Source organism: Colias eurytheme, chromosome 9 (assembly GCF_061535395.1).
Source record: "Colias eurytheme isolate Ceu_HAF_F1 chromosome 9, ilColEury1 Martin Lab GWU primary, whole genome shotgun sequence".
NCBI classification, from domain to species: Eukaryota; Metazoa; Arthropoda; class Insecta; order Lepidoptera; family Pieridae; genus Colias; species Colias eurytheme.
In genome coordinates, this window is record NC_142988.1 from 7,540,726 (window position 1) to 7,684,904 (window position 144,179).

General features: G+C 33.4%; 15 protein-coding genes across 19 annotated transcripts; 7 read left to right on the plus strand and 8 right to left on the minus strand.

Annotated features, from left to right (window-relative positions):
- The first annotated feature begins 3,301 nt into the window (after nt 1–3,301).
- Nucleotides 3,302–8,180, plus strand: LOC149905921 (sphingomyelin phosphodiesterase 4). Its single transcript, XM_090105843.1, has 13 exons — nt 3,302–3,599; nt 3,672–3,974; nt 4,055–4,160; nt 4,464–4,680; nt 4,853–5,024; nt 5,114–5,406; nt 5,502–5,682; nt 5,964–6,082; nt 6,170–6,387; nt 6,464–6,594; nt 6,855–6,962; nt 7,301–7,423; nt 7,820–8,180. The coding sequence occupies exons 1-13, from the start codon at nt 3,582–3,584 to the stop codon at nt 8,147–8,149; spliced, it is 2,319 nt and encodes a 772-aa protein (XP_089961969.1). The 5' UTR covers nt 3,302–3,581; the 3' UTR covers nt 8,150–8,180.
- Nucleotides 8,181–10,392: 2,212 nt separating this feature from the next.
- On the minus strand, nt 10,393–20,355 carry Polr3B (RNA polymerase III subunit RpIII128). The gene is made up of 12 exons (XM_090105521.1): nt 20,142–20,355; nt 19,671–20,002; nt 19,458–19,570; nt 19,194–19,369; nt 18,919–19,106; nt 18,458–18,842; nt 17,959–18,322; nt 17,368–17,826; nt 12,156–12,950; nt 11,916–12,052; nt 11,392–11,555; nt 10,393–10,633 (listed from the first exon to the last, which is right to left on the minus strand). Exons 1-12 carry the CDS (start codon nt 20,214–20,216, stop codon nt 10,417–10,419), a joined length of 3,405 nt encoding a protein of 1,134 aa, XP_089961647.1. The 5' UTR covers nt 20,217–20,355; the 3' UTR covers nt 10,393–10,416.
- Nucleotides 20,356–21,600: 1,245 nt separating this feature from the next.
- On the plus strand, nt 21,601–27,538 carry Miro (mitochondrial Rho GTPase). 2 transcript variants are annotated; one of them, XM_090105486.1, is made up of 12 exons: nt 21,601–21,954; nt 22,038–22,246; nt 22,417–22,569; nt 22,669–22,800; nt 23,079–23,275; nt 23,534–23,723; nt 23,805–23,940; nt 24,152–24,282; nt 25,087–25,317; nt 26,308–26,501; nt 26,877–26,915; nt 27,234–27,538. In XM_090105486.1, the coding sequence occupies exons 1-12, from the start codon at nt 21,762–21,764 to the stop codon at nt 27,358–27,360; spliced, it is 1,932 nt and encodes a 643-aa protein (XP_089961612.1). In that variant the 5' UTR covers nt 21,601–21,761; the 3' UTR covers nt 27,361–27,538. The 2 variants fall into 2 exon arrangements, with proteins under 2 accessions (XP_089961612.1, XP_089961613.1); XM_090105487.1 differs by lacking the exon at nt 26,877–26,915.
- An 818-nt stretch (nt 27,539–28,356) lies between these two features.
- On the minus strand, nt 28,357–34,588 carry caz (FUS RNA binding protein cabeza). Its single transcript, XM_090105096.1, has 7 exons — nt 34,432–34,588; nt 34,160–34,348; nt 33,502–33,895; nt 31,920–31,951; nt 30,306–30,448; nt 29,566–30,221; nt 28,357–29,363 (listed from the first exon to the last, which is right to left on the minus strand). Exons 1-7 carry the CDS (start codon nt 34,439–34,441, stop codon nt 29,336–29,338), a joined length of 1,452 nt encoding a protein of 483 aa, XP_089961222.1. The 5' UTR covers nt 34,442–34,588; the 3' UTR covers nt 28,357–29,335.
- Nucleotides 34,589–35,582: 994 nt separating this feature from the next.
- LOC149905925 (uncharacterized) lies at nt 35,583–39,531 on the minus strand. Of its 2 annotated transcripts, none has more exons than XM_090105828.1 (8): nt 39,305–39,531; nt 38,997–39,168; nt 38,505–38,583; nt 38,072–38,191; nt 37,197–37,353; nt 36,939–37,113; nt 36,351–36,526; nt 35,583–35,773 (listed from the first exon to the last, which is right to left on the minus strand). In XM_090105828.1, the coding sequence occupies exons 1-8, from the start codon at nt 39,370–39,372 to the stop codon at nt 35,683–35,685; spliced, it is 1,038 nt and encodes a 345-aa protein (XP_089961954.1). In that variant the 5' UTR covers nt 39,373–39,531; the 3' UTR covers nt 35,583–35,682. The 2 variants fall into 2 exon arrangements, with proteins under 2 accessions (XP_089961954.1, XP_089961953.1); XM_090105827.1 differs by having other exon boundaries at nt 38,997–39,177.
- Nucleotides 39,532–41,898: 2,367 nt separating this feature from the next.
- On the plus strand, nt 41,899–43,757 carry LOC149905926 (uncharacterized). The gene is made up of 4 exons (XM_090105844.1): nt 41,899–41,973; nt 42,068–42,184; nt 42,253–42,544; nt 42,742–43,757. Exons 1-4 carry the CDS (start codon nt 41,905–41,907, stop codon nt 43,731–43,733), a joined length of 1,470 nt encoding a protein of 489 aa, XP_089961970.1. The 5' UTR covers nt 41,899–41,904; the 3' UTR covers nt 43,734–43,757.
- A 2,145-nt stretch (nt 43,758–45,902) lies between these two features.
- MICAL-like (protein) lies at nt 45,903–58,540 on the minus strand. 3 transcript variants are annotated; one of them, XM_090105401.1, is made up of 14 exons: nt 58,123–58,540; nt 54,165–54,349; nt 53,979–54,034; nt 53,491–53,836; nt 52,144–52,817; nt 51,708–51,835; nt 51,476–51,556; nt 50,598–50,790; nt 49,378–49,522; nt 48,680–48,856; nt 47,808–47,922; nt 47,573–47,672; nt 47,170–47,308; nt 45,903–46,457 (listed from the first exon to the last, which is right to left on the minus strand). In XM_090105401.1, the coding sequence occupies exons 1-14, from the start codon at nt 58,272–58,274 to the stop codon at nt 46,291–46,293; spliced, it is 2,658 nt and encodes an 885-aa protein (XP_089961527.1). In that variant the 5' UTR covers nt 58,275–58,540; the 3' UTR covers nt 45,903–46,290. The 3 variants fall into 3 exon arrangements, with proteins under 3 accessions (XP_089961527.1, XP_089961528.1, XP_089961526.1); XM_090105402.1 differs by having other exon boundaries at nt 45,904–46,457; nt 48,686–48,856; nt 50,598–50,793; XM_090105400.1 differs by having other exon boundaries at nt 45,904–46,457; nt 50,598–50,793.
- LOC149905928 (uncharacterized) lies at nt 54,496–57,331 on the minus strand. Its single transcript, XM_090105403.1, has 3 exons — nt 56,687–57,331; nt 56,445–56,567; nt 54,496–56,343 (listed from the first exon to the last, which is right to left on the minus strand). The coding sequence occupies exons 2-3, from the start codon at nt 56,546–56,548 to the stop codon at nt 55,410–55,412; spliced, it is 1,038 nt and encodes a 345-aa protein (XP_089961529.1). The 5' UTR covers nt 56,549–56,567; nt 56,687–57,331; the 3' UTR covers nt 54,496–55,409.
- A 2,439-nt stretch (nt 58,541–60,979) lies between the features above and the next one.
- LOC149905929 (uncharacterized) lies at nt 60,980–79,636 on the minus strand. Its single transcript, XM_090105544.1, has 14 exons — nt 79,432–79,636; nt 78,358–78,459; nt 77,714–77,821; nt 77,182–77,292; nt 76,490–76,597; nt 75,958–76,068; nt 75,266–75,373; nt 74,734–74,844; nt 74,042–74,149; nt 73,510–73,620; nt 71,403–71,510; nt 64,666–64,761; nt 64,254–64,361; nt 60,980–61,366 (listed from the first exon to the last, which is right to left on the minus strand). Exons 1-14 carry the CDS (start codon nt 79,509–79,511, stop codon nt 61,219–61,221), a joined length of 1,518 nt encoding a protein of 505 aa, XP_089961670.1. The 5' UTR covers nt 79,512–79,636; the 3' UTR covers nt 60,980–61,218.
- A 2,280-nt stretch (nt 79,637–81,916) lies between these two features.
- On the plus strand, nt 81,917–83,678 carry LOC149905930 (uncharacterized). The gene has a single exon (XM_090105762.1). It carries the CDS (start codon nt 82,173–82,175, stop codon nt 83,595–83,597), a length of 1,425 nt encoding a protein of 474 aa, XP_089961888.1. The 5' UTR covers nt 81,917–82,172; the 3' UTR covers nt 83,598–83,678.
- A 4,390-nt stretch (nt 83,679–88,068) lies between these two features.
- On the plus strand, nt 88,069–96,268 carry LOC149905931 (G protein-coupled receptor 143-like). Its single transcript, XM_090105049.1, has 7 exons — nt 88,069–88,554; nt 88,880–88,973; nt 89,707–89,801; nt 93,102–93,280; nt 94,396–94,555; nt 94,752–94,919; nt 95,168–96,268. The coding sequence occupies exons 1-7, from the start codon at nt 88,402–88,404 to the stop codon at nt 95,372–95,374; spliced, it is 1,056 nt and encodes a 351-aa protein (XP_089961175.1). The 5' UTR covers nt 88,069–88,401; the 3' UTR covers nt 95,375–96,268.
- Nucleotides 96,269–99,970: 3,702 nt separating this feature from the next.
- pkaap (A-kinase anchoring protein pkaap) lies at nt 99,971–102,059 on the minus strand. Its single transcript, XM_090105880.1, has 3 exons — nt 101,885–102,059; nt 101,614–101,718; nt 99,971–101,530 (listed from the first exon to the last, which is right to left on the minus strand). Exons 1-3 carry the CDS (start codon nt 101,907–101,909, stop codon nt 100,050–100,052), a joined length of 1,611 nt encoding a protein of 536 aa, XP_089962006.1. The 5' UTR covers nt 101,910–102,059; the 3' UTR covers nt 99,971–100,049.
- A 2,225-nt stretch (nt 102,060–104,284) lies between these two features.
- LOC149905933 (uncharacterized) lies at nt 104,285–106,361 on the plus strand. The gene is made up of 3 exons (XM_090105051.1): nt 104,285–104,708; nt 105,148–105,536; nt 106,154–106,361. The coding sequence occupies exons 1-3, from the start codon at nt 104,553–104,555 to the stop codon at nt 106,218–106,220; spliced, it is 612 nt and encodes a 203-aa protein (XP_089961177.1). The 5' UTR covers nt 104,285–104,552; the 3' UTR covers nt 106,221–106,361.
- Nucleotides 106,362–106,410: 49 nt separating this feature from the next.
- On the minus strand, nt 106,411–107,810 carry LOC149905934 (malectin-A). The gene has a single exon (XM_090105050.1). The coding sequence runs from the start codon at nt 107,596–107,598 to the stop codon at nt 106,801–106,803; it is 798 nt and encodes a 265-aa protein (XP_089961176.1). The 5' UTR covers nt 107,599–107,810; the 3' UTR covers nt 106,411–106,800.
- Nucleotides 107,811–129,007: 21,197 nt separating this feature from the next.
- On the plus strand, nt 129,008–136,141 carry LOC149905935 (G protein-coupled receptor dmsr-1-like). The gene is made up of 3 exons (XM_090105658.1): nt 129,008–129,790; nt 131,222–131,402; nt 135,476–136,141. Exons 1-3 carry the CDS (start codon nt 129,008–129,010, stop codon nt 135,646–135,648), a joined length of 1,137 nt encoding a protein of 378 aa, XP_089961784.1. The 3' UTR covers nt 135,649–136,141.
- The last annotated feature ends 8,038 nt before the right edge of the window (nt 136,142–144,179 follow it).

A 144,179-nucleotide genomic window follows, 5' to 3' on the forward strand; every position in this document is an offset into this window, starting at 1 on the left:
AAACTTTTTATCGATATCGATAAAATTTTCGATGCTCGGTACAACCCTACTAATTCTCATCCCTAATTCCCTAATCAAATTTAGAGGAAATGAAAAATAAAACATCAACAATGTAGATCAATAAGTTTATTATAATAATTATATGTATAGATAATACATATTAAATATATAACATTTTTATATAATACCTATTAAAACACTATTAACAGCAAAAATGGATAATTCCATTTGAATTTTACTGAATATCTTTATTTAGGCATTTAGTAATTCGACTTGATTAGTATGTGAATACAACTAGATTCACATTTTATACTTTTCCTTGAAATATTTTGCGGGATTTCTGTTTTAAAATCTCGTTATAAATTTCGATACCAATATTGAAGCCGTTGTTTTCTTTGTTATAACAATATCTCCTCTCCAATTAATTCTACAGCTAGAACATGTCTTAGAGAATACATTGTTATATAATTATTATGTTTTATCTTCCATATAGAACAGTCATTGGGTACAAATTGCAAATATTTAGTCACAAATTACTATTATTATTTACACACAAGATTACATTGTTTACACATAACACTTTCTTCTTTTTTCACTTTTGGCATAAATATTACAAATTTGAAGAGCAGGCTTAGTTCAATGTATTTGGGATAATTCAATGTACTGTACATTAAGTATTAACTGAGTAAATAACATAATCTACGTTAAAGAACAAATTTTAACTCTATCCAACCAAAACAAACAATAAAATAAAACGCCATTTTGAATTCAAATCATCAAGACGTTGTCTATGCTTAAGTCTTGACCATTGACAAGAAATCGAAGAAAGAAAGAAATAATTTATTAATGTACTAGCTTAAAATTAAAATGTACAAAAATAAGGTTTAAAAAAAAAAAGAAGAAATAATAATAAATAACTAAAACTAAAATATTAAATCTAATATTATACGATTACATCGGAGAGGCCAACATTAGAAATATTTTTATTTTTTCTAAATGTTGGCAAGCTAAACTTAACATAGGCTCTTGAAAAAGTACAAATTAATTTAAACTCTATGTCAATGGAATGAAGTTAAAAATTGCTTGCAAATGTAAGCCTAACCAAAACGATGTTCTAAGTGTCGACCCACTGAACATGATATTGACATTATTGATAATGTCAATTTGATAGCTGACAATTTGACATGGTATGAAATCAACATGCAACGTGCACCATGGCCACCACAGAGCAAGTATTACTTTACTCTTTGGCAAGTAATATAAGTATGGCCACCATATGGCCACCATGGCGCAAAAACCGATCCTAGCTCGGAGCAATTATCAAGCCTGGAGAAGTAACAATTAATTGAACAATAAAGCACTAGTTTGGCCTTTTTGGCTTATGGCAAAATGTCATGCGAAAAAAGAGGACAGATATATGTCAGTTCGACAGTTTGAAATGACATGTAGCCATTTCAATTTGTTTTAGTGACCAGTCTGGTCACTAACGCATGGTGATTTTAATTATTGTTTTTGAAGTGAAAAACGTGTTTTCTAGTTTCTCGTTATTTTCTGAAAAGATAATTTACTAAAGATTACATGGCTTGTGTTGTTCACGGCTGTAAAAGCCGTAGTACTGGGAAATCAGATGAAGATTGGAATTTGTCTTTTCACAGGTTAGTGTTTTGATCAATTTTTTTGTTAATTGTATTATAAATAAGTTAATTTACGTTATTTTCATAATCATCTATGTTTTATCTAACCGTAATCATTGAAATGAAATCATAATCAGCTTAGTTTTTAGAAAAAATGCAAAATATAACTTCCATAGTGTTGTGCAATTATCGATACTTGAGTAGGTACGAAGTACTTCATTGATAATGACTGCTTTAGGTTAGGAGAAAAAAAAAGGTATTTAAGTATGGATTTTATTGTTATTTGCAGGTTTCTGGCTTGAGAAAAATTAAAAGATGTTTGGGTTAAATCTATAGCACAGGGAAAATTGGAAGCCTTCAAAACATTTTCGGCCTTGTTCAAATCATTTCGAATCAGACGGGAAGAAAAGTAAAGTGCTTTGCAGAGATGCTGTGCCACAAGTTTAAGGTGGCATCTATTTTAAATAATAAATATTGTAATTTGTTAATTAAGTATCGAAATAAAATGTTGTAAAAAAATTTTTTTAATTTTATTTGTTTTATTTGAAGCAATTTATTTTAAACTTTTACCAATTTTTTCCTGTGGGAATGAGTTATTTTCCCGCGGTAAATTGTAGCCTATATGTTATTCTGATGTTTAATCTTTAATATGTATAATTGTAAAGTTCCATAAAAACTCATTCAGTAGTTTTTTCGTGAAAGAATATCAAATGTCCATTCTTATATATTTTTGCTTTTATAATATTAGTAGGATACGATTATTGATTTGTAAAAAGATCAACCAGGTGGAAATCAGATTCGCGCACGAAGGGTTCCGTATAATTCTATGAATGAATCTATGAAAACAGGAAAAAATACGTACCTTTTTACGAAACCATAAAAAACAACCTAAACCAAAATACCTAATAATATTTTTTTATAAATACCACTACCATACAATGCAAGGCAGTCAATACGCATCGTAAATGAATAATTCCAAATTAAACGAATCTTAAAATTTGGAATTACCTATCCATAATTCAAAATTAAAAGAATCTTAAATTATCTTCAAGCAATTTTATAACTTAATTTTTTTATTTATCGATATTTTAGTATTCGTTAAAGTGGCAAGCACTACCTTTTTAGAACAAAAAGTGCCTACATGTGGATTTGAATGCCAAGCCGATAACAGTGTGTTGTCTCTTTCTATCGCATTAATTAGGGTATTGAATAAAAGAGAGCCACTATATAAGAAACGTTCAATTAATTGTTACTTTCCAGGCTTGTTAATTGCTCCGAGGATCCTAGTGAGATCTCAGAGTGAGATCGTTTTCATTTCAACTTGTCTCTTTCTAACTAGGTGAACACGGCTTAACAAATTATATCCATACTTATATTTATTTTTTTAACACAATTTGAATTAACTTTGATTATTTCGAAAAACTACAATGAAACGAAAGCTTTAAAATTTTTTCCAACAATTAATAATTATTACTGACGATAAATCGATTGCACGCATCAATTCACGCGCATTACTTTTTCTAGTGCTCGATTGTGCGAAGCGTTGCTGTAGTTGGAACATTCAACGATAAGCATTATGCCGCATAATGCGCTCTATTGCTGTAATTGGAAAACGGGGTCTGTGAATTGTGATGTCAATTGTCAACTTCAAACTTGTCATATTTTTATTAGAGGAGACCGGCGCGCTCTGCTACTGCCAGAAAATAAACTTGCAAGTTTGAACGTTAAATTTATCTTCCATAAATAGTATAATTCTGCGATTGTGCATATTAATTGAAGAATATTAATTCCTTTTATGTGTTAAATTGTTTCGTAAATATTCCAATGAAAGTGGAGGTTATATATAAATAGTGCATATTAAATGGAGCTTGTTATGTTTTAACTTAACCACATTATTAAATAGTTAAAAAATAAAGTGTTGTACCGGAATTCAAAATATAAACTAAAATGTCTAGCGATCTAATGGTACGTTTAAGATTTACCTAATGTTATTATTCATTTAAAACTGTATCTTAAAAACATCTTTTTATATTACAGAGTCAATTTTATGCTGCGTTAAATTTACCAGTATTAGAAAAGGTTATTGAGCTCACAAAAATTTTAGACCAGGCAGGACCTAGTAAAGACTTTCAAGCACTGTTTCCTCAATTGGTAAACAATATTTTTGCATCACCCAACAACAATGGTTGGGGCTTACGACAAATTACATGTGAACATAATAGATACGAATTTGAAGCACTGATGAATTTTTTAGAACCACATGGACCATTATTTAGAATGTGTTACAAATTACTATTTGATCCTCAGTTGAAATATAATCTTCCTTTGAGTATGCTGCCAGTAAGTAAAGAAATTGTTATTTCCTAAATGCCAACAGGATATAATTGGAAATGATGTACTTATTGTTTATTTTGTTTTAGTTTGAGTTACAAATTATATTGGAGAGAGGAGGAAGGTGTCCACAATTTTATTCAGACATGTTAACATTGGATTCAAATTCCTTGAATGTGGTTGCTTTAGCCTTAAGTATCCTTTTAAAAATATTTTTTCTATAAATGTTAATAAATGATTTTAATACTTATTCATTATTCAAAAGTTCTCATGAAACTTACAATGAAGGAAAAATTACATATTATACATGAATACAATACATACTACAATAGCTAACCTTATCACTGCAGTGTCTTCTGAGTGTTGTAGGTAGGTATGTGGAGAATGGAGATTTAATGTGTTAAATGTTGCCTTCAGGTTTTTACTGGTTATTTTTAAATTTTGAACACAAGTATGTTTTTACTATCACCCAACTTATTTCCTCAACAACAAAATCAGATCCGTTTGATTATTACATATTCAACTTTGCATTGCATTTGACAAATAACAATCAGAACAAAAGCTCCTGGGAGATATGGAATAGTGTTTATTTTGCTTTGGCTTGTGACTACCTCACACATTTTTTGCCAACTGATCCAAATATATGTGTTCTACCAATGATACCACATTATAATGGCAAAGTACCTCTAGTTGCACCACTTCAGTCAGTTAACAGGTAATCCTTTTATGCTGTATATTTTAATAGAACAATCTTCTTCAAGAGAGTATTATTTGTTATAAGAAAACCACTAACTTATAAATTAATTAATAATAGAGCATGCATTTGCTTGCATATGCAACATTTCTTTATTTTCATGTATTTAATTGTATAATTTAAATATTCACAGGCCTCTAGGTGCCCCTTCTTTATTACTTGTACCTGACTTATCTGGTATAAGTAACCAACACCCATCATCCCAGAATCAATCAAGGAATGAGATCTGGCGTTCAGAAACCGTATTACAAGTTTTTATAGACACTTGGATGAGTGTAGAACAGTTTAATTCACGCAACATTGAGGTAAGTTCTGCTTGTATATGATTAATAATAAAAATGAGTATCAAGATAATAAATTATTGTATTTCATAAACTTTATATTTTTCCTTCAGATGTACCAAAGAAATTATCCAGCAACATTTTCAAGCCCTGAAAGAGTGAGATTAGTGCGAGTTGTTATCAAACATATATACTCATATTCTGCAAAGTACAATTCTGATCCAGCTGTTAGGTCTTCAGCGCTTCGTAAATATGCCAAGCAAATAATGTGCACGCGGGCATACCAATATGTGAAACATTTGGTATCAACCTGGCCTCTGGATGCCTCATTTAGACTTGTTATGGAATTGTGGCTAAGTCTCATACAACCATGGCGATACACTAACAACAATGTTTCCAGAGATAGGTAAAAGCTTTCTTCTTATCTATATTTATGCTAGCGTTATTCCTAATCAAATATTGTCTCATAAAATAATAATTATACATTTATATAATTTTCAGGCATAATATTAATCAAAATCAAGATGAAGGAGCCAGTGCAAATTTAGATCCAAGCTACATACAGTTCATTGCAGAAAATTATCCATCATATACCTATATACTACAACTTGTTTTGCCTAGATTTATGAGACTTGATTTATCTACATACAAAAATGCTGTCATGTTATTTAGATTAGGGAAGGTATGATCTTTTATATTTTACTAGCTCCGCGGTTCACCCCCGTGGCTCCGTTCCTGTTGGTCCTTAGCGTGATGATATAATATAGCCTTCCTCGATGAATGAGCTATCTAACACCGAATGAATTTTTGCAAATCAGACCAGTAGTTCCTGAGATTGGCGCATTCAAACAAACAAACTCGCTACAAACAAGCTTTATAATATTAGTATAGATTTTTATAATTGTCATATATTTTTATTTTTACTGTACCTATGTTAAATAATAATATTTATTTTTTATTTAGGTTTTTTCACAACAACACTTGATGCCCATACTATTGAACTTAGAAAAGGCAATAACTGATAGTATATCTGGCTTGTACACACCTGAAACAAGCTTTAATAATTCTAATCTAGATCAAAGGTAATATTGTATTTTTTTTAAATATATTAATGATCAATGAAAACTTACAAGAAGCAGAAGTTTTAGAAATATATTTTTCTCTTACAGTTACACATACAATGGTATATCTTTGCATAAATGGGTGTCAATAGCGAAACAAGCTATTTCTGAATTGAATATGATGACCACTTTCGAATATGGTCCAATTTGGAGTGAAAATAAGAAGCCACTTTATATAGAACTTGTTAAAAAAATGATTTCTGCTAAACAAGTATCTGAAAAATTTGTCGAAGAATATAGGAGTAAATATCATCAACAAAACAATGGTAAGTCTTAATAAATTTATTTAATTAATATAGATTATAAACTTGTTTTCATTTCACTCAATTTTTTCTAATTTAGGTTTCTGGGGGAGCATTAAGCAATGGTTCATGATAAATAATAATGATGAAGACAGAATGATATTAGAAGAGTCTGAAAAAGTGCCTGTGTATTTGAATCATTGTATAAATTATTTCTCTAATATATTTATGGTGAGTATACTTTCACTCTTGTTTCTATCTTTTATTTAATCCATTATTTACTACCCAGTTGAATAACTTACACTTTATGAAGTGCAGGTATATATTTGCATGTAAAATATGTATTTAAAAAAATCCTCAAAACCTTCAGTAAACATTTTTTGAATAAAAAAATACATCATCACATTACATACTCAGCATTCACTACTACTCTGCAATATTTTATGTTACTATATTATGACACCTTAAAATATTCTTTTAATGGTTTTCAGGTAAACGACAATATGCTGTTATTGGCGGAGGCGAATGTGGTCGATAATTCACTGGAACATTCTTCTTTTGCTAATTCAAACAATTTCTCTTTTTCCATTGCACAAAAAGTACGTATAGTTTTAGTCTTATTTCCATTTAAATGTGAGAACAAGTATTTATTAGTGGTTATAGTTGCTCTTTATGACATACTAGATTTTCGCCCGCGTTTTCAAAGGAAAACCCGCATAGTTCCAGTTCCCGTGGGATTTCCGGGATAAAACCTATCCTATGTGTTAATCCAAGTTACCCTCTATATGTGTGCTAAATTTCATTGTAATCGGTTCTGTAGTTTTTACGTGAAAGAGTAACAAACATCCATACATCCATACTTACAAACTTTCGCCTTTATAATATGTAGTTATGACATATCATACAATAAAATTAATAAAAATAATTTTACTTTCAGTTACGAAGCAAACCCACAGGATTGCATTACATGGGTGATCCTGATTTGATGCCCATAATGTCGTATGAAAACACAATTCTTGTAAGACTGCTCTACCAATTGGCAACAAAATTAAACGAACTGGTATGTTTTTTTATGTTTACTTAAATTATAATACACTAGCTGCTCCGCGCGGTTTCATCCCCGTGGCTCCACCCCTGTTGGTTGTAGCGTGATGATATTTATTATAGCCTATAACCTTCCTCGGTAAATGGGCTATCTAACATCGAAATAATTTTTCAAATCGGACCAGTAGTTTCCGAGATTAGTGCGTTCAAACAAACAAACAAACAAACTCTTCAGCTTTATAATATTAGTATAGATAATTCATTTAAAACAAATAAAGAAATAGCTGGAAATGAAATGAGAACACTTGAATTTGTTCATAAAAATACTGGTTCGATATATATCACTTTATTTATCATTGGACTTTATTAAATAATTGCCAATTATTTCATAAATTAAAAATCTCCTTTGCAGTACTCTGAAGAATTTACCACACTGTGGAATCGTCAAGACTTTTGGGGATATGCTGCTCGGGAAATATTACAAAAACCTATCACTATTCAAAATTATATGAAGGATGTAACCAATCATCAAAATAATATTGTGTCTAAAGATCTACCGCCGCGATTATCCTTTAGGAGATTTGGATCAAACATATTTGTCGTGTGGCTTACAATTGGTTATATATTTTTTAGGCTTTTATCATATAATGGACTATTTTATGTATTCTTTTTGATCATGATGGTACTTATGATTGTATTGACCAAAGCCTCTTTGAAAATGTGTAAAATTATTAAATCTTAACTGACTATTTTAATAAATTTATTTTTGTACAGCTGTTTGTTTTATCAAATTAATTTATATGGTGACCATTTCAAATACTTGCCCTTAAAAATGTTAGCAAAACTAATGTATTAAAATTAGATCATATCTACAAATTTAAATTTCATCTTTAGATGTACAGGGTGGAAGGTTAAGATGGGGCATGAAGGGCAGGTACCTTAACCGTTGTAGCTACATGAAAACGTTCTTAGGAGACTATCCTTAAATTCTTGAGAAATTTTAATCTACATTCACAGATTTTTGAAAAAATGTACGGTCGGCAAGGAAATCGGCAGTTTTCAAAAAAATTTTTTTTGATGCCAATCGATCTAGTTTCTCATGGGGATCAAAACACTCTAAAATACCAACTGAGGTATGAGTAGTAGAAAAGTCAGAAATCGCGAAAAACTATTTTCATTCATGAACAAGTAAAAAGACAAAGTAGATCAGTCAGAATCGACATTGAAAATCGAGAATTTAACAATAATTCCAAAAGTTTTCAAACTTCGGTCAAGTAAATGGTACATTGGGACGACAATAAATCTCATTTTGCAACCTTGTCCGCAGTCCGGAACATTGTTAAAATTGCAATTAAATAATTTTTTTGCTGTATGGTCGTGAAAAAAATTCCAAAAGTTCTGCAAACTTAACACAGATATCGGAAATATATACCGAACGGTTGTATAAATTTGCAACCTTTTTCGGAACGTGTTTATTTATAATTATTTTTAATTCGTGGTCATTTTTTCGAGTAAGGTGGTCTCGGAATAATTACAAAAGTTTTGGAACTTGGTTGCAAACTTCGAAAACATCTATTCTGGTGCATTTACAAATTTGCAACCTCATTCAGTTTAATAAAAAAAAAAACATTAATATTCAATATTAAAAGATGTTCCGTACACTGAGATTGGTTGCAAATTTAATACGTGATATGAAATATTATATCGAAAACTTCCCCAAGTTTGCAGAACTTTTGGAATTTTTTTCAGGACCATACAGCAAAAAATAATTTAATTGCAGTTCCGGACTGCGGACAAGGTTGCAAAATGGGATTTATTGTCGTCCCAATGTACCATTCATTTGACCGAAGTTTGATAACTTTTGGAATTATTGTGAATTGAATGTCTAGACTGACTGGAGTAAAGGCACAGCAACATAGGCCAGCGACGCGGGGCGTGAGCGGGCGGTGGCTGGCAGCTCGTGCACGAGATGAAAAATTATGTAAATTTGAATATCGAACGAACACGTCACATTTTTATGGCTTATGTAAGGCTTATGTAAACAATAACACATAGATAACAAAAGTTACCAGAAGTCACTCTGTCTTCACTAAAAATGTCCTTAAATAATTTAGAACGTTTAGATCTGTTAGAGGCTTACTTTTTAAATAATAAAAACCCAACAGTTGCATTGGAATGGTACAGGAATAAATACCCAATGTGACATGTACCGACGCGAAAGGTAATTGCGAATCTTGTAAAAAATCTAGCAGAAAGTGGCTCATTTAAGAAAAGCTTGACACGTCCGCGTCGTTCACGCGTATTGAATGAGAATACGGTGATAGCAATTTTAGCACTAATTGTGGAAGCATATCCCGAAATTTCTTCAAAACAAGTTGCCGTCGAAGTTGGTTGTTCGCACTGGATAGTTTTAAAAACATGGAAGAAATACGGCTACAAATGCTACGGCCATGGGCGATTAGTCCAAGCATTGCAATCTGGGGACTATGCACGCAGAGTTGCATTTTGTAGATGGTTACGGGGCAAATTTAGTAGAGATAATGATTTTATTGAGTTTTCTATTAGCGCATCTTTTGTTGAATCACTTATTTTCTTAGTGAATATGTGGAAATAGTTTTTCGCGATTTCTGACTTTTCTAGTACTCATACCTCAGTTGGTCTTTTTGAGTGTTTTGATCCCCATGAGAAACTGGATCGATTGGCATCAAAAAAATTTTTTTTGAAAACTGCCGATTTCCTTGCTGACCGTACATTTTTTCAAAAATCTGTGAATGCAGATTAAAATTTCTCAAGAATTTAAGGATAGTCTCCTAAGAACGTTTTCATGTAGCTACAACGGTTAAGGTACCTGCCCTTCATGCCCCATCTTAACCTTCCACCCTGTATATGATGTATATGATTTAAATTGCATCTTTAGATGTATATGATGTCCTTGTAAATAGTTTTTCCACACATGTTAAACTTCAAAACTCAAAATAAAAACAAAATTGTCATAAAAAAAGCATTTAATCAACAATATCGTTTGAGCGTGAGCCGTGGCACGATGTTCATAGAGGCTAGTTCCTGGAAGAGTAGCTTGCACGCGTACGGCATCTCGACGGCGGCGACCGCGGCGGACGAGCGGCACGCGTGGCACCACGCGCGGCTCGCCAGCCGCCCGCACGCGCCGCAGATGTCCGCGCTGAACGCGTCCGACGCGAACATCAAGCGCTCCATTAGCAACATGCTGCACAATATTGTTATATTAGGCTAATCTCGCCGTCTCCTTACTATTCTTATTTAGTTACTACTAGCTTTCCGCCCGCGGCTTCGCCCGCTTTGTTTAAAACCTAATAAATTATATACTAAAACCTTCCTCTTGAATCACTCTATCTATTTAAAAAAATCCGCATCAAAATCCGTTGCGTAGTTTTAAAGATTTAAGCATACAGATGCGTTGCACCGTATATTTGAACTGATCAAACAGACCAATCCTAAATAAAACAATTTGTTTAACATGTTAACAATCAACATGTGTAATAAAAAAATAATATTTTTTCTATTAGATTTTTTTATGGATTATGGATCCTGGATGCCACTCCATTAAAAATATGCTGCGGAAGTCACGACATTGTCATATTTGATACGTTAAGCTTTTGATTCTTGTCGGGTCCGTTGCGCCGTATTTTTACTGATCCAATTGTACCAACCCTAAATCTAACAATTTATTTAACTTGCAATGAATTTTTTGACGTGACAACGTCTTATAATTCGATAGAGCCGCCTGCACGCACGAAAAAACATGACTCATGCGGCGTTACCTAGCTCTGAGGCGTTCCATGTAAGGCTTGAAGTGCGAGCGAGAGCGCGGAACGAACGACAAAGAAGCACAATCGGACGTTGTCACGTTCAACTATCGTCAGTAAATCGACTTTACAGACAACAATTTTTTTTTCTATTCGATTCTTATAGACGTTATCATAGATACATATCACACGCACATACCTAGCTCCATAACCAATCAAGCAGTCGCGCTCCATCTCCCCGAGGCGCAGACCGCCGTCCCGCGAGCGCCCCTCGGTAGGCTGACGCGTGAGCACCGCGCGCGGCCCGCGGGCGCGAGCGTGCATCTTGTCTTGCACCATGTGCTTCAGCTTTTGGTAATACACCTGCAAGGAGGTAAGCGCCTCTCATTAGATTAATCCATCAGACCCCGGAATCACAGACACAATAGAAAATCTATTGTGTCGCGGTCGGATCTGGCCGTTCGGGGCTCAATGGGTTAAAGGTAATTTTATTGTAGCTATCTTGTTTGTAAACACAAAAAAATATAATGTTAGAATAATTTAATGTATTCGTCAATTTTGTGTTTGTAAAAGCAGTGTAAATCATTTTAATGTAATTTATATAATAGTATTTACTATACTTAATTATACGAAAAAAATACATTCATAAATATTAAATACACTTTGTATAATCCATTGACTGATAATAATGATAATTTTGAAGAAAAGTAAAAATATACTTACAGGTCCAGAATAAATATAAGCTTCCAGAGGTTCCCCTGTTAAGCCTGAATAAAATATATCTTTGCCATGATAGTTATAACCATGTTTCTCCAATTCATTACACACATCTTTAACTTTGGAACCACCAAATGCAGTACCTGAGAAATAAATATTAACATTACAAAAATAATTTATAATTACAACGACGTCATTATAATTACGATCATGACACTAGTACTTAAATAAATTTAATGTCCATACCATAATGGAATTTTCCTTCCATCAGACCAGCTTTTCCGGCTAAAAGTTCAATAGTTTTTCCAACTGTCATACGGGAGGGAAATCCATGCGGATTCATAATCATATCAGGACAAATTCCTCTGTCATTAAAAGGCATATCTTCTTGTTGCACTATAAGACCAGTGACACCCTTCTGTCCGTGACGCGAACTGAACTTATCTCCAATCTCTGGAATCCTTGTTTGTCTTAATAATATTTTAATCAGAAATGCATCTTCTGAGTTTGAAGAGACCATTACTTTTTCGATATAAGATTCAACTGGACCTTTATATGTGATAGGAACATCTTTGTAGTCTATTTGTTGGGGTTGCCCTTGACTAATGGGATTTAATGTGGCTGGAGGCATTTGTTTGTTGATGAGAACTTGCCGATTTTCGACCATTTCTCCAGGAGCCGCTATTCCATCAGTATCTAAGATTTCGTGTGCTTTTATAATTTTGCCGGTGTTAGCATCTCGGGATGGTCCCAATATACGATCTGATGTTTGATTGCTATATCTCTTCATGGTTGTCTTCGCATTTTTGTACACTAAACATCGGCCATAGCCACGGTCTATGGAAGCTCTATTTAAAATTAAGGCGTCTTCAATGTCGTATCCGCTGTAACTCATTACAGCGACAGTTGCGTTCTGACCAGCAGGCAACTTGTCGAAGTTAGTTAATTCTATTGTTCTAGTCTTGACCATTGGACATTGGGGATATACTAAGTTGTACATAAGAGAATCTATTCTATTTTTCTGGTTGTAGCCAATTGTTCCTGTAATGTTTAAAAAAAATATGTTTCAAATTATTTTACATACATTTTGCATTTATAATTATCGCTGCTTTAATTTGATAACGACACATCTCAAAACTGTACTTTTTTCAGGAGAGCGTTTTCAATAAAAAGAAAAATTGACTTTTTCATATCTTTTATTTTAATAATCAGAATCCTTTGAAAATTGCTTAAATCAACGTATAATATATCAAATTTTCCTGTAGTAATGAGCTACTTAGCTCTTTAAGTACAAAAACAAAACATAAACTCTAAAAAACAAAAAGCGTCAGACATACGTCAAACAGTTTTTGGTTTAATTATTATCAAAATTGGCATAAACTATAGTATGACCTTTAATTTGACAACATCTTTTCGTGAACAATGACACAATTCCTAATAGAACAAACGTGTGAGCTAAACAATTTTTATACAACGACTTATGTATTATTGATGCAAGTCTTTTGGAGTGGATTTTTTTTAAATAATGCCACATTTCCTATTACATTGCTATTCCAAAGAAAATGAAATACAAAACTAATGTATATTTATTATATAATGACATATTTTGTTTTGTATGGCTAACTTTCTATCAGTCTTCAACTTAAAAAAGATTACAAAAATACTGTAATAGGTACACACTACTCTCAAAATTGTAAATATTAGCTAGTATTAATATGACAGAAACAAAATTTCAAATGACAATCTCCTAACATAAATTGTGTATGACTAATGTCACTAGCCCGCATTAACAAAAAATAAACTTCTTTTCTAATAAAACAATCTTCTTATAAAAAAAACTTACAATACAAAAGAACTTACAAAAAATATTGGAAAACAAATAACATAGAAAACAATTTAAAGTAGAAAAAATAGTCTTACAAAGTTTCTAAGATTAAAACTATGTATGTATGTTATAGTAACTAATTATGAAAAAATACTTTTAGAGATTCTCAAAAAATGGGGCGTAAAATCTGGGTATAAGTTTTTTATTTAGCAAAGTAAGTAGGCCTTTCTTTTTCTTCTCACATATCGTCATTTTAGTTTTGTAAATTTTCTTTAATGAAATATTTCTATTACTAGTGCTACTGTTCCTTGTTTTTCCAATATTCTCAACTATCACTTTTTTGTAATTATCACTTTCGTAAGAAGTTTTATAATAATATGAGTAATTTTCTGTATCTTTAGCTTCTACTTTTAAAATTACAATATCTGATATTTTAACAATTTCCTTTTCTGTATTTTTAGTGTAATTTTTACCTATGGAAGTAGCTAAACTTTTTATATCAATAAAATCATCATAACTCAGTTCATGAACTTTATAAGGGGTACCTGTTTTCTTAGCATTCCTAATTATGTGAGTATACTGGTCTGGAGTATATATAGGTCCTGATTTTAAAGTTTTCTGTATTTGCCTTTCAATCACAGAATGAGCACTATCGCCCTCATTCTGCGTGTGGCCTTTTACTAAAAATTTATGTGTGATTGTGTTGATATACTCAAAATGATGAACTATATACATATAAAGTGCTATTATGTAGTGATTTTTTTGTTGGCCACAACAATTATCTGAGTAGAATACTAAATCTAGTTTAGAATCAAGATGGTCAGCAGTTTCTTTTAAATTTTTAATGTATTCCAGGACGCAAGTCCCGATCTCAACAGCCCCTCTTTTTGCTTCGCCTTCGTGCCAAACAAAACAAGTAACATCTTTATTTTTTAAATTGCACACGGTAAAATTATAGCAGTTTAACTTAGAGACATAGTAAAAGTTAGATACCTCGCCCTTCGGACAGCTCATTGCAGCTTGGAGATCATAAACACAAACGATGGTGTTATCTGCTGTGTGATTCTTATCATCGTCTTTTGACTGTCTCGATAAAGTCTTTTCTTTCAAATGTTTTTCATACTTTTCCTTAAGTCTATTTTTTTCTTCCTCAGTGGAATTAGCATATGCTGTGCAATCTTCACACTGGTCTTTTTTGGGTTGATAGAATGAAATATTATATTCATACGAAAATATATTATAATACATAATATAATTTGCGCTTGGTAGACCCTTTGATTGGCATTCAGCAACATAGTCTCGATGCAAATCTGCTACGGTTTTACCACCATCTATATATACGCGTTTAGAATCTGCCCTACAATAGTGGCTTTCAATTTTTGGAATGGAATCAAGGTGTCTCTTGACACCTTCTTTAATGGCCGGATCTATGGCATGATGGTTGTTGTGTTTGCCACGTTTGTCGAGCTCCATAGATCCAGATGGCTGACTTTTTTCAAAAACGGTTCGAATAGGGCGATCAGATATAGCCAAGGTGGCTTTAAAAAATTGTTTACATACTCTAATACGTTCGCCATCTACTGACAAATAAAAAGCATTATTATTCCCGCGGTTACTGTTATGAACTTTGTATGAATATCTAGGTTTAATAATTGAAGTATGTCGCAATATGAACTCTCTTTGCCTTTGCAGGTCACCAAGGCTCCAATAAGTATCAAAAATCTCTTTTCGCTGGGTTTCTGTTATTTTATTCGTACATTTTTGTTTGCACTTTTCTCCACAGGGAGGCTTCATTGATTTCTCCGGCACAATTTTACCAGATTTGGATGTGTATTCTCGTCCTCTATTTCTCAATATCTTTGCTTGTACGCATAACCATTTTTCTGGGTTTAGTTTACGTTTTCGGGTAAATTTTGTGGTATTTGATGGTGGTGGAAGGTCTGCAGAATTGTGAGGATCAGTAGTGTCTAATAAAGGTCTGACATTTACCGCCGAATTAAAGCTTGTTTCAAGAACCTGGTTAGAAAGCGCAATCTCAGATGAAAGACAGACTGACGTGTTTTTTTCTACCATTGGATCTGGTACGATAACGCCTGCTACGTCACGACTTTCTGGTTCGGAATCTGATGAACTGCTTGAAGAATTACTTGTATCCGAAGAAGAACTGCTGGAATCTGAGGAACTTGCACTAGATGACATTCTCGAGCTAGACCTTTGCTGAGAGCTCTTTAGAGTTGTAGTTGCTAAATAAGACTGATTCTGTCCAATATTGCTGTCAATTTCAATGGCAATTGAGGAGGTTTGGGCAGCTACACCAGGGATATTACAATCAGACTGCCTGTTTAAGTTACTATCCGCTGTTTGAAGAGTGGTTTCGGAAACATAGTCACTTTCGTTCTGTAACAGCTGCAAAGGCTTACGAATATCAAAAGTAAACTTCTTATTTGGTACCTTTTTGGTTTTAGAATATCTTTTTTGTCGTTGTGTTGTAAAATGTGGATTAGCGTTAGTTTCAGAATTAGTTGAATCGCTTATATTTTCGTAGTCGGGATCTTTAACACTATCATCTGAACAGAAATCCTGTTCTTCTATAGGAAATTCGTTAAATACCTTCTTGTTTTCAATCAACAAAGGTGCATTTCTTTCTTCGTAAGTTTCAGGATCATCAGATACCGAAATTGGCAATAATTCTTCTGAAGTGATATTATTTGTATTTTTCTCCATGTTCATGTTTTTAAACATCTGAAGAGTACGTCGATTATACACTGTGAAAGAATAAAAATAATTATTAGTTAAGATCGTCATACGTACCTAAGTAAAAGTATTATTTTCAATACATAACTTTTAGCCCCCACATTATGCTTAATGTCACATTATAACATATTTTATTGCAATTATCTTGTATAATGGCACATCTTCAAAAATAATTTAACATTATCACAAAAAAGAGACATATTTTGCAAAGAATAATCGTTAATATTATTACCTTAAAAACGAAACCGACATATTTCGCATTAGGTACTTAAATTATCAGAATTTTTTTATTAAACATAAGCTTATTTTGAAATATACTATCAAGTTTGTGTACTTACTTGTTTTGATACTGTCACTTCACCAAATACGACGTTCTTTAAGAGAAACAAAACACAATTATGACATAAAAAGTTTTTGTATATCGTCACAACACAAAAAACGACCTTATCTAAGAAAAAAATCTACAAAAAAGTACGAACTATTTCGTTTTATGCCTATATCGTAGAGAAAATGCGCGTGTCACCTTGCGAGAATTCAAAGCAACTGGCGTTGTGTCGATGTACCAACAAACAGGCGATCCATTTCGACCAATCAGATAACGTCATTCAGTCACGCCACGGAGCCAAATATTTACATAGGAATATGAGTTTTATTCACATGGTGTTAAAGATTAGTTTGAGTTGAATGGTAACATTATTAAAAAAATGACACATTTAGTTATGTGCCACTGTCAAATTAAAACAGCGTTATGTATTTACTACTGCTAAAAGGCTCGCAAATACATAAACAATATAGTGAAATTTATTTTCTATAAAAAAATATTTCAAAAATATATTAAAACAATTCCATGATGAAAATATTAAAATAATATGTACTCACCCATTGCCTGTTTACCCATAGCACATTGGTAAGTGTTTCTAGGGCTCTGATTGTGATGAGGATATGGGACAAGTCCAGCACAAACTCCTAATATTGTAAAGGGTTCTATTTCTAAATGTGTTGTCACATAGGGATCAATCTCAGCCTCCACAGTAGCTATATGACTGTCATTCTCTTCATTTACATCTAAATATTCTATAAGGCCATCTTTTAAAAAGTCTTGGAACTTCTTTAAACCTCTTTTCAGTTCATTTATGTGTTGTTGCTTGACCAATGGATATCCTCTTTCAACAATTATGTAAGGACGACAAAGTCTGCCTGCATCACTACAGATATAAACAGTCCTTTGGTTGTGATTTGGATAGATGGAAACAAATGCGGATATTAATCCTCGCCGTCGGAACATCCTGAATATTTTTATGAGCTTTTTATACTGCCTTGTTACACCCAAAATATTACCTGAAAATAAATAATTTTGTTGATTAAAAAGAGTAATTTCTATAGCTTAGAAAAATTATGTTAAGATTTATATTATACATAATGGTATTTTAGAGGAACGAAAAGTTAATAAATTTCAGAAAGCTTCCTTACCATTAAGAAAAACCATGTAATTAGCTGGATGATTAATCTCCTCTCCACCCAACAGCCTGACATCTTCAACACCAGCATTACAGGCCAACCTAGCGATAGGTTCTTCCGAACACTCTGTTGTTATGTGCGTCATTAGAGCCAAGTTCTTAACAAGACCACACCCTTCACCTTCTGGCGTGTCAGAAGGACACAGCATACCCCATTGAGAAGGTTGCAAAGATCTAGGTCCTGACACTTTACGAGTCTTCTCAAACTGTGAGTTCACCCTTGTCATCATTCCTAATGCAGATATGTAACTAAGTCGACTCAAAACCTGTGTCACACCATGTCTCTCCATTTTAAATCTCTTGATGGTCCAGTTACCCTTTAATTCAAATTACAATAACATAAATATATATATTAAATAGTTGAAATAAAGTATACTCATTATAAAATTAATGTGGGTAGTTTTAAATATTACTACATTGTAAAAGGGACATAGATTTTAAGGTATACTTACACTTGAAATAGCTGTAAAAAGTCCATTAGTAATCAAGTCAGGTCTCATATGTTTGACAATATCAAAAGGTGCAGCCTTGACCTTTGGTATTATTTTTTCCGCAATAGATTTTAGTTCCCAATTAAATCTTTTAAATAAATCTTCAAACATTAAAGCTAATAGTGAGCCAGCCAATTCCAGTCTCTTATTTCCATAATAATCAGGATCATCAATTGCTGTCTTATTAGTTTCAGCTTCAATAACTCTCCTTACCATTATTGCTAAATAAATAGCTTTAACATAAAAATTATAGTTTTCTACTGCAACATGGGCTAATATAGTAGTGGCTAACAGTTCCCTGGCTTCATCTACAGGAGTTTTTATTTTAGACTGTGATGAAGGAAACCTTAAAAGAAAAGAAAATGGTAATAAATATGACAATAATATATAATCTGTAGAAGTAGTTAGTATATAAATCCCACCTTTTAGCTTTAAACTTTTGTCCAATATATGTAAGGGCTTGAATCTGGGTGAATATTTTTAAGTTATGGCAATCCATTATACATGGTGCCATTTTTTTAATAGTGTTATCATCAGTTCCAATTAATTGCATTATTTCTTGATCACTGCAAATACCCATAGCTTTAAATGCAACTGCAATAGGGATATCCTAAAAATCATAAAAAAATATTATATAATACTGTTTATTATTTTTACTTAAATCTAAGTTAGAATGTAAAATAGAAAAATAATATACATCTGACAATGCATTATGTCTCAGAACATATTTTCCATTCTTCACAATAACATTTGTTCTTGTTTTCTTCTCATGAGTTGAACTAGTCACTTGACATTGAATGGCTCCTTTAAATTCATCTACAATCATCCTATTTCTAGAGAGTTGTTCTTGTATCAATATCACCTTTTCTTGACCTATAAAGAAATATACAGTTGTTAGACATTTTCATCTTTCTAAAAACCACTGTATTTTCACTGTATGTTAATACAAAAATATAAATACCTCTTATAATAAAATAACCGCCAGGATCATGTGGACATTCATTCAACTGAGAGAGCTCATAATCAGATTTATTTGTTAAGACACAGTTTGAGGATCGAAGCATTAATGGCATCCTGAAACATTGTTATATGTAATAAGTACATAGTTTGTAATAAAACATAAACCAAGAATAAACATTATTATGTATATTTTAGAGTAAGCCTACTGAGTTACCTTCCTATGAGTTGTTTGTTTTTAATAACCCGCTGATTCCCTCTAATATATTCAATGTCAACTGTTATAGGTGCTGAATAAGTAAGGTCCCTGAGGCGACATTCGTGTGGTGTTGTAGGCTTTGTGATATTAAAGCCTTCTTCCAGATCTGGGGTCCCCACATATGCATTTAAATATTTTAAATAAAACAGTGGATCTGAATCACAAAATATTTTCTCATTTGCCTGCACAATTTTCTTTATTTCTACATTTATAAAGTAATTAAATGAATCAATGTGTTGCTTTACTAAGCCCTTTACTTGGAGAAATGATGGAACCAATTTCCACTTATCCTGCAAAAGATACATGAGTCTCAAGGTATAATTTCAAATAACAAGCATATATTATTTCACGATTTATGAGGAACGTGTTATAAGAATAAATATTAGCTTGTTTATATAATTAAAAGCGAAAAACCAAATGAACACTAACCTCTAAAGCTTTAACCGGTTCTCGTAATCCCTTCGAGCTATCCCATTCTGTCTGCTTTTTATTGATTTCTCCCATTTTTCTAAATATTGTTTAAACCATAGGATTTTATAGCATGATACATTTATTTCATATGACATGTTATCATTTTCAAATATTTTATTTTCCCATTTCTCAAACAGGCAAATGCAAAATGCAAATCCAAATTCCAACTTTATGTGACAAACTGACAATGACAATTTAATGACAGTTGATTAATATTGCCAAATTTAAAAAAAAGTCAATTTATTTTTCACGTACATACTCTACAATTCTACATTAAAGAATTGATGATTATTTATAACATTTAAATTGCACATTCTTATTCCATTATGTGCAATATCTGTAGAAAATAGCACCCAACACGTTTGAAAATTTTGGAAGTTCGAATTTTCGACATATTTTCTAGAATTAGCTCACAGAATTAGCTTTATTAAGTTCAATACGCAAATCTGCGCATCACTCAGATTTTTTCTTAATATTTTATCTGTTTCTGAAAGAAATCTATATCCTACTCTCTTATTCTATGCCTATTCTAGTAGGAATGGGTCGTCGAAGCATTTTTCATCAACGAGACTAGACCGTTAAATGTCGTTCATCAACTAGTCGATCAACTAGTTAAAATCTTCGACTAGTCGATGTGTAAACTGAACCGAATGGACACGGTCGACCGACGCGCGACGGTATTGGTAATCGAACGTTCGTTACCTTGAACTGAGGTCTACACTCTACATGTAAAATTCCACATTCTTACCACGAAGTTATTACGAATTATAGATTTTCAAAGAATTCAATGTCAGGGTTGTCTCTAGTAAAGAAAAAGTCAGAGCTGTTTTTTAACAATTATATATTTATCACCTATCTATTACCAAGTTTTTGTTTATGTTTTAACTTGTCGTTTTAAGTCGTTAGTTATAGTCGATATTTTAACATTATTCAATATATTATTATAGGTAGGTAATCCTTATGATATGTAATAAATTAACTGAATAATAATAATAAATAAAAAAATATCTTAGATTTTTAAGACAATTCAATAATATCAAATTAATACAAATTAATCTCCTTTTTTTTCAATATTTCGAGCATTGATCATAGTAATCTCATTAAAAGTCAAACGGAATTAACGGTAAAAATATTGAACTATCAACTCGCGACGCGTCGCGTCGCAAGTTGGTAGTTGATACAAACGTGTCGACTGACGAGCCGTCTACGACGAGTCGTTTAGCCGTCTACGGTGGACTATTATACGGCCACGTCGAAGCGTTAACCGTCGCGGACGCGTTGACGAGCGTTTCGACTCTTTTGTTTAGTCGTTGAATTCAACTAGTCCGTTGATGAACGATGGACTAGTCGAATCGTTGAATGTACATAGACGGTTAATTTAACTAGTCCGTTGATTCAACGCCCATGCCTATATTCTAGTCTCTGTGGATTATGAAGTTTACTTTACAACCAAAATTACATAAAAATATTGATCATGAATGGAATTTTAACTAAATAGTTATAAACTCCGTTTTTTGTTTCTCTAAAATGGACATTTAATGTATATGGAATAGTAAATATTACATATTACTATACAAAATGGTGTATGAGCCGATTCCGAGAACTGTCCGCATTATTTTGCTGGGTGAACCAGGAGTCGGCAAAACATCACTTATTCTCTCTTTAGTTACTGAAGAATTTACAGAACATGTTCCACCGAAGGCAGAAGAAATCACAATTCCTGCTGATGTTACACCAGAACAAGTACCGACAAATATTGTTGATGTATGTTGTACGTATCGCAAGTTCCATAAAACATTCCACTTATTTCTAAGTTCCCACGCACAGGTATTAATAAACGATTATTTATTTTAGTGTGTGAACAAACAATTGAACAAGTTGCCGAAGAAATAGAAAAGGCTCATGTGATTTGCATCGTATTTTCTGTTGACAAGCAAGAAACGCTTAATAAAGTCGCATCGTACTGGCTACCATTTGTGAGGGACAACTGTCCAGAAGATTATAGGAAACCAGTGATCTTAGTAGGAAATAAAATTGACTTAATTGATTATTCGATTATAGATGTAAGTATAAAATATTTCATTCCTATTTCATAATTCTTATAAGAGATAATAATACACAACATAGTTTTAGGCTACCATTACTTACTGTATTTCTATTTTCTCATTTTTGTATTATATAGGTATCAACTATTATAGTAATAATTAATTATACAATTATTGTGTGTTTCTAGAATATTTGGGATATAGCAGAGGAATACCCGGAAGTAGACCGCTGTATTGAATGTTCTGCTAAGACTTTGACTAATGTTTCTGAAATGTTCTATAATGCACAAAAAGCTGTTTTGCACCCAATACATCCTATTTATTCAATTGAAGAACAAGAAGTGAGTATTAATAAATATCCTTATTCCTCTATGTTTAATTTCTAACTGTTTGATGATATATTAATGTTATATTTTTAAAAATATATTAAAACTTTGCAGCTCACAGAAAGATGTAAAAAGGCACTTTCAAGAATATTCAAAATATGTGACTTAGATGGTGATGGAGTGTTGGATGATTATGAAATAACAGTATTCCAGAAAAAGTGCTTTGACTCTCCGTTACAACTGCAGGTGCTAAATAATATTTTGCATGAGAATTCCTTTATGAAATGACTAGCTTTCCGCCCGCGGCTTCGCCCGCGTTTTCAAAGAAAAACCCGTTCCCGTGGGATTTCCGGGATAAAACCTATCCTATGTGTTACCCTCTATATGTGTGCCTCATTTCATTGTAATCGGTTCAGTAGTATTTGCGTGAAAGAGTAACAAACATCTGTACATACAAACTTTCGCCTTTATAATAGTATTAGGATTAGGATGTATCAGATAATAATGAACTTATTTTTTTTCAGGTTCTAGATGAAGTAAAATCAGTTATAGCACAAAATATCGCTGGGGGAATAGAGAATGAATGCATCACAATGAAGGGATTTATATTCTTGCACTGCCTTTTCATACAACGAGGAAGAAATGAGACAACATGGACAGTACTACGTAAATTTGGTTATGATGAGAGTTTGGAATTGACACAAAGTTATTTATACGCTAAGTATGTTAAATGACTAAGGGCCGATTTTTCAATGCTTGGATAAAACTTATCCGTCCAATAAAGTATTACACGATAATATTAAAATGTCACGTAAACTGTCAAATACGGGCAATTAGAATACGTTTTTAAAATGGTGGTTTTATACATTATTCGAAGAATAAGTTTTATCCAAGCATTGAAAAATCGGCCCTAATTAGAATTATAATCAAATTAATCATCAATATGAAATCTTAATCACGCACCTATTTTATATTTTAGTCTAAAAATACCAGCAGGCAGCACGTCAGAACTGTCGTACAAAGGCCAACAATTTTTGACGCAAATTTTTGAGAAGTATGATAGGGACAAAGATGGAATGTTAAATCCTACTGAACTTAAAAATGTATTTTCATGTTGTCCTCGCATACCCTGGCATAATTTAAGGTATACTGTACCAACTAATGATAAGGTAGGCATTTTTATTTTTATTCACCTAATGTTTTGGTGTGGCATATACAAATAAGTGTGTAAAATTATTTTCTGTTTTCAGGGGTACTTGACTTTACAAGGCTGGATGTGTCGTTGGACATTAATGACCCTCCTAGACTTGCAAAGTACAAGTGCTTACTTAGCCTATTTGGGATATAATTTCTTAGAAAATGAGTCCCAAAAATCTGCATTTCATGGTATGTACTTTCATATTAACTTGTTTGGAAACACTATTATAATATTCAATTACTTACTAAAAAAAATATTCACTGCCTGTTTCAATTTATTTATCCCTAACCCTAATTAATTTAATTTTCTAGCACAATTCTTATTGACATTTTTTATATTTTTAACAAAATAGATTTTTTCTTGAGCTCCTGCTAATGTTCCTGTTTGGTTTTATTTCAGTTACTCGGGAGAAAAAAATTGATGTAGCTAAAAAGCAATCAAACCGTAATGTATACCAGTGTCATATCATTGGTCCCAGGGGTTGTGGTAAAACATCCATATGTAGGAGTTTTTTAGGAATAGCACATAAGGTAAAAAAATGTTGTGTGGTTTTATGAAACCACGGTAAAAGTGAAACTTAGGCACAATATTATCGTATTTGTACGATAATGACTCCGAACACTGCTTTATACCTACTCGGCAGCCGACCGTCACGCGACATGCGCTACACAGACCAAAAAGTTTGAGACGATGTAATAAAAGTTTCACTTTAATATTTTTTGTTAAAGTGTAAACTCAAACTCAAAAACTCAAACATTTATTTATTCAATTAGACTTCTTCTAGAAGCACTTTTGAAACGTCATTAGGTGCATATTTTTTACATTTACTCTACTGTATTAGCCATTACTTGTTCAACAGTCATCTATGTGTGTGTATTTTAAATATTGCAATAATATGGTGCTTTTAAACTAAAATTGCATCTTGAACATTGTTCGCTTAGAATATAAATATAAACTGAGGTAGAAGCGGCATACGCGTAAAAATACTTTCCATTTGAAGTCAGCTAATTTAGCTGGGTTACGCTTAGTCAGTTATGTTGCTAACTCTTTTCGGCTAATGGTTTAAATGTATATTCTATCTTTGTCTCATTACGGAGTACATGAATGAGTATGTTACTTCGTTTCTGTATGAGTAGAATGTTTTTGTAGATAACGTTGAACGGCTTTGATTGCTAGTTTGTTCATATAGACCGCTTCTACGTCAATTTATATTTTATATGTATTCTAAGATTATTCGTTAAATTTGCAACTTTAAAGTTTTACCTGATTGAACTTTCTATTTTATCTGATTTCATTGTAAATTATATACAAATATAAATTTAACATATCAACAGAAAATCAAACCTCATTCCAATGAGCGAGGAGATGGATACTCTACAGAAAACAACTGTTGTATTAATACAGTATTAGTGTATGGGCAAGAGAAGTACTTAGTTTTAAAGGAAATACCGATCACGCGTGTCTCCGACCCTCTGCAGCCTCATGAAGTTAATTGTGATGTAGCTTGTCTTGTTTATGACGTCACCGCTAGTCGATCCTTTGAGTTCATTGCTAGAATATATATTGTGAGTATATAAATATTATATTATTATTTAAAAACACCCTAACACAACACAATATAATGTATGTACGTAACTAATATCTTTAACTAGCTGCGCACCGCGGTTTGACCCGCGTGGCTCCACTTCTGTTGGTCTTACCGTGATGATATATGGCTTAGGGTGCACTCACACACATCAGTCACCGTCACGGCACGTCACCGGACAGGATTAAAAAAAAAAAATGTATCAATAGTTCTAGTATGACTCTGTTCCCACACGACAGTCGCCGGCACGAAATCTATCAGTGACGTCACCGGTCAGGCACGTCAAATAATCTTTCCATACATGTATCATACTTTTATCCCCACTCACCCGGTGCCGTCACGTCTCAGTTCAGTCAGCGTCGTGCTACCGTCAATAATTGCTACATGTTCTCTAGCGTGACACACGTCTAATCACTGACTAACCTGATGTATGTGTTCAATGATTCAGTCAAACCGGCGACGTGACTGACGGACAACATGACGGTGACTGGTGTTTGTGGATACGTACACAAACCGTCACCGATCAGTCATCGGTGACTTGACGGTGACTGATGTGTGTGAGTGCACCCTTATAGTCTTACTAGATAAATGGGCTATCCAAGACTGAAAGATTTTTTCAAATCGGACCAGTAGTTCTTGAGATTATAGTGTGTTCAAACAAACAAACTCTTCAGCTTTATAATATTAGTATAGATTAATTGACATGAAATAATTTAACACATTTTATACAACATTCATGTTTTTTTGACCGCCTCCTTGGTATAGTGGTTGACGCGTGAGCGTAGCACCTAGGGGTCCTGGGTTCGATTCCCGGTGGAGACGAAGAAAAAAAAATGTCTCAGTCTGGTAGGACACAGAAGGCTAATCACCTACTTGTCCCTAAAGAAAATCGATCAGTGAAACAGATGTATAATGCATCTGCCCCTTACCCCACTAGGGGACATGGGACTTCACTTATTCATGTTTTTAGAAATATTTTGCTGAAAGTCACATCCCTGTACTGATTGTTGGAACCAAAGGAGATGGCATGATAACCAGACAGGAATATATTCTACAACCAGAAGTATTTTGTAGCAAGTATCAATTGCTTCCACCGCAACTGTTTAATATTAAAGAGAATAAGCACGATGTTCTTGTGAAACTTGCGACAATGGCTGCTTTTCCGTAAGTATAGTAAATGAGATGCTATACTGCTATACTTAATGAATAAAAATATTTATTGAATATTTTTACATAGGTATTGTAATTTTTTGTCATTATAAAGTGTATTAGTTTTAGGAGACTTATTTTATCTAAAGCATTTACTAGGTATTACATATTATATTGAACTAATGAGAATGTAAGCTTTTTTGTAATCTTTAAACAAGCAGATCATGGTCATTATCATTCTTCTTTTAATGTTAGTTCTGTCTGTCTTTTTAATCAAACTCACTTTAATTTAAACTTGTTGATATAAATCGAATATAATTCCTAACTGTAAGTTACAATTGGCTGATAATATAGTATTACTGTTTTTTTAATTCAAAATATGTTAACCAGTCAATTTCAAGCTGCTTGGATTTTGTTCAGCAAACACAGGTTAGTTGTATATATTGTGATATCAATTATTATTTAACTAAACCATGTGGTCACAGATATTATTCTTAAAATTTACGAGCGCTTTCGATTATTTCAAGTGCCTTCTGTATGTGTATCTGTAGATGAAGTTTTGCTATTGGATTTCATAGATGGCGCTGTTGTCAGTATTTAACCTTATTTTAACCGAAATAATTTATTGTAATATTCAAGTTTCAACCATGCCAGCGTCCGTCTACATGTTCACTAGTTTACAGATAAATATTCTAATTGCCATCATGCAATTCTTAAGTTAAAACTAATAAGCTATGATTATTTCAGACATCTCAAACAATTTGCGAGTTTCGCTGGCGATAACTCGTCCTGGTGGAAGGCTGGTATTGGGGTCGCCGCTGCAACTATAATGGGCCTCGTTCTTATCAAGATACTTAACTTCCAGAGACAATAGATGAAGGAAAATAGGAGAAACTGCCTTCTTGGTGAAAAGTGCAAATACGTTACAAATTACAAGAATGTAATATAAAATATATATTAGTAAACCTACAAATTATAATAATAAACCACCAAAGAAGCTCCCGTATATGAAATATTTTATTTTGAGTTGTAAATAAACGCATTAAATTGAATATACAGATTTTCATTTCAATTCAATCCTAACAAATAGACGCCGATGACACAACTGCATGTTAGTAAGCCTAATTAAAAATCTTGTAAAATATGTCTACGTTTCGTATTATCAAAATAGATAAAAAAAAACAGGTTGGATCATGATAGCATTCATTTTATTTAAATCATCCATTATGAGTTAATTTTAATTAATATTAATACTGATTTCCGATTCACCACACATCCTCTAATTTTTATCCCAAAGCAAATTGACTAGAGAACCTTTTCAGAAAAAAAATACATTAGAAAAATAAAGCATACCTTAAGTTTTCCGAGTCCCTAATCTGCCTAAAATTCTATATAGGTATGTTATCTATGAGGATTTATTATTTTATATGATATATGCATTTCTTCATAAAAACGGACGAGCGCAATATTATCACCATGCAACAATTAACCAAATATCATTATCATTGAGTTACAATGTTCAATAATATGTAGTGGCCATATCGAATATTTGCTTATTTTATGAAATGATTGATCATTTCATGAAATGGTTGAATGTCTATTGACCACATCATGATGTGGTTTGAGCAGATCAAAGATAAGAAATAGTTTCTCGATATGGGCAACTAAACGTAGTACGTGAAAATGATAACTTCGAAAAGAAATGTTGTGTTTTATATATAATAGATTGCACATGTCTACTATTTTTAGGCTATTGTACCGATATTCTAATAATGGTGTTCAGTTTCAGTAGCTTTTCGTTATAAACAAACCTACAAAGTATTCCTCTATAAATTATTATTATTAAAACAAAAAAATAAAACAATAGGAATTGTGGAATATGTATTTATTAAAACACAAAAGAATTATACCTAATACAGATATTCTAATAAATCTTAGCTAAATTGACCATAAGATATTATTAATAATCATTTAGGTTTTATCAGCGTGTCTCAAATTGATTTTATTTCCTAGTCTTAGTGTAATATTTTATTAAAAGCGTGTTCATTATGTAAAGAATATTACATAATATTGGGAGTTTACTGTGTTGGTACAGAGCTTCTACTATAAAATACAATCTATTAATATAGATGAATTTGAGGAAGAAATTTGTGGAAAGATTTGTAGGTATGGGCGCGTTCCCACCGTGTCGTGACGACAGATAATCGTGTAGTTTTAAGTGTCGTGGCTTATATGTTTAAATGGAGGTGTTCACATTTAGAACGACACAATTTACTATCGTCTACGACAGTTTTTGCAGTGACGACACTTTGTCGTGACAGTGGGAACGGCAAGCACGACAGTCGTAAAACGATAAAAAATCGTGGACGGCAACTCTATGACGTCCATTGAACTCAGGAGAGTAAACGCACTAGTAATCACCAAGCGAACGCAGAGGCGACTAGATTTGTAGCTTGCTGATGATATGTAAACGACAAAGCGACTGCCAGGAAACGATAAAATGTCGTCGCGATCCAATGGGAACAGCTAGATACGACAGTCGCTAAACGATAAAAAATATTGACGACAAACAATCGTTATAATGGGAACAGGTAGAGACGACAGTCGTCGAACGATAAATTAGTCGTTACGACATAGTGGGAACGCGCCCTATATCTTTTATTTTTACATAAAACTTAAATTATGTTTAAAACACAGTCTTATATTACTTACAATTGAGATATTAATGTTCTCTTAGAAAAAAGGCTCTTACATCCAGTAAACAAATCACATTCATTTCAATCTGTACCAACTCAGTTATTTCAAATCTGTCAAGAATCTATCTTACATCAGTCAAGAAAACTTAATAACTAATACGGCCGTTGTCTGTCTCTGCCACTGTAACAAAAAAATAAGATAAATAAGTAAATGATCACAAAAAAAAAACAAAATACGTATTTAGTTTGATACTTTTCGTAATCATGGATTTAACTTGATACTTTTCGATAACCATGAACAATGGGGACGCAAAATAAGTATTTTATATAGGAAAAAGAAAATGGTTACGGTAGTGTAAATGGAATGAGACGTAAATACTGACCCTCCGTCGCCCCGCATGGCGCCGCCGCTGGAGCCACGGTCGCCCGAGCCCCTGCGGTCGCCGGAGCGGTCGGAGCCGCGGTCGGGGCGACCGCCCCAGCCGCCCCCGCGTCCGCCGCCGCCGCCGCCCCCGCGCCCCCCGCCGCCGCGCCCGCCCCGCCCGGGGGGACCGCCCCCGCGACCTCCACCTGACGGCGGGCCGCCGCCGCCGCCGCCACCACCAGGCTTCTCTTCGTTGCATCTGTTGCACGACTTTCGCCAGGAGAAGTTGGTGTTGCCGCAGCTGGGGTTGGGGCACCTCCAGTCGCCCTCGCGGTTGCCGGACGGCGGGCCGCTGCCCCCGCCGCCGCCGCCGCCCCTGCCCCCGCGCGGCGGGCCGCCCCCACCGCCTCCTCCGCCGCCGCCCCGACCGCCGCGGAAGCCACCACCACCGCCGCCGCCGCCACCGCCACCACCTTTGCCTCCTGCCCACGTATTTTGCCGCTGGGCGAGGGACACTTTGATTGTGGTTCCATTGAAATCCTTTCCGTCGAACCATTGAATAGCCGAGGAAGCGGCGTTGGAATCTTCGTATGTTACGGTAGCTTCTCCCTTCGGCTGTCCCGTCGCTTTATCTTTGTACATCCATACCTTGGGCCTCTGTGTCTTTTTATCGGTCTGAAAAGACAATTATAAATAATATTATATAAAATGTCTATGAAAAGTCTTAAAATATGAGATAGAAATTTTTATTTCACTTACTTTTATAATACCGATAGCTCCAAAATGCTGACACAATTCTTCTTCAGTAGTCGCTGGATTCATGCCTTGAATGAAGACAGTGTCTTCTTGGGTCACCATATCACCTCCACCACCCCTGTCTCCGCCATAGCCACCGCCGCCTCCTAAATATTAAAGAAGTTTAATAAAATAATATAACAAAAACGCTATTACAACGTTTCTAGCTTGCATCGACCTTAAAGCAGAAGATTTTACTATTCGTGATATAAAACATTTTAATACCTTTGTTACGATTATTAAAAAAAAAAAATATATTTTTAAGAATATCAACAGCGATAAAATAAACCTGTAATTGTTACAGTATAACCTTGGTATAAAATAGTAGATAACAAAAATACCATTTAACTGACCAGAAAATTGCGCATGTTAACACTATTGTAGAAGATTAGGGCTGCCAAAAATATAGTCAGTGGTACACCAGTGGAGATCTTACATTTACCCTTTGATTCATAAAAATAATTTGGGTTCAACACGACGACTGATACGGTAACAACGTATATTTTACATCAACGCGCAATTATATATACCTAGCATCCTTTGAGCAGGCTTTGTACAAGCACATGAAATAAGCCAAAGTGGTTCCGAAAGGATGTCTACAACGATATAAACATATATCCAATGAACAGAGGATATATTAAACACACCATAATATATTATTCAAACTAATGGAGATACCAATTTATATATTTTATTCAAGTGACGATGGATTGCTTCCGGTAGAATTTCAATTAAACAACCATCCTGCTCAATTGTTTCCTCTTCTTGTCATATCATATTAATAGTTGTGTATAAGTATAAACCACTTAGATTGATCAATTGAGAATACGTATTTTTTTATAAATAAGATAATGATGATGTATCACTTCTTATTGAAATAAGAAGTACCCAAACTTAATTAAGGTACCGAATTTGCCTTCCTACATAACCTCTAAATCTCTCCACATTTCAGTCCAAGGTAACGTAGTTTTACGCCGTAATCATTACCTTAAATTTTTATCTGACATAGTTATGATTATGTGAACACGGAATTCATATGGTTTGACTAACAGTCAGAATAATGGAATATGTACTACGTCACAAAACCTGTTAATAATACTTAACATAACCATATGTGCAATATTTTGAAGTTCACATAAAAATACCACCTGCACCTTGTTGGTTTATAGCTTAAAGGTAACTTCTAAGTGCACAAAAAAATTATCTTTCCATCTGAATTATTTCGCATTGTCCAGATATATGAATCCCTTTAATTACACCAGTTTACATACACATGTCGACAATTAATAAATAAATTGTTTCACATTTTTGGTAACAAATAAATCAACACCCTTAAAATATATAGAAATGTTTCCTTTCACCAATTTTTTTTTTTGATACTATTTTTATTATATCTAATGTTTTGCCTGTGATATACCTATGTACATTTAAATGTGACATACATTTAGCTTAGAAGAGCTTATTTGCTCGGAGGTATTTTAACACTATCAATATGTAATACGACAAATTTGGCAGCCCTTAAGTTTACAAATTAAAAATATAACAAAAGCACCACTCGTTAGTTACGAGGAGCTTTACCTTTATTATAACCACCCCCCCTGCCGCCGCCACTATAACAATAAAACACCATTTAGTTCACACTGGCAGGTTGGGGGCACACTGAATGAAGCGCGTAGCACACCTAAGGTCCATTTTTAGTGACCTCATTCCATAATGTGGGTCCTTTTCTTTACCATTATGAAAAACCTTGAAAACCTTAGAATTTGTGGTTGACAACAACAGCATACAATAAAACATAATATGTAGACACAAAGGTAGACACATGCAGAATTCTATGTCACTTGAAAAAGTGTACAAAATTAGTGAATAGTCCTCCATTTTGAAGAATCAAATATATAATAGTTATTTGAGGTAGAATAAAATGTTTATTGGTACCGTTATGTATAACTTTAAATAATTAATAATTGTAAACAGCACAGTTCAGGGTATATACTTTAAAAAGCATAACTTTTTGTGATTTAAAAATATTTAAGGGCTATTCAAACTACAGCGGTATCCTGTACCGCTGTGGATAGCTGTATCCCGATGACGATACCACTGCAGTTAGAATAGGCCTTTACTTTTTAAAAAATGTAACACTTTTTCAAGATGCAATATATATCTTCACTATAGACGTAAGCTTGCATTTTTAAAACACAAATATTGCACAAATAATATTTGAAAATTTTGCAGATTATTATAAATTACTACAGTTTTATAAATGCAAACTAGTCAAATATAAAATCTCAACCATACCCATTGAAGAATTAAGATAAGTTTCTCTTGCTGTAACATAATTGGTCTTGTAAACATTTTTTAATACAAACATCCTAAATAGCAAACAAAAATAATCCCTTACTGCATGAAGAACATTACCCTATATAGATTAACGTAAATAAGACAAGTTTTTCAGAGGCGTAGTCAGATCCCTTTAATTGCCATTTATCAGCAAAGGACAACATGTGCTAGTTTATATTGAAGGATATTATGATATTCAATGATATTTTTGTCCTTTGAAAATATCATTCAATAAACATTTTAAAATTTTAACAATATGATATATGCATTAACCATCATGAAGCAGAAGACATTGTGAGATTTAAGAAAAAACTTTGTTGTGTAGTTAGAAGTACACACTACCATAATTACTTATGAAAGAATATATATGTGAAAAGCTAGAAGTACGTTTAAAACCACACTTTCCTGTTTTACCTCTTTGGAGGTACCTTATCTATGTATAGCCTTAATAGCATAACTACATGAACCATTTAAACATAAATGATTTTTGTGGTAAATTGTTACACTCTCATACTGATTATGTAATAAATACATATTAATTACACCTTAATCTAAGATAAATCTTGCTGCTTGTAAACCAACTAAACTTTTTTTTAATTCCTCCTTCTAAGTAGATGAATTTCTGAATAATTCTCCATTAACCTTCTATAAAATAAACCGAAAAACCAAACTAAAGTAATAATTTTCCATTTTGACCTGACACTATCATTTGCAAAGTTTTGATGTATTGTTAATTGTTATATTTTACATTAAAATTTGCATGCTTTTTATTTATGTTTTATATCCATCCTTATTTTAATATGTAAAATAAGGTAATGCTTACCCATATCCACCATCTCTATTCCCCCCGTCTCTATTATAGCTTGATCGGTCTCCGCCATAGCCTCTATCGCCGCCACTTGAGTAACCGCTCCCACGGTCGCCGCCGCCGCCGCCATAGTTGGAGCCACCACTCCTGTCACTTCCTCCGTAACTCCCACTTCCCCGATCATTGCCTCCATAGCCTCCCCCGCTGCGTTCATTGCTTCCATAGCTCCCGCCACGGTCACTACCGCCGTAATTACTGCCTCCGCGGTCGCTTCCACTTCCACTCACATTGTAGCTGCTATTACCGCTACCGTTGCGGTCAAATCCACTACCACCACCGCTTCCATAATTTGATCCATAATTTTGCTGTCCATAATTATTTTCCTGACCGCCGTAACTTCCACTACCGCCTAAAAATAACAAATACATGAAACATATTTCTATACTAGCTTTCCGCCCGCGGCTTCGCCCGCTTTGTCTAAAACCTATTATATACTAAAACCTTCCTCTTGAATCACTCTATCTATTACAAAAAACCGCATCAAAATCCGTTGCGTAGTTTTAAAGATTTAAGCGTACAAAGGGACATAGGGACAGAGAAAGCGACTTTGTTTTATACTATGTAGTGATAACTTATTGTAACGAATTAAATACAATAATTAGTAGATACATACCCCCGCCAGAACTCGGTTGATTCCACGCTTGGTTAGCATTTTGACCACCGGCTCCATAATTTCCTTGAGCATAATTACCAGGCTGTTGTTGAGGTGCGCTGTAATTACTGTCACCAGAGCCTAAGGACGGAGGTGGCATTGAATATTGACCTCCATAGGATCCACTGCCATAGTCCGACGATGCGTACGCTAAAAGCAAAAACCCCACGTTTTTTAGCCTTATAACATGAAGATATGTGTATACTTTTGGAAGATAAAATAATTGCACTTACGATCACCCATGATTTTGTTTAGTGAATTAATACAATGAAGAATTTCAATAATTACAAATCAATACCATTCTTTACAAATAAAAACTACACTAGACGCGACCCGCAAATCGCAAAGAAAAGATTAATGCAATATGGAGAACGGAAATACGCAAGACGCGTCAGTCTGTGGTCTAAGTTTCTAGTACTCTATGGTAATTGGTAATAGTAAAACCGGAAATTCATTAAATTTTTAAAATTAATACTGTGATAATACTTACCTATCTCATTTTTAAATATTATTGACTATAATTTATATAAATATAATATTTTGAATTTATTATAAGTATTATAAAGAATGTCTTATTATTTTAAATACAAATATATTTTTAGGACCGAAGGCTAAGATAAGGTGCCTGAAGATCTTACAAAAAACCTTTTCTAGCAAAAAATTCTCATAAAATAAATGCTGTAATAATTAGGTTTCTTACCACTGATTGTTCTTTCTTCTTGGTTCTTAGAGCGGCTGTACACGGGAAGCCCGGGCAGTTAAGGGCTAAGCGACGTACACGGACTGCTCGAACGGTCGGTCATACTGCTCGATCGGTTGGTCGTACTGCTTGAGCGGTCGGTCGTATTGCTCGAGTTGTCGCTACCAACCGCGCAGTACCTACTATATTACTTGCTCTGTGCCGCGCAGTTGACGGCTTGAAGCGGTCATGTGCAGTTCGAGCAGTCATGTGTACGGCAGTGAATGAGACATTCACATCACAGAGTTCATCGCGCGGTCGCGGCTTTAAGCCGTCGGTCTTAACTGCTTGAAGCGGTCTGTGTACGGCCGGCTTTACTCTCTTGTACCGTATAATATATTTTATATAACTTCATGTGACTTTTTATATGATTATTGAAAATTATTTTTAGTTTTTATTACTTTTGTTAGGTAGAACTTACTGGTCATGATAGTTTTCTTTTTAAAATATTTTTATAATTTCAAGATTGTCCATTAATTATTGGACACCTATATAAACAAAGTATTAACATATTAAAGGCTTCTTTAACCATTATTATTATAATTTACAGCCTTTCTTTCTTGCTCCTCCGCCTCCATTTGCTCCATACATAGGTTATTAATTCATAGGGATAGTTATAAGGGAATGGGGGAATAAAAAATAAAATCGATTTTAATTGTTTATTTTTTAATCTGAATACATTATTTAAAATCAAAAGACAAAATGCGTGCAAAAAGCTTGCCTACTTACTTCGCCAGTCTTCACTCTAGAAATGACTAAAGAGCACTTTATGAAAAGTCGATAAATCTGGTTCTACAGTGGAATTGCTGCTTTTTAGAGCTGGTTTCGAACTGCTTCTATAAAAAAAAAAGTACACAAACAATTGATATAGATTAAAAAGGCGACCAAAATATTACTATTTCACATGGTCACATTAAATCTTTATTTATAAATTCATCATACTTACAAGATTTTTTACGGAAGTTCAAATTCAAAAAAAGATACGAAAATTTTACCCCCTTTATTACTATTTACGACTGTAACTATCTAACAACATTTTCTCTTAAATATTTTAATCTAATAGTGATCCGCCCACCCTAATTTCTCTTCGAATATTATAAAAAAACATTTAACGAAATTGGTTCAGCTGTTCTCGAGATTTGTGCTTAGCAAAAATTGAGCGTCATTTTTATATTATAGATTGTTCATGTTTTAGTCAAACAATAATTCTGAATATATTTCTTATGTGCGTGTGTTTGTCACTGATATCCAAAGGACTGGACTGATTATAATTAAATTCAATTATTAATTTGGAAATGTTTAAGATTTAAATTTTAATCATAAATTTGAACACAATCAAAGCCAGGGGCATATTCTAGTATTTTAGAAAAAAAAATCACTTAAAAATACATCATATTTTTACCAAATACTTACTTGGATGTAGTTTTCGGAGTGACAAGGAGGCAGTTCATGGGTTGGCCATCCAATTGTCGATTATGATACAAGTCCACAGCTCTCTGTGCATCTTCCAGACTTTTATATATTACCTCAGCAGTACCAGGTCTAACAAGACGAGATTCTAGCATACCACCAACATCATCAAATAATTCCTAAAACAAATAATAGTTTTCACGTAATATATTAAAATTACATTGCAATGTCAGGAATATCAGGCTATAAAGGTACAGCAGCATTAAAAAATGTAGTAAATGGAAGAAAAAGCCGTTGACAGCAAACAAAATTAAATGGAATAAGAAAAAAAGTAAAATAAACCATAGAATTATATAAGAAAAAATGTGTGCGTGTACTAGTGTACACACTTAAGAAGTGAAACTTTTTTATGACCTTATTTTTCAAAAAATAATTTACTATATGCAACTTTACAGAAATACGTCAATCCCGCGTGGTAGGGATAAAAACAAGATGGCGCGTAACAGAAAAATGTCACGCGTAACGAAAAAATGTTACACTAAATTTATTTCCAACCCCGATTAAGAAGTTTCACTTCAATAATGTCCATACCTTTATGTCACCTCCTGTAACAGTGTTGCGTAAATTGCTTACAATAATTCTGTATTCAAGTGGAGGTTTTTCAATATCCTCTTCAGATTTTTCCATACGTAAAGCTGCCATAGGTCGTTTTTTAAGAATTGATGGTGGTCTTGGTGGACTTATCTCTCTTTCTCTGATTGCCATCCTAAAAATAATAAAATTAAAATCCCAAACTAATATAAAAAAAAAATTTGTTGATGTCTTGTCATGTTTATAAAAACTCCTTACCTCTGGTTGTCACTGTTGTGTGCTATTATTTTAAGCTGTAGGCTTGCTTTTCTATTGGATAATATGGGTGCAGGATTGTAGTCTTCACCCATGGGATCATCAATGATTTCAAGATCATTCTCTATGGTACGCACTATAGGCTTTATTGGTAACTTAGCTACAAAACAAAATTGAGATTATAGCAAAATATTAGCAAACTAGCTTTCCGCCCACGGCTTCACCCGCTTTGTCTAAAACATAATAAATTATATACTAAAACCATCCTCTTGAATCACTCTACCTATTAAAAAAAACTGCATCAAAATCCGTTGCGTAGTTTTAAAGATTTAAGCATACATAGGGACATAGTGACATAGGGACAGAGAAAGCGACTTTGTTTTATACTATGTAGTGATTTGTAAATACAATGAAAACAAATTTAGTACTTTGAAAATTTTTTATACATAAATTATTGATAATAATACAGAATATGGGATACTGTTTTGCGAGAACCTAATCCAAGACACAAAAGTGGGATATCTTAACACATTGTTGGCTGCCTTGATAAATTTATTTTAAAGTTTGGTATGCTTTATGGATAAGCATAACCTTTTCCATTTTTTTTTTGGTTTAATTACTATAAGATAGTTTTATACAAATCTTGGCACTATTCAGATATTATAAGGTATTATTTTTAAATGGGACATAATCATATGCTAATTAATAATTATTTAGTGATTTACAACCAATATTCTATTATATTTGTTTGTTCTCTTAAAAATATTTATAAGGAAAAATAATAAATCTAATTTTATAAATGGCCATCCTATATCCCCAAAAAATATAAGAAAGTGATAATATATAATGGAATATCTTAATATAATGGAATATCTTACGCAAAGATGTTGAAGCAAATGTTCTTTCTTCCAAAAATCTTTGATTATTTCTTTGTTTCCTTCCTAAGTTTTTATTTTGTAAGGGTTGATATACAACTTGACGAGATGGGTCTGTAAAAACTGGAAGAATATAATAAATATTATTTAAAAGGATGTAGAACAATGCGTTTATAAGTATGTGCAAATCAATACTAATATTATAAAGCTGAAGAGTTTGTTTGTTTGAACGCGCTGATCTCGAGAACTATGTGTCCGATTTGAAAAATTCTTTCGGTGTTAGATAGCTCATTTATTGAGGAAGGCTATAGGCTATATATCATCACGCTATGACCAACAGGAGTGGAGCCACAGGGGTGAAACTGCGCAGAGCAGCTAGTGTTATATATTAGAATAAAAATTTTAATAAAAAAAATCAAACAAGAAAATAACTCACGTATATCTCTTTTTATATATGTTTTCATTGGCCTCTGCTTGTTTTGTATTACATGTGATCCTGATGGTTTATTTGAAGCCTGATAAAAAAGTCTCTTTTGTTAAAAAATGTGGCAATTTAAAGAAAGTCTTCATATTATATGCGCATCAGATATCCATAAGGATTACTGGTAGCAAAAATACTTATATTCAATATTCCATTTGTTTTTAAATTACTTTCTTGTAAAATATTATATTTAAGCAAATAAATAATTTTGTAATTTAGTATAATATACTTACTCTTAGATCTGCATCAGATTTCCTAACAAAACATTTTGTTAATAGAACATAATATTGAAACATGTTCTGTGAAAATTTCTAATTAATTCAATTAAGACTGTGCACCATTTATCCCTATACATCATCACTTTGAGAAGAAGTAAACCTTTATCAATAATTTCGAACTTCCTGACTGTGTAAAAATTACTTAAAAATTTTAAACATTTAAATATACCTTTTTCGCCCTCAATTGTTGTAATTTTAATCGAGCATCCTTTTGTTTAGCTAGTTCAGCTAATTTTTCTCTTGCATCTCTTATTTGAGTCCTTTTCTTAGAGACGATTTTATTCCTAGCATCAATTATATCTAGATTTAATACCCGAGGTCCTTTTGGTTTACCGGTTTTTCTGAAATTACTATTTTGACAATAGAGATTGGCACCACAAAAATGAATGTCTACAAGTTTTAGAAACATAGAATGTAAAGTATTTATTGAGTTTTACAAAAATTCTTTGCGTTTTAACGATTTTTTTAAATACGTACCTATTTTGATTTCCTCGTTTCTTTTTTTGTATTATATCATCTAAACTCATATCTACATACGATGCCATCTTTTACAGCTATATTGTTTATTTTTCAACAAGAAGGACACCTTTGTAACTGTATTTTCACCAAAGGCAAATTGCAACATAAAACAAGATCTGAATATTATTCCATAGGGCTACAGAAAATCCAAACAGACCTGTGAAATGTGAAACTGTGAAACAGACTTGAGACTTGCTTGAGAGTTGAGGTTGAGCCGAGCCTTCAAATTTCAAGTTTCATTTTTCAACAATCAACATCATAGATGTCAAAATCGCAACTTTCACCAAAGAATATACTCACCACAGACATAGATAGACTACGCAAGTACCGCGATCTGTATGAAAACCAAGCGTGTCATATTTTTTGAACTGACCTTGACGCGTTATGACGTCACGAGCGCTTTTTAGTGATGGTTATTTCATTTTACGCTAAACCGATTAGGACGCCACTCGCGCGGCGATTCTAGTATCGTCCTATCCCATCGAAGTAAATCGAAAGAAATCAGATCAAACTAGATCTATGTCTAAGAGGTAATTAAATAAATGAATCGTAATCGATTACTAAATCGATTCAAGACAGAAAAATGATAATTACCATAGACAGAGGAATGATACAATAAATTTATAAACCTTTTAATATTCTAACAAGTAAACTAATGTGTTTTAGCTTTTTCTTACATATGCCCATTGAGTTACCGTGTACTACGTACTAGAGAGGCCATCGAAAGAAAGTAATGAAACTGTCAATCAATCAATCTTTATGTTCCGTTGCATCAATCCATTTTTCTTTTATGTTCGGGTTACTTGGAAAACTGAAAAAACAAACATAGTCTAGCAATAAGGAGTTTTGACAAAAAAATCTATGCCTTTTTTTCTGAAAAATTGCTCCTTCAAATTATCATTTTTCTGTTCGATTATAAAATCGATTAGAATCGAGAACTGTTGCATCAAATGAACATCACTAACCACAAAATTGGACAGAAAAATGAGAACAGAAAAATGAGAAGACGCTATTCATTGCTTGTTATCATACGACTCGATCTTTACCGTGCCAAGTAAAAGCCGCAATGTATTCCGAATCATTTCGTATGATTTGGTATCCGTGTTTGTCACGATCGTTTTCCACAGATATTCTTTATTTGATTTTAAAATAAATAGTGCATATTCTGATTAGAAAATTACTTACCGGTGGAAGGAAACATCTCTGCTAACTCGGCCACTCACAGCTGTGGAGTTTCTACAGTTTATAACGGCGTAATTCGGCATTTTACTTTATTCAGCTTCACGTCTTTCCTTGGCGAACTGCAAGCGCGGACTGAGTGTAGGCCAGCGTCAAGTAAGTTTCATAGTCTTAGTTTGGACACGGGAAGTACATACACTCGCTTAGTCTATCTTGATACATGTCTGTGATACTCACTCTCGGAGCAATTATCAAATACTCACTAGAGTGCTCTCGGTAGAGAGTAGTATATTCTTTGCTAGAGTGCGTTTCACGAAAGAGTTCCCCTGCCGTTATGTTGGCATACCCGACTGTCAAAAACGAAAATATTTTTTTTTAATCAAAAATGACAGAGAAAATATTCTCCTTTCTTCCTAGCCTTATCCCGTATCTTATGGGTTCGGCTGCCTAGAAAGGAGAATATTTTCTCTGTCATTTTTGATTAAAAAAAAATATTTTCGTTTTTGACAGTCAGTTAAGCCAACATCAACAACAACAACGGCAGGGGAACTCTTTCGTGAAACGCACTCTACCTCACACTCTACTCACCTGCAGTTCACCGAGCAAGTATACTGAACACAGATTAGAAAATAAACCGGAAATAGATTATATATTGGATGAAAGCTTTTTATATTTTAAATGATTACTATTCACGATACGCTAATATATCATATTTGACAACAAGTTAGAGAATATTATCCTGTGATATTATCCGACCTTAAAAAGCATCCTTGACATAAACAATAAAAGATTCTAGTAACCTCTAGCAATATTATTACTATTTACAGCATATATATAGTATATAATTTGTATATTTATACCCATAGGTGGTACCAAAGAGTATAATGTATGGTAGGGCAGTAGGTGGTACATTAACGTACATTATAGGATTAGTCGAAACTCGAAGTTAATCGTTTTCAATTCCCTGAAAGTGTCGAAAAACATTAGGGCGTATTCAGAAAGAAAGCTTGAAACTTATGAGCGCTTATCGGCGCTTGTTCGTTCTACACAAAGGAAGCAGGTTGAAGCAGACCAAAACAAATTTTATATGGCAGCGCCCAGCGCTGACGCGCTTGTTGAAGCTTGTCGAAACTTATCAGCGCCGATCAGCGCGTGTTGATATATTTTCCTGCGCGGGTTACCAGCGCTGACAAGCGCCGATAAGCGCTTATAAGTTTCAAGCTTTCTTTCTGAATACGCCCTTTCTTCTCATTCATAGATCACAGATTTCTTTTGATATTTTTACTCTGTTTGAAGCTTGATAATTTGTCATTTGTCTGTTGTCATATTGCAATAATAATCTGTGAAATGTCAGGCTCTTTGATGTCAGGTCTGTGAAGATGTCATTGCACAATGACGACGGACGACCACGATCATGTTTAAGTTTACAAAGTTGTACATCTGTAGCTGTAAATATTTTTTTTATGTTATTCGTATGAATTGATATTTATCCAATGAATTAACATTTTTTTATTATACTTCTGCTAATCGAATTTTTATTAGACCAAAGTTATAATGGATAATGACAGAGAAGATGGGGAAATGAGTGATGAACATGAAATGGACGTAGATGTAGCGAAGGAAGATAATAAAAGTCTTCCTGTCGATGGAAGTACTTTGGTGAGATTTGTGAGTAATTATTATGCTTATTATATAATGCCTCAGTCTAATTTTGATTTGTTTTTTAGCTTTATAAGGCAGACAAAACTGGACCAATTGTAAAACATTTAAATAAAGTCGACGCATTAAAACTTGAGGAGAGGGCTCAGCGCTTTGGACTGAATTTAAGTGGGAATCGGGTCGTTACCCAAAAACAAATTGATGATCTCTATGCTAATGTTGGCATTGAAGGAAATGAAAGACATTTTAGACTGGATGCATTGCACCTAACTGGTATTGATGGATTAACAACGAAAGATGTGTTTGAGTATCTGGAAGATTATAAACCAGTATCATTAGAGTGGATAGACGAAACATCATGTAAGTTGAGGATTGACTTCAATACTTATTTCATTTATTTTGTAAAAGTACATTTTAAACAGGTGGTTGGTTTTGATGTGTATTTTTTATAATTATTGTTGTACAGAAATCAGAGGTTATTTAGAAGTTATGTGTAGTAATATTCATTTTTAACTGATAATACAAACAAATTCTACATAATGGCTGATTTATTACAGGTAATATAGTGTGTCAGGACCATATTGCGGCAGCATTAGCTTTACTTGTTCATTCACGTGAAATTACTGATGAGGATTTAAAAAATGTGTTATCAGAGAGGTCCTCATATCATTGGCGAGAAGGCATGCCTCATCCTAAGAAAGATGTTATTTTAATGAGATTTGCTACAAACGGTGATAAAAAAATAGGGAAAAAAGTAAGGGAGTCTACAAATGTAGATTCTAATGAAAAGAATCCCTGGGGTGATCTTTGTAAATCTTGGGGAGTTTATGATCACCAAGAAATATTTCAACGTAAATTGCCTGAATTTCATGGCACAAGTGACGATGAAGAAGTTGAAGTGAAGCCTAGAAAATTTATTAAGCCAAGAAACAAGAATCTTGCAATGCGATTGGGTAAGAGGTCTCAGAAAATACAAAATGCGGAAGAATCCAGTGACTCTGATTCTGAATGGAATAAAAAATCGAAAGTTCCCAGAATGAGAATGAGGGCAGATGATGAAGAAAGTAAACGGAAAAGTCGTATTAAGGTTGAATCAAATAGTTTAAGTGACAAAGATGAGTATGCTCCATTATCAATTGAAGTTATAAACTCTCAAAGTGCCCCAATGCCAAATAGATCTTCATCAAAATTGATATCAGAGAAGTTCAAGAAACATGAAAGTGTACATTCTAGTAAAAATATACAATCTCGTCTTGGTGTTAAAGTTGTTCCACAAGAAGACAGGTCTTTCAGTGATAGCTGTTCAGATGATTCTGATTACAATACAATGAGTAGAGTACAAAAAGTTAATGTTCGAAATACAAAGACTTCAAGTGTCTGGTCAAGGTTAGAGGCCAACCCCGGATTGTCAAATGATAAAACAGATTTGAGACAAATTTTAAAGACAAGAAAGCATAAAAAATCTGTCCCGAGAGATGACCTAAGAGAAAGACTTGGTAAATCTAAAACAAATTTAAGAATTGAAATAGACAATAATTATGCAGACTAATAAATAAATATTTTTTTTTATTAATGACTTGTTTCATTCTTGCAAATCTGTATTACCAAATTATTATAACATTATCTTACATGTATGAAAGAAAAAAACTTGGTTAACCAATAATAATAAAATTGGAATGTTTGTTTTTAATATTGAAAAGAAGAAAAAAACGATTTTACTAAATGCATATGGATGTACATAGTACATACCATCAAACAACACTGTACATATTATATACCAAAATAGTAATTTTTACCATTTTTGTCTGTTTGTTTGTTATGGCAAATCTCAGGAACGGCTAGGCCGATTTTGACCGGACTTTCACTGACAGATAGCTGTTGTTATAAGGAGTAATTTAGATTATTTATTATACCTATATTACCACTGAGGAACATGAGGATTTAAAAGGAAAAAACAACCACGCGTGCGGGTGAAACAAGCAGCTAGTTTTTTAATAAAAAACATCATAATAAGTATAAAGATTTGAAAGGTTTTTAGTACTATGGATAGTGGTAGGTAGTTTTTAACAATTTTAAATCATCTTAGAAATAAAAAACTAAAAATAGATAAAAGAACTCTTTATTTTATAAATATTTGTTTTTGTGCTTTTTATATAATATATTTTATGTGCGCTTATGTTAAGTAGTTAGTTTTTAATAATATCATTTTTTAAATGTTTTAAATTCATTCAGTCGTCTGAAACTTAACAAGGTGTAGTTATGAGTATTACTTTGTATATATTTAGCTATTTGGAGGTTAATTTGAAAGCATTTGGACACGTCTTATTAAAAAAAAATATACTTATAATGCTACTGTTAATACTTGTTATTTGTTAGTTAATAATATAAACCTTGCATTATATTCATAACGTATGTTAAGGATTAATTTTATAGTATTTTTCATCATTATAGAAGGTATATTGGGAAAAACAGCTTTAACCCTTAATAGGGCAAAGGCCAATTGGTTACCACCTCAGTTTATTGACCATAAACCAAGGAACGTTTTATGCATGATTTCATAAATTCATCTTTTGGAAGGTGTAAATAGCGTATAAACTTTTATTAGACCTGGCAATAACGTAACTGAAAAAGTTTACAAACTACCAACAATTAAAAAAAAGTATCGAAAAAATTTGAAAATTGGAGGTATGTGGTTGCGTTAGTTATAATTTTGTTCTACTAAGATTCCGGTAAATGGTTTTGTGATATTTGGTAGCATTATTGAATATGTTTAGCTGCATGACTGTTATAGTAATTTTTGAAATGAAGTTTGTACTATTCAGAAAATCATTGTAAACTCGGTGGTAAAACTTATACCATTGCCTGGTTACACCGACATATTATAGTATTTGGTGGTTATATAGTTACCATTACCCTTCTCGCAATTGCTATTTCAGAAAATGTCGAATACTAATATCAAGAAAAAGAAGCTTTCGGACACTGCAATCGAGATAATTTTAGAAGGAAATCTCTCCGATATTGAAAGTAGTGACGAAAGTATCTCGGAAGCACCACTTTGGGGCACTAACAAAATTGGTCAGATAAGATTCCAAGGCATAGCATACCAAAGTGCTAACTGTAAATATGCGCGTTTGGCGCGGAGTCTAATAGATGGATTCACATGCAAAAAAAGAACAACAAGTATTATTTTCAAGAATAAACAAGGTGGGAATTTCGGAGTACCCGCTGAAATCAGACGCTCTTCTGTACCACACTACCCAGAAAACCAGGAAAAATTTACTAGATGTCGATTATGTAGCACGAAAAGCATTCAAAAACGATCGAGAATTATTTGTAACATCTGCAAAGTAGCTTTATGTGCTACACCATGCTTCAAAAGCTTTCATATTGCTCCAGAAGAAAGAGAAGCTAGGGACTGTAGCAGCTCTAGTTCTTGTACCTTGACGGGCTAAGGTCAAATAATTACCACCCAATTTTCGCGTACTTATGATTATATATTCTTAGATTTTCTTGAATACGATTAAAATAGGTCCTAATATACGAATAAATAATAACACAAAAACTGTTTTTTTAATATTTTTTACCTCCGCCCTATTAAGGGTTAATGAAAATTATATAAAAAAAGAAAATATGTAAAAGATAAATATATCCTTCAATCAAGATGAGAAAAATATTTTTGTTTAAATTACGTTTTTGTTCAACATATTTTTTGGAACATTGAAAACAATTGTTTAAAAAAAAACAAAATTTTCAAATAAGTATGAAAATAGTTATTAAACAATTTCTATACTATTTTAAAAATGTTATTTTCAATATAGTAAAAAAGATACACCATACTTTGATCTGTTAAACGATTTGGAGATTCTATAAGCATCCATATTGAATCCAGCATGAGATAAAATGATTTATTAATTTTAATGATATTTGTAGGATATGTGCTTCGTTTTGTAGATATTATACACAATTTTAAATATAATTCAGTAAAACATATTGGAATGTTAAATCTTCAGTCTGTGTGATTAAGTACGTTTAGGTCTTTCGAAAAATCACAAATAAATAAAGTCAATTAAAATAATTTTACAAATTAAAACAAGTTCAAAATTATCTCATGTCGTTTTATCTTTCTTTTCTTCATCTTTTTTCTTGGCGATTAGCGTATGTTTAGCCTTTTTTAATTGTTTTTTAACTTTGTCCTTTACTTTATTTTTCTTCACGGGTGTAACAACCTCTGTCGATTTAATTGATGAGCTGTTAGAGTCGCTGTTTCTCTGAGCTGAAATATAACAATGTTTTATTAATTATCAACTGTGTTAAAATTAATTTGTGTTAAAATCGTTAAATTTTCTTGTAACCTTGAAGGGCTCCTATTTTTGTTCAGTTTTTTAAATAAACAGAACCGAACATAACCTACCATATCTCATACCTATTTCATATCTAACGATTGCACATCCATACATCAAAAACCGAAAAATGACGCGCTTTATCTTCTTCTTATCTTCTTATATATAAAAATGAATCGCAAAATGTGTTGGTAAGCGCATAACTCGAGAACGGCTGAACCGATTTCGATAATTCTTTTTTTATTATATTCCTTGAAGTACGAGGATGGTTTTTATGTAGAGAAAACGTAAATATGTATTACGGGCGAAGCCGGGGCGGACCGCTAGTATATTATAAGCACTAAGCGTAAGCAGTTTGTTACGGATCACAATTTTTCAACAAATTACAATTTATGGTCCTCCTTGGTACAGTGGTTGACGCGTGAGCGTAACACCGAGGGGTCCTGGGTTCGATTCCCGGTGGAGACGAAGAAAAAAAAATGTCTCGGTCTGGTAGGACACAGAAGGTTGATCACCTACTTGCCCCTAAAGAAAATCGATCAGTGAAACAGATGTATAATGCATCTGCCCCTTACCCCACTGGGGGACATTGGACTTCACTTTTTTTTCACATATAAAGCAAAATAATAGATTTGTATTACATACCTCTCTTACTAGCGATGGAAGCAGCTATGGCCAGGTCCTCTTGTCTCTCGCGTCTTCTCTCCGCGTCGATTTGTTGCACCAATTCATCTCGCATGCGAACGATTTCTACCAAACGGCACACCAGATGTTCCTCTCGAGCCTAAATATAACAATATTTAGTAATAATAACTAGTGATATTGCTAGCTTCGATTTATGGCTAACCAAACTTAATTTTAAACTCAAATGCAATAATGTATGTCAGTTTTTATGTGATTTGAATAAATTGTAAGCAAAGACGGCATTCCACTTTTATATGCAAGAAGTTACTAGTTGTTTTAAAGTTTCACTCTACACTTATCTGTAACCAAACCTTAATCCATTTTTTTCATAAATTAGTTAGAATTGAAATATAAATATTCTTACTTTGTCAGCATCTATACGATTAACGGCTGGACGAGATTGGATGACTCTAATTTCATGTTCAATATCTGCTTGCTCTTGTTCCAGACGCTGTTGTCTTCGACTAAAAAATATTATTTTGTAAATACAAACATACATAATATCCTCAAAAAATTACGATCATGATAAAAAAAAACTTTGAGCAAGCAATATGATAAAATAAAAAAAAAATTTCAATGACGAATTGAAATGAACTTACATATACATTAGTTCAGTTTGTTTTCTAAACAAATCATTCTTTTCATTGACTAGTTCACAGAGCTGAATAACTAAGTCCTCTATCTCTTCCTGGGGTGCCATTGACGCTTCATCACCTATAACAGATGCACAATAATTAAAAATATAACATATAAAAAAGAATATACCGGTCGTATAGATAACCTCCTCCTTTATTTCGAAGTTGGTTGATAAAATAGAAAATATATCCACAACAAACAAAGTAAATAAGTTTTGATCGAAAATCTATACTAATATTATAAAGCTGAAGAGTTTGTTTGTTTGAACGCGCTAATCTCGGGAACTACTGGTCCGATTTCAAAAATTCTTTCGGTGTTAGATAGCCCATTTATCGAGGAAGGTTATAGGCTATATATCATCACGCCACGACCAACAGGGGTGGAGCCACGGGGTGAAACCGCGTGGAGCAGCTAGTAAATGGATAAAAAGGAGCGATTAGAGGAGTATTTATAGAAGTAATAGAATAAGCATCTAAACTTATACAATCAAATATGAATCCATGTTCTATCGCCATGTTTGTTGTAATTTGTAAACAAGCGTCAAATTCGGTATATTCCTAACTAGACTAAGAAACAAACTTATTCTGGACCAATTAAACTATGATAGAGATAAATTTTTAATTTATTTTAACTTTCACGTTTTATTTTACGCGAATATATTTTGCTATTTCAATAAATACACAATATTTAACTTTTTACAATATATACATACAGAAGAAGTCGCGTATTTAGCCACCACCGTCCACAAACCTTTTTGATACTTTATTCAAACATTGTGCATGTGCCGGAAAGTTTCATAAAATATAGTGAATAAATGTGCAGTCACTCAATTTACCCTCACACTTGTCGCGAATCATCTGCTCAATGAGGACACCCTGCCTCTCTAGACCGAGTTGTTGTGTCTCAAGTAAGTCTAGTTGCACTTGCAGTTCCTCAGGCGACATTTGCATTTTAACTTCACGTCTTTCCGGTAAAGGCAATCCGGGTGCTGGCCCTTTCGGTTTACGACCACCTGAGAAGATTAAATCGATAAACATTGATGTGAAACTACCCGCCAATTTGTACTTATTTCTTGAAATATAAAAATCTTAAACATAAATTTTATGTTATTACTGGCATGGAGTATGAGCAGGAAAAAAATGGCAGCAGGTTGGACACTTTTTACCCAGTTAACACTAATGTGTTGGCTAATGCCAAGCAGACTATTTCTGAAGTGAAACTTCTTTAGGTGCGTTGAGGGTAAAATCTTAGTCGCGTCATGGCAATTCCGACACGTCATGGAGTAAGGCGACGATTTTGGTATCTGCTCGGCACACGTTCTTTTTCATTATTGAAGTGAAAACTTGTTTAGCGGCGTTGGGTATAAAATCTTAAACTCGCGTCAGGACACGTGACCTGATCGAAAAAGCGTAAGACGGATGGATATCAAACATGCTCAACGTTAATAATCAAGTTTTCACTTCTGCCTGCACTCCCGGAGTGCAACCCGTCTTTTTTTTCTTTGTATTTTAAGTATATGCTATATAATCATACTGTCAGACAAATTGCTTCGTGTGCCTGAAGTATCCACGCCTCGCTCAAGCGAGCCTCCGCAGCCTGACACAGTTGACAAGCTATCTAGTGGTGTGGGCGCGGGACGCTTTTTCTTTGAATTCGGAGTTAATTTGCCAAACGATTTCTGTAACAACAAAACTCAACGTTTAAATATTTAAAAAAGGATAGTATATTTTTTAAAATTAGGCATCAGTAAAGGTAGTGAAACATAAAGTTACTTATTCATAAAGCTACTTACACAGTTACTTTACAGTACAGGCCCTGAATTGCACAATTTTAGCATCTTAAATATTTTTAAATTTTTAATAGATCCTTATTTTTTTGTATCGAAAGAATTACCTCATTCATTTGGCAAGCACAAATAGTATTACAAAAGTGAATCGTGTATTTAACGAAATTATGCATTTACCATAATCCATTTGACATGTCATTCATATACCTGGTCGGAATGTGCAGTGGACATAATATGAGTTCATAGATAGACTGGCCGCATCGTCAACAGTGGTGTTGGGCGGGTCATGATGTTCACTGACATTCTTCATTAATAGCATTTTTTAGTAGCGATAATACACCAATAGACAATACCTGGTCAGAATGTGCAGTAGAGGTATGCGAGCTCATAGAGGATAGACTGGCTACATCGTCCATAGACGTGGCTGGCATATCATGATGTTCACTGACATTCTTCATTAATTCACCAGGCCCCGGAATCACAGACACAATAGAAAATCTATTGTGTCGCGGTCGGATCTGGCCTCTCGGTGGTTGAGAGGTTAATAGCATTTTTTAAGTAGCTATAATACACCAATAGACAATACCTGGTCAGAATGTGCAGTGGAGGTATGCGAGCTCATAGAGGATAGACTGGCTACATCGTCCATAGACGTGGCTGGCATATCATGATGTTCACTGACATTCTTCATTAATTCACCAGGCCCCGGAATCACAGACACAATAGAAAATCTATTGTGTCGCGGTCGGATCTGGCCTCTCGGTGGTTGAGAGGTTAATAGCATTTTTTAAGTAGCTATAATACACCAATAGACAATACCTGGTCAGAATGTGCAGTGGAGGTATGCGAGCTCATAGAGGATAGACTGGCTACATCGTCCATAGACGTGGGGGGTACGTCATGATGTTCACTGACATTCGGCATAACATGTTTTTTTTTTAAGGCTATATATAATACACCAATATACCTGGTCAGAATGTGCAGTGGAGGTATGCGAGCTCATAGACGATAGACTGGCTACATCGTCCATAGACGTGGCTGGCATATCATGATGTTCACTGATGCTGATGACGGGCGGCGGCGGTGCTTTCGGCTTCTTGCGGCGCGGCGTGCTCGACGGCAGGTTCGGTGTACTAGCCGTGATAGGCGATTTGTGCATGCTACTGGGAATAGCAAACAATTCATACAAGTTAATATTTATCACGTGTTGCTAATATTTTATTTTTATATGGCACGATCTGATCCCATACTAAGCTTATTATTAACACTCTTGGTTTACAAGATACAATAGCAGGTGACATATTATTTTGTTGTATTTTTTTTAAATAATTTTGAACCACTGATGCTATAAGTTTGCGATGTTTGTGTAGAAAATGACATTGTTGCTTATTCAGTATTTTATAAAATATGATGATCATCTACATAATACTCTTTATTTTTTTCACCAAATGATAACTAGTTACTGACTTTATAATTTATTTTGTTCACCTGACTCCTCTACTTAAAACAATTTACAGTCGTGGAAACCTGATCGAAGCCAGAGCGAGCGCCTAGTAAGTAAAAGGAACTAATATTATAAATAAATTTAATGAATATTTATCATATTAATTATGCAAATAATGTGTTTGCTTATAATTAATTAAGTATAACAACTTATAAGCATGTGTCAGTATATGGTAATTGGTAATGCTATAGCATGCTTATAAGATTAATTGCAACTACACAGTCATTTGATAATACTAACAGTATCTATTAGTAAAGGATAAGAATGTTGCAATATAAAAAATGTTGCAACTCCCTCATTATTTCATATATAGAATTTTTCATTCTTTTTATATTACTGACCTCATACTGTCGTATTCCTCATCGGAAGAAGGTTCTTCGCCATCAGACCAAAATGGGTTATATGCTGTTATGTGCCGTCTACTGTAACAATGGTTAAATTTAAAACAAATTAAATATTTTCCCAATACATTTCAAATTCGCATACAACTGTTTAGTTAAAATTTGGAATACAAAAATATACTCATATGAAGATTTTCAGACTATAAATTAGCTTAAATTTAAATACACTAACATGGGTGTTGATGATTGTACATCAGGTATTTTCGGTGGAGAAGCTATAATAGGCGGGACAGCATCATCTTCTTCATCACTGCTTCCAAATGGGTTGGTACTCACTCTCCTTTGTGATGGAGGTTCAGGCTGCAAAATACACAATAAAATACATCCCCTGCTTTACTTCTACACTAATAATAAATCTGAGAAGTTTGTTTGTTTGAACGCGCTAAAATCAGACAAAAAAATATTTCACTATTGAATTACGAGTATCACAAGCAAAGCCGGGGCGGACGGCGCTAGCTATTTTATGACATATACTATATTTTGTTATTATAGTGTATAATAATATATTCAGTACAAACGATGTTAAACATTAGGTATACAGGGAATATTATGACTTAAAAACATTTAACTTTAAACGACTCTAAGTGTCCATCAATATATTTACTAACCACATCCTCTTCATCCGAGAACGGATTTAAATCTTCAGGATAATCCTTATTGCTTTTCTTTATTTTCTCTTCATTGTCACATTCAACTTTTTTAATGAATGCACTATTTTTTTTTCTTCTTGGAGGTACATTAATTTTTACTTCTGTCTCCTTTTGAGTAGATGTATCCAAATCCGTATGAGAGTTATCATTTATCAATTCTGTGTCTAATTCTTTATTTGTGCTTTGAGCTAACCTACTGTCATCAGTTATGTTACTTTTTAAATCATTTAAGGCAGTAATATCATTCTTTGGAACACTTTTTGTTAAATCATCTTCGATATCAGGCTTAATTATTTCTATTTCTTTTGCTTGGGGTTCATTTTTTTGTTCAGTTAATTGTGTTTGTAAAAAATTTAGTTTATCAATACTACTTTTATAAACTTTCTCAGGAGTTGTTCTGTGCAATATTTCATTTTCTTTTTTCATAAGTTTATCATCAGTTCCAACTGTTACACTATGAGCACTTTCAATAACACCAGATTCCTCTGTTTTAGTACTAGAACTGCTAATATTATTAGCACTATGTATATCCTTATATTTATTATTATATAAATTATCTTTTATACTAATATTTCCTAATTTACTTTCAATACTGATATCTTTATCAATGTTCTCAAACATATTTATTTTTTCTGAAACAACATATTAATCCTTGACATAATATACAATAGAATAATATAATATTTAATCGAGGTAATAAGTACTCTGTACAAATTGATTTAAATAAGAGCTAGCGCGCACGAGCAACTTTGTCTCCGCAAATATTTTGTTTCTCCCATCAATTTGTATGGGGAGTTGCGTCACTACGTGCGCGCACTTTCATACGTGCCCATGGGTGGAGAGACAAAATAGTTGCGGAGACAAAGTTGCTTGTGCGCGCTAGCTCTAATGTATGTGTTTTGTTTTACATTGTGTTCAAATTCATTATTGATATAAGTAACTTATAGGTTACATGAATATATAAAACAATTTTATGTAATACTCACATTTTAAAAGTATATTCTGCTAAAATTTCTTTTATTAAAACATTTATTTAGATTTATCACATTATGATTTTTATTGAATGTCACTGCTTTATTTGAAATGTTTTACCTGTTCATATCAGAAATGCAATAATTGATGCAATAAAGAATTATTGTAACATTATGCACATGCAACATTCAATAAGTTGTAATGTCCCAATTACGATTAGGAGCTATAATCTTCATTTATTGCAATAATATTATGTTGTTATAACACACACACAAACATAAAACATACAAACACATGCAGGTGAAAGAAAGAGAAAAATTAAGAAAATCTTACCTAATATTGACTGGGGTCTTTGTTTATCTCTTGTAACCTTTAAGTCATCCTTTAAGATTTCTTGGTTTGAGCTACATGTATCATTAGTGAATGCCAGCATTCCCATTTGATCATTATTGTTAAGATATTTGGATATATTCTTTTCATTTTTACAAGTATCACAAGAGAATTCATTTTCATTAATAACATGAAAGTTTTTAGGATTCAAATGTCCAGAACATTTGGAACAACGGAAACATTGTCTATGGTACAGTTTCTGTGACACAATAAGTCTTTGTGCTAGGTATACAGGAAGTCCACAAGCAGCACATTTGTCCAGAGCCACTTTTCCAAACTTGATTGGTGTCTACAAGATTGAATAAAAAGAGTAGAAAGAAGTTCAAAGAATAAAGTTAAATATGACAACACATAAGTGCTACATAAGCAGGCACATACTATCAAGATTCAAGATACATTTCTATGCATATGTAAATTAGTGATATACTAACTGTTGATTGTGAAGATGGCGATGATTTTGACTCACTTTCTGAAACCTTTGTATTTACTGTAAAGCAAATGAATGTGTTAAAATCTCTCAGGTACTTTCAATGTTACACATGTGAAATACATGTAGGCATACATTTGTCAAGCTTTACTTCATTAGGTTCGTGTAAGATTAGTATTCATTCACTCACCTGTGTGTCCAAGGCGCTGATAGAACTGAGACAAATATGTTAGTACTGACAGTCTATCTGGCACATCGTTTTCTACCATATCCTCAGGGTCTAACAATGCTGGAATGCCTAAATGCTTTTCGGCAATGCTATATGCCAAACGATTGTTTTCGTAAATGTTCTCAGGATCTAATTTTGACAGATCTCTGAAATTTTTGTAATGAATAGGTACAGCATATAAATCAAAAATTGTTGGAGGTTTAGATGGTAAAAATGTACTTTAAGGGCCGTTGAGAGGAGGGGTTAGGGGGGGGGAGAAGGGGAGGAGGGGGGAGGGGAACCGCCCCCTGTGATGGGGGAAGTGCGGAACCCCCCCCTTTTCGAGAAAAATGCAAAACAATTTTTGAGGTTATGTTACGAAATGTAATAGGAAAAAGGGGGTAATGGAGAGGAGATTTGGCAGGGAGGGTTGGAAAAAGGAGGGGCGATCCCCCCTCCATAAGAATACAACATAAAATACAGTAATTTTTGACATTTTTTTAAATAGTTTCGGGTGAAAATGTAAACTTTTTTTAAGGAGGAGGGGGAAACGAGTGGGCTTCGCCAGAAGACTCGCTTCGTCGCCCCCTCGCTCCGCAACCACTCTCGCCCATCGCTCCGATCGGGAGGTCGCCGGCTCGCTTCGCTCGCCACCTCCCCCCCTCGCTACGCTCGGTCTCAAGTGGCCGCTTCACTCCGGACCTCCTGCGCGAGCTTCTGTCTCCGCGCTTTTCAAAAACACTCTAGTTGTGTGTCAGACAAGACCACGTGGGATCGGGGTGCTCCGCTCCGATTCGGATCTGCTACTCGAAGTGACCTAACTTGACTCAAGTCGGGGTGCTCTGATTCGGATATGCTACTCAATGTAACCTAAATCGACTCAAGTTGGGGTGCTCTGATTCAGATCTGCTACTCAAAGCGGGCTAACCCAATTGGTGTGCTCTAATTCTGATTTCATAATGATGAAATAAATAAAAACATTGTTTAAAAGTATATTTCTTTTATTAACATACAATATAATTATAAAAACATCAATTTTACTTAACATAATTACAATTTTACTCTTAATTTACGCTGTACTTAAAAAATATTGACGGGGTTTAAATAAAACACACTGTGTATCATAAATATTATATTTTGTACAACTTATTCTAATACTTATATTGACTTAACCTATCCTTAAACTAACTTATCCTATCCTTAAACTAACTTATACTAATCCTTAAACTAATTTATCCTATATACATATTCTACCGCTTTTAATAATTCCTCAAAGGGGTCTCTATGATTAATTCTAATTTTTCTTCGCCAAGAATATTCGATTAACCAATCTGTAAAATCTCCCTTATTATGTTCTTGGCGAAATGCTTTTTTGAGACCCCGCCACTGGCTCTCTATCCTTTGGGTGTGTGTCCCGTCTGGTGCCACAAATCTATTTGTGGGATCACTGTGATTAACTCTTTTATGAATGTATCCATGTTCAGGAAGACTCAAATATGCCCTCCAGTAATCAGTGTGGATGATAGAGCCTTCCTGAACATGTTTTTTAATCAGTGGCACCAATATCTCCGCTGATCTGTCATTATCGGGACACACTTCCAATCGTAGGTCATCATTACCATCTTCAATCATCCCAATAACCCAGTGGCCTTCAATATGTCTGCCCCTATTATATTTCCTTCTACCAAACTTTGATTCATCAATTTGAACTATTTTATTTAGCCCACCAATCTTCCCAGTACTCTCTAAATGCTCTAATTCATAAATTACTACTGTTTCTCTGCAGTAACTGTACCAGTCAGCAACTGTTTTTGAAGAGAGTACTGGTTCATTTTCCATAGCTAATTCCTTCTGTGCCTGATGATATGTTAGGCCCTCACTGAACGCGTACATGATTTGGAATACTAATGTCAGTGAGAGCCTAACATTCTCAAACCATGTGCCCAAGGCACGGCTGATGGATTTATTTCTACAGTTGCTTTTTCTGCACCGAAATCTCCCTAACTGACCTGACTGCGACGACTCAGATGACAGTGTCATTGGTCGTCTGTGGTAGCTACATTGCTTTTCGGTAGGTATCAGATTTCTTTCTACCGAAAACTGAATGCACTGCTCCTTCGTTCCCAATCGATTCAATATTTTTTTCCAATTCCACATGGCACTACAACAAATACAAAATAAATTAAGATACAATATAAAATTACACAATTTAAATAATAATATAATGTTACTCGACTAAACTATAAATAAAATGAAACTGACCTAATTTCCTCAGAGTAATAATTAACTCTTCTACCAGACGACCCAGATCTGGGCTCAGTTTCAGCGTCTGGGGAAGGCGGCATAATCACATCTTCATAACCCATCCCACTGGGTCCAGCCACACTGAAATAAAAAGAAAAATTAATATAAAACATACATTAAATTAAAATCAATTATTTAGTTATAATACTGTATAAATGATTAAGTGGAGTGTATGTATGTATAATAAAAATAACACTGACCTATCAGTTGGCAGAGTTGCGCTCGTTCCAACTCTGCTTGGTCCAGCAACTTCGCTCGGACCAGCTGACTCCCTGAAGCATTAACATGAATTAAAATAAAGAATTATACAATAATAAATAAATAATAACTAACAATGGTCTGAATACTGACCTATCAATGGGCAGGGTAACCACAGGCACTGTAATGGTATGCACAAGTGGCTCACTAGAGTCTATCACTTGCACACACGAAGTTGCGAGCACAAGCGGCTCATTAGAGTCCAACACTTGCACTCGCGGTGTGGTGGTAGGCACAGGAGGCTCCTCAGAGTCCGTCACTAAAACACTACACACAGACACTGAAGAGGAGACCGTGACAAGCGGCTCATCAGAGTCCAAAACTTGCACTTCACTCAACTCTTCAGCAGCAGCAGCAGAACACGAGGCCGGGGGCTTCGAGGACGCCATGGTAGTCACAGTTGATGCACGATACAGGAGTACGTAAAAACGATCTCGACTGCAAGGCGGACAAACAGCGACTGAACGACAAAATGACGGCCGTGATTTGATGTCGATCTCAAATCGTAAGTACACTATTGTTTCTTAGAAAACATCTATTGTACGAACAAAAATAAGTTACCGACTTCAAGAACGTGCCGACAATGTAAGTACACTATTGTTTCTTAGAAAACATCTATTGTACGAACAACAATAAGTTACCGACTTCAAGAACGTGCCGACAATGTAAGTACACTATTGTTTCTTAGAAAACATCTATTGTACGAACAAAAATAAGTTACCGACTTTAAGAACTTGCCGACAATGATTGAAATTCTTAGAAAACATTTAAAGAGTATACGATATGATTGATTGAAATTCTTAGAAAACATTTAAGGAGTATACGATAAAACACGTGTTTGTCGAGTCGAAATCCTTTATAAGTTGAAAACTCTATAACTCGAATTTTTGAACTATCGCACGAGCCGAGCGAGCGAAGCGAGCGAGTTGCAGCAGCGGCCGCGCGGTGTAAATATAGCGAGGCGAGGAGCGAAGCGACGAGCGTGTTAGACTAACATATTTCTGTAATATTGTATATAGCAAATTATTTTTTTAAAAATAAGGTCGTAAAGAAGTTTCACTTCTTACGTGTGTACTCTAGTACACGCACACATTTTTTTTTAAATTACTTAGTGTATAAGAATTGTACTTGCAAAAACGAAACGCAACAAAAAAAACAAATGTCAAGATGGTTGCTCGAAATTGTATGAAAAATTATGAAACTTTGATAATTAATTTCTAAAAAACTATAAATCTCCGCCGGTTAAGATTTTACGGGTCAGTTACTTGGACATAGACCTTTCTTCAAAAAAATTTTGGTTGCCCAAATCGATGGCCCTTAAGGTACATTTTAGCCGTTTAGATTAAGAATTTCGTTCTAAATAAGTCAATATACATACATTAAATCGGGCCTAAAGTGATGCACAAGTGCACAAAACGCCATTCCATTTCTCCAGGATGTTGTCATATTATCTATTTGAACATCAGGACAGTCTTTCACCAGACGTTTGCACCATAATTCAAGAGCCTTTGTTCCTTTAACTTCCGACATGGTATTAAATGTTTTGTTTATAACACTGATTTGGTCACAAGAAACATATTATAAAAACCAGCGGCGAGTCATAAAACATAAATAACATGTAAGTTATTCATCGTTGATATTTGATATAACTTATAATTTTAACATTAGATTAGATTTTGATATTTCAAATTCATTTTCACATATGTAAACCAATTAAATATCATAAAATTTCGAAAATAAGTTCGTGAATTGAAAGTGCATAGAAATTAGAATTGTATGATGTGTCAAACTGTCAACATTTTAAATGTCAAATTAAGGTACATTAAAAAATATGACCTCAAAAGTGACAAATCGTGACAAATAGTGCAAATCCGCGGACCACAGAGTACTTTAAGATAAATGGGGTCTTTCTTATTTTCATACAATTTTCATCTAAGCAAGCAATTTTCATAACTTATATTCGCGCGTTACTTAACGATTCTCCAGTTAATCGCCAATTTAAAGGCAGTTGTCTCTCTTGTAATTATTTATCGTAGGAGCAGCGGAAAATGCTGCAGTGGCAAACTGGTAACTAAAACTAACTATACTCAAAATTCAAATAAAAAAATACCGCTACAGAATCCGCTGCGTAGTTTTAAAGATCTAGGGTGGTTTTCAACTAGAGATGCTCTATGCTACGTTGCTGTGGATGCGTTTGATATCCACTGATCATATTCATTGATGCGCGTAGCTTAGCTCTGCACTGGTGGAAACGGATTCAACTTAGATTTTTTTAAATGGAAGGATGCTTGCTATGGATGTGTGTTATGGATGATTGTTATGGATGCGTGCTATGGATTGTCGCGAGAAGTATAGCTATTATGTGCAGAGCAGAGCCTATACTATCGATGTACATAATATTACATAGTTCGAGCTGCGCATTTTCCTCGCACAGCTACTTTGCGGAGGCGAATCTTCATAGCACAGCCTCTTCGTATCATTACGTAGCTTAGTATAAGTGGAAAAGGTTGGAGACTTTCACAGCATCGCTATTACATTTTCGCAGCGATAGCGACTTTGTTGTAATATTAAATATACTATTCAGTGATATATGTATTCTATTTAATTATAACGTAGGTAATCAATAATTTATAATAATTGTCCTTCTAATCAAGATTCTACGTGATCGAGAACCTTATGTACCAATGTACTTTGATAAATGCATATGTATTTATTGTTGTAATAATATGATTGTGTTTATATTTACAACTGATGTAACTAGGTACCTACATATTAATACTGTGATGTATTATCAAAGCAATATAATACTCAAGATACGGAATTCTGATAAAATTAAGAAACGAATAACGATAGAAATATAGTTAAGATAAGAAATACCTATCTATGAATCTTTGAAATGAGCTTTGTTTGGTAGTACCATGGTAGGTACCTGTGGTACAAAGTACTCTTATAATAATCCAAAAATTTGAATATTATCACAATGAAATATTATTAAAAAACAATATCAATGCAATTGTTAAGTACATGTTTTAAGCAAGAGACCCCGACCGGCGACCCGTACCAGTGTGCGTGCGTTCGTACATGAACGGGAGGCCGGGAGGGCCAAGTGCTCCGCGTATACACAGTTATTTACTTTCTTCTCACTGTGTGTGTACATGCACATATTAGTGTACACTAGCTTACCGCCCGCGGCTTCGCCTGCTTTGTCTAAAACCTAATAAATTATGTACTAAAACCTTCCTCTTGAATCACTCTATCTATTAAAAGAAAACCGCATCAAAATCCGTTCCGTAGTTTTAAAGATTTAAGCATACAAAGGGACATAGGGAAATATGGACAGAGAAAGCGACTTTGTTTTATACTATGTAGTGATGATGTAGTGATGATGATGCACGTGAGTGAGCGGTTTTCTTTATTTCCAATGTTTATCAATAATGCAAATCATTATACCTATAAGTACCTAAGTGTGATCGTATCACAATTCACACGGCTTAATAGATTTAATTCCTACAACAAATTACGTAAATATTTTAGATAAAAATCTGTACAAATTAAATAGGTACTTTCCAATGCGATTTCTACTTTATTTTATCAAACTCTTGACGTGATTGACTAATCTAAAAAAGTTGATTTATTGGGGAGATTGATGAATTGGGGAGTTAGTGATATTGTAGGTGGTAAAATGTCTCTAAAGTCTAAATTAATATGGATTTGATAGGTCCTGTCCATCCTAACATGACCGCCAACTTGGTACAGTGGTTGACGCGTGAGCGTAAAACCGAAGGGTCCTGGGTTCGATTCTCGGTGGAGACGAGGAAAAAAATGTCTCGGTCTGGCAGGACACAGAAGGCTGATCACCTACTTGTCTCTAAAGAAATTCGATCAGTGATACAGATGTATAATGCATCTGCCCCTTACCCCACTAGGGGACATGGGACTTCACACTCAGTCTAAGATCCCACAGCAGGATTAGTGCGTTCATCGTTATTTTGCTAAAACCTAAATTTTTTTTTTTTTTATATATTTATAATTAGGAGAATATAGCTATACACCTATCGACTAGGTCGCCAGTCAGGCCGCACGGCGCGGGCGTCTTTTGGTACAAGTTTAGAAAGAAAACAAAAATCTATTCATGTTGAGAACTTGAAAATATGAGATGAAAAATAAAACTCTTTGTTAACCGAATCAAATATTTTTATTAAATCGCAGGCTACCAATTATTTTTGTACCTACTGTATACATTTATTGTTAGTATTTAATTCAAATATTTGAATCTTGAAATGAATATATAATATAATATAATAGCCGAATCATATGTTACATACATTTATATCATATTTTATGTTAAATATTTATTTGTTTACTTATTTTTAATTATTGATTTTTACAAGCTGCATTATGCATATACTTTTCCAAGTGCTGTACGGTCGGTATATATGATTAAGTGTGGTTCAATAATAATAGCACAATGGGTTCAATCTAGGATTGGGCGGCATATTCCGTTGGCGTCCGGTCGGTATCCAGAAGGACATTGCGATGGGACGCTTATTATGTTTTTATTGCCCACTCCAAAGTTTATTTCCGACAAGATAATCCCATCAATTTGGCGCCTTTGGGATTGCCTGAAATTTATCACATCAAAATAAATAATCTCTCAAGAAGGACTGAATGGATTACACTTACAGTAGCATAATAGGTGCAAACAAGATGTAAACATAAACACAAGTATAATTACTTATGTATTATAACTTATAATAAGGCAGTGGATATGTCGCAGTCATGGTTGTAACTTGTATCTGCTTTTTGATTGAATGACTAGCGCGTTCATTGAATGACGACATTTAATTGAATGACTAATTGACAACTAGTCAAATTGCTTAATCATTAATGTATCGTTCAACGTCTTGACTGAACATCATTAATTAGCATAGTCGTTAGATATAAGGAGGTACATTAGGTTAGGTTAGTGTTTTTTTTTCAAGTACCTACATAGAAATAGGAGCTCGTCACCGTCTTCTTGGGGATGTTTGGAACAAGTAAATTCCGTCGTCATTCAATGAACGAGCTAGTCATATTATTTCAAAAATATGCCGACTGTCTCGGTTGTCTAGTTCTCTCGGGAGTTATATTATATCCGCCCTCTTCAATCGGTTATGTTACAATACCCTAACGGCTAACTAGTTGGACGTTGAGTGACGCTTGTTAAATCAACGTTCGCGGCCTAGTGATTCAATTGAATGTCGTCATTATCAACGCGCTAGACATTCAATCAAATAGCAGATATTTTCAACATTGGTATCGTATAAAGAATCTTCTAAGAATACAATAGATACATTATGTCATTATTGGATATCAGTAGATAATTTATATTTAGTATAAAATTAATAACATACTAGCGGTCCGCCCCGGCTTCGCCCGTGGTACCTACATGTTTACGTTTTTGAAGTGAAAACTTCTTCAAATAATATGTTGCTCAGTGAAGATGTAGCTTTCTAATGGTGAAAGATTTTTTGAAATCGGTCCAGTAGTTTATGCGTGAAAACCATACATACACACATACGTACATACATAATTACAAACCTTTCCTCTTTATAATATTAAACTCAAACTCAAACTCAAACATTTATTTATTCAATTAGACTTCTTCTAGAAGCACTTTTGAAACGTCATTAAGTACATGTTTTTAACATTTACCACCGATTCGGAAAGCAGTATCTACGGAGAAGAATCGGCAAGAAACTCCATAGTTGCTCTTTTTAATCATGTCAGATTTACAATTTTACAAATTACATATGTAATATCATAATATATTATCATAATATACCAAAGAACTGTCCTGTGGTTTTTACGCGACAACCCTCCATGGGTTTTTATCTTCCATATATTCCTTAATACTGTAATAGGCTCTCTTGACAAGTACATTTTTTATATAAGATTTAAATTTAGAACTATATATATATACTATATTAGTATAGATAGTATAGATAGGTAAACAGATGCGTTTGTTTTCTCAATATATGCTGATTGATTACTCAATTATCGTAATACCTAATCGTTTTATCTGTCCTTTAAATGAAGTAAGTATAAGCAATTATCATTTTCCTAGAACCTGGATATTTAACGTGTTACAAAATGTAGATAGATATCAACGACTATCATGTAATATTTTAAATAAATTAAAAGAATCAGTTAAGTGCGAATCGGACTCGTAAAGCTAGAGGTTTTGCATACAAGTATATATCTAAGTAAGTTATTTCTAGGGTTATTTTTCTTTATTGTATTTTTATATGTTCTCACTTCATGAAAATAAATTCCATTTTGAGAGTAAATTTCGAGCAAAAACTTGCATAAAATAACTTTTCAATATTAGTTATATTTTCATTGATTTTCTCTAAAAATTTCTAATGTCACTTTCGTGTTTCGGCACCATTCGGCACGGAATCCTATAAAGAAACATCGCACTAGGTAGGTACACAGCAGTTCTTTTTCGCATAATTCTGCAAATCAAATGTTATGTGTATTATGTATAAAATAGTCCTGTTGTGGTGTTTTACCAAACTCCTTAACGACTGGACCGATTTTGATGAAATTTTGTGTGCACAGCATTGAATATGGCGAAAAGAAGGAAAAAATAGATTTTTCATACTCCCAAATCATTTAAAAGTAAGGCATCGTTTGTAATGCCCCGCCCCCGTAAGAATAGCGATCACAAAGGACATGAATAATTATAATTCATTTAATACGTATTGGTGTTCTTATCAATAATAGATTTGAGTATAGCCTATTCTTTATGGATAAAAATGAAATTAATAACACTGATTGTACTTAATAACAAAGATAACATATTTATAAAGAATTTCGTAGAAGTGCCTAACTAATAACTATACAGTATACGTATAATAAATATGTATTTTATATATAGGTAGATTGCCTTATTTACTTATCTTAATTTAAAATTAAAAGCTAATTCAATTGGTACTATCTACTAGCATCTTAGAGCATGCTTAGAGCATTATACCAACAAGTATTAAGTTGGTTAAGGAAACTATTGCGAAGAAAAGCTTCTGTAGCCTAGGCCTAGCTACTATGTAGTTGTTGCTACTAGTTATTATTCTGTGGTTATGGCTAAAACGCATAACTAGAACGCGAGAAATTAGCGATTAAAATCAAGTGGTACTTAGTACATATAATTTTTTTTTAATCTTTTAAAAATATAATTAACCATTATAGTTATAAATAAAGAATTAAAAAATATGTTTTATTTGCATTTTAAAGAAAGAAAGAAAATACGTTTAATCACAAATACTTTTACAAAATTTTGACTTATAACTAAACACTTCACATTGAAAAAAAATACATATATATCATTTAATTTTTATTTTTAAATTTTATATGCGTTGTATCGTTTTCGGTAGATATTAATGCGCCTATTTGAGCTGCTCCAATAGATTTTACAAGTAAATATGTCACAGGACGGACTAAAGTGAAGTTATTTTAAGTTGTATTTACTTCAAAATATTAGATCTCCAGATATTACGACATACTCCATTCACAAGTTTTTGTCCTGGAGGGCAGTTGTCTGGTACAGAAATCACATTGCTAGGCACACCTTCGGTTCTGAAACGATATTTAATTGTTATAAATCAAGTAATAGAGCCTTAGAACATTATATTTTAATGCTCTAAGAATAGAGCCTTCATGACACATAGGGATCACGTATAAATCCAACGGGGATTTTTTTAATCCCTTCTTCCTTCTCCAGTTTCTGATATTAGCTCGAAAAATATAAACAAACACTCTCGTTAAAGCGGTTATTAGTACAGAACATCCCTACTTTAATATTAATACTAGCTGTGCCGCGCGGTTTCACCCGCGTGGCTCCGCTCCTGCGTGATAATATTATAATTATAGCCTATATTACTCGTGGATAATGTAGCTTTCTGTGTAATTCACAAGTTCTTGTCCCGGAGGGCAGTTGTCTGGTACAGTAATCACATTACTAGGTAAACTTTCAGCCCTGAAATTATTATAAAATTAAAAAAAAAAGAAATTTTATTAACGCTTTATATTTATTTAGCGCGGTTCTGGGTCCAGTATTCTCTACTCTATCTTTACTAGCCAAGTCATAATTAATATTACGTATGACAGTTGAATTTATTGATAACTAGCTTTCCACCCGCGGCATCACCCGCGCAGTCAAAGAAAAACCCGCATAGTTCACGTTCCCGTGGGATTTCCGGGATAAAACTAAAATAAAAATATCCTATGTCCGGGATAAAAAAAAATCCTATGTCCTTTCTCGGGTATCAAAATATGTCTATACCAAATTTCATGCAAATTGGTTCAGTAGTTAAGGCGTGATTGAGTAACAGACAGACAGACAGAGTTACTTTCGCATTTATAATATAAAGTATAGACAATTAAAATAAAAAAACAGTCAAAAGCTTTTTAGTTTTTATACAAAGGAAGTTAGTTGGTCAAAACTATTTTAACACGCTTTTATTAGCTTCACCTGTATGGGCGTATTCAGAAAGCGCGCCAAGCGACGCGGACGGTAAGTGCTTATAAGTTTCCAGCTTTCTTTCTGAATACGCCCTATGTTTGTATGTAACCGACTCTTTTAGGGCTCCCTCACAAAACCGCGAATTCACATCGCATCGGAAATATCTGCGAATTCGCACGAACGCACCGCAAGACCTGCTTCGCATCGCACATTCCTGCGATATTACGTAATTAGTCCGTTTTCTTATGGGCATGCTTGTATGGAAAGGTATACATTTTTGAGTAAAGCAATGAAATTTGGTTCGAATGTTGTACTCGTCCACCTAAGCCAAAATCGCCTGGTAGCCAGTGTCTACTCCCCGGCAGAAGGGAGGGAGGGGGGGTTATAGAACAGAGCGCCCGGCGCTCGGAAAAAAAATTCTGGCGGATTCAATTGGCCCTTTGAGTCGAGTTTGGTGTCGTTATCAGGTAACTAGATGATGCCCGATTCATTCCCCATACCAGTTTTTTAGGGTTCCGTAGCAAAATATGTCACAATCTTTAAAATAATAAACTTTTGGCAGTGGCAAAATCCAAACAAACCAGTATATTTTTATATTTTTTTATGAAACTTGGTTTATAAAAAATACTGTCTGAAAGGCCATTTCATGCAGATTATAAAAACATTAACATGTAACATATATCTTACCATTTTCAATGTGAAATAAATTATAGAAAGTACAGGAACGTTCGTCAGCGCAGCGTAGGGGACGGCTAATAGACCCGAAAAATAAGCAATAACATAAAACAAAAACCAGTCAAGTGCGAGTCTGACTCGCACATCGAGTGTTTCGTACTTATTTGTCCTATACCATGTTATCTTGTCTGGTAGGACCTGGTTAACTGATACACACACACTTTCTTCTTTATAATATTATTGTGATTTTTAATCATCTTTAAATTTTAAATGAAGTCAGGTAACATTGTTAAAAATAAAGATATATAATAATAGAACGTTTTTGTATTAATAATAATGACAACCACCACCACAATTACATAATTCGGTACATTTGAGCTGGCGTATAAAACACTTCAATCTGGAATTGCAAGATTTCACGCACCGACATCTTATCAATTCAAAGCTTCTCTTTTCTTTTTATTTCAGATGGGCAAGGAATATTTTGATTTTTTTAGGTCCCTAAATACATATATATAACCTGTAAAACTGCCCTTAAGGTGTGTTGTTTGAGGGCAGCTTCTGTGGGAGGCAAATTTTCGATTTGCCTGTCCGTTTTTGTTAAAAATTTGTTTGCGACCCTCATTTACTGTCACAGCGGGGTACAATGTGAAAAACAAACATGTACTTATAATAATTATAAAAAAAATATAAGTTCTGGATAAGAGTATCCTTAAAATATCGTGACCGTCCTTACCTATCATGCATTGTAATAACAAACTTTTCAATTTCACTGTCTGCATATTTGCCACTGTAAAGTGCTTCAAATCCTCGTGTGACATTCGGATATGCCTTCCATACCTCAAATGCAGGTGCACCTATAGTTCTTTTAGACCTTCTAGCTTGGAATACATGATATTCTGTACTAGCCATATCTGTCGAATGTTCTTAACATTATTTTGGCTACTACTACTATATCGTGTGTTCCAAAGCTAGAAGGTCTATAAGAACTATAGGTACACCTGCATTTAAGGTATAGAAGGCATATCCGAATGTCACACGAGGATTTGAAGCACTTTACAGTGGCAAATATGCAGACACTGAAATTGAAAAGTTTGTGATTACAATGCATGATAGGTAAGGACGGTCACGATATTTTAAGGATACTCTTATCCAGAACTTATATTTTTTTTATAATTATTATAAGTACATGTTTGTTTTTCACATTGTACCCCGCTGTGACAGTAAATGAGGGTCGCAAACAAATTTTTAACAAAAACGGACAGGCAAATCGAAAATTTGCCTCCCACAGAAGCTGCCCTCAAACAACACACCTTAAGGGCAGTTATACAGGCTATATATATGTATTTAGGGACCTAAAAAAATCAAAATATTCCTTGCCCATCTGAAATAAAAAGAAAAGAGAAGCTTTGAATTGATAAGATGTCGGTGCGTGAAATCTTGCAATTCCAGATTGAAGTGTTTTATACGCCAGCTCAAATGTACCGAATTATGTAATTGTGGTGGTGGTTGTCATTATTATTAATACAAAAACGTTCTATTATTATATATCTTTATTTTTAACAATGTTACCTGACTTCATTTATAATTTAAAGATGATTAAAAATCACAATAATATTATAAAGAAGAAAGTGTGTGTGTATCAGTTAACCAGGTCCTACCAGACAAGATAACATGGTATAGGACAAATAAGTACGAAACACTCGATGTGCGAGTCAGACTCGCACTTGACTGGTTTTTGTTTTATGTTATTGCTTATTTTTCGGGTCTATTAGCCGTCCCCTACGCTGCGCTGACGAACGTTCCTGTACTTTCTATAATTTATTTCACATTGAAAATGGTAAGATATATGTTACATGTTAATGTTTTTATAATCTGCATGAAATGGCCTTTCAGACAGTATTTTTTATAAACCAAGTTTCATAAAAAAATATAAAAATATACTGGTTTGTTTGGATTTTGCCACTGCCAAAAGTTTATTATTTTAAAGATTGTGACATATTTTGCTACGGAACCCTAAAAAACTGGTATGGGGAATGAATCGGGCATCATCTAGTTACCTGATAACGACACCAAACTCGACTCAAAGGGCCAATTGAATCCGCCAGAATTTTTTTTCCGAGCGCCGGGCGCTCTGTTCTATAACCCCCCCTCCCTCCCTTCTGCCGGGGAGTAGACACTGGCTACCAGGCGATTTGGGCTTAGGTGGACGAGTACAACATTCGTACCAAATGGCATTGCTTTACTCAAAAATGTATACCTTTTCCCATAAGAAAACGGACTAAATGGCGTATGCAGAAAGCTGGAAACTTATAAGCGCTTAACGGCGCTTGTCAGCGCAGGTAACCCGCGCAGGAAAATATAGTACTGAAAAATAGTACTCACTTCAGAGCGCTGTAAAACCTTAGCTATTGACTTAATGAAAAAATGTTGTATGTAAAAGTTGTTCCTCGAAAAACAATCTACAGAAATGGTCTGATATCATTTCTTCGTAAAATGATAAAAAAAAAAGTTTTATTGAAAAATATAAATATCTCTAATTTCTGAACATTTTCACTTATAACTTTTTTATTTATAGTTCTACGACAAAAATTTGCTGGACCAAAGTTGTAGAGAATTTAATTTGCAACAAATAATGTTAACATTTTTTTTTTATCAGATAAATAGTTTAAGAGATATATCGTAAAAACCATTTCAACCGCTATTTTCAAGATGGCGGCCGTGGGACAAGGGTGGCGACCCCACAAACTTGATTTAAGCTTCACACTGACCCCCCCTACACATCAAAAAAATAAAATTGCGTCCTCTAAAAAACGCAAGGTTAGGCCTAAAAAATGTAACATTTCAATGGACTAGTAGACCAGGGTCGATAATTTTTGAAACAAAAAAAAATAGTAGTAGGATGAAACCCATTAGAAAAGGAGGGGAATGTGAATGGGAAATTTGCCTGACTTAGTGAAAGCTCATTATCACACTGTTTGTATGCATTTTCCGAGTAAATTTCCTATGGTAATGTATATTATAATTTACACCATCAGAAAGTAGATATTTCAACGAACAAAAAGCCCCCAAATTTTTTGAAAAAAGCTGATATTTTGACGTCAGAATTTTCGATTGAAAATTAGGTTGTTTTTTTGGTATCAAGTTGAAATAAGGCGAAAAAATAAATATTTTCAATCAAATAAATTACAGTGTATTTGGGACATAATAAAGTAAGTTTTCACCAAATTTCGTAGAAAAAAAAATTTTGAAGTAGATAAAAATAAAAAACCAAATACTTGGTTTTTTGAATTTTTTTACCTAAATTTTGAGGTTATGTGAAAAAATTGTTAATACAAAAGTTGTAGATCTTTTTATTACCTACAACTTTGCCATTGAACTTTTTTCCATAGGACTTGTAGTTTTATCGGAATTTAAGAGAAACCATTTTTTTGCCTTAAAAGCTCCCTCCCACTTCCCGAACTCAGGTCGCCCGTAAATTATTTTTCCTTTCATTTTTATAATATTCCTCTCCTTTTCTAATGGGTTTCATCCTAATATTATTTTTTTCACTTCTTATTATTTTTAAAGGCTTCTACCCTGGTCTATAAGTATACAGGCGTAAAGAACTTCCACTCTACATGGAAAATCTGATAGGATATAATAAGAAAAAAAAAAGATGGGTTGCACTCCGGGAGTGCCGGCAGAAGTGAAAACTTGATTATTAACGTTCTATGTTTGATATTTTGGAATGGTATCCGTCTTACGCATGGAATATAAGGGCTTAAAAAAAAAAAAAAATCCGTCTTACGCTTTTTCGATCAGGCCACGTGTCCTGACGCGAGTTTAAGATTTTATACCCAACGCCGCTAAAGAAGTTTTCACTTCAAAAAAATGTTGTGTGGTTTTATGAAACCACGGTAAAAGTGGAACTTTCCGAACACTGCTTTATACCTACTCGGCAGCCGACCGTCACGCGACATGCGCTACACAGACCAAAAAGTTTGAGACGATGTAATAAAAGTTTCACTTTAAAAAAATTTTGCAAAGGAACTACAGGTTTGAAACGAAAATCTCGGAAGCATTTATAACATTACGCTACTGCTTACGACCAATATTAGTGGAGGAGCAATAAAAAATGCTGCATAAAAGGGTAACATGTATTTTGAACCGTTGCGTTGTGTGTAAGGCAGAAACGGATAATATGCCACTGTAATGGATTCAACCATATTCAACATATCTTAACCTAGATAATATCACTTTTTAATAAAAATTGCGTTTAATTTTAGGTTGAGGTATGAGGTAATAAATAAGGCTTGGTATATTAAATGAAATATTCCACTTGTAATGGTGTTAAATTTTTATATTTATCTTATATGAAACATACGTACGCAATAAACGCAACTTACAAATCGATTCCTGCCCCCCTAGCCAAGTGGCTTTCTGTTAGCGTAGCGTTCAATAGAATATACATACATTCGTAGTCAATGATTCGTAGTCTTTTCTATTGAACGCTACGCTAACAGGAAGCCACTTGGCTAGGGGGGCTGATCGCCATACATAACGGTAGGCTCCATTAATTAGAACTTGTGGAGGCGGGCAGTTATCGGGAACTTGGATTGTGCCTCGAGGCTCAGCTAAATGACTTTAAAGATTGCAATCATGAATTAGGAGAGGAAAGTAACTCGTAAACCTCTATAAAGTTCGCTCGCTTCTAGGTGCATTAAAAAATATTCCATGCGTAAGACGGATACCATTCCAAAATATCAAACATGCTGAACGTTAATAATCAAGTTTTCACTTCTGCCGGCACTCCCGGAGTGCAACCCGTCTTTTTTTTTTTCAAGGAACTAAGTACAGGTTTGAAATTTAAATCTCGGAAGCATTTATAACATTACGCTACTGCCTACGACCAATATTATGTAGTTGAGGAGCAATAAAAATGCTGCATAAAAGGATAATATGTATTTTGAACCGTTGTGTGTGAGGCAGAAACGGATATGTACAAACAGGTTTTTTCCTCTGAATAAACTGAACCAAAAACCATGGGCAGTTAGACTCACACTGTATTGGATTCAAATTATCTTAACCTAGATACCACTTTTTTTATAAAAATTGCATTTAATTTTAGGTTGAGGTAACTATGAGGTAATAAATAAGGCTTGGTATATTAAATGAAATATTCCACCTGTAATGGTGTTAAATTTTTATATTTATCTTATACTAGCTTTCCGCCGGCGGCTCCGCCCGCGGTTTCAAAGAAAAACTCGCATAGTTCCCGTTCCCGTGGAATTTCCGGGATAAAACCTATCCAATATTACTCGTGGATAATGTAGCTTTCGAATGGTGAAAGAATTTTTAAAATCGGTCCAGTTGTTTATGAGCCTATTCATTACAATCAAACAAACAAACAAACAAACAAAGTTTTCCTCTTTATAATATTAGTGTAGATGAAACATGCGTACGCAAGAAACGCAAGATAACAGATGTAAAGAACTTACAAATCGATTCCTGATCGCCATACATAACGGCAGGCTCCATTAATTAGAACTTGTGGAGGCGGGCAGTTATCGGGAACTTGGATTGTGCCTCGAGGCTCAGCTAAATGACTTTAAAGATTGCAATCATGAATTAGGAGAGGAAAGTAACTCATAAACCTCTATAAAGTTCGCTCGCTTCTAGGTGCATTAAAAACTGTTATTTTTAATCGACATGGAAAATCTGATAGGATATAATTAGAAAAAATATTTTTTTGCAAGGAACTAAGTAACTACAGGTTTGAAATTAAAATCTCGGAAGCATTTATAACATTACGCTACTGCCTACGATCAATATCAGTTGAGGAGCAATAAAAAATGCTGCATAAAAGGATAATATGTATTTTGAACCGTTAGATAGGGAGGCGAATAGGGGAATTTTCGGTAATACTCGAGCGTGGCAGTATAAGATATGAGAGATACCTTAGACCTAATAGAACAACCTTGTAAACTATTTAGCTCTATATGTAGTGACGCGCGCCTAGGATAGACGATCAGATTAGTAAAAAAAAATCGATAGTCTGAAATACTCGAGCGCGTCAGATTAAGATATTGGGGGTTGATTTTAGTGTTATAAGCCTAAATTTAACTAATCTGACGATAAGTCCTTGACGCCGCCGAGTTATAGGGTCGCGAACTTGTAAAAAAAAAACGTTAATCCGGCATTCTCGAGCGCGATTTTTTTTATTTTTTATTTTGAAGAATACAATCAAAAACTTACTAAAAATACAAAATCTGCCGGTTTCCGCATGACCGGAAGTCTGGAGGAGCCATTTCGTCTTCCGAAAAACGCGTTGCAGTATATAAGTCGCGAACGATACATTTTACAAAAAAAAAGTATAAATACACAAAAAAGGTAATTTTATTTTACACAAAAAAAGGTATCTTTACATTTTTGTCCAAAGTTAAAACTTTTTGACTTGAAGCATCACAAAAACTTAAACTCCCGGTTTTTTGAGTATATCTCGAAAACTGAGGGTGTTAAAAAAATTGATATGAAACAACGATGATTAAAAAAAAGAAACCCAAAAACCTTTTTCGGTCAGATTAAGAGAACCCACCAACATTTTTGTCAGATTAAGAAAATATGCTTTCAGGATACCGAGATAAACCTCCCCTATGAAAATCTGACGCGCTCGAGTATTTCAAAAAGACTTATTTTTTTTTGCATTTTCAAAAATTCATCGTTACTTATCGTCACGCCGAAATCGTCAGTTTTTTTAAGGGGAGCTTCCTTGGGGCCTACTTAACACCCCTTCCGAAAATCAGACGCGCTCGAGTATATTTTTTTTGAAGTGAAAACTTCTTTAGTGGCGTTGAGCACTTTTTCTGTAATGGGTATAAAATCTTAAACTCGCGTCAGGACACGTGACCTGATCGAAAAAGCGTAAGACGGATGGAGAGTAGACAGCTATCCCCTCTCTACTACGCGCGTTTTCACTTCTGCCGGCACTCCCGGAGTGCAACCCGTCTTTTTTTTGTGCATTTTTGACTAATTTATATGCCTAGCCCCACCACGCAAACCGGCAGATTAGTATACAGAATATTCAGAGGCACTTGGGGCATACGTAGTAAGAATATCTGACGCGCTCGAGAATGCCCAAGTAACTGTTTTTTTTAACATTTTTGATAAACCGTACACGCCAAACCCACCGCTAAAATGGTTTTTACCATATAAGCTTTTCTTTTCGAAATTATTTTATCTTTCGATTTTGATAAGTCTCGACGGCGCCGTCGAATTACGCCATTTAGCTACCTCGCCTCCCCAACTACGTTGTGTGTGAGGCAGAAACGGATATGTACAAACAGGTTTTTTCCTCTGAATAAACCGAACCAAAACCCATGGGCAGTTATACTCACACTGTATTGGATTCAAACTATCTTAACCTAGATACCACTTTTTTTTATAAAAATTGCGTTTAATTTTAGGTTGAGGTAACTATGAAGTAATAAACAAGGCTTGGTATATTAAATGAAATATTCCACCTGTAATGGTGTTAAATTTTTATATATATCTAATATGAAACATGCGTACGCAAGAAACGCAAGATAACAGATGTAAAGAACTTACAAATCGATTCCTGATCGCCATACATCACGGCAGGCTCCATAAATTAGAACTTTTGGAGGCGGGCAGTTATCGGGAACTCTGATTGTGCCTCCTCGAGGCTCAGCTACATGACTTTAAAGGTTGCAATCATTAATTAGGAGAAGAAAGTAACTCATTAACCTCTATAAAGTTCAAAGAAATGATGTAGAAGAAGCTGGCAGCAGTGGATTGCGTTAACATCCGGTGCCAGAGACACTTCTTTTTTATTCGACATGGAAAAATCTGATATAGTGCAATAATGTTTATTTGCAAATATCATGTCGGTAACTACTGTCCATTTATCGTGGAAGCATTTACAACATCGCGCAATGGCCTACAACCAATAGGAGCAAAGAAGCAACGAAAAATGTTGAAATGTTGTGAGCGGAGCATGATAACTTAGTTATAATACTAATAGTGTTTTTTCTCAAACATATCAAGGAGAAAACAGGGGGCTCAGCTATATCAAACATACGGTATATTATACGTAATTATACAGCTGTAAAGAACTTACGACTCGAATGCTGATCTCCAGACATCACGACAGACTCCATTAATTAGAACTTGTGGAGGCTTGCAGTTATCGGGAACTTGGATTGTGCTTCGAGGCTCAGCGAAATGTCTTTAAAAGTTTCAATCATTAATTAGGAGAGGAAAGTAACTCATAAACCTCTATAAAGATCGCTCGCTTCTAGCTTCTAGGTGCACTAAAAACTGTTATTTTTAATCGACATGGAAAATCTGATAGGATATAATTAGAAAAAATATTTTTTTTGCAAGGAACTAAGTACAGGTTTGAAATTAAAATCTCGGAAGCATTTATAACATTACGCTACTGCCTACGACCAATATCAGTTGAGGAGCAATAAAAAATGCTGCATAAAAGGATAATAATATGTATTTTGAACCGTTGTGTGTGAGGCAGAAACGGATATGTACAAACAGGTTTTTTCCTCTGAATAAACTGAACCAAAACCCACGGGCAGTTAGACTCACACTGTATTGGATTCAAACTATCTTAACCTAGATACCACTTTTTTTATAAAAATTGCGTTTAATTTTAGGTTGAGGTAACTATGAAGTAATAAACAAGGCTTGGTATATTAAATGAAATATTCCACTTGTAATGGTGTTAAATTTTTATATATATCTAATATGAAACATGCGTACGCAAGAAACGCAAGATAACAGATGTAAAGAACTTACAAATCGATTCCTGATCGCCATACATCACGGCAGGCTCCATAAATTAGAACTTTTGGAGGCGGGCAGTTATCGGGAACTCTGATTGTGCCTCCTCGAGGCTCAGCTACATGACTTTAAAGGTTGCAATCATTAATTAGGAGAAGAAAGTAACTCATTAACCTCTATAAAGTTCAAAGAAATGATGTAGAAGAAGCTGGCAGCAGTGGATTGCGTTAACATCCGGTGCCAGAGACACTTCTTTTTTATTCGACATGGAAAAATCTGATATAGTGCAATAATGTTTATTTGCAAATATCATGTCGGTAACTACTGTCCATTTATCGTGGAAGCATTTACAACATCGCGCAATGGCCTACAACCAATAGGAGCAAAGAAGCAACGAAAAATGTTGAAATGTTGTGAGCGGAGCATGATAACTTAGTTATAATACTAATAGTGTTTTTTCTCAAACATATCAAGGAGAAAACAGGGGGCTCAGCTATATCAAACATACGGTATATTATACGTAATTATACAGCTGTAAAGAACTTACGACTCGAATGCTGATCTCCAGACATCACGACAGACTCCATTAATTAGAACTTGTGGAGGCTTGCAGTTATCGGGAACTTGGATTGTGCTTCGAGGCTCAGCGAAATGTCTTTAAAAGTTTCAATCATTAATTAGGAGAGGAAAGTAACTCATAAACCTCTATAAAGATCGCTCGCTTCTAGCTTCTAGGTGCACTAAAAACTGTTATTTTTAATCGACATGGAAAATCTGATAGGATATACATAATTAGAAAAAATATTTTTTTGCAAGGAACTAAGTACAGGTTTGAAATTAAAATCTCGGAAGCATTTATAACATTACGCTACTGCCTACGATCAATATCAGTTGAGGAGCAATAAAAAATGCTGCATAAAAGGATAATATGTATTTTGAACCGTTGTGTGTGAGGCAGAAACGGATATGTACAAACAGGTTTTTTCCTCTGAATAAACTGAACCAAAACCCACGGGCAGTTAGACTCACACTGTATTGGATTCAAACTATCTTAACCTAGATACCACTTTTTTTATAAAAATTGCGTTTAATTTTAGGTTGAGGTAACTATGAAGTAATAAACAAGGCTTGGTATATTAAATGAAATATTCCACTTGTAATGGTGTTAAATTTTTATATATATCTAATATGAAACATGCGTACGCAAGAAACGCAAGATAACAGATGTAAAGAACTTACAAATCGATTCCTGATCGCCATACATCACGGCAGGCTCCATAAATTAGAACTTTTGGAGGCGGGCAGTTATCGGGAACTCTGATTGTGCCTCCTCGAGGCTCAGCTACATGACTTTAAAGGTTGCAATCATTAATTAGGAGAAGAAAGTAACTCATTAACCTCTATAAAGTTCAAAGAAATGATGTAGAAGAAGCTGGCAGCAGTGGATTGCGTTAACATCCGGTGCCAGAGACACTTCTTTTTTATTCGACATGGAAAAATCTGATATAGTGCAATAATGTTTATTTGCAAATATCATGTCGGTAACTACTGTCCATTTATCGTGGAAGCATTTACAACATCGCGCAATGGCCTACAACCAATAGGAGCAAAGAAGCAACGAAAAATGTTGAAATGTTGTGAGCGGAGCATGATAACTTAGTTATAATACTAATAGTGTTTTTTCTCAAACATATCAAGGAGAAAACAGGGGGCTCAGCTATATCAAACATACGGTATATTATACGTAATTATACAGCTGTAAAGAACTTACGACTCGAATGCTGATCTCCAGACATCACGACAGACTCCATTAATTAGAACTTGTGGAGGCTTGCAGTTATCGGGAACTTGGATTGTGCTTCGAGGCTCAGCGAAATGTCTTTAAAAGTTTCAATCATTAATTAGGAGAGGAAAGTAACTCATAAACCTCTATAAAGATCGCTCGCTTCTAGCTTCTAGGTGCACTAAAAACTGTTATTTTTAATCGACATGGAAAATCTGATAGGATATAATTAGAAAAAATATTTTTTTTGCAAGGAACTAAGTACAGGTTTGAAATTAAAATCTCGGAAGCATTTATAACATTACGCTACTGCCTACGACCAATATCAGTTGAGGAGCAATAAAAAATGCTGCATAAAAGGATAATATGTATTTTGAACCGTTGTGTGCGAGGCAGAAACGGATATGCACAAACAGGTTTTTTCCTCTGAATAAACTGAACCAAAACCCATGGGCAGTTATACTCACACTGTATTGGATTCAATTACTATCTTAACCTAGATACCACTTTTTTTTATAAAAATTGCGTTTAATTTTAGGTTGAGGTAACTATGAAGTAATAAACAAGGCTTGGTATATTAAATGAAATATTCCACCTGTAATGGTGTTAAATTTTTATATATATCTAATATGAAACATGCGTACGCAAGAAACGCAAGATAACAGATGTAAAGAACTTACAAATCGATTCCTGATCGCCATACATCACGGCAGGCTCCATAAATTAGAACTTTTGGAGGCGGGCAGTTATCGGGAACCCTGATTGTGCCTCCTCGAGGCTCAGCTACATGACTTTAAAGGTTGCAATCATTAATTAGGAGAAGAAAGTAACTCATTAACCTCTATAAAGTTCAAAGAAATGATGTAGAAGAAGCTGGCAGCAGTGGATTGCGTTAACATCCGGTGCCAGAGACACTTCTTTTTTATTCGACATGGAAAAATCTGATATAGTGCAATAATGTTTATTTGCAAATATCATGTCGGTAACTACTGTCCATTTATCGTGGAAGCATTTACAACATCGCGCAATGGCCTACAACCAATAGGAGCAAAGAAGCAACGAAAAATGTTGAAATGTTGTGAGCGGAGCATGATAACTTAGTTATAATACTAATAGTGTTTTTTCTCAAACATATCAAGGAGAAAACAGGGGGCTCAGCTATATCAAACATACGGTATATTATACGTAATTATACAGCTGTAAAGAACTTACGACTCGAATGCTGATCTCCAGACATCACGACAGACTCCATTAATTAGAACTTGTGGAGGCTTGCAGTTATCGGGAACTTGGATTGTGCCTCGAGGCTCAGCGAAATGTCTTTAAAAGTTTCAATCATTAATTAGGAGAGGAAAGTAACTCATAAACCTCAACAAAACTGGATTGCGATTGCATCCCACTGCATTTTGAATGAGACACTGTTATTTTAATCAAGTGGGAAAATCTGATGTGATACAATAATAACAATATTTATTTAAAAATATCATGTGAGGAATAACTGGTTTGAAATGAAAACCGAGAAAGTAAAATAAAGTTCATACGAATAACTAAAAAATGAAATAAGCACACAAAACATATTGTATTGTCACCGATAAGTGTAGCTTTTTAAGTGGGTCAAAATCTAGTCTATATGAGTCGGTAACATAATATAAAAACATACCTATTACCTACTTAGTTTAATAAATCTTATAAAAGCGTGTTAAAATAGGACGCAATTTATAAATCAAAATATAATATAATGTATCTTGTGTAGAACCGGATTTCCGCTTGCTATTTTTTTCTATCTTCCAAATCTATAAATGAATAAATATTTTGTATAAATAATAATCGTTGTACTATTTGAGTGATGCACTCACGTATCAAACCGCCTCCAGATATCGCGACAGACTCCATTTACAAGAACTTGACCGTCCTTACAGTTGTCTGGCACCTGAATCACATTCCGATCATCATTTGATCTAGATAAATAAATAATAATAATTAGTATAATGTCTGATCCTTTCTATGAACTACATAGCTTGGCAGCGTGTGGTGCAGTACCTAATTCATAATCATCAATCATCGTGTAATGTGCTAAATAGCAGCAACTATTAATAAAATATACGTGCATAATGCATATACTCTGGGGTGACAACTCAACACTCCTGAGCTGGGTCATCGTTCGGAAGTGCAGTTGAAGCAATCAGCAATGATGGGTTTGATATCCGTGGAACTAAATTTGTAATTTGTAAAAGTAGGTAATGAATGTCTGTCTTAGTTAGATGAATTTTATGATAGTTAAGTAAAATATTTATTTTCAAGGTTAATAATAAGGTTAATAATTATAAAGTTATGAAAACTTTGATTTGGTTGGTTGATTTTCTAAATGAAATAAAAGTTATTAGAAGAATTAATAATTATGTTATATAAAATTTTCGTTCAAATTTCACATATATTCATACCTAGTGATTCTTCTCGAATTTTGAAAACGAAACTTTTTGTTTCACCGTAAGTAGAACTTTTTAATTTGTTAATTATTAATATAATTTGATAGTAGTTAACTATTATAGTTTGCCCACTTTGAGTCGGCTCTTTAAAAACATATTTCATTTAATTATGTAAGTAAATCACAAGTAAATTGAATGTGAAATACTCACATTAAACTTTCGTGATAGAAATCAATAGCTATCCGTATACCATATCCATATACCTACTTACAGTTGACACGACAAAGGATTTTTGTATGTTCAATGTTGATATCAAATAGAGAATTAAATCAAATAATATTGTTTTGATAAAGATTTGTTTTAATTGCGTAGAATTTTTGGCGTTAGGAATTATTATAATAAACATATCATAATACATATCTACTAGCTTATTTAATTTATAAACAATCAATATATATATATTAAATTAGTTACACAAAAAAATATTCGTATGGAGTTACTTACGTTCCAAGTGTTTCTTGATAATTCGGTCGTGCAAAAGTACAAGGCGCCACACATAGAATGAATACAAAGATTGTAAGCATGTTAAATGTAAAATATTTAATGATGTTAAAAATGAAATTAAAATAATGTACACCCGTGTTTTATAGCTACTACAATTAAGCGTGGAGAAACAATTTGTTACTAAAAAATAATTAGCTTCCAGGTAGATTTATATTAACTTATCAATAATTTACCGTATAGCCTGCGATAATAGACGATATGTTATCTTATAGTGTTGACTGATTTCTAATTAATTGTTGTACATATGTAAGTACTAAAGTACATATTGTACTAAAAACAAAGAAATAACTACCTACCTAATAAGTAACTCAATTAAAATTCTCATATAAAATCATTAAGTTAATATGTATAGTACATCTATCTCAATGTATAAAATACACTAAAATATTTATTATAATTGAAATATATTGAATTGATATGTACCTACCTAGGTTATTTAGTTTAAAAAAACACGTTTTATTTCCAGAAATTATCGTAATTGTCACCGATCCTTGATGGCCTGATAAATGTAAGTACAAAGTTTGAATTAAAATTTAAATCTGTTCGTTTAAAGTGGGTCAAAATCGAATCTAAAGGAGTTGATGACGTCCAAACATGTCCGTTACATACAAACATACACTTCAACTAGTCAAGCAAATAACATCGCGTTAAAGAGTAAAGGAAGTAGGGCAAATGCGTAGGTATGTATTATGTCCCCCCAACGGTCCAGGCCTTCGGAGTTATGGCCCTCTGAGTGAAGCGAAATTGGACCAGCGAGGGGCTGAACGGCTGGTTTAGAGCGGCGGAACGGGGAGATTCGACCGGCCCGACGGCCAGGGCTAGGTGTGGCCCAGCGGCCGCTGTGTGCGGCGTGGGATGGCGGCCAGAGGTCGTGGCTTGGCGGACCCCGTGTCCACTAGGCAAAGGTGGCGCTGAACGGCAGTTGGGGTTGGAACGCCTCGACTGACCCGACGGCAGAGGTCCTGTTTGTGGGCCAGAGAGAAGCCGGCTTTTATGCGGCGGTGGATGGCGGCCAGAGGTCGCGGCGCGGCGGGCTCGCTGGTTTAGCTAGCCACGCCGTGCAGCGGAGGGCGGGATCCCGACGCGTCATTGTGATGACGCGCGGAGACTCCTGCAGAGAGGTGTGGGGCGGCGGCCGCTGTAAAACGGCCGTCTGCCAACTCGTAATCCGGTCCGTGGGGCCGGACCGAGGGCCGCCACCTCTGGTGAGGTGGGGGCTGCGAGGTAATCTCTATAAAAGTGTGCCGGAGGGTCCCCCGACGTGTATTTCACACATCGGAGGACCTTCCGGCGTGCACCCTCCGGCCAGACGGTGTTGGGGTCGGGGGTTCGGGGGAACGCGGATGATGGAGCGGGGAAAGATCCATTGTCTGCGCGTTGGTGGCGTAAGCCTTCGTTCCAGCAGCCACCAGCGAGGGGGGTTCTAGTGGTGGGCCTGGAAACGGGCATCTGCTGGGCGGGACACGCGGTAGAGTCGTAACCGTTCCCGCAGTTCCGTCCAAAGCAGCGCGATGGAACAGAGTGGGGTTTTAGTCGGTAGAAATCCGACATAACCACGGCTCCATCCCCGGGAGCCGGGGGTATCTAAGAAGATTTCCCCACTATAAAAAAAAAAAAAAAAAAAGGTATGTATTATGTCTTTGAAGACAACAATGCGTGATAAACGCTGAAAATATTTTGAAGAAAAAGGATAACATACTTCTGAAATCTTAATTTCAGACCGCGGTTTCGTCTAAACTTATCTATGGGTGAAGGTGCAATAAAAATTGGTGCAATATTTTTTGAGTTCATCGTGAATAGAGACACACAGACAGAGACGATGCATGACAGTGATGACATGTCAGTTTATGGAAAATGCTACGTTTGGATCTGTATTATTTATATTCTTCATAAATTCCTATTAATTATTATTATGAAGGTGGAGTCTGAAAAGCTCCCAAGATAAATAAAGGTACATAACCTAGCGAAGTCATGTTTTTTTATTGAATCTTGAGTGTTTTTATAGTCTATTTTTCTCTTATAGATTATTACCAATTTCCAACGATTATCTGAGTATTATGAGTCTATACAATTCTCAATACTCATATAAAGGAGCTAACGAGCATAAGTGACACATCCGCTCCTTTAAATAATGGGTGGGTTACTACGATTTCTCGTTGTGTACCTTAGCTCCGTTTTAATAAATGAAACATGAAATATTGTTATGTTACTTATGAAACCATTATTATTAAAATGATATTAAGTAAAAAAATAAGTAAATAAGTACATGAAATATTGATATAAGTACATGAGAATTAACTTCCTAGTTATTTTTCAAGGAAATATTTTTATTTAAAGGGTCTTTGAGTTTATAAATCAACTAGCGCCTGCTTAAGTACCAGTTTGTAACATAAGGGTTATTATAAGGGTTCGTAGAATATTATTGATTTACTGAAGTCGTTTGTTTGCGCGTGTCATTCAAGTTTCACCTCGACACGGACGGCGAGCAAAGGTAAAACTCCTACTATAATAATACCGCAGTTATAGGGCGGCTGACCAATTTATTTCCAGAATCATTGTATGCGGCAAGTGTTTGTGTCGTGCCATTATTTTTCGAATCTCCATATAAATATTTCGTGTTGTTTTAAGTCTCAATATTATAAACTACAGTGTGCTTGTAATGTTACTAGAACTCGACTACAATGGCTAAATTATTATGCAGAATATTATTGTTGTTTTTGTTAATGACTATCCTCATTGCGGAGGGGAAAAAAATATCAAGGGGCAGAAGTTCAAGCCGTAGTAGTAGCAGTAGTAGAAGGACGTCGAGTAATCATCCAGCACCGACATCGGTGAGCCATTCACAAGCATCAGCTCCAAAGCCTACGTTATTTGGATGGCAAGAAAAATCTGCTCAGAAAACCCAGAAATCACAACCTCGCCAGTCTAAGCCAGGCGACCAAAAACATTCATATCCTTCTAGTAATACAGGCTTATCTGGAAGTGATCCGCCAAAGAAAACACAGGGTCAATCGGAAACTATCCAGCGAAGTAATGTTGCAAATCAGCAATCAGTACCACAACATACACCTGCAAATGGACACTCATATCCAGCATCTAATGGTCTCTCAGGAAATTCTGGAACAGGTGCAGGTTATCCCCAAGGCACGGGACTCTCTGGTTCTAATGTGGCACCTCCACCATATCAAGCATCTAACTCATACAAACCACAAAATAATTTAGGAAACGGCTATAATCATCCTCAGGGTGCACCACCACCGTATCCTGGTTTGGGAAATAATCATAATCAGCACGGACAATCTCAATACTCAGGCTACGGAAATATGGGAAATAATTATGGCGGATATGGCGGAGGACATGGAGGATACAGTCCGCAAATGCCAGGTTACTTCGGTGGTTATTCAAATAATAAAGGTTTTGGTGGTATGAGTCGAGGGAGCTCATTAGCTGGTGTCGGAATTGCTGGAGCAGGAATAGGAACAATATTAACTGGGTTGGCGTTATGGAATTTAGCTAGATCTACGGGACATCATCATCACACTGTTATATATGACAACAGAGGACAGCCTGTTGCAGTAGCACCTGTTAATGGGACAGATACTTCGGCGTCCGATTCTTTATTAGCTGATTTGGTGAACTGTACTCTAACTATAAGTACAGATAATGCAACTGAAGTTCTTGCTATTCCTTGTTCAATTGCAACTTCATTTACTCCAGATGCTGGTGATAAGGATGCAAAAGTTGATAGCCCAAATGATAATACTAAGTGCACTATTACAGTTGTTACCAAATCGGCCAAAGAGTTTATGACTACTATACCTTGCTCAGTGCTTCTTAACACAGCAGCTCAAAATAATGTGACAGAACCACCGCCAGAAAGTTTTACAGAATCAACTGCTAATATTACAATTTCAACTATCGATATTGATACAAATTCACCTTCAGCTTTAAAACTTTCAAGTTCTAAAGAAAATATAGATACTGATTCTCCAACCGTCTCTATTTGTACTTCCGAACCAGGTGATATACGGGATCCCATAAATCCGTGTTTTAGTGTAAATCACAATTTAACTGTAGTTCCCCTTGCTTCTTCGGATGTTCAATAGAAATAAAATTAATTTTAAATCAAATATTGAATTCAAAAGAATTAACTATTATAATATAACAATTAAATTTATTTAAATTAATATTGATGTTTAATTCTACAAACTCCCAAATTCTACAAAGTAAGGTGGAAATAAAAAAAGAATAAAAAAAGACTTATTTGTAGATATTTTAGAGTAAATTATTAGTTATTACCATTTCAATATAACCGTAGTAAAATCGGTGTAAGTACATACATAAAGAAATATACCGGTCATATTAATAATCTCCTTGTTTTTTTTGAAGTCGGTTAAAAATATCACACTGCGTCTTTATTTTGTTTTGAGTGACGTCTATGCTCGATGGTTTGTATGGGAAGGTTGATTATTGTGATAATTCTTGTGTTTGTTACAGGGTGTAATCGTTAAGTGTGCACAGGCGATTATTCCGTAACTATTGAAGATATCAAAAAACTTTAAACTGATATTGAAAGTACATTAAAAATGAGTAAAATGACAATAATAACTTTTAGAAATAAAACGGGAAATATCCAAAAAAGTTACATTAAACACTACCATAGACTCAATTTCCCATACATTTTGTGTTCAAAGAAAATGTTCGATGTGTCGTCCTCTTTTTGGAATACCATTGTATTCCAAATCGACCTCTATTTACAGTTTCTAAATGAATTTTCATTAAAATTTACGAAGTAATTGAAGCACAAAACAGAAAAAGAGTAATTATCAAAGCGGAGAAAATCTAACAAAGGAAAAATCATTAAAATCCGTTCAGCCGTTCTTGAGTTGTAATACCAATAGATAATTAAAAAGGAGAAGATCACAGAGAAGATGAATGGATGATATGAGAAAGCAAAACAATTTTATATAGGGGGATATTCGGGGGGTCATGGCAAATATCACGCAAATTATAACCGTAAGCATGGACGTATAAAAAAAGACGGACGGTATATCGCCTAAACATTGAGTGAAGCCTAGTAATGGCGGCGAAGCATCCATGTGTGTGTGCCATGTTGCCATGGCAACAGCTGTCCTGTTGACAATGGCGGCTGTATTTTTTTCTATAAATTTTGCCGTAATAATTTTGTCATTAAAACATAAAAGAAATAACTTGCTTCCCTGTGGAATGTAATCCCTTGTGTTTTGTTATTTAAAATTGTACTGTTGCGACACCATTTAATCACGCAAGACGGCATTTTAAATATTTTTGTGAAACAGTGACGCAGTTAATCAGTCGGTAGTTCACGACGTAATGGCGGCCGACTAGCTTACTATGGTGAGAGTGTGTGCGTGTTTATTGTCTTTACACGATCGCTAGCTTACTATGGTGGCTTCACGTTGTTTGTTCGTAATACGGCGTCCGTCTTTTTTTATACGTCCATGACCGTAAGATTAAATGTTACAGTTATGATTTAAATATTCTATTGTTAAGTAAATTTTTGAAGTGAAAACTTCTTTAGCGGCGTTGGGTATAAAATCTTAAACTCGCGTCAGGACACGTGGCCTGATCGAAAAAGCGTAAGACGGGTTGATTTTTTTTTTAGCCCTTATTTTCCATGCGTAAGACCGTAGACAGAGAATCCAATAGACACCGGCAATGCGTGTCGCAGAAAGAGATAAAAAAGAATACGTCACAATATTTAGGGTTACCATGTGAGGGAAAATTTACCCCGCAATTTGTAAGATACAAATCTCTCTATCATTATTCACACAACATAAGTGGATAATAATGAGATATCCACATTACTTACATGTTTATACTAATTTATACTAATATTATAAAGAGGAAATGTTTGTAATTATGTACATGTATGTATGTATGGTTTTCACGCATAAACTACTGGACCGATTTCAAAAATTCTTTCACCTTTAGAAGGCTGCATCTTCACTGAGCAACATAGGCTATATTGCATTTTCAAAAAAATTAGATATCCTTTCCAAAAATGCAATAATATTATATCCTTAATAAAAATTCTGTCATCGCGTGCGCTGCGGAATCTATTGAAAATAGAACAAATAAATGTTCTACGGTATTATAGAATGGACCAATATCTACAAGAAAGTCCGTGATATTCCATTCAAAAGATATAATGAATTTTTAAAAGTGTCAATTTACAGAAAATAGTAGGTATACTGTTTAATACAATGAGGAGGCGTAGTGCGGGACGGGGTGAAGGTGAGGAGAAAAGGGACATTCGCAGGAACTACTTTGATTCCGATTTGAAAAATTCTTTCAGTGTTAGATAGCCCATTGATCGAGGAAGGCTATATTGTACCATAACACTTAGACCAACAGGAGTGGAGCCACGCGGGTGAAACCGCGGAGCGCAGCTAGTATATTATAAACATATTACTTTTATATGGGTAATACATATTATGTATATACACATACCTATCACTACATAGTATAAAACAAAGTCGCTTTTTCTGTCCCTATGTATGCTTAAATCTTTAAAACTACGCAACGAATTTTGATGCGGTTTTTTGTAATAGATAGAGTGATTCAAGAGGAAGGTTTTATTATACATATAATTATTATTATATAATTTATTATGTTTTAGACAAAGCGGGCGAAGCCGCGGGCGGAAAGCTAGTATATTATATAATATGAATATATATCATTATCATAATCCCATATGAAAATGTGTATGTAATGATAATGTAGATGAAAACTCGATTGTTTATTTTTTATAAAATACGATATTTTGTTTTATTTTTTATAAAAAAATAAAAAATAAATAAAAGAATGTCTATTTTCGTAAGTATTAACAGATACACGTTAATTATATTGACCGACCCGCGAAGGCGCAAAAAAAAACGATATTTACTTAATAATAATTTATTGTAATAAAAAAATTACATTTAAATTATCTCTAACTTAATTAACTCCGTCCTTCCGGTTCAATGTTGGAACCAAGAGTGTCCATTGTCTTCGGCGGGGCAGCGTCGCGGTGGTGGTGATTGCCGTAATACTTTCTAACCTTCGGTTTTGGTTTCCAATCTGTTCATCCTGTAGCTACAATCCAAATTTGTCGTAAATTATCCGGTTCAGGAAAACTGGAACAAGCCATTGAATATTTCAGATATTTAATTAAATACACACTGCAGAATATATATTATTATTTCCCATAATAGTGGGTAACAATTTGTAGAAAAGTTGGCAACACAAAATTTTTTAGGTTAAAATTTATAATTGTTATTTTTGTGGTTTTTAAACGATGTATTCAAGTCAACAGCACGTGATACACAATATATTAACACGCTGAAATATCATGGAGGCCTATAAACTGATAAAGAGTTGTATACTTACGAGTGAAAAGACAATCCAGGCATTTTCGTTCCACTATCACTTTTACACCCTTTAACGCTACACCGCACCATGGTATTATTTTATAAAGTATTAACAGTTAGTCTTAATCATTCGAAACCAACCATACCATGAATTACGTAACTTATAACGTGTAAAAACTATATTTTTAAGGAAGACGATAGCTAGCTGTCAAACTTTGTTTATCAAAGTAGGTTGCTATTCTTGAAAAAAGTGGCACGCTGGGTGAAACAAAAAATTTTATCATTCTCTCTCATTTCTTTACACAACACCGGCATAAGTTGCTCTTTTTCTTGTGTGAATGCGACATAAGATATCAATTTGTCTATTGGTTTCTCTGTCTACGCGTAAGACGGATACCATTCCAAAATATCAAACATGCTGAACGTTAATAATAATCAAGTTTTCACTTCTGCCGGCACTCCCGGAGTGCAACCCGTCTTTTTTTATTACACTTATTAACTCTCAGCAATATTGATTATATAGCACATAACTAGTCTTAACTAGTTTGAAATAAAAGCACAAAGCAATTTTTTATGAATTGGTTTAAATAATGGAAAAATTAAAAAAAAAAATACAGCTAATAAACAAGTCCCTCGGTAAATCTTTTCAGAATAATTATAGTTAAGCCCGCTTTCACTAGTACATATTTGAACTATGTACAACATATAGAACATAAATATGGGAAGGATTGCATTGAAAGATTGAAATAGTATTAAATATTATATAATATAATACTAGGTTTCCGCCCGCGGCTTCGCCCGCGCTGTCAAAGGAAAACCCGCATAGTTCCCGTTCCCGTGGGATTTCCGGGATTGCGTCATTTTCCCGGGATAAAAAGTAGCCTATGTCCTTTCTTGGGTATCAAAATATCTCCATACCAAATTTCATGTAAATTGGTTCAGTAGTTTAGGCGTGATTGAGTAACAGACAGACAGACAGGGATGTGTAAAGACAATTCACACTCGTGCACCAAAATTACAAATCTTTGAATCACATCTATTTCCCCAACCACAGTCCCCAATTTTATCATTTTAAAAATTAAATATAATATTACCAACATTAAATATTATAATGTTGACGGGACTACTTTCGTAGCGAGTTTTCGATAAAATCATAAATGTCAAATCTCAAATGTCAACGCCGTATGGTACACTGTCAATTATGGAATTTACAAAAAATGTTTTTGTTGATACTCGATGTACATGATATTCTTGGTTATCGCTTTCTTGTTTGATTGATTTATTTGTTAATTGTTATGCATAACTAATATTAATTATATCTCAATATCACAGGCAGGTATACATTTCATTAAGTTGCAATGTTTATGCATTCGTTTGTGATTCGGCGTGTGTAAACGGAAAAGTTACTGGAAGTAATGAAGTGCACTGTATTTAAACTTGTTTTAATTTCATTTATATTTTGACGAAAACTGGTTTTAAGTACAATTATTGCATTTCTTGAGCCAAAATCGATAACGACATGTCTGACCCTACAATTCAAACATTCTGCTGCCATCACAATGATAATAAAACCGGAGTTGCGATAAAGATTATGGATGAATTTAATACTGAATCATATAATACTGTTTGTTTAGTTTCATCCACTATTGGAATATTGGGTGCCATATACCAGGTATGAATTATTCATATTCATATAAATATGTAGCTAGTAGTAACTAAATAAAATAAAAAATTAAATAAACATACAGTATAATCTCACTAATCCGGCACTTAGATAGCTCTTCGCAACATGCAAGAAAAGCTTTTTAGGCAAGGACTACAAGTTGCACAAAAGCGTCTGCTCTATAATTATTATATTTACATTATTATGGATTATCTTTTTTTTTCGCTCTTTGCTTAAAAGAAAAACAATTAATTTCAAATGATGACACTAATACATAATCACAATGATAGCGACTTAAATAGCCTTGTAAAAATTATGAGACTGTTATTTTCAGATTTTTCAAAATGGAGCACAGAAATTACACAGTCCAAGTAGGGGTCGCAGTATTATTATGTGGTTAGCAGTTGCAGATCTTTTAGCATCTCTAGGTTGGTAAAAAAATATCATATGCTTGCATATTTATGTAAGTTGCTAAAGAAGTAGAAGATAGTTATTAAGTTATAAAATTCATTTTAAGTGATATAGATGCTGGAGTAACTAATGAAATTGAATAAAACAAAATGTTTTCATGAGAAACTTATGTAAGACTAGCGGTCCGCCCCGGCTTCGCCCGTGGTACATATTTACGTTTTCCCTACATAAGAACCATCCTCGTACTTCAAGGAATATAATAGAAAAGAATTATCGAAATCGGTTCAGCCGTTCACACGTGATGCCGTGACAACGCGAAACGGACCTGCCGCCTTTTTATAGCTCCCGCCGCGAAGCGCGTCGAACGCGGCAACTGATACACAAAAATAATCCATGGCATGATTCTGTATTCACGCGCGATGACTTATAGCGTATTTCATGTATAACTTTGGTGTTTCTACACCGATTTACATGATTCTTTTACTATAACCTGCCCAGGAGTATGAAGAATAATTGTGCCAAATTTGGTTAAAATCCGTCGTGTAGTTTTTGTTTCTATAACGAATATACAGACAGACAGACAGACAGACAGACAAAAATTTTACTGATTGCATTTTTGGCATCAGTAGCGATCCCTTATCACCCCTTCATAGTTTTTTTTAAATATATTTCATGTACAGAATTGGCCTCTCTACAGATTTATTATAAGTATAGATATAAAAATATGGAAATAAAATTGTTTGTTTGCAGGTGTTTTAGTTCGATCATCATTTTGGCTGCGATATAAAAATATTATGCCGCTGCCCGATGATGAATTCAGTGTTTTATTTTGCAGCATATCATCAGTAAGTTATCTTTTAAATTTTCTTGATTTCTTTATTTCAATCATTTCAATACAATATATTTTATGATAATGATTGTTATGTGATCTCACTTAACTTTCATACTGAATTTATGCAGTTAATATGACATTAAAAAGTATGTTTTGAAAGTTTTTACCATTAGGCCAGTAGAAATCGACACTAAAAAACCCTAAATTCGCAAAGCACGATGTAGATTTGAATTTTTGGTATGTTGTTTGGATCAGTTAGGGTGATGTAAATCCCAATTTGCAACTTCGAAAAAGTTGTGCTCGCTGCGCACCACGTGATAAACTGCGAAAATTTTGGACTTTTTTCACTTTTTGCTCTAAAAGTCATAAACTATGCGTTTCCGACAAGTATGATTCAGTACATAAATTAAGGTTATTAAATTTGCAACAATTTAAGCCTAACCGCAGCTCTCTAAACCTTATAACGACTAAGCTGTGGCCTTTCAAAGATAGTCAGTTTTTCCCGAAAATTTCAAATTTTTAGTTTTGCTCCCGTTTGAACCAAAATATTGGCAAAAACCGCTCGTTCTATGAGAAAGTCGTATAATAAAGTTGTAGTGCATTTAATTTTCTTTCATTAGAGCATAGAACAAAGTCTGTGAGACAAATAGTTCACTCACAATATCTGAAAAACAAAAAGAAGGTAGAAATAGATTTTTAAAGAATTGAAACTGAGGGCATATAAAATCATAAAAAGGATAATACTTTTTCATTTGCAGGATAGGTAATTAATAAAATTACAAAGATAATTAAATTTGCAACAATTTAAGCCTAACCGCAGCTCTCTAAACCTTATAACAACTAAGCTGTGGCCTTTCAAAGATAGTCAGTTTTTCCCGAAATTTTCAAATTTTTAGTTTTGCTCCCGTTTGAACCAAAATATTGGCAAAACCGCTCGTTCTATGAGAAGGTCATAAAATAAAGTTGTAGAAAATTTAATTTTGTTAATTACCTATCCTGCAAATGAAAAAGTATTATCCTTTCTATGATTTTATATGCCCTCAGTTTCAATTCTTTAAAAATCTATTTCTAACTTCTTTTTGTTTTTCAGATATTGTGAGTGAACTATTTGTCTCACAGACTTTGTTCTATGCTCTAATGAAAGAAAATTAAATGCACTACAACTTTATTATACGACTTTCTCATAGAACGAGCGGTTTTTGCCAATATTTTGGTTCAAACGGGAGCAAAACCAAAAATTTGAAATTTTCGGGAAAAACTGACTATCTTTGAAAGGCCACTGCTTAGTTGTTATAAGGTTTAGAGAGCTGCGGTTTGGCTTAAATTGTTGCAAATTTAATTAGCTTTGTAATTTTGTTAATTACCTATACTGCAAATGAAAAAGTATTATCCTTTTTATGATTTTATATGCCCTCAGTTTCAATTCTTTAAAAATCTATTTCTACCTTCTTTTTGTTTTTCAGATATTGTGAGTGAACTATTTGTCTCACAGACTTTGTTCTATGCTCTAATGAAAGAAAATTAAATGCACTACAACTTTATTATACGACCTTCTCATAGAACGAGCGGTTTTTGCCAATATTTTGCTTCAAACGGGAGCAAAACTAAAAATTTCAATATTTCGGGAAAAATGAACCATCTTCGAATGGCCACAGTTTAGTCGCTATAAGATTTAGAGAGCTTTAATTAGGCTTAAATTGTTGCAAATTTAATAACCTTAATTTATGTACTGAATGATACTTGTCGGAAACGCATAGTTTATGACTTTTAGAGCAAAAAGTGAAAAAAGTCCAAAATTTTCGCAGTTTATTATTTGCGTATAATCTTTTTTCCTACTTTCCCAAATTTTGTAATTTTGTTAATTACCTATCCTGCAAATGAAAAAATATTATTCTTTTTATGATTTTATATGCTCTCAGTTTCAATTCTTTAAAAATCTATTTCTACCTTCTTTTTGTTTTTCAGATATTGTGTGTGAAATATTTGTCTCACAGACTTTGTTCTATGCTCTTATGAAAGAAAATTAAATGCACTACAACTTTATTATACGAACTTCTCATAGAACGAGCGGTTTTTGCCAATATTTTGCTTCAAACGGGAGCAAAACTAAAAATTTCAATATTTCCGGAAAAATGAACCATCTTCGAATGGCCACAGTTTAGTCGTTATAAGGTTTAGAGAGCTGCGGTTAGGCTTAAATTGTTGCAAATTTAATAACCTTAATTTATGTACTGAATCATACTTGTCGGAAACGCATAGTTTATGACTTTTAGAGCAAAAAGTGAAAAAAGTCCAAAATTTTCGCAGTTTATCACGTGGTGCGCAGCGAGCACAACTTTTTCGAAGTTGCAAATTGGGATTTACATCACCCTAACTGATCCAAACAACATACCAAAAATTCAAATCTACATCGTGCTTTGCGAATTTAATGTTAATTTCCACTGGCCTACATACTCTACTAGTGGAAATGGGAATTCATACACACATTGTTATAAAAAATATTTTTGACTTAAGTTTTATATAAAGCATGCGTATTGCGTATGCCTAAATACCCTTTTATACATGACTAGATTTCCGCCCGCGGCTTCGCCCGCGTTTTCAAAGAAAAACCCGCATAGTTCTCGCTCCCGTGGGATTTCCGGGATGAAACCTATCCTATGTGTTAATCCAAGTTACCCTCTATATATGTGCTAAATTTCATTGTAATCGGTTCAGTAGTTTTTGCGTGAAAGAGTAACAAACATCCATACATCCATACTTACAAACTTTCGCCTTTATAATAGTAGTAGGATTTACATGAACTCTGAACTTCTAACTACAGGTTTATTGTCACACTTTTTTTGTATTTTAGACTCAAATCACAATCCGAACTTTCCATAAATTTCGAACTTTATGATAATTTCGGAATAATTAAGCTTTTTAGGGACAACATTTTCGCGTTTATTATATTTAGTACGTAACAAATAAGTAATAACGATAGTGTCAGATTGGTATGTGGCAAAGCATTTTGGTATATTATAATATCTAATTATTATTATTTGTGGTTGTGGTTGATTGACCCACATCTGATAGACAAGATTGCAAGTATTAAATGACAAGGGTTGGTAAAATTATGTAATTTCAGGTTTATATTATAACAAAAATTAAGTGGGCCCTACTACATTTTATTATACATAGTTTACATCACTCATGAATCACGTAAAGTACAGATCTAATGGTGAAAACATTTTTGAAATCGGTCCAGTAGTTTTGTGTGAAAACATTACAAACTTACGTTAAAAAAAAGTTCTAACAAAATACGTATTACTTTCAGGCGTGGACGCAATATTTTTATACAGCGACGTGGTTTTGGACCCTATTCTACGCAATAGATACTTGGCAATCAATAAAAGGTCATGACACGCGCCCTCTGCTCTATCACTCTTTAGCTTGGGGTATACCAGCGGCCACGACTAGTATTGGTCTCTCCATTCTGTACATTCCAAATGCTACGTAAGTTTATCAATTATCATGTATTTAAATCTTGCAAAGCTGATTCATTTTTATTCTTATGGCAACAATTTATCATTTTATAAAGTTATTTAGTACTAGCTTTCCGCCTGCGGCTTCGCCCGCGTTTTCAAAGAAAAACCCGCATAGTTCCCGTTCCCGTGGGATTTCCGGGATAAAACCTAGCCTATGTTACTCGTGGATAATGTAGCTTTCGAATGGTGAAAGAATTTTTAAAATCGGTCCAGTAGTTTATGAGCCTATTCATTACAATCAAACAAACAAACAAAGTTTTCCTCTTTATAATATTATTAGTGTAGATTCTTATTTAGTTTCCTAGTTTGACTATAAAAATCCGACTAAAAATTAATGTTAACAAACAAGTAAATTTTTGTACCTATTATAAATTATAGTTCTTACATCGAAAATTTACATTCTGACTATTAAGATCGATTTTAATTATTATCTAAATTATAAACAACATTAACAGGGTTGTCTGTACGCACATGCAAAAATCAAGACCTTTGCGTGTATAAATTTTCATCAGCCTCAGGCTTTAACCCTCCACTGCATACATAGGCCTCTTAAGAGCTAAATAGTCCGATCGCCGGCTATTCACCGCTGATTGCGGTTAGAAACCCTGTGAATGTAGATTGTCGACACTCAAACGGCTAGCAGCGTATATACAAACCACGTTTTTGGAATTATCTCGCCAACAGCAATTGTTTCATTGCATTTTATTCATATCCAATAAAGAACCTGTACTTTTTCCTATTATGAAATTGTTAAGTTCAGGCGCATCAGATATTTTTTGTACTTATTTGAGTGTCAAATTAAAATATTTTGTATATTTTTTTGCACTGTAAAAGCAGAAGATTCGGTTTTTCCCTTGTATGTATATTGTATATAATGATTTTGAGAGAATAAGCTAATACATACTAGCTGATCCGGCTTACGTTATTCGAGCAGGAAGGGTTTTAAAATATTAAACAAACTATTCCCAGGATTCAGACTTTCCGAATATACACAAAAAACTAAAACATCTTTCAAGCCATTTCCAACGAGATTGGTCACAAAGACTGCATGATAATTAATATGAATACTTCATTACGTTACAGGTGTCATAATTTAACATCCCTTTCAAGTGTTCTTCTAAGAATTCTACCAAATTATTGTGCTACTTATGTACCAATAGCCTTAGTAATGATATTAAACCCTATTATATACATGATGGCTGGAAAGAATATCGAGATGGCGATTGCCTTACCTTTAGCACAGGTAAGAAGATTTGTTTACGAAATATTATTTTAAACTGACGTAACTAGGTACATATCAAAAATTTTTGTCTTTCTATCAATTCATTTATTCAGGATTAAAAAAGAAAATGACTGAAAATTTAACAATACTTTGTTAATATATAATAAAAATAAATTATTTATTTTATTAAATGGTTATACATATTTATCCGTTGCAGTTCACGAGTAAAGAAAGAAGAGTCGTTGATGCATTGCGACTGAAGTTTTTCTTGATAAACGTGGTCTTCTACGTGTGTTGGTTGCCTAACCTCATAAACGGTATTCTGATTTGGACCATGTGGTTTAATATGCCTGTTAAAGTTATCATCACAATTTGGTACATCATGGTGAGCGATACTTTGTTATTTTACAACTTATATCTTGGTTTGTCGTGCTTTGCTTTTAATTATTGATCTTATATACATCTTAAGACCCACTTTATATTCAATTCTCTTTTAATTATAATGTGAAATAAGATTGTTATTTTGCAAACAATTGTAAAATTGTACATAAAGTTATTTTTTTATTCCACAAGTAGGTAATCTGTCTTCGTGGATTTTCTATCTGAATTCAATGATCGTATTTTCTAATGCAGGCATTAATGAATCCACTGCAAGCTTTATTGAATGCGATGGTTTACCGAAAATGGAATATGACGGATAGAAGATTTCGTCCGATGTTTCAATATCAACATAAAAAAGTGGATTTCGACGATGAACAATCACCACTACTGGGATCGGAGCCACCCCGCTTGTTGTTAGCACCAATTCCCTCTACTATTAATAATTACGCTACACTATAAACGATATATTGCTATAACTCTATATTCTATAATATTGTGCATGTGTGGAAACCTGTGATCATTTTACCATAGTTTTAAGCAATTTGGACCAGTGATAGAATGTTAAGAATAAAACAATGATGTTTCCCTTTATAAGGTGAAAATTTTATAAATTTCAATCAAGACTAGACTTATCTAACATTATTATTTACATCTACTAACAACGGCCTCGGGAGTATGAGCAATACTAAAGCTAAGAGATATTATATTGATTGAATTAGGTTTTTATATTTCGTTTAAGTTACCATTCAAAACAAAATTGTAGTTCTTTGTTGTTTTTTTTTTAATAATTGTATTTTTTTATGAAAAATGCTACCTACGTTAATGTTTCTCACTATTGTGTAAAAAAAATATATCGGCCGAATTGATAACCTCCTCCTTTTGTTTGAAGTCTGTTAAAAAGGTACCTTAGATTCAGTTCGTTTATGCACGTAGTAATTACGGGTGTTGTTCAAGTGTGATGTGACAAGGTTGATTTTAAGATATTTTTGCAATGTTTTGCACGCACATATTTGTATGATTTAATTTTGTAGGGCTAGGTCGAAGTTGGGTGTGTTTATCAGGCCATATGTTATTGCGATTTAGGTTAATATGTATCGTATTATTATATCACTCATGTAACGGGTGTGGTACACTATAAGAACATTCAAGGTTTGTGTTAAGGTTTTATACAAATGTTATGTACAAAATTTATAACAAAAGGCAGTCGCTAACGAAAGTCGATTAGTTATTAAGTTAAAATGATACCTAATACATAAATTTAAAATATATTAATATGCCATATAATAAGTACAAATTTTTATGTAAACATATTTGTTATAAAAAATAACACAATCCATGTTTAATTATTTATTACATTTTTTTAAATAATTACCACTCTGAAGCGACTTTCGTTACTGACCGTACATTTATAATAAATATACATACATTTTTTAAACTTTGCTTTTCATTTACTTTACTTTTTCAATTTGTTTTAATATAATTAACCCATTGAGCCCCGAACGGCCAGATCCGGCCGCGACACAATAGATTTTCTATTGTGTCTGTGATTCCGGGGCCTGATGGATTAAAAGTATAAATAATAGGAAATGGCTTTGAACCAATGATTTTTTAAAAGTAATAGATACGCTAGTTATACGCTCACAAAACAAACAGAAAATTTGTTCTGGTCGCGAGCCACTGCACAGTGCACGCATTCGCAAGTCTTAATAACCACGTCATTCATAAACTGAGGTAAAAAAGAAAGCATAATTATTGAAACAGTAAGAACGAAAGAGATAGTTATATTACTCTCTGCTACATCCTTTTCACACTTGTCAAAACATCTATGTATTTACTTTCTCTTTCGCCGCCTGGGGTAAGCGTTTAAGCGACTCAATTAGGATCATTTCGCAACTTCATATCGCGTGCCCGGGTCTATTACTTTAAAAAAATCATTGCTTTGAACACACAAAAATTACATAAATCTTTGACTAGGTATTGCACGCCTCATAAGCGAAGCGTTGAGGTGGGTACTACTGTCACTTCGCGCAAAACATCTGATTTTTCAAACTTAAAATGTCTTTATGTATCATACATTGCACTTGTAAGATAATACATACACACACATATTAAGAAAAAACACTATTTTTAACGTTCATGATATTTTTGATGTCATTTTTGTTATTTAAACTAGTTAAAAAACAGTTTAAAAAAGTTCTGTCTTGGACGTCCGTGTGTCTGTATGTGCGGATCCTTTTTCTTGTTAACACGATAGCGACCGAAATACTTTACTAATCGAGTCTTTTTTTTTCTCTTACGCTTGAGTATGCTCAGGAATAGAACCCTTTCATTTTTCAGGGTCTGATTCGATGTGGTTTAATTGTTATTAAATAAACAAAAATAATAATTAATAAATATTTATTAACAAAAAATTATGAGGCGTGCACTTTTGGATTTTTATTAAAATCTATGCTCTACCTTTTATGGATGGTTAATCAATGAATATATCACAAAGTACAATATGAGCTCGTATATCAAAAAAAAAAAAAATGTGTACAAAGTAGAAAATAGAATCCTCATGATCTAAGGCAATAAATCACGACAGTTAGTGACATATCACACTAGCGGATTGCGAGCGGTTTCAAAGCGGAGCGGGTGCGCAACGAATACGTTGCGGTTGCGCAGCGAATTCGTTGCGGACGCGTGGCAGATGCGCAACGTTTACGTCGCAGTCATGTACACTCATTAACAAAATGGAATCCGTGCTGGTTGTTACTTATAACTTGTGATAGTATAATAATTATGAGATCATTATTTTTTACGAGTTTCATAACATGTTAATGTTTAGGGTATTGTTTTATCTATTAAATCTTGGTCGAAATGCAATCAGATAACTTAATTGCTCATTAACCCTTAAATTGATTTCGTCAGTTTTAAAGGACATAGTATTTACACACATGCTGGCGCTGTTATAGCAGACCTAAGCTTTGCTAATCGGTATATTGGGAAGGTACTAGCTATGTCCTTCGCGTACATGTAGGTTTTTTTACCAAAGCAAAGTACAGTCGCGAATGGTGACCATTTGAAAATTGCAAAAAACGGATCTCTTGACTCTCCCGATAAAATTGATAATAACTGTAAGTATTTTGGCTATTTTGCTTATAATGTTATATTATTAGTTAGAATACGATTGTAAGTATAGTATTTTGACATAATTTTTACATATTTTACAATATTTGGAATACAAATCTTAGTTTATATACGATGTCCCATAAAACGGACGTTGACAACTTGGAGTATATACTAGGGTATTCTTCACATGTCCTATGTAACGGACGTTGCCAATAAGGCCCTCCATTTTCAACGTCATCATTTTGATATATTTTTCTCTATTTTTAATATGTTTTAGAGGAGCATGACTTGGCAATCAATAAAAAATTCCCTCCCTACCTCTGGCGGAAGCTGAATTGTCTGGCGTTGAGTTGAGATGACGATTTTGAAGGAAATGTAGACCTACGGGAGTGATTTCACTATGATAACAGTGTCAATCATTTACCCCCAGCACCATACCTTCGGAATTATACGACATATTGATTTGAGACACAATGAAGACCCAAAAAGTCAGTATTTTTACCATCGACAAAATATTATTGCTGCAGAATTACAGCCATTACATGCGGTGCGAGATGAATCTTCCCTACTTCTCAGTAGTTCTTCAGCCACAGCATGATGTTACTTACCAGAAATACCACCCAATGGTTGACAATTTCAATAATAATACCTTACAAATTAAAAAACTGGCAGAAAATGGATATAATATATGCCAAAGAATCCAAAAAAAAGCGATTAAAATTTCCTGTTTGTTTTGGTACTTCAAGCATGGTATACGACTTCTTTGCATACAATGAAGCAAACACATTTCAATCTGTACAATATAAGGAATGGGAAGAGGACTTTCTTGGTGTATTAGATAAGTTCTCAGGCTATGTAACACTATTTCTATTCCAATTCTTAGCATATTCTTAGGCTGTGATTTTTGGTAGTGTCGTTTTTTAAAATCCATTATTTTTAACGATATCGTTAAAGTTTTAACCAACATTGTAAGACAGATGTTTGAAAAGCTTATTCTAGATCATTCATAATTATAATTTGATAATAATTTTGAATTACAGAGTTGAAAATGTGCATTGTATTCATGTACCACGGTTGCAGGAATAATGTGCAATGTCCGTTATATGTGACGGTTCGAACATGTACATATAATTGGCAATGTCCGTTTTATGTGACATAGTGAAAACAATAGAAAAAATTAAAATTTTTAATTTTTTTTTTCATTTTCCTCTTTTCTATCCTAATTCCAACACATCCTCCAAATTTGGACATTATAAACACAAGTTATCTAGGGGTGACAATTTAAGGGTTAAGAAAGTTCATTAGTGAAATAAATGTTAAAGCTCCTTAACTAAAACAGGGCTATCTTATTATTAGATAAATAGCAGTGAATAGAAAATTTTATCAAGCAACCAGCAACTCACTATCACTTTGCTCATAATTAGGTTCACAAAATCTCTTTATAACATACGTTGCTATGGGAGAGATTATACTGGTCAGTCGTTACATACTTTTGGAATGTATGGTACATTCTAAGTCCTAGTAATTCAATTTTATAGCACCTTTTTTTAACAACTCCAGTTGTTATTACATCTTTAGTTAACTGTTAAGTAAGTGCATTTCCACAGTACGGTTAAAAAATTGAGTGCTACAGAAACGATGGAAATATTGAATGGAAGTTAGGCAAGGCGGAAGGGCTGGCTTTTGTGCGAGAGTATACAAAATGACGCGTCCGCAACGAATTCGCTGCGCAACCGCGGCGTGTTCGTTGCGCGCCCGCAACGTATTCGTTGCGCACCCGCTCCGCTTTGAAACCGCTCGCAATCCGCTAGTGTGATATGTCACTTATAGGTAACATGTGTATGTTTTAAGTTTAATAAAAAGCAGGTAAAGTAGTTAATAAAAAAAAAAATCAAACTGAAAACAGTACTATTTAAGGGAGTTTTTTAAAATAAAACCATAATATAGGTATTAAATACACATTTATTTGGATCTTTACATTGTATTTACATTTAAATATAAAATTTTATCTTAACTATCACATTTAATCATCATGATAATTTTCTGGTGGAGCCATTGTCAGATCCGTTACATCTTTAACAATCATATGAGCTATTTGCCAAGCCATTTCTTCTTCCACTCTAGAAGTACTTGTAGGTACGAATTTACTCACCATTTTCTTAAGCATAGACTTATCTTTTTTATCAGGATCTGGTTCCAATTTAGATTCAAACCTCCCTAAACTATTTATTCTACCTAAACTTAGTCCATCATGTTTTTTTCTTTGCCATAACGCATCAGCATTATACAGTTGATGAGAATCTATTGTCATGTCAGGTACTGAGTGATTACGTTTTTTCCTATAAATGGGATCTCCCATCGCTAATAATGTATTTTGAGTACTTATACTATATTCACTACTGCAGTCTGATTGAGACTTGCAACTAGTTGGTGACAGTAGATCTACAGATTTAACCATCTCTGACAGATATGTATAATATATTTCAGATTCTAAAAAAGCCTTTACATGGTTGTTTAATGTTTTATAAACAATAACATACGGTACATCAAAGCATGAAGCGAGGGGTCCACCCTCTCTGCATATGTTGCTTTCAGTTTGTAACCTGATTTCTGTCGGAAAACCAATGGGGCTAGTGGCTTGTAGAGAAAAATATTTGTCATACAATATAATTGCATCAGCTTGTGCTTGTTCCGGGTTTGTGTTGCTATTTATCAGATTATCTCGAAAATGGGTAAGTGCTATAAGAAATTCAAGTAATATACTACATGATTCTTGCTCTAAATATTCAGTAAAGTAAAATAATATATTTTCGTTATAAAGAATATCTTTCAATTCTATGCATCCACTGGTTAAAATATCAATTTGTGTTTTTGTGTACAAAGAATTATTTTTGAATTCATAAAAATATTTTGTCTCCATTTGATGTAACAGATAGTCTTGAACAGGTTTAAAGCAATCTTCTTTTATTTGCCCTTCTGGTTGGCATATATTTGATATGAGCACCTTTCGTAAAGCGTCCGGTATTTCTAATTGGCAAGGTGCTTCTAATGCCACATATTTCTTAAATAATTTAACAGCTTCTTGGGTTAAGTCTACATATTGTCTGTTTTCACAAAAATCACAGGATTCTTGAAATACTGTGTTGTCATTTAAATTTCCACAAGAATTTCTAGTAGGTATTTTGTGAAGTTTTTTGAGATTACTTGTACTTGCTCTCCAATTATTTGATGATAAACCACTCAAGTCACTTTTAAAATTATCACAAGTACAGTGAATGTCTAAACTTTTAGTGTGACTAAGTTTAACATGACTTTCCTCATTATTAGAATTCCAAGAGAGCAATTTCAGACGAAAGTTTTCTAATTCTAGCCAACATTTTATGACTAATTGATGTCCTATAGAATCCATAAACATCATAAAATTTTTGATGGCTTTTTTATCTTTAAGTATTTCTTTTAATGTCAAACACAGCTTAGATTTTTTTTCAAAAACCCCAGTAACATCTGCAATAAAATTGATAGTTTAGGATAGTACAAGAGAAAACAAACAGCAAAGGGAAAAATTAAATTTTATAAATGTATCTCACCATCATCAAAATCATTTACCAATTCAAATACAAGACCGCTGAATTGGGGAGTTTTTACAAAACTTTCCTCAGGGGGTCTAACAGGACAACCTGTTTTACCTTTTGCTAAAAATCAGATGGACAGTTTAAATAAAATATATTATTTATAGCTACTGCTTTTAAAAATGATTTAATTGTATTACACAACTGAAATAGGCATTTAAACTAATAGGAAAATGGTCGGCATTAACATAGTAAGTGAAAATTGCATTGTATATTACTATGCTGGTACCTGCACTTTTCCAAAACTTAATCATTTTATTTACATTGGAACTTTAAACAAGTGATAAGGTTCACTTGGCCAAAACTATAAAACTCAAGGCAACTAAAGTCTTTTTCACAAACTATAGTTACAAAACAATAGCAAAAAAATTATTTTGTAAATAAGGTGTAACAACATAACAACTGTCAAACTGTCAATGACTGTCGTTTGACATCTGTCATTTTGTTTTTTTTATTACCGTTTTCAAATGTGCAGAGACCTCAATTTTTGGGGATATTGATTCTTACAATCAATCAGCTTTGCTGCCTTTACTTAGAGTATGTATGGGCAAGCTTTTATTTCCAGTTATAGTTAATAATTCTTATGAAAATGGTTTGATAATCTAACAGTCTTGGTAAAAAAATACGTAAATGTGACTTTCAGAAAAATATTTTTACAGTTACAGACTTTTTCAATAAGTATCGTAAGCGGCAAATTTCTTTAGTGCCCGAACCTGGGAACAAATAAAAAAATAATGTTTCTGATTAATATTATTATTGTTGTACATAAATCATAGAGTATAGTAATATATATTGGAAATTGACATAAATTACGGGCATGAGTCGTGACATTATGCGCATTACTCCCTTCCAGATTTATTCACTCAGCGCTACAGTTACTTGCCTCATAAAAATAGTTATATGTGGTTGCCGTTGCCTAAATAAATGTATATGTACATATTTTATACTAGCTGTTGCCCGCCGCCACCGCTTTGCTTGTGTTATAAAATAAAATTAACAGTTGTTCTTTTATTACTATAATATAATTTATGCGAAAGTTTGTGAGGATGAATGTAGTTTGTTAGTGTCGCACGAAAAAATTGGCGGGGTTTTCATGAAACTTTATACCTAGTAATAACCTTTATTATATTTTATCAAAATTACACATTCGATAGAATATCATCTAAGTAGGTACTTTATATACATATTATGGAATATAATATTCATAATATGTCTCTGTGACTGTGACTCTAGGTAGGTACTCTTGATGATATTAAATGAAGATGAATCCCAAAAATATAAAACTGATCCTTACTAATATATTATAACTACGTAATTTATTTATTATTACTTTATAAGATAGTAGCTTTCCGCCTGCGGCTTCGCCCGCGTTTTCAAAGAAAAACCCGCATAGTTCCCGTTCCCGTGGGATTTCCGGGATAAAACCTAGCCTATGTTACTCGTGGATAATGTAGCTTTCGAATGGTGAAAGAATTTTTAAAATCGGTCCAGTAGTTTATGAGCCTATTCATTACAATCAAACAAACAAACAAATAAAGTTTTCCTCTTTATAATATTAGTGTAGATAACATATACAGGGTGTCCGTACATTGGTATACTAAGCGCGAAGGGACGTGTAGTTTTGCATACACTGATCACGTAAAAAATACAACAAAATTACGTCAAAAATTTTTTGCTAAATTTTTCCTGAAAATCCATGTTTTCTTCTCTAGCTTCGCGCAGCCGGCATATACCGCTTCTCTAATGTGAGCATTTTGTCTATGAAAACATAATCTTAAACGATAGCTCACGTTCTGGTGGCAAAAATGGGCGGGTTGCATGTTAGGAGTGTACACATAGAGTTTTAAAAATTCATCTATTTGAAAAAAAATGCGTCTGGGATTTTTTAAGTATTTTTTACGTACTCAGCGTATGCAAAACTATAACCTCCTTTGAGCTTAGTATACCAACAGTTGGACACCCTGTATATGTACCTTTTAATATTATAATTATTATACTATGTGCGAAAGTGTTTGTTTGTCTTTCTTTCACGTCGTAACGGAGCTATTCAATTATGGTATGATTTTTGTGTCTGGGCCCTAGAGACAGTTTGGCTAGAGTAAGATATAGGCTTAAGGGTAGTTCCATTCAAGAACTCTTATTTAAATCACTCCAAAAATTTATTATAGCTTTATTTCACCCGCGGATCAATTCACGGCAAAAGTCAAGTCTTTATCTACCTTTTATTACAACTAAAATCTTGTGGTATGTTTATATGTATTGATATAACATTTAATTCTTGACAGATTTTAAAACCAAACTGGTAAGGCTGATAATAAAGAAAAAATCTCTCATAATACCTACTTAAAATTATGTTTAACTAGCGGTCCGCCCCGGCTTCGCCCGTGGTACATACTTCGCAGCCTATGTTCTTTCTGAGGGTTTAAAGATTATCTGTGTCAAATTTCATCAAAATTGGTCCAGTAGTTTATGAGCCTATTTATTACAATCAAACAAACAAAGTTTTCCTCTTTATAATATTAGTGTAGATACAATTTAATTATGTAAAATGTATTTAGTTATGTGGAATTCTTTCATTACCTAGGTAGTGGCTAGTGATAAAATTTTGTCAAGTCCGCGAATTTACGTAGTTCAATTAACCGATAACTGGTATGGTATTAACTTATTATGTATTGGCATTTAACTCAATCTCAGGACGCAGCTCACTAGCAAAGGCTATCGACCTTACCTCGGTTAGGTACGTGAAGTAACTGTTCTGTTGATGGAAATAACTTGGTGTCTCAGAAGTCAGAAGCGTGTTAAGCGACTTGTGATGACAACGGTCCAGTTACGTTAGTTTGCGGAACAGAAATAAATAAATATTCTAAGTACTTAATTATAATAAAAATTTAATCAAAATGAAGAGTAATATTTTTTGTATCATTTATTTCGTGATAGGATGTGTGTATTGCGCTAGATTCGATCAAAGTCAATCCGGCAATTTAAATGTACAGGTTGATTTAAAGGATTTACAAATAATTGCACTTCTAAAAGGAGGAAAAGAGGAATATGTGGTATGTACATAACTTCATTTTACTATTTGTACTAGCTTTCCGCTTTTTACCAACAACGCCTGTGTTATGGAAAAAAATAATAGTTACGGGGTTTAATCAGCATAGTTCCTATTTTGTGAGATTCGGAATTAAAACTATCCTATTTTTTTACTCGGGTCTCAGACTATCCTTGTACTAAATTTCATCAAAATTGGGTCAGTGGTTTAGGTGTTAAGAAGAGACAAGTTTTTTTCGCATTTAGGTATACTTTTGAAAAAAAAGATTAGAATAAAGATTTAGGTCGATAAAATTTATAAATTTATTTAATAAACGAAGAGTGAAGTTACCTATCATATAAAACAGTATTTACCTATTAAGATTTTTTATATGTTATTACTTATTATTAGGATATATTAATGTCTTCATTAATAATATAATGTCTTGAATATTCTGTTTTCAGGATTACGATTATGCTTATGATTACAACGAAATGACTATAAAACCACAAAACCGGACAACACCGAGGCCACTAAACGGAACAACTACACCGGCAAGTGAAGCTGGGATAAGCAGTAAGGCGACTATTACACCGGTGTACAATGAACAAACAGAATTCTCAACAAAAGCTCCAATTACGGACTTTTCTGATGGACCTACCGATGTGACGGTTACCGATTTCAGTACAACGGTCAAAAATAATATTCAATCATCAACGGAAAAACTAATTTCTATAAATAATAACGAAACTGTCTCTCTGAATACGACGGCGAACAGTAATAAATGCAAAAAAGGATTTGTATTAAATTACAAAGGAGATTGCGAGTTAAAATTGCAACGCTCTGGAAACGCGTAAGTTAATATTTTGTACTGAGCGATTTTATTGGAAGAATGGAATTGGAATGGAATATAGTATTCAAAATTCCTACTTATAGTTTTAAGATGAGTAGTATTTTGATCTAATTGAAAACATTATTTCAGTCAATTTATTTTGCGTGTTCTTTATGCATAAAATCTATGCTAATATTTTAAAGCTGAAGAGTCTGTTTGTTTCAACTCGCTCATCTCAGGAACTACTGGTCCGATTTGAAAAATTATTTCGGTGTTCAATAGTCCATTTATCGAGGAAGGCTATAGAGTATAAGCTATAATATATCATCACGCTAAGACCAACAGGAGCGGAGCACTGCGGGTAAAACCGCGGGGCTCAGCAGTCAGCTAGTAAAGGGTCAGTCTTACCAAGTTCATAAAAAGTTCCCATTTAACATTACAAGTGTGAATAAAAAAAATACAAATTAGAATAATCTCGTTATATTTTTCTCTTAATAAATAAAAAGAAGTTTTAAATTAAAAGGAAAATGAATATCTGAGCCAAATATTTTTATGAAATAATACATCTGATCTCAAGTTAAATAATAAATATTATACATAATAATATGTATTATAAAGTTGCTTTTTTTTTGTTTCAGCTTACTAAAGTTAGTTAAATTATCCCAGAAATTAAAATTAAGGAGAGAAAATAAGGATGAAGATTAACATAGTGAAGATAATGTTACTTCCTACAAATAAAATTAGGTAGTTCAAAGTTGAAAGCTGGCAATTTTCTGTAATAATTATTTGAACATTTGTAAGACTGCATGGTAACAATTAAAAATATAATTTGTGTGATTAATGTATTTAACATTTTTCATAATTAATTAATATTGTAATAAATAAAAATAATAAGTGTTTATAATAATTTATTTATATTCTAAGTGCATCTGCAGTGATGAGTGCATATAATGTCATTTATGTAAATATATTATGTGGGACGGGTTCTGGTGAATTGTTATATTTGTACTATTTGGCATAATAGTATCAAATTTTAAATAGATCTGATTTCCAAACCCATTATGGAAATTTATGACAAAACCAAAACATTGATAGTTAAAAAACATTGGCGTAGCAGATCTTTTAATTGGTCGCAAGGAGTTAAGGGGTAAAAAGCAAATCTAAAAGTTCAATATAATATAATAATTTGGTGCATTTGACAAAGCTATATATATAAATATATATTTTGAGTCTTTTTGATGCTACGCCTTTGTTTTTACAAATATAACACAATATGCAGGATTGGTTAGAGTTTACAAAGGCAAAACAACAATGGTATGAAAGCACCAATAGTAATAAATAAGGGAACCATAACTGAGCTGTCATCTATTGAGTATGGATCTGGTTGTTTTGGACCGCTTGCTCGTCTTGACTTAGTGGCTTTTTCTTCCACTTCTTCCCGTGGTTCTTCAGCCTCTGCCTCTGGCCAAACTATTGGTGGTAATTTCGGTATTTCATCAATAGTACCTTTCATTACATAAAGTGCATTTATTTTTGGGTTATCCCTGTAGCCTTTAATGAATTCTACTTTAATTTTACCTCCTCTTATATCAGACTCTTCATCGTTGTAATATAGTTTACCATTCTTTATTGAATATGGGATATACTCATCATGAGCAACACCTCGACCCACCTTATCGAAAATATCCAAGTCAGCAACTATTGTATGGTCTCCATTCAACACCACGTCAAAAACTTTCATATTGGGGGCATTAAAATATACTTCACTAAATTTAAGCACTAACACATAATCACCATCCTTAATGGCTGGAATATCATACCCAAAAGTACTGTGATGGTAACGCTCAGTTTGATAAAGTATTTCATCTTTGGAATTCACTCTTCCGATCATCACAAATTGTTTTCCATAGTCTGATGCGGTGCCTATTCTCCCTTGAAGTGGGTCTTTTTCATAATGAATGCCATAAATATCTGTATGTGCCGGTCCTCCTGCATTAACAGCGTAAATAATTTCACCCAAACCAGTCGCACACTTGATTAAATAGAAGAGGAAAGTTAAAGTACATGTTTCAATTCCAAACATATTTTTTTACAACAAAATATAGAGATAAGGCAATATAATGTTGTTGCCCTGAAATAACCTAAGACACACGTTTTATGTCAACACATTTTCTTACTGTATGTAATTAAAATGTTAATGAACAAAATGTAAATAGGCTAAAGCCGGCAAGCTGAACCTATCAATAATTTGACCACTCACCAAAGTGAATAGAGTAATCGTTGTTCTACTTGGAAGATAGTACAGATTATGTAGAGTTCGACAGATAATAAAAAAAACTGTGGTTTAAACTCTATGATTCAATAAAGGTGCTGTTCACATTGAAAGGGCTGATAGACGTAGGAACTTTAAAATCGCGGTTTTAAAGTTCGCGTACTTACTCGGCTCGACGTCGGTGACACACGCAAGAGCTTGGTCAGTAGCTTCTCGCGTGTCACCGATATCGAATGTCTCTATGTCATCAACAGAGGGAATTTTATGTTATTCAGGAATTAAATATACTTAGACATTTTTAATTTAATAACCAGCACTTATTTTTAAGTAAATAGCATTCTAACAAAATAAATGTTCAAAAATTGAAGGATATATTTTCGTTTTTACTATTATATTTTGAGGGTACTTTACAAAAAAAGAGCGTGTGCGCCGAGCCCACGCGTCAGGAGTGAAACTTCCTTGGCGTGATTCAAAGATACCTTCGCCAATATTCAATTATATTATATTCATTCATATTTAATTATATTAAATTATTTTCATAAAACTAAAAGAAGAAGGCGAAATTAATTGAACTTGTGCACTTAGTAACACCTATTATAGCTAGACAGGCTAGGCTCGCGGCTCGCGGCGGTGACAGACGTGCGAGCGAAGGCGGGCTACGAGTAAAATTTCAAACATGTTGGATCGTCAACGAACTTACTCGACGGTTTTTAAGTACGCGTACTTGGGGTGACACACGAGCGAAAAAGGTCGTCGAGCCACAAGTTCGCGTACTTACTCGTACGTCTGTCACCCCTTCTGTTCACATGTTCGGTTTTTAAAATATTATAATCCATTTGAAAAGAAAGAAGAAAACGAAAAAGGACAAAATATTGGTTAGCTAGGAAATAAAAATACTAATTTGAATTAAAAATCTTTTAAAACAGCAGTATAGGTACATACTATAATTATTAATATAAATCTTTTCATATTATTATATTATTTGCAATTATTGATTTGTGACGACTGCGACATACCTTGTCTAGACGTTTTCGGCTTATTTTACTGGCGTTAAAGTACCCACTTTAGGCTACTCTTTATGCTTCAGGGCACTAATGTGGAGCCGCCGTTAAACTGTGCTTTCCCGCCAACTTCAAAGTTCAAAGTGCCGTTTGCGCATGTTTGGTGCAAACTTTCAAATGGTATTGTCATTTGTAAGTGCTTGGCATTTGCTCAAATCACCGAAATCATAAAATTATTTATCTGCAAAAATTTTTTGCGTGATTTTTTTTAATCGCTTTTTAAGAAAAATGTTAAGACGAAGTGCGGAGAAGTATGTTTAAAGAACACCTATGGTTTGTATAGGGAAGGTATCTACGACTAAAAAAAAAGCATAAGGCAATTACACGGTTCAACGACCTTAATGATTCTGTCACTACATTTGAATTTGTTTTTTTAACCGCCCTCTATAAATATACAATCGTTGTTGAAGTAAAAGTGACCAAAGATTATGGAATTGTATTATATACTGTATCGTATTGTATCGTAATGTGTTAGTGGTTTCTACCTAATTTATGTTTTCTCTGAGAGGCAGTAACATATTACATTTATGAATAGTAAATATTGTGTACTATGTATGTTGTAAATGTAATGTAGGAAGACTCATCTTTCAACATTAACCGTTATAAGCAAAGTCTCTACTACATGACCCATTCTGGAGACCTTAAAATGACTAAGCAAGTAATTATACGTTCTAGAGTGGGGAACAGTTAAGAAAACACCGATTTAGAAATTAATTTTATTCAACACGGACTCTACTATATTCTGGAGACCTGATGATGGCTAGGGTGGAGAACATCTCACCTACAGAGATATAAAAGATGGAGTACATTATTTGACGTAATTCTATAGAACGGCCTCTACCATGTCATGGTGTATCGAATGGTAATGGTGACCAGGCAAATGTATTTAGCGTTCTCTGTATATCTCTTCATACCTAGTAGGAATATATGCATGCAACCTACACACACCGAAAAAAATAGGGGAACGGACAAGAAATCACGTTTTTTTCGACTTGTTATGTATTTTGTAGTTAGTTCGGGGTTAATTTTTTAAATCCCACGTCTTTGAAATGATGACGAGAAATAAAATGTGTTTCGATTTTTAAACATTAAAATATTATACCCCTTTAAGAGTTTGGTGCCTATTTATCGACTATATAGCAGCTTCAAATCAAAAATATTATAACGTGTTTTAAACTGAGTTTTTTTTTCTACTGTTTATCTTTGAACACATTACAAAATGAGTGATTTTCCTGCGACTGAAGTTACCAGAGCCTATGACTATGACTGATATGGGTCATACCTTCCGTACAAAGAATACAGTGTTAGTTGTGTCGGTATCTATAAAAACTCGCATAGTTCCCGTTCCCGTGGAATTTCCGGGATAAAACCTATCCTATATTACTCGTGGATAATGTAGCTTTTGAATGGTGAACGGAATTTTTAAAATCGGTCCAGTAGTTTATGAGCCTATTCATTACAATCAAACAAACAAACAAACAAAGTTTTCCTCTTTATAATATTAGTGTAGAAGAAATCATCGGTTCACCCAGTTAAAAGTGCGGAGGTAACGGAACCAACAAATTCAGTTGAATTGAGAATTTCGTCCTATAATGGCGTCGGCTAAAATGTTGCTATACGTTTATGTCAGTTTTGACTTTCCTACGATTTTATACAATAATATAAAATTAAATGATTTTATACAATATAAAAAAAAATTGCTGATTTTCGGCGGTATGGCGACCATTTGGAACTGTCTGAAAAGTATGGCATGGCGATTTTCGTACATGGCTACTGGACGATGATTACCTGTGCAAAAATTAGCCTGGTACAAATGGTTGAATTTTTTTTTAAATCAACGCATTCACGTCGGTATTGTGGTCTGTAAATTACACCGGAAAAGTATGGCATGACACTACCGCCTACTTCTTTTTTATGGGCTATCGGTAAATCCTAAAATTTTAGTGTTACAAATCGTTTGCCTTCCGTAATTTATCCGACGAGTTCGACTAACGCCCACGCGACTAGTATGCCGGTACCACTGTTCTGACCATGATTTTTCTTTTTGTCATTGCGTACTAAGACCACTGTAGAACCGCCATCCGGTTACAAATGACCCAAAATTTTGTGTCAGTATCTCCCGGCTTTGGATTGTTTTGGACCCTTAAAATATACGATAGAACAGCAATTAATCTTTTTTAAAAAATATTCAAGGCACAGGGAAAGTCTGGTTACTGTTTTATAGGTATTAGCTAGTTCAATAAAGAAACGAATCTTCAATGGCGGCCAAAGCTGACTTTGACAGATGGTAGGAACAGCAAAAAAGAAAATAAAAATAACGTAAATTGATAATTATTTTATTTATTATTTTGTTAATTATTTTAATTTGTTTGTTGACAAACTGTTTTGTTATGATATTTGTGTATTTATATGAACTATCAAATGACATATACAGAACGCAACAAAATCCCCATTAATACTCGTAGTCTCGTAATTAGCCCATAAACTGAACAACTTTCCCCAAAGAATATATTATTAAAGAAAATATTATTTACTATAGCAAATACATAATTGTCATTCTAAATTTATGATCGGGTTTCGCATAGGGGTCGACAGGTAGTCAAATTCAGGTAGTCAAATTTGAAAATTATAATTTTGAGCAATACATTTCTTTAAATATTTCTTTATTTCTTTGTTTGAGATTCATCATCATCATCAGCCCATATAAGTACCCACTGCTGGGACTATACAAGTGGGAATGGAAGGAAGAAAAGTTCATATTATTTCTTGTCCATATTTTTTTTTTGCAATTTCAAGGCAATTCTCAAAACTTTAAACTCCAATATCTCAGAAACTAAGTGACTCCTCACCCCCCCCCCCCTTTGGAGAAGGGATTCCCACCACTCCCCCCTCCCCTCCCCCCCACAAAAACCTTAAATTCGAGGGTTGTACTTGTACACTTCTTCCAAAAATTATAACAGGGAAAATTAAATACATTTTACTTTACCCTATTTTTTTTGCATACCGTACGGCCGTGTGTGAGCGAGAGGGAATGATAAGCGCCGCCATTGAAGATTCGTTTCTTCAAAGAACTGACTAATATGTGTTTTCTGATAATATTTTACTGTCAAAAATTATCAACACTGGATATTATTCAATGACGCCTTTCAAAAACAAAACTAATTTACAAACAGATTTTTATATCTTTACATACCTATTTTTAACTTTCATTTCATGAACTGCTCATGTAAATACCTATTACCTTCCTATTACAATCTGGTTTAATTTAACAAAACATTCAATTCGGTGAATTTTAGCGTTATTTTGCAAAAAAAACCGCACGTACAGTCCCCCGTCCGAGTCGAACTGACACCGTCAAATTTCGTCGAAAATATGCAATAGAGGTGAGGTTTTATGTGGGTTTTATTATAAATTCGAGTTTTTTCTTGATAATTTAACGATAATAATGAAAATTGAAAAAACAATCAATACAAATTGTTACAAATATCATAACATATTTTTTGGTATAAATTTCATGTATAAATATGTAGCCGTTTTCCTAACAAAATGCGTTTTATGTTCAAAAAGGGGTTGATTTCTATGTATTTTTTTTATGTTTAGGCCGTTCTAAACTGAAAAGTAAACAATACACTTTGTTAATTATATCCTTGAGTATCACATATATTTTTTTTAAGACAATCGTACCAACAGTTTCCTCAACAAAATTCAATATGTATAAGGTGTTTTCCGGTTTTGACCATAGTAATCCCCATAATGACTAGTATAACTAACAATAATTAAACCTTGGGTATAACATAAGCTATTATGTTAGAACATAAAATTTACCTACCAGCCTTTGGAGTAGTAGGATGGTTTTTGGGACGTTATTACGTAAGAAGAAAGAAAGAAAAAATATTTATTGCTATATGTTAACTTAAAAACTACTTGACATACATATTAAAAAAAATAGAATAATTTTATACAGATTTTAAATTTTATATAGATTTTTAAAATTTAATATTGTAATATATTTTAAATAAAACCAAAGAAGAAGCGGAATAGAGAAAAGGCTGTTATCTATTTAATCCTCTGTTATTCAAAACATTAATGGAGAGTCATGTTTTTCTAAAGTGTTGCGGAAATTAATTAATCTCTAAATTAATAGAACTAGGTGCATAATTACATTATAAATATTAGAAGTTGTTTTTCCTAAGCCCATGAATAAAACTGCTAAGTATGTAAAAGCACAATCATAAAATTGCGGAACGATTAAAATTATCTATAGATAAAATCCAGAGTGTACGTTACCGGAATAACCTCATATAATCCTTTTTAAAATACATTAGCATTTTTTAATTTAACATCTCTCGTATAATACTTATCTAGGTATAGGTACCACACACTTTTTTATCATTAAATAATATTACATTATGATAATCTATACTAATATTATAAAGAAGAAAGGTTTGTATGTATGTATGGTTTTCACGCATAAACTACTGGACCGATTTTGATGAAATTTGGCACAGATAATCTTTAGACCCTGAGAAAGAACATAGGCTAACTTTTATTGCGAAATACATGTACCACGGGAGAAGCCGGGGCGGGCCGCTAGTTAATATTAAATCAATACTACATTTTAATGCAGCTTTAAGGGTTAAAAAGCAATTTTTTTTAATCAAACTTTCATTAAGCGGCTTTGTAAACATGCTCTTTTGACTACATGGAAGGGGATTTCCTGAGGTTCAATCCATAAAATGTAGGTAGATTAAGTTAATGACACTAATTTCACAGATCAAGTAACTCGCTGTAACGAGCCAAATCTTATGTAGATTCACGCTTTTGAATTGAGGTTAAATGATTATATTATAAGACTTATGGCACACAGATAAGTTTTGTAATAATAACTTTAAGGAAGTTGAGGAAAATGAGCAAGATGAAATAGGAAGTTTGCAAATCATTTATACATGCAAGGCGGGGTAAATACATGCTTTGCCTAAAGGTTATTGAAATAAATATTAAACAATACTGTAGTCATTGAAATACATTGCCAAGTAGGTATGTACCAATTTATAGCTAATGAGTTATTTCATTTATATTTTGAGATACTAATAAAACAATAACAATAATTTATTTTTAAAGTGTAAGGGGAAGCGGACTAGGTGTGCCGTCCAACTTCAACTGCGGTCGAATCGGCGGGCAAAAGCAAGCATGTCTATAACTTATGTGTTCTTCTGGTACATAAGACACATTACTGCCAATAAAATTAGTATCCTCAAAATCCGTTCAGTTGTTCGCGTGAAAAAGGAAGAAAAATAAATCCATCCATCCTCTTAAGCTTTCACGTTTATAGTATGTACTAGCTGTGCCCGCGACTTCGTCCGCGTGGAATGGTGACTGCATAGTAAACTACTTAACACACAATTATTGAGTAAACACGTACTACCATAAACAATTAAATAATAAGCACTTGCAGATTATTTTACAGTTAAGAAATAAAATAAATTTAATAAATAATAACACAAAAGAACTGTTAGTAAAATTTATTACTAAACTGAGCTAAAAAACTTAGGTACAAAAGAGTTCAAAATTTCCAGGGTATGGCTATCCTCCCGCTCCCATATCCTTCTACTTTCACAGACTTTCAACTATTCCCTTTCACCCCTAGGGGTGCCACTAGTGGCAGAACCGATTTTGAGGTAAACCATGTCTAATTGTACCTATACATAATATGTACACGTATCCTTTGATGCTTCATTTGGATTATTTATTTCCACTATCACCCCTTAGGTGCACTATATTTAATAAACGGATGAACCGATTTTGATAAAACCAGACTAATTGTAATTCACACGTCATACCCTTTCATTTGATATGCCGCTTGAGTGTATTATTTGACCACATTCGATTATTCAGTCCCACTTTTACTGCTATAATCCAATAAATGGATAAACCGAATTGGATAAAAATATGACTAAGGGCGTTTGTCCACTATAAGGAATTTTACGGTCCGGCATTCCGATTTTTTACGGTCCGGTATGGCACGCCATTAATCTATATACTAGCTTGTGCACTATACGTAATTTTACTGTCCGACATTTTACTTTTCCCTATTCCGGATGGTTTTTTGTGTCTACGAGTCGCTGTAGGTATAATTGTTTTCGAATGCCCACTTGCTTGGATTTTACTGTTTTTACTGCATATGCCAATTAAAAGCAAGCTCTTGTTTTACTTTCTTTTAGTTGGCAATGAGATTTGAGAAGTCGGTATTGTTATTTTATATACATTGACCAAGCATTGACCTATAATTATTATCTAAGTAAGTGTTGGTAAGTTAAAGTTCAAGTGGGAATAGCTTAATTAGCTCCTCGTCACCGATTAAAATAAATAAGTGAAACACGCATTTTAAATCTCTTACGGAACTTTACTTTTTATTATAATGAAGTAATATAATATTTCACCTTCTATATTTTTTACTCGTTTCTTGTAAAATACAAAAACAATCATTTATGATAGCATTATACCGCCAAACTTCCTTGAACTGTACCGCACTGATCCGAGTAAAGACGGACAGGTGCACAAGCAATTCATCGGTTTTTTCATGCCACACCGGACCGTAAAAAATCGGAATGCCGGACAGTAAAATTCCTTGTAGTGCACAAGCGCCCTAATTGTACTTTCACACGTTATGCACTTTCATTTGATATGTCACTTGGGTATATTTGACAACATTCGTTTTTTAAATTCCCACTTTTAACCCTATTGTGAGAAATTACACGCGAGGCCGGGTTAAATATTAGTTTGAATGTAATAAGAATGTACTGCGATTCTACTCAGCTACCTAATCGATGCAGGTTGTTGATAAAAAATCGCAGCTAGCCAACGACTATTTACAAAGTGAGGGTAGTTGGGTCAATAATTATTGTACTTTACACGTCATGCCTTTCATTCAATATGTCACTTGGGTAAATTTGATAAAATTCATTTTTTAATTCTCATTTTTACCCCTATATCAAATAAATGGATGAACCGATTTTGATAAATTTGACTAATTGTTCTGACAGGTCGTGTACTTTCATTTGATTTGTCACTTGGGTATAAATTACAACATTCGTTTTTTTCATTCCCACTTTTACCCCTATATATAATAAATGGATGTACAGATTTTGATAAACTATATCTAAGAACCAGCGTCGGAAAATATTCCCCCTCACAAATACCGCATCTAATTCTTATTACTCGTTAGCGGGCTACGGTGGCACAGACAGAGTACAGACACACAAACACACATAGCGGTCATAACACGTCCCCTCTTTTTGCGTCGGGGGTTAAAAAAATATAATACCTACGACATAATTTAAAGGAAATTTTATGTAGAAAATTTACCTAGAAGTAACTATAATGCAATTTGTGCAGGTTTTAGGCTGAGCAAAAATCTAAATAAAGGTCCTTTGAACTCCTCCCCCCCCTACTGCACCCTCAGCTTACCCCGCCCCCCCTTGGGGACTTTCGACATGACAATCTGGACCTGTCAAGGAATAACTGTAGCGTATAACTTACGTAATAAATTTACTGTACAGTGTATCAATAGAATGCCTTAGCAAATGTTCGCCGTGATTACTTAAATGGTCATAACTTTTTTATTTATTAACCGATTAACATGAAATAAACATTAAATGTTAAATGAAGCTTACCACAATATATTTGTGAAAACCGCATCAAAATCGGATAAGCCGTTTCTGAGATTAGCGTGTTCAAACATCACAACAAACAGACGAACAGACAAACAAACAACAAACAGACAAACAGACAAAAATTTTTTCAACAACAGTTTTGGATTCGGGCACGATTCAATAATAACACCTGCTAATTTTTTTTTACATATTTCAATTGTACAGACACTACTTTTCTACAATTTTATTATATGTATTGATGATTTCAATATTTCCGTTATACTTATGATTGTACTGTAAATAAATTTGCTAAATCGTACAATATCTACTTGTTTAAAAATAATAGGATTCATTATTATTTTAATAGAAACTAATTTAAAAACGTGATCAACAAAGTGGCAACCATTTTATTTCAAATCTGTTTAGAATCCCCTTATGGAACAGGCTTAAAGCTTTCGAGGGTCAGTAAGCTATGGAAATTTCAAGATCCTTTTAAACTACTTTGAGTTGAGAAAAGAAAAACAAAATGGTGATTAGGTCTATAGTAGCAATGAAATAATAATTGGAAAACAAAAGAGCTTGCCGGTAGATTTTTTCCAACTATAAATAGTAAATTTTTACTTTATTATAGGTATGTTAGTTTGTTATTTATATTTTATAAATAATATATAACTAAAACATATATACATATACTTAACTACTCAGAACTTAAATTGGTTCCTATAAATAATTATTATTCTCTGCGTTGTTCTATGCGCAATAAACCTCTTAATTTATTATCTCAAAGGTGATTCCTTTTTTTTTCAAAAACTGGTATTATATTTACTGACATAACAAAAATTATCGAATCGAAAGTAAAATTATGCACTATGTAAAGAAACTGAATGAAAAAAAAATATTTTTCATTAGTTTCTTTCTCTGAAAGAATACAGCTATAATGTTATAATGAAGATGGTTATATTATTATCTAGGGAGAGAAGGATACTTTATCGTACCACAAAGATGCGCGTTTATATTATATGAGTTACTACTCATATAATATAAACGCGTGTATTGAGGGTTAGAAAGATTGACGCTTACAATCTTAAGATATTATTATATGAGTAGTATGTATTGAGGGTTAGAAAGATTGACGCTTACAATCTTACCCTCTATACAATATGGTTAGGGAGCCAGGTGCAAATTTGGTTAACTATTTCCTCTCAAGAGATAATTCGTCAGACGCATGAGAGTATAGTATTATAAAGCCTCGTGAACGTCAGCTGGCGCTCGGTTGGGGGGGTGAGCGGTTGTAGCCTCCCACGCACATAGGAAAAAAAATACATTCATTCATTCATTTCCTCTCAGCTAAAAATTTGTCAAATTGTAGCTAACCCAATATCTCAACGAAAAAAAATAGTCAGCTGGTTACAACATGGTGTATTATACGTCAGCTGGTGTCTCGAACATGAAAGTTAAATTTAAAGAAAAATTTATTTTCCGTTATTTCCTCTCAAACAAAAATTTACCTGATGATAGCTTATATGTAACTGTGGATAAATATATATGTCAGCTGGCTGTATCTTGGTGGAAAAACCGTCAGCTGATACGGGAGGCTACAACCGCTCTTCCCCCCAACCGAGCTCCAGCTGACGTTCACGAGGCTTCATAATACTATACTTTGATGCATTTTACTAATTACCGCTTGAGAGGAACTTGGTCATAAAATCTGCTGCTGGCTCCCGGACCAATATTATCAAGACAAGCGAGGTATATCAGGTTTCATTTTTTAACATATCATCTACAAACTCCTATTACACTCCATTTATATTAAAATTTTGAGAAATTGTAATTTTCAAGAGAAAAAAATTTAGTTCTGACTTCTGTAGAACTATAGTTGAAAAAAGTGAACACGAAGTGAATATTAGATATTTGAGTGAATGAACTTAATTTGAAGTAAGTATAATAAGAAATATCTTAAACTAGTTAGTTAGTTTCACCCGCAGTGTTCCACTCCTATTGGTATTAGCGTGATGATATATTATAGCCTTCCTCAATAAATGGGTTATCTAACACCGAAAGAATTTTTCAAATCGGGCCAGTATAGTTCCTGAGATTAGCGCGTTCAAAGAAACAAACACAAACTCTTCAGCTTTATAATATTAGTATAGATATAATGTGATTATCCAATAAATTTCGATGCAATACAGGTGTGAAATAAGCTCCTACATAGTCAATGAAGTTCGATTCCCTTGATAGCCTGCCCGTGACAGCAGTGCGGAAAATTTCAACCATATTTCAACAGAAATAATCATGGATTACCTTTGGTTTAAAAAAAAATGAAATATATATTACCCACCTACCCGTGTACCTACCGCCCAAGCTATTTGAAGTTTTTTCTTGTAGAATTTCGCACAGTACTAATTCTAAGCCCAGTATGTGGAATTAGAGAAGAATTGTAATTTTCTCAGATCTTTATTCTGGCTCTATCTAACGTATAAAATTTAAAAGGTTTATTACCTATATGCTAATAACATGATGTAATGTAGGAAATTTGACGACGCGGTTGGCGCAGTGGTAAAGTGACTGCCTACTGAGCCGACGGTCCCGGGTTCGATCCCCGGTCAGGGCAAATATTTGTGTGATGAACTCAATTATTTGTTCTTGGGTCTGGGTGTTATCTATATATGTATTTATTAAATATTATATTTATCGTCGCCTAGTACCCACAACACAAGCCTTAATTGAGCTTACTGTGGGACTAGGTCGATTTGTGTAATAATGTCCTATAATATTTATTTATTTATTATTTATTTATAATAACATTACTTATAATATTTCAAATGGTTTTGTGAATTTATTCATGCAAAAATAGAGGTATAGTGGCACTTAAAACATGAATCTGGCACGTAGTAACATTTAAGTAAATACCATTCCATTCCGCGGAGAATTTTATTCGTAAGTCGTCGTTTATCTTTGAGATAACTGAACATCATATCCAAAGGAAATGCACGTGCTTTGCATATTTTTATATAGCATTCTTTTATAAGGAAAACATTTTTAGTGAATAACATCGTTTTGAAGAAAATAGATAGACATAATTATTTTTATGATGCTATTTCAGCAAACTATAGGGAAACGGGCGCATATAAATCGGTAGCGTCAGCAGTTAAAATTGTTATAAACATACACACAACGTCATAAATATTGAACATAAAATGATGACATTGCCAAATATGATAGATTTATTTATTATTTTAAAATAAATCCAAGTTCATATTATTAGATTATATCCACTATAGAAACGAGGCTTTGACTTTAAAAGTACATAGTCACTGGCATTGAAGTAAAATACGGCAATAAGTACTGATTATTATATTATTTTTACAATGTCTAGACCGTATTACATTATTAATAATACATATACTACTAATACATATAGTATCAAAGCATATAATAATAAGTTTTTCAAATATAACCTTCAAGCAAGCTTGATAGAAAAAAAAACTGTTCAAAAAATAATGCTAATGATTTCTCAAAATATAAAATAGTGAACAAAAAATATTTTTTGAGATATCCGTCCGTGAGGCAAGATTTAACGCATTGATAATCATGGAATAGGCTAATTTCTAGTAAGCTCACGTACTTCATCTTCAAAATTCTTTGTCACGTTCAAAGTCAAAATTAGAGCACAAAAATATAAAGATTCAAACTTGAATCACATTTATACATATTTTTAAGAAACTTATAATAAACTATAAGGTTTAATTTTGCGTTAACTCTGATATAAATTCGGATCTCATGAATAATGCAACAATATTAATAATACAGATACCTACCTACTGCGAATTGAAAACTTGACTGATTTTGGGAACTTCAGTTTTAATATTTATAGGTTGATACTTAAATCAAAGTTCTGGAGTTATAAATGATGTAGCTTACCATTACTATTGATTAGGATATGTAGGTATCCTTATAGGTAATAATAATAACATACGAAAAATGTCTTAAAAATAAAATATGAAAATCATGGATCGACATGGGTTATCATAATATGAACTTTAATAAAATTCATGAAATAAAAAGTGAATGATATTTGAACTAAATAAATTAAATAATTCCACTATTCGTCGTTTATCACGTGAATTTTCTTTTCTTTTCTAAACGTCCATATCGGGAAGTGATTAACGCGAAGCGAAGGGTGTAGCCTGCCGGTAAAGTTCTCTGAAATTTTCATTTTTTGTGCAATTTCCTCAATTTTTCGTTTCGAAGGAAGCCCTTTTCAAACAATTAGTACACGTTAAAAAGAAAGACGAATGATCTGAAGAAAACAGTAAAATCGTTTTCAAGTTAAAGTTAGGAAAGATTTCTGTTTACTTATCAACAACTTTAGTACAAGTAAGAAACTAAGTTTGGAACGAAAAACATAGCAACCGATTCCGAACCGTTCGATTTGTTAAAACAAATTAATGGATTGCTACATTAACAGCACCTTAAAAAAATAAGTGACCCTTTAAAAATTCTAGTTACCCAGTATACCCAGTTTAAAAAATAACCTTGACATCCCATACACAATGGATCCAATTGTCGATATTGGTCAGTTAGGTTTCCCTTTCCGTCTACCATAGAGTATATATAGTATATATTGATGGTAATTAAATGTAATCACTGTTTTGTATGAAGTATATAATTTGTGCAGTCACATATATTTTCGTAGTTATTGACTTCTAAGAAATCTGATTAAGTGGTACAAATATAGGTACTAAGGTACAAATTGTAGGCCACATATTTCAAAATTAATGACCTAGGGGGCTGACTTATACTACTCAATTCAAAAATAAAGTGCGAATATTTTAATTACACTTGCATGTCAATACTGTTCATAGTTACTTACATAAATTAATGCGTACTTTAGTATACTTTGAGAAAATATCAACTAAGTACATATAAGTTTTACCACTTATAACTTGTTAATTACTACATAAGTGTGGTAAAGAAAGAAAAAGTGTAATTGAAATTTCATTACTATGGGATAGTAATTAACTAAGCAACGAAGAGACTATCGCAGGTCCAATGCGGCCTTGAATCCCTTTTAGGAACTACTTAATTAATTGTTTCACTAGTCCCTTATTAGCTTTACTGCTTTGAGAGCTTACGTGGCTGGCAATTACTGGCTAGAATAAAAAAAGAGTAGTTATACATTGGTTCAAACATTATATAATTAAATTTACAGGCTTTTACTTATGAATATCTTACATAAATGAATATACTTATTAGTTTGTTTATTATTATAAAACAATATACAACTTGTATCTACATACAACCTCAGGTAAGCAATGGACATAGGTAAATAAATTGTAGAGTAAAAATAAGATTAACCCTTAATAGGGCGGAGGTAAAAAATATTAAAAAAACAGTTTTTGTGTTATTATTTATTCGTATATTAGGACCTATTTTAATCGTATTCAAGAAAATCTAAGAATATATAATCATAAGTACGCGAAAATTGGGTGGTAATTATTTGACCTTAGCCCGTCAAGGTACAAGAACTAGAGCTGCTACAGTCCCTAGCTTTTGCATGTGAATCCATCTATTAGACTCCGAGCCAAACGCGCATATTTACAGTTAGCACTTTGGTATGCTATGCCTTGGAATCTTATCTGACCAATTTTGTTAGTGCCCCAAAGTGGTTCTTCCGAGATACTTTCGTCACTGCTTTCAATATCGGAGAGATTTCCTTCTAAAATTTCTCGATTGCAGTGTCCGAAAGCTTCTTTTCTTGATGTTAGTATTCAACATTTTCTGAAATAGCAATTGCGAGAAGGGTAATGTTAACTATATAACCACCAAATACTATAGTATGTCGGTGTAACCAGGCAATGGTATAAGTTTTACCACCGAGTTTACAATGATTTTCTGAATAGTACAAACTTCATTTCAAAAATTACTATAACAGTCATGCAGCTAAATATATTCAATAATGCTACCAAATATCACAAAACCATTTACCGGAATCTTAGTAGAACAAAATTATAACTAACGCAACCACATACCTCCAATTTTCAAATTTTTTCGATACTTTTTTTTTAATTGTTGGTAGTTTGAAAACTTTTTCAGTTACGTTATTGTCAGGTCTAATAAAAGTTTATACGCTATTTACACCTTCCAAAAGATGAATTTATGAAATCATACATAAAACGTTCCTTGGTTTATGGTCAATAAACTGAGGTGGTAACCAATTGGCCTTTGCCCTATTAAGGGTTAAAAAAGAGTTAAAAGCCCTATATTTGTTGCGTATGAAAATATCTTTTTCACTAACCTAATACAATAAATTATATAAGCAGACTTACGTAAGTTTAACTTTCACTCTAGTAATGTTTACATTGTTTTAGTTTTGTAAAGTAAGCATCATTAATATTCCCTTGTATAATTTGTGTATAGTTACGAGAAAATTACGAAATTCAAAACCTTAGAATTGTGTATGGTTATGAAGCTTTCAAAAATATAGGTATATCTCTTAGGTGATATCCATAACATGTGTTTTGTTGAAACACAAAGTCGGTAATTGAACTTAATGCTTCATAAAAAATCCATGTACGTATAAACGATGGTAAAGTTATCCGTTTTGTAACAAATTGATTTGGTAGGTAAGTAAATTTAGATACAAACCTTTCTAAAGAAAGGTATTTCACTTTATTGCTTTTTCTCAAAATAAATCTCATTAAAGCTTACAGGACAGAGAGTGATTCACAACTCTAATTTAACCGCTTTAAATCTCTTGAACGTATAGAAGCAATAAATTTTGCAGTATCGTGTGCAGTGGATTTACAATTAAAAAAAAATCCACAGCAATACCTACATACAATAATTATTTTAGGTCTTATCTTTTGAAAAAATACAAGATTTTAATTTTAAATGAGATATTAGTTTGCCGTTGAATGTTGTTAAACCGTGTGTAGATTTTAAATGTGCCGTGTTAATATAGGTCAATATTATTGTAGGTCTAAGCAGAAAAGGTATTATCTCGGTATAAGTTTGGAATAACTGAAGTGTTACGAGGGTTAGGAAGGGTCTGAAACGGAGCGATTGTTTCGTGAACCGCAAGCGTTCGACAAGTTTCAATTGTACGATGTTCACAACAAGTGTAGCCGATTCTTCGTCTGCAGCAGTTACAATGAGAGCGGCTCTGGGTTAGCACGCCGCACGCCGCCCTCTCGGCGCCACTAGTCGTCGCGATAAACGCCCAAATAATTTCATAGTCCATCCACGCTGCTGTTGTCCGCATGAATATCTTGATGAATTGTTATTCTCTTGCAACTTTATCCGTTAAATCTGTCTCAGAACCCTCACGTTTCTGATTAAAAGAAAGTGTACGAACTTTTTGTATTCTTGATGCAATTACAAAAAAGAAACAAATGAGTAAAACTGATCTCAATAAAATTAGGTAAGTCAATTTTTATTTTATATGCATAGCAAAAAAATATATTATTAACTAGGTACGTGATACCTACTAAGAAAGAGTAACTTCGTTCCTAGTTTCATTACAAATTGTTTTATGAAAGAATGCATCATCTAAATATCTCATATATTCGAATATGAATTTTCCCAAACATTATTTAATATTACTTAGATGTTATCAATTAATTACCAACCGAAATGTTGACTATTGAAAAATCAAGAAAATTAACTATAGAGTTATTTGTTTATTTTCAAAAACGTGTTCATTTTTGGCAATCTCAAGAAGGTAATCATTTAATGAAATGTGTAAATAAAATAAATAAAAATAAAATAATTGTAAATTCTAAAATGACCTTGCATATGAAAGCCTTATCGCATGTGTATTGTTTGCATTGTGAAATGTTTTCCTTGAAACAGTTAGGTAATTAAATAGTTTCTCACAATATAATTTCCTTCAATTAGCATCGTTTGAATTCCCACAAATGACTTTCAAACAGAAAACAGAATAATATCAACCTACTGTATTTTATTAAATTTACTTGTGATTTCATAAACTAGGATTCTATTTTATTAGGTAGTATCTGATCGTACTGGCTCCGCTCGAATTCTCCTTTTTTCAATTTTAAATGTAAGCAATCTTAATCTAGGTAGAGCTAAATCCAGAAAACGAAAAAACATTTAAATCCGTTCATTCCGTTCTATAAGTGGTGTAACTAAGTGGACTTTCTTTAACAAATATAGATATTATTGCACATTTATGGCAGTCAATAGTATAATTAGCCATTTGATTAAAATAAACGTGATATCTACGTGTTATAAAAATACAATAAATACTAGAATAGAAGAAAAGACGTAAACATAGCAAATTACATTTTTCGTTTAAATAGAAATTGAAATATTTTATAAATTCGTTTCGTCAAAAACAAAAGAAAGAACATTTGAATGTCTCTGATCTCTGATTATGACAGATAAAGTGATTTGTGTCCACTTAATTTTTGTAATATAATTAATTATTTCGTAGACCTTCGTAGCCCTCTACGAAGTGTACCCTAATGCTTAAACGTTAATTTATTTTTTTTATTACATCAATTAGCATAATGGTATTTTAAAAATAATTTAATTTGTTTATTAATATCTTTTTAAAACATAATAAAATTTTATGACGCGTCACTATATTTCACAAATTAAATTTAGTTTACCTACATTTGTTTATTCTTATAATGTAGGTAGTTAATGTTGTTACATATTTAATGTACACATTTGATACCGGATATTTAAGAAAGAGAGAGATAAATTTGTTATTTCAGCAGTCTCTCAATAGAGGAATTCCAAATAATTGAAAATTTCCTGCAGACCAATTTGTGCCCACCTCTTCGCGCGATACAATCGGCATCAATGATCAATAATAAATGGAATAATAAATAGAACGTACATTTATTTATAAAACACGTAGGTTTTAACTTTGAAACTACGTATTGTATACTTGTTGTGACATCATTTAAATACGCCTTTTTCGTTTATACATCAGAAGTACATCTATTTTATATAATCTATTATTAAATATGTCGATTTCACGGTCTATTATATCCAATCCTAATCTCACTTCCTAATATCCAGGGAACGGTTTAATTAGATTCTAACAGTAATAGTATTAGGACTATCGAAAATAGTTATGAACGTGAAGCACCGCTATACTCGATCCCAATCCAATCTCGATAGTGTTCGAGGATAGTTCCGCCGGTTGACTACGTATTTACGGACTCCGTGACACGTGATTGGAATACATTAAAGGTCTAACGAAGAACTATTTTACTCAGATTTTATCTGCCCGTATTCCCCTATAATTGGAAATCTACCTCTGATAGAGAATCATTGTTTATAATAATAGACAAATAAAAAAAAATCGGGCTGTGAATTTTTTCTGAGATTCACATTTTTGTAGCCTTATTATTATTTACTATAATGTAACATATGTTAAATAATATACTTTATATAGTTCATCCGATCAAATTAAAATAGTTTTTGGTGAACTAATTTCTACAAAACCCCTTTGAATTTGTATTTACTCGGTTGTGAGCACACTTCGCCATATTATGAAATTGGAAGTTTTGAACTATTGCCATTTTGTATATGTGATACACTTTAAACTCTAAATCAGGGTTCATTTATGAGGATTAAAACATAATATTGTGAAAGGGAAATTAACTTGAAGTCGTTAGATAGTGGAAATATGATGCCTATATACGTGAACTCTTAACTTGATACCGCAAGAGAAGTTATATAGTTGTTGATGTTTGTTGCACGTTATTGTTCTAGCTGTGGGAGTTATATGATCTTGCAAAAATTAGGTCAAAATTACACAATTCATTATTGCACCTTAACTGAACATAAGTGGTAAAATATTTAAAATACATAATATTATATTCTTGCGTCTCGCACGCACAGTGTGGGTCCGACCGCGGCGACACGTTGGTAATTTATTTGTATTTTGTGTTTTATGATCTTGTAATTCATACACATTATTTTCTATCTAATTATATAAGAAAGTTTGGAAACGTAGAGTACATTCAGTTGTTTTTTCAACTAACTCATTAACAAATTGTTTTCAGTCAAAAAACTAATTAATTATTGTAAATGTAAGCTACGTATCTTTTAAAAAATAATTGAATTGCTGCGGAATATCAGAATTCATTATGTTACGTACTCATTTCTTTGAAGTGCACGTAAAAAAATGTTCTTTATGAATATTTTTCAGTGGAATACACTTCGTGTCGAGAGATAGTGAACCCCGAGAGGATGCTCATCATCAATTGTGTTGCGGAATTCCAGATACAATATAGAGCACGGAGAAATATTGAGTTTGTTTTTGATACGAGATTGTCTGTTTGCTTATCAAACACTATCCGCAAGCCGTAATTTAATGTTTTATTGCGATTCAATCAACGACATTACTATACAGTGTTTCTAAATTTGTCTCCAAGGGAAAAATGTAAGCCATTCTAATTATTATTCAAAATAAAAAAAAACATAAGTTACCATGAAAAGTGAATAATAGGTTTTACATAATGCATAGTGACTCGATTTAATGTTTATAGTCATAAATTAAGTCAAATATCTTAATTAATTATTTGTTAAAACGTTTAGTTAAAACAGAGTTTAACATAAACAAAAGTAAAGGAAATAAAAAAAAAGCTAGAACTAATAATCTATCTACTACCTACTGACTTTATATTTTCCGGATCGATAATTCAATGCACTGTGAGATTTATTCAGTTTATTCTTGTCTTATAAACATTAAACATGAAATTTTTAGCCTCTGATCTATGCGTCTGAGACTGTCTTCAGTCAAAAAATCTAAATATTGGATTTGAAGACAGACAAACTTGAAATAACTTTGTAGCTGGTTGTTACACTTCATTTAATCTGCATTATTTTAATGTACAGTGCAAAACGGGTTTCTGTTTAGTGTGAAATACTAAATGATTATTAAATTATATAATATTCACATTTATCACTTAAAGTGACCCAACCGAAGTTGTCGACATTAGCAAAATCTTAAAAATAAATTAAGATTTAAGGTCAGTCAGTTCATTACTTATTACTCTTATTAATCAATATCCAGATGCGGCAAAAAAATAAATTTTGAATAAGCGAACTTACAAGAAGCAAGTAATAATTAATTCATGATTTCGCGATCAGAAGTTGAGCCATTCTTTTATATCCCTTTGTTTGAAATAGTAAAGTAACGTTCAAGAAATATTAAGAATTCTCTACAAACAGTGATTGAGTAGTTTTCACTGAAATAAGCGTCCGAATTTTATGATCAATAATATTTTTTGAACAAATATACCAAAATTTTGACAAAACAAATTAGTATACGAGGTCGTTTATTTGATATATTTTCAGGAAACGGTAGATAGCACAACCGTCAAAAGCACACACTAAAATTATTTGCTACGAGAAAATATTGCTGACGGGTAGAAAATATCGCACCACGACTTTTCTAATATTCTATTTGTGACGAGTTACATTCGCTGATACTTTCATGCACAGCAAAAGCGATTTAATTTAAAGAAGAAACCGAGTATATATGAATTCAGGGCGAGCTCTATTTTTATTTTTCATCTTGGTAATGCACGCGATTTCTTCCGTATTTTATGAGAATTTTCAACAAATCTGATTACTCAATCTCTAACATCAGCAGATATTATCAACACTTCTGTAAAATAATAGTCTAGCCATTTCGAAGATTTATCCAGAACAGTCTCAGTCAATAATAAAATATTAAAAGCTGTTTTTATTAACCCATTTTCTTATTATGTCTATAAATTAAAGCTATTATTGTATATGAACTGATAAAAATATACAAGTACATACATATTTTTTTTTTCTTTACATATTTGTAAAAATAAAGTGCGCATTTTCGTGAGAATATCTCGATATTGGTAAACTTCACTAAAGAACACTTAAAGGTATAATAGCTTCCTATAACCGACTTCTGTAGACTGCTTTAGAGGAACATAGTTTGTAGTTTTGAATTGCATAGTCTCTTGAGGGCTTTGAGGCAGGTACTTTAATCTAAAACTACATAATTGACTCCACTGCGATTATTTACGACATTGAACTTTATAATAAAAGTCTATTTTACATTTTTTACGTATTAAAATATTTACATCGCTTTAAATATGCTGGAAAATTATGCAATACGGATGGTTACGATAAAACGTTTACCCAGTAGTAAGATTTATGATACGCTAAATAAGAAATAATTTCGAATAAGAGGAAAACTAGGACAAACTTAAAATAAGTTTTAGCTCTGTTCCAAAATATACTGAAATGATATTAATTTATTAAATAACCGTTATAAATCGATCTTGATCCTTCGTTAGACGAGTATAATGATATTATATAACTTACGATCCAAGAATTCTTAAAATGTATCAACTGCCATTTTTCGATATTTATTAAATTATTTTGAGTATATAAAATTATCTGTTTTATTTTCAGAAAATGCCAGATTATGGAAGAATACCAAATTAAATATTGTATTCCAAGACAAAAGGAGTAGATATGTCTGGTTTAGAGAGCGATAGCGTAGCTTATTGCTTGCCAGGGGGGCTTGATTTTCAGCGCGTTTACGTGAAGATCCATGGCTACATAGCTTTAGTTATTTGCATCCTCGGCTCCATTGCAAACTCTGTGAACATCGCTGTATTGAGCAGAAAAGAGATGGCTTCTTCGACAAATTCCATACTGACAGCTCTCGCCGTCGCTGATCTCTTAGTTATGCTGGACTATATACCCTTTGCCCTGCATATTTATATTAAAATTGGCACAGAATTGAATAGAAACTCATACGCTTGGGCGGTATTTGTATATTTTCACTCAATATTCAGCCAAACGTTCCACACGATATCTATATGGTTGACTATAACACTCGCAGTTTGGAGGTTTATAGCGATAAAGTTTCCTCAAAAGAACAGAACTCTATGTAATAAACGAAATACCAGTATCGCTATAGCTGTGGCATATGCAGTGTGCCCGATAGCATGTCTTCCAATTTATTTTGCAATGAACATACAAGAGGTGCCCCGGACGAGCGGAAAGACTAATGTTACCATTAACGAAACCATGGCGTCTAATGCATCGGAAGTAAAAGAGCCAATGTATGCTCTAACAATGACAAATAGCAAAGAATTACTAACAGCGATATTTTGGATTTACAGTGTATTTATAAAACTCATACCGTGTATAGTGTTATCAATTTTAAGTGTTTGTTTGATATTAAAAATGAAGTCAAGTGATAGAAGACGACAGAAGTTATTAAAGAAATCGGCGATTCCTTCAAGTGAGGTAATATATTTATTTTTAATTGTATTCGACACAATAATACATTTTGTTATTTGTTTTGGACAGATAAAAACATTTTACGTATAAAAGTAAATAAAAGTCACTTGTAATTTATGACCAACATTTAATTTGAGATTATAGATATGGATGTAATATTGATAAGAAATCTGCTTGCGTGAAAAGATTTATGGACGGTTATTTTTCGGGGGTTTCTTTGTGACATTTTTAATATAGATAATATCCCTTTAAAACACTATCTGTTCCTCTGAATATCAAATCGTTGAGATTGAATTCACAGGAACAAATAACGAAGATGCAATATAAAATGTTCATTCAAAGTTGGTATATAATATGCTAGATTGTAATAATTAAGACTCACCATAAAATATGTTTTACTCGCTGACCCGGCAAACGTTGTTCAGCCTTACCATTATTATGTAGAGGTATTTAATATTTATATACTTACATAAATATTTTGTATTTATATACCTGTATAATAGGTTATAATGTTAAAAGTTTACCAGTTATTTATTTGATATCAGGTAAACGGAAATTATAAGTTTCTTTTTATCTCTATATTTCATTACGTAGTTAAACGAACGGTAAAAAAAAGGTAAGGTTATAATTTTTACAGCTGAATTTATTTATTTTGTTATGCACACTTTCCCCCACTTAAAGGTCTAATCTTTTACTAGAGTAGCAATGTAGTCTGGCTTTTAAAATTTCTTCTGCATTGGATTCCTACCAATTCCTACTATATATGTATGAGTATTTATCGACCATTCAAAAAGCTCTCAAGTATAAATGGGCATTAAGCAACACACATCGATGCAAATTGCTTGCTGACTATTGTACGTGTGTCAGCATTAAGCATTTACATGCTAAATAAGAATACGTTAAATGTACCGTACGTACGTATCAAATGATATTTATTCCTTTCAACTCGGAATATAGCCCGTAGGTAGCAAACGTTTCACGCTTTCAAATATATTGTATGGATTCTATAGTCGCCGCTCCATTACTTTGAAAACGGTCTATAACCGTTTGGGATTAATGGGTACTTAATAATATAACAATGTGTAACATAAAACAATAAAGGCTTTTACAGGAAATGTTAGACGGATTTAATGGCTTAAGCATGTGTTTACATGGGTCCTTGAGACGTATATTATTATGTTAATCTCCAGCGTGATCTCAATTATCAATACAATCTTTGAAAAAGACGATGAAGAAATGTTACACTACTTATTTTGTTATAGTTGAAAAGTAATTAAACCATAATCATTAGCTTAGACAAATGATAGTTTTCAATACAATTATATTGAAAAATAATTATAACACCGCATGCTGTTTTAAGTTACAAGGGCTTTATTACCTAAGTATCCTTTGTAGTTAAACATTTTCATTCATAGTAATAATGACAACATTTTTTAGGGTGAGAAAACGCGTTTGAATGAAGACAGCAAGAAGGGAGGAGGTGGTCGGACAGACCGCACCACTCGCATGTTGGTAGCGCTTCTCGGCCTGTTCCTGGCTACAGAGCTCCCTCAGGCCCTTTTTGGTCTCCTCACAGCAATCGCGCCGCAATTCTTTGAAATATGCTATTATGCATTTGGTAAGTATTATAATATTACGATACGAAGTCAGAGAGTTTAGGTTTAGGAATAGATATTTATGTGCATTGATCGATTTTTGATAATAATTATTGTATTATTTGGTTGCTCATTGGTGCTAAAACATATAGATTATCTAGCTGCCAATATAAGATAAATAATTATTTGGTCATCTGTTATACTTGGTAACTGAAAGATAAATCCCAACAGAGTAGCGTTACGTGTATGCATTGTTTGTTCGCGGTTTCAAATGTTTGCGAGGACTGTAGGTACCTATCTCGCAGTGTAGAAAATACTGGCACGTGTCAGTGGGTTTAATGATTTTTTGAATCGAGCTATGAAGCGTAAAAACTGGCAGAGTGGTGATATACTCGTATGTGTTAGAAAGATAATAACAAATATCCATTTAAAAATTTTTCTCTATAATTGTCTATTTATTTTTATATCAGATTTGAAACGAATCCAAATTGGAATTTATGCTATAACAATTTTAAATAAATTTGCCACGTCAAAGACTGCTGTAAAATTTTCGTATTTGAAATATCTCTGAGCTCAATTATACACTCGTATAAATTCCTAGAAAGACGAATTCAACGTCCCTTGATTGTCGCACTGCTTTGAGATTTCAACTGACTACACAAGGTTAGTTAGTTGTGCATTTTTAATTTTGTATCACTTTTGACGAAATATTGCGATTTTAATGAGTCAATACGAGGTTAAAACATTCGTGAAATATCCTGAAATTCTTGGAGTGTTTAGAAGAATATTGATAATCATTAATGCATTTTTATCTGAATAAATAATACCTAATGCAAATTTGTTACTGTTAAAACTTCAATTTCACGATAAAAGCGTACAACTAAAAAACTGAAACAACAATCTATCAAAAGATATATATAAACAGAAATAAATAAATAAAATATCACTCAATATTTCAACAAATAATAAAGCAATATAGAGCTTCTTCACGACTTCTGATGGAATAACTTGAATGGAGAAATGTCTATTATGTCGTTGACATGTGAAATATCGTGTTGGTTGAACATAAAAATTTGGCTCAAATTAGGTTTTTACATCGTAAAAACAAGTTCCAGAAAATACGCTGGCATTTTACAGTAGCTTAGTGGTTCTTGTGGATATATCTGATTATTTTCTCACTTTTTGTATAGCTTTTAAAATATGTACACGTTTTATTGTTAAATTATATTATGTAGCTATATGTTAAATTTTAATACTGGAACCATTACAATTCAAACTCAAAGCCTGATTAATTTAAAAGCTATGATTAGTTTTTAGATTAGTATTAGATTAGTAAAATGTAAAAAAATATAATTTAATCATCCTCATTTCTAACCGACGTTCCTAAAAAGGACGGAGGATTTATAGTAGATGTCTTTTTTAAATTGGTTTTAACTGTTTTGATTTAGCTAAGTAAAATTGCTAAATGTATTATTATTAATTTATTACTTTTAGGTAGTGGAAATGCAGTGACCTTTTATTCTATCTATATTCAGTTAATAACGATTACAAAGTCTATTGTCGTCTTTGAATAAATACGATCCCATCAAAATATCAAAATTAATAAAGCCCATTAACGTTTATTTAAGAAGTAAAGTCAATTTTATGCCTATCATAAGCCAATGATGTCATAAAAGTCACCGAAATCCCCCAAAGTCTTGATTGAATTCGATAAAGTTTACGAGTATTTGGTCGTAGACACGTCGTCTTAGATAACACTTATAATATAATCTAGGAGTTATAAATGTACATTAGTAAAAAATGTTGCCATCCACGTAATGGTTCGAAACGGTAATAATATGTGTGTTTTGTTTAGTTTTATGAATATTTCAATGCTTCAGGGGGAGGTGGGAGCAGTCGGTTTGAAAATATTTATTTTTATGCTTTAAAAGTAGGAATTAGTAATAGATATTTAATGAAATAAATTCGATTCATGATGTTCTTTGAAAATCTTGTTCTAGTTTAACAAAAAAAATAAATAATTGATACATCCTTATATGACTCGGGAAAATACTGTTGCAATCCATTTTTGTGGGCATAGTTGGCCGATCGTTAAGTATGTCACAGTTTTATCACAAAAATCAAGCCGAGGTAATAAAATAAAGTTTCAATAACAATAACTAGAGGTTAACTAGAGGCACTTCTAAAATACCAACATATTATGAAGCAGCTCCATTTTCCCTATTAATAATTAAATAACAGTGGAGAAAATATAATATAAAAGTAAATATGTATTTACATCCACACCTGAGACCTGCATATTATTATCTTAATCTTAAGTAAAAAATTTATAAGATTGTAGAGAAAGCCGGCTTATGTACTAAATAAGTCTAGCAAAGATAGCTTTTAAGGAATGTGTGGGTATATTTTTCTTTATAAGTATCAAATTAGCTACGTTATCAATCTATAAAACTTCCGAAATTTTTCGCGTCGTCACTTTGAGTGAACATGGGTTCTTTCTCATTCATAAATTCTGCAAAAAATACAAATTCTTTTAAGATTTCCTTCAAGAATAATAATATGTATTGGCTTTTTTTGAAGAAAGGAAAATCCTGAATATAATTTTAATACTCGTAAGATTTATTATGGGTACTATACTTGTACTATATGTTGGAAAATTACACTTTTTTATAGGAATGTTGTAATAACAGTAGGTACTATATTGCAAAATATTTTATTTGACTTGTACAGACGCGATGCCAATTTTGGGATCTGCATAATAAATCGTTGTCCGATTGTGATCCGAGTCATATATCATTTATCATATCAAATTCAATATGAAACAGGATCACAATATTGCTTATTGTACAATAGTATGTATATTTTTATTTAAAAACTACAACTGAAGGGATACAAATTTATATTATTTAATTATAATATGGATATAATATATTCTCTATATAAATACAGATATTTATTTATTTTACTTGGAGAACCAACAGCTTACAAACAAGAGATATGTAACAGTTAAAGATAAATACATTAAGCCAATTAATATTTAAAGAAATAAATGCATAAATATTAAATTATGGATAAGTATTGCTTCAGTTTTTATAAATTTAAAAACAATATAGAATTAATAAAATTTAGCGTACCTAGTAGAGCGTAGAGATCTCAAGTGGATTTAATTTCTTCAATTATAGAATGATCCTATAATTTTAATTCATAGATCTAAAGTACTTAGTAAAGCGCAACTTGATTCGCAATTTCCTTACGTTGTAAGTTTCGTTGTTCTAATTATTGAAAATACTATTACCTATCTAAATATATAAAAATAACTAAAGAATATTTATGCAATGTGTATCTTTTGGCGATAGTCTAATCTTAATACTATTATAAAGGCGAAAGTTTGTAAGGATGTATGGATGTATGGATGTATGGATGTTTGTTACTCTTTCACGTAAAAACTACGGAACCGATTACAATGAAATTTAGCACACATATAGAGGGTAACTTGGATTAACACATAGAATAGGTTTTATCCCGGAAATCCCACGGGAACGGGAACTATGCGGGTTTTACTTTGAAAACGCGGGCGAAGCCGCGGGCGGAAATCTAGTTACGGATTAAAACTATTGGACCAATACAGCTGATAATAATGTGCATATTAAATATTGAGTGTTTTCTGCTCATAGATAAATACATTATATTCTGCAAGGACGATAGGATCCTTGCAACAATAAGGAATTATAAGGAATTATAAGCTTGATTTGAAATGTCAATAATCGACTTATGTTGTAATCTACAAAGCTGCTACCTAATAAAACAGACAATAATATCAGTCAACAAAGTTGTTGATCTTTCATTAAAGTATTCTGTATAGGTACCTATAGGTATACTAAACATTTTGCGTTCTTGGAAATTTAAGGATTGTCACAAGTTTGCCGAACATTTGATGGATAACAGTCGTAAATTATGTTTACTTAAATTTAATAGAATTTATGTGACATATTGTACTTTTTTCTTTAAGGAAAATTTATTTCGTGTTTTTTTTTTATAATATCTAGTGTTGCGGAATTAAATATACGAAATGAATGAATGAATGAATTGTTCACAGGCGAAGTGATGGACCTAATGGCTCTCGTGGGGTCAGCAGTGAACTTCGTGCTGTATTGCAGCATGAGTCGCCAGTTCCGATCCACATTCACGCGCCTCGCGAGGAAGGTTCTCTCCATCCCGTCGCGGACGGAGAGGGAACCGCTTACTACGACGTCCACCGTGAAAGCGTAGCGTCAGCGCAGCGCAGCCACTTTAGCTGCGAGCGTATAATAATATAATTATACACCATTTCCCTAAAGGGCTCCAAATTGAACGATTATTCTAGTCATCTCGGTTTAAGTAAGCCACTTTCGTATGAAACACATCTCTCATTGAATTCCATTTGCATAAAGTTCTCGATTGACTACATAAACACGAATCCAGCTCATATATCCATTTCTATGAAAATGAGGTTCGCACTATCTTAAATGTGCCGTATAATATTATTGATGTGTAGTATGTACGTATTGTAATATAATGTTCTTGAATAATTTAATTAGCTACGAAGAATGCGACGAACATTTTAATTAACAAGGTTTAATGAATGGTGCTTACTCATAACATGTAAAAGTTAGTTATTTAATATTATTATCTTTATGAGTCGCCGTCATACTTTACGAGCAATAGTTTATTATATATTATACATAAAATTAGTAATAGGCAATCGGTAAATTGGGCCAATTGTTTGCCAGGGTACGGATGTACAATATTAAATGATCTACTAAAACAAAATAAAAATGACTGTGCCTGTATATGGAAAATATAAAAAGATTGTGAGTTGCGTGATTTTGTTGAAAGTGACTTTTTTGGTACGAATAAAATATATTGATGACGTGTTATACTAATTCTTCATGTTTATGCAAAAATAAGTATTTGTAAAAATCCTTTATGATAAACAGAGTAACCGATCAACTGACAATTAAAATTTTTACTCGGTATTCATCAGGGGTGGGTCGTCGAGGTTAAGTGTTTCAATTATGAAAGTCGCTTATGATCGAGGTAGGTATGTAATTTACGTATTCAATGACAGTTGATGGTTATGTTGACCCAAATCATTAATTTTAGAAGTAATTATGTATCTGTTTTGGGGGTTCATTTGCCCTGTAAGTGGATCTCTTCATTAGTAAAATATTTTACTTAAAACCGAAGAAGTTAGATAGTAATATTACATTGAGAGCACGTCTTTCTGTAGCCTCAGACAATTAAGCTCCTGACAAGCCCGCCACAGCAATCGAATTTATTGGACTCTGTCTGTTTTCATAACACTGCAATATTTTATTACTTCTATATACTTTTAGGAGCTCTAATATATGTGTTACTCGAGATTCTCTTGTTATCTCGAGTAACACAGCCTTTGGAGTGCCAAGAGCGAGTGGAGTGGTCATTTGGAGCGTCAAAACGAATTACGTGAAATATAGCACCTAGTCGTTGATAAAACATGAATGTTAAAGCAGAAATCAGTGTTATTGAAAAATATGGTAACTACAGCTACAACTTGTTAAAAATGGTATGACTCAATGGAACAAAGGGCGCCACTAGACTTTCGGCTCTACCTTCAATAAAAGCAAGGGCCAACGCTTCACAAACGTAATACCTGATGGTGCATTTACACATTCGTGTACTCCACTTTCTCATTCGACGAAACATTCGTATATGAGTGTTATCACAAACCACTATTCCCACATTCGTCTTCCCTTTTAACACACCTGGAACGAATACGCGAATATCAAAGTGAATAGCGAGTGCACTGTTTTAATATGCGTGTTTTTATTTGTTTCGCTCATCAACTACGCTCGTTGCACGAGTGTGTTAATGCACCCGATGTGAGTCTGGGAATGGGATACCAATCTATTCTCCGTCGGGGATTTTAATCAGACATTTGTTGGTCAATATCCTTTAACGAATATAATAAAAAAATTGATAAATTAAATCTAATTGAGATATGGAAGACACGATGTCTATTAGAAACAATTATGTCATGTACTACAATAGGAATTTACAAAATTGCTCTGAGTCGTACATAATAAGAATTATATTTGCTATTGTTTCGCTTTTAACATAAAATAAAATGTAAATATGTTGACTAAACCTTTGTAAAAGTTAGGTTGTCTATAAGTGTAGATGCGATTGGCTTTTACTATTTATGTGTTTAAAAACCCAAGTTTTCATAAGTTCGACATTACTTGATAACGATCCAGACGAAAACTTTAGTTTGCAATCTTAACGAACTCATTATTAGTGTGTTACTTTGTACATCAACGTATAGAAAAACACTGTCTGCCTGTAAAAAGAAAAGATCCTTAGATGTACTTAAGATACATTTACCTAAGGTATACGTTTGACAAAAGATACATGATTTTTTATGTAAACAAAAAGGGAACGCTTTGATATATATATCCAGCTAGATAGATATATCCAGCATATAAAAATAAAAATGAAAATGAAAACAAGAATATAGGAATATTATTTATTGTCATTCAATTTGCTTTGTTAAGGATTTAATTTCCGCTACTTTGCATTCGTAAAGACGGATAGACTTTTCGTTCACCTTTATATTATTTTTCGATAAAAATAAATGGCTCAAATGCGTCACAAGAATGAAACTGATCCGACCCGTGAAAATAATTATTTGTAGAACGAATATTTAAATTCATAGATAGTTAATCAAATATTTACAATTGCTACATTGGGCTCTGTGCCTTCAAAAATCTATATTGAATAAATAGCTAAAATATTATTTAATTTAATTTGAGAAGTAGGTACTTAAAAATAAGTAAATTACATAAATTCTTAGGATTTTTTTATATATAATAGTGGATAACAGAGCCAGTGGGCCGCCTCGTGGTATGCGACTATCACATGGACATTTTCAGGGGTCATGTCTCTGCAAATGTGTTTTTATAATTGCGAGCTTTCCCAATTCGTGCCGACGCGTGATCCCACATATTATACTATATAAACATAATACCATATCAAAATCACATCTTTATCAGATTAAATTCTGACCTTTTAATTTAATATAGACGTATGTTGAAATCTTAACTAGACTAATTGGAAACACGCGAGAATGTTGACGTAAATTTTTCATTAAACCTGCTTTTAAGGCCCTTCGCTCATGGAGCTACTCAAAAATGACTGAACTAATCAGTAATTACGATTACAAACCAGTTACAAATTGTATCTCGCATACAACGCTACTCAAGTTATAAGGTTTCAGTCACTTCTGTTATTTGCTCGTTCATTTTTATCATAAAAAACAAAGAAACTCGGGAAACCAGTAGCGTGGAGACCGGCACGACGCGTCGCGCGTGATTGTTTGCTAACGCGTTACTTACCAGTTAGTAACTAGTCGCGTCGTGTGCGAATCTCCATAGAACATGTATGGGCTGTGACGCTCAGGCAACTCGTTAGTAATTTGAGTTTGTGACTAGTTCTTTTTGAGTAGCTCCATGAGCGAAGGGCCTAAGTGTTTCCTTTGCGTATACAAGACCCTTGTACAATTTTATTAACTCCATTACAGCGAGAGGAAATAATTTTAATATAAAAGTGTAAAATTATTTTAGAATAGATGGACTCGTAACTCTAAGAGCCAGCGCGCACGAGCAACTTTGTCTCCGCAACTATTTTGTCTCTCCCATCAATTTGTATGGGGAGTTGCGTCGCTACGTGCGCGCACTTTCATACTAGCCCATGGGTGGGAGAGACAAAATAGTTGCGGAGACAAAAACGTTGCGGAGACAAAGTTGCTCGTGCGCGCACTGTGTAACTTGTAAGTAACGTAATTATATTGCAAACATGAGACATTGTAGTGAAATGAGTAGATTGTAAATAATTTTTAAATGTCATGATATTTATGATACGAAAAAGAAATGTTTCATTTAATACATATGAATAATTTATTTTGAACACATTTGATATGTATATATATAAAACTTCAGTGATTACCAATTATAACGTTATATTTTCACAAAAGGAGAGAACAATTTTCACAATGAAAATTCGAAGGGACCACCGTTTACCACGGAGCCGCTTTATAATTTCAGATTATTTGTAAAACATTTACAGGCCAAGTCGTCTAAGGCATCAGTCTAATATTATTGTTATTCGTAAAATTCTTTGTTACTCCAATATTCATATGAAATAGATGTGAAATGTAAAAAAATAAAAATTTACAGTAGTCAGTATTCTGTTTCTCTTCCATAGTCTGTATTTCCATATTTGTAACATATTTTAATTATATCATTGTACATAACAATCTTCAATGGTAGATATTAATAATTAATTAGGGCTCTTTCAATTTATGCGTTTCGTATCGGACCGCTGCCGCACGTTTTCCGTGCCGCTAGTTATAACCCGCTGCCGTGCCGTTGCAGTACGGTAGCAGTCCGTTACCAAACGCTTAAATTGAAAGCGTATCTAACTGCCGTGCGTTTGTATGCTAGTGCTGTTTTAAATTTATTTGACACCAGTTAAGCCAAAGAGTAAAGTAATACATACGGGAGTTAAGCCATGGACGCTGACGAAGAAACATTACTGTTAGTGCTCTTCAACTGCCCGTCCGTATTATTACCACGGCTAACTTATATATTATAACCTCAAAACGCGCGTATTTCTGTACTTGAGTATCCGTAGAAATGCAAGATGATTGAATTTGTGATTGAATTAGATTAGACCAAAAAATTAATTTTTAGAGCACGAATATTCTCTGTCAAATCATACCGATATATCTATATTTTTTAATAAAAATATCAATATCGATATTGATATTTTCAAAAAACATTGATACGATATACATCTTAGAAAGTTAGATCATTAAGTAATGTTACTTAAATGATTTAAGATATACATCGATACTTTATTGCATTTCCGACATACCTATGGGACTTGCGACGTTGCCGTCCTGCTGTCGAGCGTTCGCGGTACGGACGCCGCACTGTTGCCGCACCGTGCATTTTGTATGAAAACAAACGACCGGCCGTGCGCCGTACGACAAACGCACCGCTCCGGCACTGTAGCGGTCCGATACGAAACGCATAAATTGAAAGAGCCCTAAATGATGAAATGGACATCTCGGCATTGTACTGAGCATTCGCTACGAGGGTCTACGGCAAGAGAAAGATATCTTCAATCTTAATACATTACAGTTGCTAGTTTGTAATATATTTTTTGTATTTTTTCATTGAAATCATATATTGAATTATCATAAAACCTTAATAAAACTCATTCACACAATGTTATGATAAGTATAATAATATGCATATGTGTACAACGTAGCAGTAACTAGGGATTTAGACTTAGACCAATAAAAATATTTGTGAGAGTAAAAGTTTAAATATTTACTTTTGTATTATTTGACTTAATACGAAATGAAATAAATAATAAATATATATTATTGTTTTGTATAGCTATAACGTAATATTGTATTATTGGGAATAAATTATATGAAACTTGTAAATAACATTTTTCCGGCTATTATTAATTCATATTGTCTTGAATTTTTTTGGTTCCTTTACCTTCATATTCCATTCTTATTGTGTCTCCCATGAAAATATAACATGTCTTTCCTCACTTCAAATAATAAAGTCGCGGAGTTCCCCTTTGTATCGAATTGTAATAAAAGTGACAAAGTATGTAAACATAACCCAAGCATCTCGTGTAGACGTTATCTGCAATATTAACTATGGCAGCTCTAGATAAATAGCGAATAACGTTATATATGATACAATATTTTAGACCTTATATCCATATGGCTCATTCCGTGAAACCAAGTACTTGAATCCTATAGTATTGAAGTATTTGTATTCACATAGATTAAAAGAGAACTCGTGAAAGCATTTTCAATGTATTTGCTTTCATTCTGGGACTCTAAAGCTACTCCAACATGTGAGATTCTGTTTAAAAAAATGACTGATCTCGTTTCATTCCATTTCATTAAACAGTCCCAGGCTTATGTGTACATGAATGCCAAATAAATTGACTTTTTCCATTTGAGTTGACGTCGAATAACATTTACTTTACTATCATGTTCTATAAATAAAAAATATCTAATTTAAGATCGAAGCAACTTCGTGGTTTGTTTATTTGGTTTGCGGGTTGAGTGGTTTTAATTTAACATGATTATAAGAACTGAATATGATCGATCGATTTTAAAAAAATAGAGATTTTACCCTTATATCAAACGAAAGAATACCTTTACGAAAGAGAACCAAGTCCATAAATATTAAATACAATATGAAACGTAAAACTACGACTCAAGTCAAATTGTCTGTGAGAAAGTCGTGCATGTCGCTGGAAAACTCGAGAGACAAGTACCAATAAACTTTCTACGTGGGCTTTATGAACATATGGCGATATTACAATTTCTCAAAATTGTCCGTTGAATACTGAAAAGATAAAATAATAAAGGAGTAAACTCTACTGAAAAGAGCCTCAAACTTCATATGTATGAATACTATTAATTAGAACATGTTTTATCACCGATAAGTGTTTTTCCCCGAAACAGCTTACATACCTACACGACGCGACAGCGACATTTGAAGATAAGTAAAATATTTTTAAGGAAATGTAACTTAAATGTTGAATATTGATTTTCAGTTTAGGTTAAATCTCCATATGAACTCCATGATGAACGGGCGTTTAGTTTCTCAAAAAACTCTAATTCCCTGTATATTTTCTTCAACTTACTTACGGGTATTTTTAAAATGGAATACATGTATACATTTCAATAATTAAAATAATAATAACATTTAATTTCAATCCAATAAAATATGGACACGGTCTACATTACAACGAAAGTCGTATTGTACAATATTTAGTAGTGGTAGAGTACTCTTGTAGAAGTGCTATTATTTATCTCGACGAACATCTAAAGAATGTTAGTACTATAGTATTACGAAACGACGATTTTGCTTATTTGCAGAAAAACGGTAATGCTAGGTTTGGCCGTTGAATATTTAAGTGAGTGGACTACGCTCCGATGACCTTCGTTGAAAAATCTCTCGACTCTTTTGAGTGATCATTAAATTTTCATGCCGATTTTTACCACTGTGTATATTAAACATCGTGTTAAAAATTTTACCTGTATAAGTAATAGAAGGATGTAATTCTGAATTAAGGGGCCTTAAAACATAAAAGTTATTTATATTTATTTATTTAAAGAACATCTACAGGTAACTTTGCAATGTAACTTTTTCCATACAATTTGTAAAGAATTTTCCCACCAGTACAATAAAAGTATTGAGGAAAAACTAATAAGAGTAGCCACAACTTGACTCTTAGAGACAATGAAAAGTTTAGAGGCTTAACTTATTAATGTAACGGAGACATCGAGCGGCATAAACTCGTTAATGAGAGCCAATTGTTCTCATTTTGCACTGAGCATTAATTTTCGGGCTCCTGTCAACGTAAGTAATAAATAAGGAGTGTTGGTTTTGTGAATTTGTTTGGTGATAGATGATATCATAAATTCATTCAAAAAGCTTGTGTGGCGTAGGGTGTTATGATGATTTGTGGATTCATGTTAATCCATTTATTCTGACCCATAAGCCCTATATTTTTTACATTTCACACCTGGAATAATAAATATCATGCAGACTGTCGTAAATTTAAAAGGTAGGTACCTACATAAATTTGTGGTTTCCAATTTGCTGGTAATAAACGATATTTTTATAATTGGACCGATATTAATAAATACATGTCATGGAATTCATTATATTTTTTGTTTTTTAATGTAGGTACCTCAATTATGTGGGGAAGGTGACGTCTGCGTTTATTATAATTCACGAATTTACGCATACGCATTGCTCCGCTCCTGTTGGTCTTAGCTTGATGATATTATAGCCTTGTTATAGTCTTCCTCGATAAATGGGCTATCTAACACCGAAATAATTTTTCAAATCGGACCAGTAGTTCCTGAGATTAGCGCGTTCATCAAACAAACAAACTCTTCAGCTTTATAATATTAGTATAGATTATTCAAGTAACTTTTCAACTTTAATACAGGTACCTAGTAAGTAACAAATTTTCATAACATGTTTGTTAGACTTGAAATAATTTTCACAAAGAATAAACATGTTACGGTGAACCAAAAGAAACCTATATAATATTTTCTTTCATCTTCAGAGTTCCACAAAAGTCTTCTGTTACATTTTATTTATTTAACGTTAAATTAACCTACCTTTCTTCATTCATTAGGTATAAATAAGCCGCGGAAAATTGCTGGACAAAATGAATGGAGTGTTTTGTTTCTCTTTTATTGAATTAAGGAATAACAAAGTTCACTTTGGGCCTTTTACGAATACAGTTTACGAAACGAAAAATAGGCTCTCGCACATAATCGTATATAAGTAACCTTAAGGGTTCATACGCACTATGCGGGTAGCCGCATTGCGGGTAGCCGTCCGGCTGACCGCAGGATGCGGTTGCGAATGCGGCCAGCCGGACGGCTACCCGCAATGCGGCTACCCGCATAGTGCGGTTGAAGAACCGTTGCGATTTGCGGTCATGTCGATCCTTTTCAAAGATGGAAATGGAAGAAGTTGCAGCTATTTACTACATTTACACACGTTACGTAAAGAAGAAAAGCAAAGAAAGAAGTACTGGGTGCATCCTCATTTGCAAACACGAGATGAGAGCAAGCATTTTGCAACCATGTGCCCACACTCACTCAATGGCGGGCAGCCGCAGACTGAACCGCACAGTGCGTATAGCAACCGTCCGGCTAG

Bases quoted from the DNA above. Each gene is read 5' to 3' on its own strand.
- LOC149905929 (XM_090105544.1), bottom strand. From the start codon at position 79,511: ATGCTTACAATCTTTGTATTCATTCTATGTGTGGCGCCTTGTACTTTT. The intron at 76,598-77,181 runs GTAAGTTCTTTA...AAACTTTTAAAG, and splicing joins TGGCGATCAGGAATCGATTT to ACATTTCGCTGAGCCTCGAA. The intron at 64,762-71,402 runs GTAAGTTCTTTA...TAATAATTTCAG, and splicing joins TGGCGATCAGGAATCGATTT to GGCTGAAAGTTTACCTAGTA.
- LOC149905935 (XM_090105658.1), top strand. From the start codon at position 129,008: ATGTCTGGTTTAGAGAGCGATAGCGTAGCTTATTGCTTGCCAGGGGGG. The intron at 129,791-131,221 runs GTAATATATTTA...AACATTTTTTAG, and splicing joins CGGCGATTCCTTCAAGTGAG to GGTGAGAAAACGCGTTTGAA. The intron at 131,403-135,475 runs GTAAGTATTATA...AATTGTTCACAG, and splicing joins AATATGCTATTATGCATTTG to GCGAAGTGATGGACCTAATG.
- LOC149905925 (XM_090105827.1), bottom strand. From the start codon at position 39,372: ATGGCATCGTATGTAGATATGAGTTTAGATGATATAATACAAAAAAAG. The intron at 38,584-38,996 runs GTATATTTAAAT...CTTTTTTATCAG, and splicing joins AACAATTGAGGGCGAAAAAG to GCTTCAAATAAACCATCAGG. The intron at 35,774-36,350 runs GTAAGTATTTGG...TTTTTTTTATAG, and splicing joins ACTCCGAAAACTACATCCAA to AAGCAGTTCGAAACCAGCTC.
- LOC149905926 (XM_090105844.1), top strand. From the start codon at position 41,905: ATGTCATTGCACAATGACGACGGACGACCACGATCATGTTTAAGTTTA. The intron at 42,185-42,252 runs GTGAGATTTGTG...TTTGTTTTTTAG, and splicing joins CTGTCGATGGAAGTACTTTG to CTTTATAAGGCAGACAAAAC. The intron at 42,545-42,741 runs GTAAGTTGAGGA...GATTTATTACAG, and splicing joins GTGGATAGACGAAACATCAT to GTAATATAGTGTGTCAGGAC.
- MICAL-like (XM_090105400.1), bottom strand. From the start codon at position 58,274: ATGTCGGAAGTTAAAGGAACAAAGGCTCTTGAATTATGGTGCAAACGT. The intron at 54,350-58,122 runs GTATGTATATTG...CAAAAATTTCAG, and splicing joins CACTTTAGGCCCGATTTAAT to AGATCTGTCAAAATTAGATC. The intron at 53,837-53,978 runs GTTAGTATATCA...TCAATCTTGTAG, and splicing joins CGCCATCTTCACAATCAACA to ACACCAATCAAGTTTGGAAA.
- pkaap (XM_090105880.1), bottom strand. From the start codon at position 101,909: ATGATTAAGTTTTGGAAAAGTGCAG. The intron at 101,719-101,884 runs GTACCAGCATAG...TCTGATTTTTAG, and splicing joins TAAGTTTTGGAAAAGTGCAG to CAAAAGGTAAAACAGGTTGT. The intron at 101,531-101,613 runs GTGAGATACATT...ATTTTATTGCAG, and splicing joins GGTAAATGATTTTGATGATG to ATGTTACTGGGGTTTTTGAA.
- Polr3B (XM_090105521.1), bottom strand. From the start codon at position 20,216: ATGGGAGAAATCAATAAAAAGCAGACAGAATGGGATAGCTCGAAGGGA. The intron at 18,843-18,918 runs GTGGGATTTATA...TTTTCTTTTAAG, and splicing joins CAAAAGTTTAAAGCTAAAAG to GTTTCCTTCATCACAGTCTA. The intron at 12,053-12,155 runs GTATGGACATTA...TTTATTTCTCAG, and splicing joins GGAAGGAAAATTCCATTATG to GTACTGCATTTGGTGGTTCC.
- LOC149905934 (XM_090105050.1), bottom strand. From the start codon at position 107,598: ATGTTTGGAATTGAAACATGTACTTTAACTTTCCTCTTCTATTTAATC.
- caz (XM_090105096.1), bottom strand. The intron at 33,896-34,159 runs GTATGTATCTAC...TGTTATTTTTAG, and splicing joins TCAACCGAGTTCTGGCGGGG to GCGGTAGTGGAAGTTACGGC. The intron at 31,952-33,501 runs GTAAGCATTACC...TTATTGTTATAG, and splicing joins AATAGAGATGGTGGATATGG to TGGCGGCGGCAGGGGGGGTG.
- LOC149905921 (XM_090105843.1), top strand. The intron at 6,083-6,169 runs GTAATATTGTAT...TTTCTCTTACAG, and splicing joins AATTCTAATCTAGATCAAAG to TTACACATACAATGGTATAT. The intron at 6,388-6,463 runs GTAAGTCTTAAT...TTTCTAATTTAG, and splicing joins ATATCATCAACAAAACAATG to GTTTCTGGGGGAGCATTAAG.
- LOC149905930 (XM_090105762.1), top strand. From the start codon at position 82,173: ATGGCTAAATTATTATGCAGAATATTATTGTTGTTTTTGTTAATGACT.
- LOC149905928 (XM_090105403.1), bottom strand. From the start codon at position 56,548: ATGGGTTATGAAGATGTGATTATGCCGCCTTCCCCAGACGCTGAAACT. The intron at 56,344-56,444 runs GTCAGTTTCATT...TATTTGTTGTAG, and splicing joins TATTACTCTGAGGAAATTAG to TGCCATGTGGAATTGGAAAA.
- Miro (XM_090105486.1), top strand. From the start codon at position 21,762: ATGGTGTATGAGCCGATTCCGAGAACTGTCCGCATTATTTTGCTGGGT. The intron at 23,276-23,533 runs GTATGTTAAATG...TTTATATTTTAG, and splicing joins CAAAGTTATTTATACGCTAA to TCTAAAAATACCAGCAGGCA. The intron at 25,318-26,307 runs GTGAGTATATAA...TCATGTTTTTAG, and splicing joins TCATTGCTAGAATATATATT to AAATATTTTGCTGAAAGTCA.
- LOC149905931 (XM_090105049.1), top strand. From the start codon at position 88,402: ATGTCTGACCCTACAATTCAAACATTCTGCTGCCATCACAATGATAAT. The intron at 89,802-93,101 runs GTAAGTTATCTT...TATTACTTTCAG, and splicing joins TATTTTGCAGCATATCATCA to GCGTGGACGCAATATTTTTA. The intron at 93,281-94,395 runs GTAAGTTTATCA...ATTACGTTACAG, and splicing joins CTGTACATTCCAAATGCTAC to GTGTCATAATTTAACATCCC.
- LOC149905933 (XM_090105051.1), top strand. From the start codon at position 104,553: ATGAAGAGTAATATTTTTTGTATCATTTATTTCGTGATAGGATGTGTG. The intron at 104,709-105,147 runs GTATGTACATAA...TTCTGTTTTCAG, and splicing joins GAGGAAAAGAGGAATATGTG to GATTACGATTATGCTTATGA. The intron at 105,537-106,153 runs GTAAGTTAATAT...TTTTTGTTTCAG, and splicing joins TTGCAACGCTCTGGAAACGC to CTTACTAAAGTTAGTTAAAT.